Source organism: Hemitrygon akajei, chromosome 20 (assembly GCF_048418815.1).
Source record: "Hemitrygon akajei chromosome 20, sHemAka1.3, whole genome shotgun sequence".
Taxonomy (NCBI): Eukaryota; Metazoa; Chordata; class Chondrichthyes; order Myliobatiformes; family Dasyatidae; genus Hemitrygon; species Hemitrygon akajei.
In genome coordinates, this window is record NC_133143.1 from 41175389 (window position 1) to 41319567 (window position 144179).

At 42.6% G+C, this 144179-nt stretch overlaps 3 protein-coding genes across 8 annotated transcripts in view; 1 reads left to right on the forward strand and 2 right to left on the reverse strand.

Moving 5' to 3' along the window:
* Positions 1 to 1363: 1363 nt before the first annotated feature.
* Positions 1364 to 33002, reverse strand: LOC140713746 (leukocyte elastase inhibitor-like). 3 transcript variants are annotated; one of them, XM_073024218.1, is made up of 8 exons: positions 32871 to 33002; positions 27086 to 27262; positions 25656 to 25793; positions 24542 to 24659; positions 20714 to 20856; positions 14810 to 14977; positions 2907 to 3048; positions 1364 to 1644 (listed from the first exon to the last, which is right to left on the reverse strand). In XM_073024218.1, the coding sequence occupies exons 2-8, from the start codon at positions 27251 to 27253 to the stop codon at positions 1385 to 1387; spliced, it is 1137 nt and encodes a 378-aa protein (XP_072880319.1). In that variant the 5' UTR covers positions 27254 to 27262; positions 32871 to 33002; the 3' UTR covers positions 1364 to 1384. The 3 variants fall into 3 exon arrangements, with proteins under 3 accessions (XP_072880319.1, XP_072880318.1, XP_072880317.1); XM_073024217.1 differs by lacking the exons at positions 1364 to 1644; positions 2907 to 3048 and adding exons at positions 11156 to 12636; positions 32606 to 32727 and having other exon boundaries at positions 32871 to 32997; XM_073024216.1 differs by lacking the exons at positions 1364 to 1644; positions 2907 to 3048 and adding an exon at positions 11156 to 12636 and having other exon boundaries at positions 32871 to 33001.
* A 26828-nt stretch (positions 33003 to 59830) lies between these two features.
* On the forward strand, positions 59831 to 116079 carry LOC140713745 (leukocyte elastase inhibitor-like). Of its 4 annotated transcripts, XM_073024213.1 has the most exons (9): positions 79894 to 79992; positions 80268 to 80379; positions 81156 to 81231; positions 91204 to 91388; positions 101379 to 101516; positions 102824 to 102941; positions 105271 to 105413; positions 109024 to 109179; positions 114519 to 116079. In XM_073024213.1, exons 3-9 carry the CDS (start codon positions 81174 to 81176, stop codon positions 114921 to 114923), a joined length of 1203 nt encoding a protein of 400 aa, XP_072880314.1. In that variant the 5' UTR covers positions 79894 to 79992; positions 80268 to 80379; positions 81156 to 81173; the 3' UTR covers positions 114924 to 116079. The 4 variants fall into 4 exon arrangements, with proteins under 4 accessions (XP_072880312.1, XP_072880314.1, XP_072880315.1 ...); XM_073024211.1 differs by lacking the exons at positions 79894 to 79992; positions 80268 to 80379 and adding an exon at positions 59831 to 59955; XM_073024214.1 differs by lacking the exon at positions 80268 to 80379 and having other exon boundaries at positions 79919 to 79992.
* Positions 116080 to 136500: 20421 nt separating this feature from the next.
* The window catches only part of LOC140713747 (leukocyte elastase inhibitor-like), a 21495-nt gene continuing 13816 nt past the window's right edge, over positions 136501 to 144179 (reverse strand). The window contains exons 6-7 of the mRNA XM_073024219.1: positions 142569 to 142733; positions 136501 to 137587 (exon numbers count right to left, since the gene is read on the reverse strand). Coding sequence (XP_072880320.1) covers positions 137189 to 137587; positions 142569 to 142733 — 564 coding nt within the window. The 3' untranslated portion in view covers positions 136501 to 137188. The remainder of the gene's footprint in view (positions 137588 to 142568; positions 142734 to 144179) is intronic.

Here is a 144179-nt window from a genome sequence, read left to right on the forward strand (position 1 = left end):
TTGGCCTTTTTCTCTTTCTGCCTCTTTAATCTCTGACATCGTTTCATCATACTTCTGCCTCTTATTCTGTTTTCTTTCTGTGAACTTATATTGAAATTATATTATTACAATTTGTGTATCCTGGTTCAGAGACTATAAAGAAGATATTTGCCACTAAATACAGTACTGTACATGCAAAGGTCTTAAACACATGTATATAGCTGGGGTGCCTAAGACTTTGGCACAGTACTGTAGTAATTTTATGTATTGCACTGTACTCCTGCAGAAAAAAAAAACACGTTTCATGATATGTGAGTGATGATAAACCTGATTCTGATATGGGTTTACTTGGTGGACTGGGAGTGAGAAGGGAGCAGGGAGAGGGGAATCATGGTTGGGAAAAGGGGAAAGGAGAGGGGAAGGAGTGGGAAGCACCAGAGAAACATTACGTAATGATCAATAAAGCAATTATTTGTAATCAGTTGACCTTACCTGGTGTCTCAGGGCTGGGTGTGTCTGCATCCACACCACCCCCTGCCCCTGGCACTCTTTCTCTGCCATCTGCCCCTCACCCCTCCCGCAGTGCTCAGTCTTTGTCATTGCCAATATCCTTTGCTCCCGCCAGATGTACAAACTCTCTTTCCGCTCCACAATGACAAATGCAGTATTGTATAAAAGCTTTAGGCATCCTAGCTACATATATGTAGCTAAGACTTTTACATAGTACTGTACATGCATATAGCATCAATTTCATGTTGGGTTATATTTCTAAATTTCAACTCCTTTGGTTTCTATTGAAATTACTGTAAATCTAGAAGCAGATTACAGCAGATAACACTAATACACATTTAGATTAAGCAACCCAGAGTTAAGTCCTGCATCTCTATGATGTTTCTTCAATCAGATTAGTAGAAAAGGCTTTTTTGTTTTACCTGCTCGCCTATGTAATGGGTCTGCTGTACACACTGCTTGACGTTGTGATGGATATTCACTCTCCAGAGGGCCTTATCATTCTTGATGAGCTCAACTGTCTAAATACAGCAGCTGTGAGCTTCTAAAGATCAATGTTTTGTTTTTGATAAGTTAAACTTCCAACCAATATTCTTAGGTTAAACTCCTGTTGTAAACAGGAGCAAGTCTTCAGTTCTCAATGTAAATGGAAAGCGGTAATCAGTTTGCAAGGACAGCCTTTCAAACAAGTATAAGACAATGGGTTATTTAACGTGGCCTGTTTCAAACTAGAGAACACTGGCTAAGTTAGTTAATTCATACATAGTTGATGTGTTAATAGTTGGAAGGCTTGTGTACTCAGGGAGTCAGCTTCACAGCATTAATTAAGGGTACCGGGGATCTCTGTCTCCAGAAGCTTTGAGACCACTTGTGTTAAAAGGTGGCTGATGCACCATCAATAACTCTCGGAGACGTGAGGCGAGATATAGGCTTTTATTGGCTGGAAGAAAGAACAAGCAGCAATTGACCACCACACTACATCCTGGAGACTGAGGTCGGGGCTCAGGCTCCAATCGCCTTTATACCGGGGTCCGTGGGAGGAGCCACGGTCAGTGGGAGGAGCCACAGGAGCAGTCAGCAGGGGGGTGGCATGTCCAGACAGGTATATGTAGTTCACCACAGTGGCTGAAAAAATATCACGTATGTGAAAGTCACCTAAGTGGCAAAAAGATAGTATAAATGAAGAGAGCAGTTCAGACTTTTTAGGAATCATCCATCAAGAAGCATGACAGAAATACAGGGTGAAATAGACTCCACTCCGCTGCCTTCAATTTTTGCAATGCAAGACTAGTTTCTCTGTGGATCATGGTTATGTCTTTTTAGCTTCTAGGAATTGTGTCTATGTTTTGGAAATCCTTTGTGTTTTCGAAATGGTTTGTAATTTGAAAGTCTTTTATAAGATAGAAATACTCGGAGTTTTGAATATGTTTTAAGAATGTTGTTTGAATTTAAATATGTACCATTTTTAAATTAATGAACTGTGTTTAAATGACTTCATTAGCTGGAAGTATCTTCTCAGTAGGGTGGTGAGGGTGGGGAACCCATCACTTGAATAAGTAGCTAAACTCATCATGGAGAATAAACAAGGAAATGAATTAGTCCTTGAAAACTGAGTAGGTTGCAGTATAACCTCCCTTTAGTGAAGGTACTTGGAGATATCTATATCAGAAATGGCTTAAGGTCTTCATTTTAGTTTTGAACTTTACTGTCAGCAGGCCCAATTCCATCACAATGTAAAGGACACTTTGTTGACAGTCACTGAGCAGTCGCATGTAAGTATGAAAACAGTGTTCCTCTGCCACTAACTTTTGAATCTGGACCAAATCATTTAAAAATTGAAATGACGAGTGGTGTGTAATGTTATATGATGCTCCCCATCAATTGATATAGAGGTTGTAAAATCTGTGTTTTAGAACAATTTACTCCTGGCTACTGCAACAGCTAGACTTGGTTGAAATCCTCTTAGATGGTTAATAATGACCTGTTAAATTCTCTTATTCCAGTGGTATCATACATTTGTTTTGTTCCTTGATCACGAAAAATACTCTCAGAGTGCTCCGAGTAAAAAGGATGCCATACTAAAGTAATAAAGGTTAGAGGGTCTGATTGTGACAGCATGTAGCCCTGGTGAAAATGAAGGCAGTAGGTTTAGGGCAAGAAACCTGTCCATGGCTGAAGTTGGATTCACTGGCTCCCTGACTCCAATTCTAACCACCTCCCTCAGGTGGTTCCATATTTCACCAACCTTTCCTATCCGATTCTAACATCTGCAGCCTTTTAATCCATCTAACTCTTAGACAATGTTGCTGTTTCCACTGTTCCGTCTTCCATCTGCCAATCACTGCTCCTCACCTGGATCCACCTATCACTTGCCAGCTCTCCCCCCCCCCCCCCCCCACCCAATCTCTTCATCTCACCTCTTTCTACCGGCCATTTCCCCTCTACTCTTTCAGTCCAGGTTGCTGACTGTCTCCACAGATGCTCCCTTATCCACAGAGTTGCTCGATCAGTTTGTTTTCTTTTTGCTGTGGTCTCCAGCATCATCATCCCCTTGTTTCTCTGTAAATTGAAATATTGTAGCTGTGACTGCCAGTTACTAACAGTAAGTAGGTAAACATTAAATTCTGCGATCAATGAGAAATCATTGGTTACATCCAGATGTACTGTTACTGTAAGTGGAAATGGAAAATTACTTAATGCACAGCCCAGTGAGTTATAATTTGTCTTATTTGTTGGCACTTATCTAGCCTTTCATTAAACTGAAAGCATGGGGAAAGTACTCCTATGTTATCGTAATCAGCACCTGGCACAGTGAACACCAGTATTTGTGCAACCTCCTTTTCATTCCTGAATGCTGATTTATTACTGCTCTTCCATTTCCTAACTCTGTATCTGCTGAACACATAAAGGTTGGGAGAATTTAGGCTGGAGATAGCAATATCTACACCAGTACTTTTAATTTCAAAAATAGACCTAATTCTTAAATATTTATACAATAAATACAAAAACAGTACATGGCTTTTTTTTTGACACTAGATTCTGCAGATGCTGGAAATCTGGAACAACAAAAAATACTGGAGGAATTCAGCAGTTTAGACAGCATCTATGGAGAGTGAAAATAAACAACAGACCAAGATCCTTCATCAGGACTGGAAAGGAAGGGGGCAGAAGGCAAAATAGTAAGGTGAGGAGAGGGAAGAGAGTACAGGACAGAAGGTGATACGTGAAGGCACATGAGAGGGAAGGTGGGTGATGATGTGAGAAGCTGAGAGGTGATAAGTGGAAGAGGTAACGAGCTGAGAAAAAGGCAGCTATATGAGAGGACAGTAGACCCTGGAATAAAGGGACAAAGGTGAGGAAACAGAGGGAGGTGATGGGGTGGGTTATCTGGGCAGGGGAGGAGATGAGAAAGGGTGAGAGGATAACCAGTGTGGGAAATGGAAAAAAGAAGGGGGAAGAGAAAAAGGGGAGAGATTACTGCAAATACTGACAGCGGTCTACATTCCCCCCCAGGCGGACGTGGAGTGTGCTGTGAATACACTGTATGCCAACATCAGTGAACTTGAGAACAGGTATCCGGAGGCTTTGCTCATTACAGCTGGGGACTTTAACCAGGCCAACCTCAGAAAAGCACTGCCGAAGTTATACCAACATGTCTCCTGCTCCGCTAGAGGCCCGAATATATTTGACCACCGCTACACAGCAGTCAAGGATGCCTACCGTTCCATCCCACGATCTCACTTTGGAAAATCGGACCATCAGGCCGTACTCCTCCTCCCGGCTGGTCAGTATTCAAGGACTCAGCAGCTAACCTCAGTGAGCATGCCTCAGCTGTCATGGACTTTATCTGGAAATGCACAGAGGACCGTGTGACTCGCAAGACGTCCCGGGTATTCCCTAACCGGAAACCTTGGATGAAATATGAGGTCCAGTCCCTTTTGAAGGCTAGAGCTGCGGCTTTTAGGTCCGGAGATACCAGTCGCTACACGAAATCCAGGCGTGAACTCCGGAAAGCCATTAAGGGCGCCAAGAGGCAAGTTGAGCCAAGTTGGAAGCCCAGGCTAACCAGAGGGATGCCAGTAGACTATGGCAGGGTCTAAATGAGATCACTGGGCACAAAGAAAAGGCTGGGAATATCAATAACTGTAGCGCTTCTCTTCCTGACGAACTTAAGGTATTCTACGCAAGATTCCAACAGAAGAGGAGCGTCCCGCACCCTCTGGATGAACTGGGCCTGGAGGCATCAAGATTCATCGTCACCGAGGAAGACGTTAGAAGAATCTTCCTGAAGATAAATCCAAGGAAGGCAACGGGCCCAGATGGCATCCCGGGATGGGTTCTCCGGGCCTGTGCAAGCGAGCTAGCTGGAGTGTTTGCTGACATCTTCAATGCTCCCTGCTTCAGTCTAAGATCCCCTCGTGTTTTAAGAAGGCAACGATAGTCCCGGTGCCGAAGAAAAGCTAGGTGGCATGCCTGAATGGCTATCGACCTGTGGCTCTGACATCAATTGCTATGAAGTGCTTCGAGCGATTGGTTATGGCACACATCAACCATAACCTAGCGGTCAACCTCGACACTTTGCAATTCGCCTACCGGAACAACAGGTCAACAGCAGATGCCATCTCTCTGGCACTACATTCCTCCTTAGAACACCTGGAGAATAAAGATGCATATGTAAGGCTCCTTTTCATTGATTACAGCTCTGCCTTTAATACCATCATTCCAAATAAACTGATTCCTAAGCTCCGGAATCTGGGTCTTAGCACTCAGATCTGCAGCTGGATCTTCAACTTCCTCACAGACAAGACCCAGGCTGTAAAAATAGGGGACAAGCTCTCCTCTACAAACACTCTGAGCACTGGTGCCCCACAAGGCTGTGTGCTCAGCCCCCTGCTGTACTCACTGTACACCCATGATTGTGTAGCCAAGTTTCCATCGAACTCAATATATAAGTTTGCTGATGACACCACAATTGTAGGCCGTATCTTGGGTAATGATGAGTCTGAGTACAGAGAGGAAATTAAGAACCTGGTGGCGTGGTGTGAAGACAATAACCTATCCCTCAACGTCAGCAAGACGAAGGAATTGGTGTTGACTTCAGAAGGAGTAGTGGACCGCACGACCCCATCTACATCGGTGGTGCGCAGGTGGAACAGGTCAAGAGCTTTAAGTTCCTCAGGGTGAATATCACAAATGACCTGACTTGGTCTAACCAAGCAGAGTCCACTGCCAAGAAGGTCCACCAGCGCCTTTACTTCCTGAGAAAGCTGAAGAAATTTGGCCTGTCCCCTAAAACCCTCACTAATTTTTATAGGTGCACCGTAGAAAGCATTCTTCTAGGGTGCATCACAACCTGGTATGGAAGTTGTCCTGCCCAAGACCGGAAGAAGCTGCAGAAGATTGTGAACATAGCCAAGCACATCACACAAACCAATCTTCCATCCTTGGACTCACTTTACACCACATGCTGTCGGAGCAGTGCTGCCAGGATAATCAAGGACACGACCCACCCAGCCAACACAACTGGGAGAAGGTTCAGGAGCATGAAGATTTGTACGGCCAGATTTGGGAACAGCTTCTTTCCAACTGTGATAAGACTGCTGAACAGATCTTGACCCGGATCTGGGCCGTACCTTCCAAATATCTGGACCTAACTTGCACTACCTTACTTTCCCTTTTCTATTTTCTAATTATGATTTATAATTTAAATTTTTATTATATTTAATTCGATTTGTACTGCAGGGAGTGCGAAGCGCAGAATCAAATATCACTGTGATGATTGTACGCTCTAGTATCAATTGTTTGGTGACAATAAAGTAAAGTAAATCATAGATATTGATGTTCATACCATCAATTTGCTCCTCTAACCTGAGTTTTGCCTCATCGTGCCTGTAGAGTATGCCATGTAGAGACATGTCAGTATAGGAATAGGAAATTGAACCGAAATGTGTGGCCACCAGGAGATTCTGCGTGTTGCAATGGATAGAGTGATGATGCTTAATGAAACAGTCTCCCAATTTGTGTTCTGCCTCACAGACAAAGGTGGCAGACTGACCTCTACCTTGCTGAGGCCAGGCAGCAGCACTCAGACACCTGATCTTACTTCCCCTTAAACAGGACCCCTCTAAGAAGAATTAGGCCATTGCCTCCTGCACCATCACGAAATTCATTGAGTCTGGAGATCTCCCATCTACTGCGAACAACCTCAGTTCCCATACCCCACACTGCTTACCTTTACCTCCTACCCAATATCTAGAAACCTAACTTTCCTAGTAGGCCCATTGCATAGAACCAAAGAATGCATCACCAAGTGTCATTGAGTACTGAGGTCCTACCTGTCCCCAGTATTGCAGAGGATGGGCCTGGTATTGTTGCTGTGCAGTGTTCCATTTGGCTAGACCTTGCCACATTACCTGTCCTTCATGGAGAAGTTATTTTCTGGAAAACACATTTGATCATGAGTCTTTCAGACAGAGTTTACATGGAATGATTTTCTTAATGGATCACAATGCCTAATTTTCTTTTGACATCAACTTCTGTTTGTGGTCATGAATCTGAAATGATTTGTAGACAATACATTGTGAAACCTAACTATTCATTATTGTTTCCTCTGACCAGTTATTACATTTGTCGGTCTAATTAATGTACCCAACATTGATTTACCTAGGTTAAATTTTCATTGAAAGAAAACTGGATTCCTTTCTGATTTTGAGGCAGTTCTTGATAAAACTTGAGATGAACTAGATATTTGGAGGGAGGAAATCATATAATGAGTTACAGAGTGCGGATAGAATAAACATTCCTGAAATTAATGAATTTACTCCCTACTATAGAATTATCTCCCAGTATTATTTATCCCTTTTTTCCTTAACTAAGCATAATTTGGACTCGACTGGACTCTTTTTCCAATACCTGAATGTGCGATTCAAATTTTGAATGGTATAAGATGATAGCGAGACGAATCTCAAGGTTGTATATTGCATATATACTTTGATAATGAATGGACTTTGAATCTTTGATATACAGCAATTTAATACTCATACATCTTATGTTATAATTGCACTTGAAATCTCTGCAGTATGATGTGTGTTCGAGGTTATGTAACCTGTTGTGCTCAGTTGTTTTTATGAAAACCAACTGCAATTTAACAATTAAATTTGCTACTTGTAAGATATTGAGAGAATAGGGATTAGATAAACAGTGAAAATGCTACCACTAAAATTAAGAATACAGCTTCTTTAAATTATTTTCATAAAATACCAAAATAAAACTTTCTTGCTTGTCAAGGTGTAAGTTAGGTTAGACAGATCAGTATTAAGCAGCAGCTAACTATTACAAGTTTCAGATGGCAACATTACTAATCCCAGCAAACTGAAAATGTTCTAAAATTATTTTCGGGTTTTACACATTCAGAAAGCTCTGAATCTGGTTCCAAACCCATGATTCCAGACAACTGGGGTCCAACAATTACTTTTTGGCGCTTTCATTTGGCTTAAGCCATGCTTATTCCACATCACTGTAATTTCCTTTATCCTGTTATTGCCACCAGAGGTTGCTGTGTGCCTGTGCACAGAATTCTGGATCAACATGTTTCACCTTGGGCTGCAGGACCAGATGGCAACTCAGATTAAGGAGCGGAACAGGTACTGAAGGCCCACAGTATCATTTCTCTTCTAAATAGATATAATGAAAAGATTTTCTACTATTTTAAAAAATGCCAGTATTTTCAAATTCTTTAAAGAAAAGGAGATGCACATGGATGTAAATGTACTTGTCTGTGACCTGTTAGACCAGGGGTTCCCAACCTGGCTCTCAATTAAAGGTAGGGGGTCCATGGCATACAAAAGGTTGGGAAGCTGTCTTAGACCAATTTGTTTACTTTGCCAAGAAATCTGCCAGTCTCAGCATAATTTCAAACTGTCTCATGGGGCAACCAACATCATCTTCATTGCCAATAACATCCATCAAAAGTTATAGAGCAAAACCAGGACATGTATAAACTCCTCTCTAATTCAACAAAAGATTGACTCTGTCTATTCTGAAGCCTTAAAGGGGGTTTTGGTTGCCTGCTGATATTTAAGTGTTAACACTTCACAATTATTTCGCTGTATCTGTTCTCTATTAGCTTGGAAGTGAAGCTATTTGTCACCTAAACTGGAGTCAACTTATATTAGAGAGACAAATATTATTTATGATTAAAGCTAAAGTGCAATATGAATACAAACTTGTTTCTTGTATTTAGCTAGGGATGAGGGAAGGGACGCTGAGAAGCAGAATTGAGTAGAATATCCCAGTTTTTTTTACTGAAGAAACAGATCAACACTGACTGCAAGCTGAAACTTGAGGAGTGAATCTCTTGATGATTTTGCACCATTCATTCCGATCATGGCACAATTAGTGGACGTTCTGCTTCACGGTTCCAATGAATAGGCCTCACTCCTGACCTCTGGTGTTGTGTGGAAATGGCATGGAATCAGGGTTTAATGCTCAGTGGCCGAAAGGGCTTCTTTCTTCACTGTGCGACACAGTGCATGATTTACTTATCTTGGTAACCTCAGCAAGTAAAGATCTATGAAAGATTATAATTGTTCCAAAGTCCATGACCTTTATTGAGGGTGTTTCTAAATTGTCACTGAGCTTTGTATTTTTTTAATAAATCCTTTAATATTGTGTTTATCTACTATTGTGACTTGGATGAAGATCAGACCACATTTTATGAGAAATTAATGGAGAAAACCAGTTAATTGCAAAGGGTTCACAACTTTTTCTTGCAACTACAGTTAGGTGGGGAATGAGTCTGAGCAAAAGTCCAAATTGTCTGGGATGTGGCAAATGTTTGGGATATTTGCGTGGGGTTCTGCATAGGTATGTTCCAATCAGACAGGGAAAAAATGGTAGGGTACAAGAACCGTGGTGTACAAAGGCTGGTGTAAATCTAGTCAAGAAGAGCTTATGAAAGGTTCAAAAAGCTAGGTAATGATAGAGATCCATAAGATTAAAAGGCTAGCAGGAAGGAGTTTAAGAATGAAATTTGGAGAGCCAGAAGGGGCCATGAGAAGGCCTTGGCAGACAGGATTAAGGAAAACCCTGAGGCACTCTAAAAGTATGTGAAGAGCAAGAGGATAAGACGTGAGAGAATAGGACCAATCAAGTGTGACAGTGGAAAATGTGTATGGAACTGGAAGAGGTAGCAGAGATACTTAATGAATACTTTGCTTCAGTATTCACTATGGAAAAGGATCTTGGCAATTGCAGAGATGACTTGCAGCAGACCAAAAAGCTTCAGCATGTAGATATTCAGGAAGAGAATGTGCTGGAGCTTTTGGAAAGCATCAAGTTGGATAAGTCAACAGGACCGGATGGGATGTACCCCAGGCTACTGTGGGAAGCGAGGGAGGAGATTGCTGAGCCTCTGGCAATGACCTTTGCATCATCAACGAGGACAGGAGAAGTTCTGGAGGATTGGAGGGTTGCGAATGCTGTTCCCTTATTCAAAAAAGGGAGTAGAGATAGCCCAGGAAATTATAGACCAGTGAGTCTTACTTCAGTGGTTGGTACATTGATGGAGAAGATCCTGAGAGGCAGGATTTATGAACATTTGGGGAGGCATAGTATGATTAGGAATAGTCAGCATGACTTTGTCAAAGGCAGGTCATGTCTTAAGAGACTGATTGAATTTTTTTGAGCATGTGACTAAATACACTGATGAAGGTAGTGCCGTAGATGTAGTGTAAATGGATTTCAGCAAGGCATTTGATAAGATACCCTGTGCAAGGCTTATTGAGAAAGTAAAGAAGCATGGGATCCTAGGGGTCATTGCTTTGTGGATCCAGAATTGGCTTGCCCACAGAAGGCAGAGTGGTTGTAGATGGGTCATATTCTGCATGGAGGTTGGTGACCAGTGGTGTGCCTCGGGGATCTGCTCTGGGACCCTTACTCTTTGTGATTTTTATAAATGAGCTGAATGAGGAAGTGGAGGGAAGGGTTAGTAAATTTGCTGATGATACAAAGGTTGGGGGGTGTTGTGGATAGTTTGGAGAGCTGTCAGAGATTACAGTGGGACCGTGAATGAACCATTTCTGACCCCACTGTCATCGTTCCTAGTTACCCAGGTCCTTATTACAAGTTTAATTCTTGTTTGGTTTTCTACATTTAGAATTAGAGTTCTCGAATATATTTGAAGGACTCAACTCCTTCCACATCATTGCTTTTGCCACTGTTTTTGCTAATATTAATATGTTTGCAAATCACAACTATTGCTGTACTTAGAAACATGCCTCATTTGCTTTTCTATGCCCCGCTAATGATCATGTTGACTTCTCTGTGATTGCTACCTAGTTGGTTTCACAGTTCGACCATATGGCCTCATCTGTCCGTATTTCTTAACAATGTGGATTTCTCCTGGGTACTCTGGGTTCGTTCTCCTCCATTCCAAAGACATACTGATGGATCATTAAGCTGTTGTAAATTGCCAAGAGTATTGCTGCTGGTATGAGAAATTAGGGTGGTTGGGTGCATCTTAGAAGAGAAGGATTGCTTGAGAAATAAGTGAGGCAATAGGACTGAGCTCTGTTCCTCCAGCAGATTGTTTGTTGCTGGCAAAGACCTGATAGGCTGAATGGCCACCTTCAATGGCAGAAGTATAATAATAAGCTCCAGCATCAAATAGGGTAAATGCTTTTATTTTGCACTATACACATGACATAATACAGTGCATAATCAGAGTTTTAACACAAGCTACCGTATATGCTAACACCCCGATATTGTCCCATGTAGAAATCATATTTCAAAGATTATTCTTGGGGTACAGTGACACTGTCATCTTAATCATGATTCACCCAAGCATGAGATTTCTCCAACAGATAAAATTTACAAACTGAAAATGACCACTCCCAGTGCCAGTTCAGGTTGCAGGACTTACTGTATTAAGTGTTCTGTTCAGTGTATCCGTTTCTTTTTATATTTAATGCAAAGTGCACCTTTTTCCATCAACATCTTCCAATAATATTCATATTTGGTAATTAGATATGCAAATGTAAAATAAAATTGCTTCCTCTGCTGTAACAACATGCCTCAGACAGAACTTCTTAAAAATTAAGCTATGGGTATCTTTATGATCTACCATGTTATTGACAAGTTGAAAAGTGATCAAACATACTATAACCTAGACCAGACTCAAAAAGTGGAACAGTTGAGAAAACTCTTACTGTCTTATCATCTCATCGCTTTATGGACAAAGTCATACAAGATGAAATGTTGGAAGTGAGAAATTCTGCAGAACACTTTGTACATGGTTCTTTTAGTTTATTCATTCACAGGATATGGACTTGTCTGGCAATGGTGACATTTGTTTTCCCATCCCTAACTGGCCATGAAATGAATGTAACTACTGGACTAACCATAACAATGAAGACAGGACTTACTCTCTTGCAGCATGTAATGAATCAGATTGTTAGTTAATGCAAGTGACAACCTTTCACGTTAGTACGAGGGTAGTTAACACATCCAGTTGTATTGTTAATTTCTTAACTTTAAAAAAAAAACTACTATAATTCATCTTCAGATTCCAAAATACTCAGTCATAATCCAAGGTTTTTATTTTATGTTTGGCTTCTAAAATGCACTGTGCACAATGTTTTAAATTTGACCTTTAATTAGCATTCCAGTTTATTCTTCTGGTTAAGTGGAAATTTATCCTTAAGATATTATTCCCCACCCCATTACTTGCACTTGGTCAGTTGTTTAGGGACAAGTGTACCGGCCAAAGAAGAGAATACTATTTGTTTTGTTGTGCCGAATGAAGAAGAGGAAAGGGTGATCTGCAGTAAACTGCTCCTCTAATTGCATCAATAGCAACTCAATCACTATTCCTGTAGCAGCTGCTGCTTCAGTTCCTTCCTCATTCACCTCCACAAAAGACTTATGAACAGCCTTAGACACAAACAAGTCACGTGTCCCAGAAATTCCAGAGAGATCTGCCTTTGAACCATCAAAAAGGTCTGTCATCCCCAGAGAGGAAAGTGCAGAATTGAGCTCAAAGTTATTCTCCATTTTAAATCTAGGCAAATGAACTGAAACTTCAATTTTTTCCATCTTGGTTTGAAGTGTCCATTCTTGCAGCTTTTCTAGGGTAAGTGTCCGCTCCAGCTGAGAGGGAGAAAGAAAAAAAAGAGACCAAAGCTGGAAAAGTTCAGTTACAATACACAAAGACATTGACAATCTGGGCTTGTTTCAGTCTTCTGAGGAATGGAATGAGAAACTGGAAGAATTCTATCAGGAAAAGTGTGAGAAACCAGAATTTTTGAAAGAAGTTTCTATTTTAACCTGTGATATCCGATTGATTTTGGATGGCATGGAGAGTGTATACATTGCAAGAGAAAAGTTGTTGTAGTTATGTGGAGAAAATAGGATGGATAGAAGTTTTCCACAAAAGTCTAAGTATTAAAGATATAACTTTCAGATAAGAAATCTCATCTTCAGACCAATGTGCACTTTTAAGATCAGAAAACCAAAAGACATAGGAGTGGAATTAAATTCCTTCAAACCATTGAGTCCACTCCAGCGTGGCGGATCAATTAACTCTTGCTCTCTACACCATTCTCCTGCCATCTCCCAGTACTTCTATTACCTGGATTAATCAAGACACAGCCCTCCCTCTGAGGTGCGTCAGAAAGCAGCAGCTATCATCGGAAACCTTCATCCAGGTCATAACCCTTTTCACTGATACTACTGGCCAGGAGGTTCACACCACACCCATGTTCAGAACAGCTGCTTTCTTTCAAGCAAACCCAACCCTACGTCAGCAATGCAACACTACACATACACTTCTCGGTATCATTTTTGCAGTTTTCTCTTAGTTTTGTATTATTTATTTTCTACCTTGTCTGAATCTACACAAATGTGATGCTGCTGCAAACAAGTTTTTCCATTCTTCCTGCACCTCGCCATACTTGTGCCCAAGAAAATATACTGTACAAAAGCATGAATACTAATGGTTGAAACTGGAACCTCAACTGCTCTGTTTCACAATCTAAAGGTACTTGCCATTTTAGCAAACGTACTACAAATCACTTGTCCACAACAGAAAGTTAGAGGGTCAATATCCTGCAGAATAAGTTGCCTCTGACCAAAACGAAAATGCTGCCTGACCTGTTAAGTTCCTCCAGCATTTTGTGTGTGTGTTGCTTTCGATTCCCAGCATCTACAGACTCTGACGCAAAGGGAATATTTTCTTACGTTTAATGGCCACTGTATTAGGTACACATGTACTTCTGCTCATTAATGCAAATACCTAATCAGCCACTCATGTGACCACAACTCACTGAATAAAAGCATGTAGATATGGTCTGTTATTCTTCAGGCCAAACATCAGAATAGGGAAGAAATGTGATCGAAGTGACTTTGACCATGGAACTACTGTTGGTGCCAGAAGGGGTGGTTTGAGTATCTTGGTAACTGCTGATTTCCTGGTGTTTTCAAACAAAATAGTTTCTAGAGTTTACATAGGATGGTGCAGGAAAGCAAGAGAACCTCAATCAGCAGCAGGTCTGTGGGCCAAAATGTTTTGTTATTGAGGAAGGTTGGAGGAGAATGGCCAGACTGGTTAGAGTTGACACAAAAGCAACAATATCACAAATAATCACTTGTTACAGTGGTGTGCAGAACAACAACTCTGAAGGCACAATACGTTAAAACTTGAAATGGATGGGCTGCAGCAGCACAAGACCACGGATTTGCAGAAATGGTGTCCGTTTTATTAAGAATTTGTGTACCTAATAAAGGAGGCCACCAAGGGTGTATGACTGTCTTCTGCTCCAATAATGTTTGAGAATAGAAACACAATTCAGGACAAAGTTGCCTGCATGATTGTTGCACCATTTACCATCCTTAAATATGCTACCCCCCCCCCCCCCCCACAGCCATGTCTGTGCAATTTGGAAAGTACATTGGAATTAGCCACCAAGGCTGTTCTAACAACACTTCCCATCACCAAAGCAACTCCCTTGACAGTCAAGGAACAGATAGCTCATGGCAACTCCACCACTTCAGATTCCTTTTCAAGTCCCCATCTGGACTTGGGAATGTATTGCTGGCATTCTTTATTATTGCTTCCAAATCAAGAATCCACTTCAGATTATCTGTGTTGATATCTAGTAGATGGCTCAGTGCCAACTGCTCAGGGGCAGTTAGGGATGGGTAATAAATGCTGTCATTGCCAGCAATACTTAGATCCTCAAAGCACATCTACTACAAGATCATGCAACTCAAAGTCAGTAGTTCGAAAAAAACAATCATGGAATTATGAAAAAAGATGTTTTACCTTTTCAAGACCTGTTGAGTCATCCATGATGTCATCAGGCAACAAGATGACCATACTCACATCTTTCTCAACATATGGAAGTTCAAGAACTTTGATATTGACTTCAGGAATGTGACGGAATAGAAACTTATCACTCTTGTACATCATTTGCACTGGTTTGCTTTCATTCTAAAAAAAATATAAAATCAAGAATCAGTTAATTTGGTTTTGGAAGTAGTACACAAGGAAAGCATTAAGAGAATCACTTAAAAACAAATATTCATGTAAAAAAACAAATGTTCATGCCTGCCAGACCTGCACGTGTAGGCTCCTGCCAGTCTCCATCCAGCTAATAGAAGCTACCGGCCACTTGTTTCTAACTCATCACACGCAGCCCATTTAAACCTCACTCATCCACAATCCTTGATTACGAATGAGCTAGCCAGCCTCAACCAGTTACTCCTATCCTCAAGTTATCTTGTCATATTAAGTATAGTTTCTCTCCTGTTTTATGGCTCCTCAGGGGTTGTTATCTTGCAGTTTATTGTTAAAGTTGTCACTAACTGCTAAACAGTCTCCACTGCTCTGCATTTGGGTCAAGAATCCTCTACATTTCCTGACAGATGACGCAGTGTTTGAACTGCAAACTAGTGAGGGACTGAGAGGTCTTACATTTTGGATGGAATATTGAACCAAGGCCCTCTCAGCTTCATAATGTAGATGAAAAATTTCCCTCAGCACAAATAATGGTGAACAATGGGATGATTTCCTTGCCTCCTGGCCAATGTTTATTCTTTACTCAGAAGTAAAAAGAAATATCTGGTTATCCTCACATTGCCATTTGTGGGAACTTGTGCAGAAACCAAATGTAGCAGGTTCTGCCTTACCACAGATAAAAATACTTAACTGTCTGAAATGACTTTGTATGTCCTAAAGAGAATGTAATAAGCATAACCTCCATGGCAGTTTCTTGGACTTAGACTCTGGCCAATCACTGAAGAGTGATTGTGAAGAGAGCTGCCTTTTCAATCAGGTCAGCACTCAAGTTTCCTGGACCAATCACTGAGCAGGATTCATCAGAAGGGGATGAATACAAATAAAGCAGGTGCATATGCAGTGGCCATTATTCTGAGCGGGTCAGTGTTTGGAGTGGCTATGGCTCGTCAGGCTAGGGCAAGGCAAAGTTTCTTTTAGTTCTTAATCCTTCATTCCTCATCTGTTTGGGCATAGTAGTCCAGTGAGAATAGCTCCAGGGCAGTGTTTGTATTATGTGTGAGATGTGGGAATTCTGGGAGACTTCCAATCTCCTGGATAATCACATCTGCACCAGGTGCACTGGGCTGCAGCTCCTCTGAGAATGCATTAAGGAACTGAAGCTGCAGCTCAATGACTTTCACCTCCTTAGTTTCCCATATGAGCTGATAGGCAAGAGTTACAGGGAGGTGGTCACCCATAGGTTGCAGGAGATAGGCAAACTGGATGACTGTCTGGAGAAGGAGGGGAAATGCACAGCCAGTGCACAGTACCGTGGCTATTCCCCTCAATGTATACCATTTTAAATACTATTGAGGGGTCCGACCTACTGGGGGGAGCTGCAGTGACTGAGTCTGGTGCTGTGGCTCAGGAGAGGTGCCGAGGACTGCAGTGGTGACAGGAGATTCCATAGTCAGAGGAACAGGGATAAGATTCTGTGGGTGGATAGGCATATCTGGATGATGTCTCCCAGGTGCCAGGGTCAGGGATGTGTCAGTTCGGGTCCACAGCAGCCAAATGTCTTGGTACATACTGGCACCAATGATATAGATAGAAAAGATGAGCACGTCCTGAAGAGGGATTTTCAGGAGCTAGGAAAGTTGAAAAATAGGACCTCCTGGGTAGTAATTTCTTGATTGCTGCCCCTGCCATGCACCAGTGTTGGCAAAGAATGGGATATTTTACAGGTGAATGTGTGGCTGAGAAACTGCTGCAGGGGGCAGGGGCTCACATGTACAAATCATTGGGATCTCTTCAGAGTAGGACAAGACCTGTACAAAGGGGATGAATTACACCTGACACCAAGGGGGACCAATGTCCTTGCAGGCAGGTTAACTAGAGCTGATTGGGAGGGTTTCAACTAATTTAGCAGGGGGATGAGAACCAGAGTGATAGTGCGGAGGATGAAGCAGGTGGTATACAGAGGCAGAGTGCACTGAGACGGCTACCAAGGAGAGGCTGATGTAAGGGCAAAATTACAGTCAACAGGATGAGTTGTAACGTAAAAGGCAGGCAAAACTGAAAAGGTCAAATACATGACTGAAGGCATTTTTCTTTATTGCATGTAGTATACGGAACAAGGTGGATGAACGTTAGCACAGTTACAGACTGACATGTATGACATTGCAGGCATCGCTGAATTGTGGCTGGAAGAAGATTATAGCTGAGATCTTAAAGCCCAACACTACATATTGTATTGAAAGGACAGTCATGTAGACAGAGGACATGGAGTGGCTCTAATATAAAAAATGAAATCAAATCATTAGAAAGAAATGACATAGGTTTGAAGGGAATTGTATCATTGTGGGAAGAGCAAGGAACTGCAAGGGTAAAATAAAAGACCCTGATGGAGTTATATAGAGACCCCCAAACAGTAGTGATGTGGTCCACAAATTACAATGAGAGAGAAAATGCATGTCAAAAGGGCAATGCTACAATATTCATGGGGGATTTTAATATGCAGGTAGATTGGAGAGAAAAAAAAAATCAGTGCTAGATCCCAGGAGGGGGAATTTCTGGAATGCCGATGAGATGGCTCTTTAGAGCAACTCATGGCTGAGCCCACTAAGGGATCAGGATTGTGCAATGAACCAGAATTGACTAAAGAGCTTAAGGTAAAGGAACCTTGGGGGCAAGTGATCATAATATGATGAATTCACCCTGAAATGTGAGATGGAGAAGGTAAAGTCAAATGTATCAGTATTACAGTGGAGTAGAGGAAATGAAAGAGACATGAGAGAAGAGATGGCCAAAATTGATTGGAAAAGAACATTGGCGAGGACGACAGCAGAGCAGTAATGGCTAGATTTTCTGGAAGCAATTTGTAAGCTGCAGGATATAGACAAAGGAGAAAGTAGCATTCTAAAGGAAAGATGCCAACTGTGGCTGACAAGAGACAGTTCTAGGGAGAAAGTTCATGGGAAACTGAAAGGTGTGAAGGTAGACAAGTCACCTGCACCAGATGGTATACGTCCCAGGGTTCTGAAGGAGGTGGCTGAACAGATTTTAGAGACATTAGTAATGACCTCTCAAGAATCAACTGATTCTGAGATATTTCCAGAGGAATGGAAAATTGCAAATGTCACTCCACTCTTCAAGGGAGAAAGGCAGAAGAAAGGAAATTGTAGGCCAGTTTGTCTGACCTCAGTAGCTACGAAGATTTTAGGATCAATTGTTAAGCATGTGGTTTCAGGATAAAATAGGGTGTAGTCAACATGGCTTCCTGGGGGGGGGGGGGGGGGGGAAGGGTGGAAACTTGCCTAACAAATCTGTTGGAATTCTTTGCAGAAAGAATAGGCAAGAGAGACAAAGGAGAGTTGGTGGTGGATTTTCAGAAGGCCATTAACAAGGTGGTACACATGAGGCTGCTTAACAAGTTAAGAACCCAAGGAGTTACAGGAAAGATACTAGCATGGATAAAGTGGTAGCTGATCGGCCAGAGGTAAAAAAAAGTGGGAAAAGGAGCCTTCTGTGGGATTGGCTGCCAGTGACTAGTGGTGGTCCATAAGGTTCTGTGATGGGACCACTTCTATGTACATTATTAGTCAATGACTTTGATGACAGAATTGATGGCTGTATCATCCAAACACTAGGACAAAAAAAGATAGGTGGAAGGGCGGGTAGTGTTGAGGAAGCAGAGGAGCTACAGAAGGAGTTAGACAAATTAGGAGAAAGGACAAAGAAGGGGCAGATAGGAAAGTGTAAGGTCATACACTTTGGTAGAAGAAATAAGAGGGTAGATTATTTTCTAAATGGAGGGAAAATGCAAAAATCTGAGGTGCAGGGGACTAGGGAGTCCCTGTGCAGGATTCCCTAAAGGTTAATATGCAGGTTGAATCGGTGGTGAGGAAGGCAAATGCAATGTTAGCATTCATTCCAAGAGGACTGGAATATAAAACGCAAGAATACAATGCTGAGGATCTAGAAAGCATTGATGAGGCCTCACTCTGAGTACAGAGAGCAGTTTTAGGCCCCCTTAAGGAAAGGTGCACTGACATTGAAGAAACTTCCAAATGAGGTTCACAAAAATGATTCCAGGATTGAAAAGCTTATCATATGAAGAGAATGTTTCATAGCTCTGGGCCTGTACTCATTAAATGAAGGGTGACCTCACTGAGGCCATCGAATGTTGAGCGGCCTTGATAGAGTGAATGCTTCACACGGTTTGAGTATTTGATCCTCCACAATATTCCACCTGGGAACTTAAACTGGAAGTGGCAGTGCTTGTGTTGGTTTTTTTTTTAGAAACGAGGTTGAGTTGTGAGCTTGACATCAACCTGGCACGGTTGGAGAGTGCGCTCCGGTGCAGTCTGTCACTGGATCGAACTCGGGAACCTCCGTTCTCGAGCCCGGTGCTGATCTCACTGACCACTAGCCATGGTGAGAGAGTTCAAGATCAGAGGACAGCCTCAGAATACAGTGATGAATCTGTGGAAATCATCACCACAGGTGGCTGAGTGTATTTTAGGCAGAAATTGATAGATTCCCGATTAGTCAGGGTATGAAGGAGTACAGGGAGCAGGCAGGAGAGTGGGGTAGAGAGGGGAAATGGATTACCATGATTAAATGGCGGAAAAGTCTTGACAGGCCAAATGCAGCTCCTATATCTTTTGGTCGTATGTTAATGAATACACGACTAATGGTGTATTCTTTAATACAGTAGCTCTTCAGAAATCATGATAATTATACAAGACTTAGCTATATTGCTATGGTACAAATAGAACCATAGAACATTACGACACAGTACAGGCCCTTCAGCCCTCCATGTTGTGCCGACCCATATAATCCTTCAAAAAAAGTACTAAACCCACACTACCCCATAACCCTCCATTTTTCTTTCATCCATGTGCCTGTCCAAGAGGCTCTTAAATACCCCTAATGTTTCAGCCTCCACCACCATCCCTGGCAAGTCATTCCAGGCACTCACAACCCTCTGTGTAAAAAAAAAAAACTTACCCCTGATGTCTCCCCTAAACTTCCCTCCCTTAATTTTGTACCTATGCCCTCTGGTGTTTGCTATTGGTGCCCTGGGTAACAGGTACTCACTATCCACCCTATCTATGCCTCTCATAATCTTGTAGACCTCTATCAAGTCCCCTCTCATTCTTCTACACTCCAAAGAGAAAAGTCCCAGCTCTGCTAACCTTGCTCCATATGACTTATTCTCCAATCCAGGCAACATCCTGGTAAATCTCCTCTGCACACTCTCCATAGCTTCCACATCCTTCCTATAATGAGGTGACCAGAATTGAACACAATACTCTAAGTGTGGTCTCACCAGAGATTTGTAGAGTTGCAACATGACCTCTCTACTCTTGAACTCAATCCCCCTGTTAATGAAGCCTTGCAACCCATAGGCCTTCTTAACTACCCTATCAACCTGTGCAGTGACCTTGAGAGACGTATGGATTTGAACCCCAAGGTCCCTTTGTTCATCCACACTCTTAAGTAACTGACCATTAATCCTGTACTCAGTCTTCTGGTTTGTCCTTCCAAAATGCATCACCTCACACTTGTCCAGATTGAACTCCATCTGCCATTTTTCTGCCCAACTCTGCGGCCTGTCTATATCCTCTTGTAACCTTCGACCATGGTAGTACTAAATGGTAGTAGTTAGAATGGGACATCATAAATACACAACTTGGATCAATGCTGGTACTTCATTTAAAATACCTTATTCAGTCTGAATGGCATTTCCTGTGTGCATTGTTCATCGAACTTTTCAGCCCAACTTCCTTTGAAGTAGATGGCATTCACCAACACCAGTTTGGTGTCACTATTAACCGAACCTGCAGCCAGCAAATCTTGGATCTTACCTGAATGAAAATTGGCAAGTAAATGTGAAAACTATACAAAAACAGAAAAATAGAATGTTACTTTCTACAATTTGCTTTAATATTTAAGTTTTCCCAAGATCGGTTAGTGCAAAATGTCTCTTTCACCTGACAAAGAGTGCATTTTGAAAAATTAATCACTTTACATCTAAAAAAAAAAGAAAAATCTGCAGATGCTGGAAATCCAAGTAACACACAAGTTACTCACTTTTTCATATATTCATGTTCAAAAATCAGGACAAGATGTGACATAGAGATGGAGCAAGTCTGCATGTTCTGCCAAAGCCCATACAAAACATTTCATTGTCTGAAAATTCAGAAATCCCAATGTTTTAGCATCTTATTCACCAGGTGACCCTTGTCAACACACTTTTTAACTCACCAACATTAAAAGCCTTGAATGTCTTTTAAGTATTAATAGAAATACTGTAGTCCAAAGCCCCTAGCATGCTGGATTAGTGAAAAATCACATACACTAAGTAACCACTATTTAGGTCATCCTGTACCTAATAAAGCAGCTAATAAGTGTGGCTTGCAGTCTTCTGCTGCTGCAGCCCATCCACTTCAAGGTTTGATGTGTTGTGCATTGAGAAATGTTCTTCTGCATACTGCTGTTGTAATGTGTGCTGATAGGAGTTAATGTCACCTTCCCGTCAGGATGAACTAATCTGGCCACTATTATCAAGGTATACATTTGTTACCACCCGAGATACATTTTCTTGCAGGCATTCACAGTAAATATAAAGAACAACTAATCAATGAAAAGCTGCACTAACAAGACAAGTGACTAATGTGCAAAAGGCTCAAGCTGCAAATACAAAAAGAAAAATTATGATAAAGCATTGAGAACATGAGATGAAGAGAGTCCTTCAAAAGGTTGTAGGAATAGTTCAGTGATGGGGCAGGTGAGGTTATCTTCTCTGTTTCAAGAGCACGATGGCTAAAAGGTAACAATTGGTCCTGAACCTGTAGGTGTAGGCCCTGAGGCCTCTACCCTCTTCTCAATGGCAGCAGCAAGGAGTGAGCTTGACCTGGAGCATTGGTGAAGGTCCCTGGTAATGGATGTTGCTTTCTTGTGACAACGCTCCATGTAGATGTGTTCCATGACTTGTAGGTTTTAACGTTCAAGGGCCTAAATACAAGAGTCATTATACTCTCCGCCATACAGCTATAGAAGTTCAATGTCACTGACTACAAACACCAGTCCTTAAGAGGCTTCTCAACACATTAACAGTGTGTGAGGCTGCAGTGGAGGCTACTGGGAATACTTCTAGCCATTTTGTAGCTGCATCCACTACGACCAATAAATCTGTGCCCATGAATGATCAGGCAAATATCCATGTGAATCTTCCCAGGAATGGAGAGGTATTGCTCTTAACATTTTCTGAATGTTTTGGCATCCTGAACGGTGCATAGAAAGCTGCTGATCTCAAGCCACCAGACAAAGCTTGGAGCCAACGCTTTTGTTTAGACCACACCTAGCTCTTCCAACACTTCAGCTCTCAGCTTGGACGGTACAATTCTCAATTCACACATAATGTAACCTCCATCAAGGCAGATTCATCCCTGGACTAGTAAAAAAAAAAGTATGGGGGAAATGGAATTTCTACTACACATTCCAGCCATTTTGGGTGGCTATGTAGATCGGGGGAAAAAAAAACTTGGGGACTTGTCAGGTTTCCTTTTAGATAATGTCTGCCATAATAGAGACTTTTCCCTTGCATTACAGAGAATGTCAATAGGAGTGTCCTCTTATAAAATTTTCAGGAATTTCCTTTTCCAATAATAAACGGGACAATCCGTCTACATTTCTATGATTAGTTGTCCTCTTGAATTCAATCTTATAATTGTGTTCTCTCAGAACCAGAGCCGATCTCTGCAATTGTGCTGCTGCTGTTAATGGAAAATCCTTCTATAGATTGAAAATTGACACTAGTGGTTCATGATTAGAAACAAGAGCAAGATCTCCCCCATACAAGTATCGGTTGAAATGTTTTACAACCCAAACCAGTCTCAAGGCCTGTCAATCTGTGTCCAATTTTTTCTGTAATGGCAAGGGAACGGGATGCAAAAGATATGGAGTATTCACTTCCATCACTCACAACATCTGACATGACTGTACCTATACCACAGGGTGAGGCATCACACACAAGCTTTACTGGAGGAAGTGAATTATACTGTGAATAGTGTATGATGTCCCCATTTCCTTTGTTTTGGAAAGCTTCCTCACACTGCTTTGTCCATTGACATTCAAACCCCCCCCCCCCCCCATTAAATCTATGCTAACACATTCAAGAGGTGGAGCACAGTAGCCAGGTTCAGCAGGAAACTCACAGTAATTGACAAATCCTAAAAAGAAACACAACTGTAACACCTATTTTGGCAATGGGGCATCTACCACTGCTTGAATTTTCTCAGCATACTTGTGTAATCCTTTGTGTTAATGGTTTGACCAAAGTGATACTTTGCTTGATTAATTCATCTCATTGTGTTATGCACAGAGTCCATATTCTTCTAATCTTTTTAAACAGTCTTGAGATTTTGGAGATGTTCCTGGTCATCCTCACCAGTAACAATGATCTCATCTAGGTAACATGGACATGTTGGACAGCCTTACAGCACATGGTGATAACTTTGTCGCAGTGCAGGTATAGATGCTACTCCAAAAAATCAGCCTACTACAGCGATAAAACCCTGTGTGCTTATGGCGAGAAAGACTTTGGACTCTTCTTCCATCTCCATCTGCAGTAAAGCCTCAGCCAACTCCTAAAGTGTTTCCCTCCAAAGGTTTACAAAAATATCCTCCATCCTAGGCAGAGGGTTTTCATCTACTTTCAGGACTGGGTTGATGACCTTAAAATCACCAGACATCCTGACGGACCCAATATTCTTGGGTGCTTTGACCGCTGGCATCACCCATGGACTCCACTCAAGCTTGAAAAGATTTTCTTCATCCTCCATATGATCGAGCTAACTTGCTACTTTATCACAGATGGTACAAAGAATTGAATTGGCTTTGTAAATCTTGGGTGTGGCATTTTTATTTAACATCATTTTACCCTTTGACATGTTTGAGTCCTCGCCATCCTTGAACATCATTTGTGGCATCATCCAGTAGCTTTCTTTATTCACTTCCAGTTGTCACTATTACAGAGGACGTGGCATGCAAATAGTGGCTGGATCTCCAATCAAGTTTAGTTGTCTTAGCGATTGTGCCCATACAATGCTGGCCTAACACATACAAGCCAGATTTGGCTTGTTGGTTGTAGTATTTCACCGTTAGCAAAGTCATTCCCACAGGAGTTACCTTTTCACCAGTGTAAATTCTTACTTTATGTTCTTAGTTGTAGGCTTCAGCATCTTTGGAATGCTGTTTAAACTTGTTTTGTGTAATGACTAAAGCAGCTGAGCTGGTATCCAATTCCATTAATTTCCTGTTCACTTTTGGTGTAAGGCATATTGCTTGTTTATTGTTAGTTTTCACATAGCAAATCTCAATGCCACCCAATCCTATGCCACTCACATCATTATCAGATTTTTTTATTAGTATGCAGATGAGCAAATTAACTGTTGTGACAAAAGCCATGAAGGATGCCTGGGCATCCTGTGAAGAACATTAGAGTCCATTTTTTACCATTAATCATATTGAATATGCAAGACAACTTACCTGCTGTCTGTTCCTCCACCCATTTATTGATCTCTTGTCTAGTTTCATTTGCAGAAGCTCTGAAATCAACTGCAGACAAGGCTGCTCCATAGTAGTTTTCACTGGACTTACAGAATTCCTGCATAATAGAAATAGGGAATACCAGCCATTCTATCTGTTTTAAAGGCTCTTTTGACAGTCATTTACACCAGAAAAAAAATCAATTAGTGAAATATCAGAATTTGTGTAACATGCACTCTGAATTTGATCAAATCAAAATAACTGAGACATACAAGACCCTGATGAAGATTTGTAGTGTAGATGTCAACATGCGATTTCCTCAGGTTTGGAGAACTGGGAGGGGGTAGAGTTGGGGCCATATCACAGGATATGAAGATGTCAATTATGAGTGAAATGAGGCAAAAATCTTCAGTTGGAGGCATTGGGAATTTTTTCTTCTTGTTTTACAGTGGTTAGCACCCAGCTTAATTGTGCATCACTGCAATCGTCCGCTCCAGGGTCACAGACATGGACACACATCTATACCTTATCCTTCCTTCTTTGGCCATCCTAGTACCCTATTCCTGCATAGCCATCATATCCTATAAAAAAAACCTGTATCCGTTAAGAAAGCTAAAAGTACACTGACCTGTGTCCTCTCACCCATGCCCAGTAACCCATTTAGTGTGAATTCCTGCACCCCTAATTCCCATCATCTCTCTCTGTAGCCCATATTTCCCAGACTTGGAAATTTCTAATCTGGAAAACTGAAGGCAATGCTGTTGAGTATCTTCAAGGGTGACACCAGAGAGTGGACAATGGGCACTCCCCTGTAAATATTGTGCATGATTTATGTTTCTGTTTTGTGAATACTGCTGAGTTTTTATATAAACACATACTTGTGAATTTGACAATATTAATTTTGAGAGGGAATTAATTGGTGAATAGATCAAAAGGGAAAGTAGATTAGCATTGAATTTTTTGAAAGATCTGAATAGGTTTCAAGTCAACGTGGGCTGAGTTTCCACTCAATTGTGTTCTTGTATCACAGCTATGGTACAAGGTATTCTTCATACAAAATTAGCTTGGTCACCTATCACTAAAGAAATTCAGAGGAGATTAATTCGCTACTTACTTCTAGGAATTTATACGACTTTTCACCGTACAGTCGACTGGCCATTTTAAGCAAATATGGCACATCAGCTCGGTTAACTTCCAATTGCATTTTCTGGAATGCAGAATGCAGATCCCCAACATCATCAAAATGGAGAGTCTGGTATTGAAATAGAAGAGCAAGTATGAGGCAAAGAAAAGGAGGGGGAAGAGGGGGGAAACAAGATTGATGCACCATCAATAACTCACTCTGAGACGTAAAGGCGAGGTATCGGCTTTTATTGACTGGAAGAAGGAACAAGCAGTGATTGACCACCAATCTACATCCTGGAGACAGAGAGGCCGGGCTCAGACCTCCATCACCTTTATACAGGGGTCTGTGGGAGGAGCCACAGGAGCAGTCATCAGGGGGCGTGTCCAGACAGGTATATGTAGTTCACCACAAAGTTTAACTATCAATTTGTCAGCTGCTTTCAGCCAGTTTGTTTGCTACCTGCCTGACATCATCCATCCTGCAGTAGGTTACCACTCTGCATGATCAAACACACAACCCCCATTCTTTGGGTTTTAACCAAAGAAGCGTGTATCAATAGATTTCTGCCCAGTTGCAGGGGCATTTGAGTCGAGTCCAGTTCTGCTCTCAGCCAACACATGCATGTATTCAATGGAAATCATTCAGTTGTGAGAAAGAGCTGGCACCCTGTTGACCCTTTCCACTATTACTAATTTCAGCTGAGATCAGTAAACCCTCATGTGTGTCAGGCATTTGTCCAGGAGGATAAGTTAGGTGTCTGTAGTCATTTGTAACATCAATCAGCCCTCACACCCTTTCAAGCCACACTGCAAGAGTCTGCAGGTCTCATTAGTACTAAAATTCTCAAGTGACCGAGCACAATTAAATCAACTCTCCTCACCAGGTGTTGCAAGAAATGATCATTAGAATTAAGTGAATTAAAATAAATCATTCCCTTTCAGTATTAAGAATAATGGCTTGTTACAAACAGCACATCTTCGTTCCAAATGTATCCAAAATTCTCCTCCACCGATAGACTATATATTCATCAGTAACATCCACAAAGATACTCACACCAGACATCTATTGCATAAAATATAGACATTACTTCAAAGGAACAAGCTTTTTGGCTCACAACATTGTGCTGAACTAATTACAAGAGTAATCAAATCCCCAACTGAACTAATCCCTACTGTATAAAAAATGTCCATATCTGTCTATTTCCAGAATACTCATGCCTAGCCTAATAGCCTCTTGAACAGTTCTATTGTATTTGCCTCATCACCATCGTGGCATGAATTCCAGGCACCTACCACTCTGCGTAAAAGCCTTCACACTTGCTCCTCCACTCTTGCTCCATAGTTTGGAAGAAAGTCTGTTCAAAAGTTACGTTTAACGTAAGAAAATATTAATGTACATCAGTAGGTTGTCATATGTACCTTTGCCATTTGGGAGGCAGAGTTATTTTTTGCACCAAGATAGACCATGGCCAATGCAGTGGAAATGCTGAATGGAGAGAAAAAGATGTTGCCCACTTGATTTCCTTTGATCAGCTCTCTGAATAGGTCAAGGGTGAAATGGTAATTGGCTTTACTCAGTTTCTCCATTGTTTCAAACTATGGGAGAAAAGAAAACAAATGATTAGCGATTCTGGAATGCCAAAATTCTTCAACTAAGGAAATGAGGCTTCATAAATTAGTTGCTGTCTGAATGAAACATTTACAACCTTCCCCAAAGTATGTATTACACATCTGAAGCATATACATATCACTGCATTCACCAGTGTAGTGAAACAGCTTTTGTTGATTCATGGTTTTCAGTAATCAAGGCACTCCTTCCAAAATTGCCTACTAAGAAATGAACCACTATGTAAACTGTTGAACTATTGCTAAGTAGGTATCAGGCTGAATCATACACCATTTAGACTGCTGCCCAGATCCATCCCTGCCACCAAATTCCAACTGGTAAAAGAAACACAGACAATTCCCTAGAACAGGGGTTCCCAACCTTTTTCATGCCGTGGATCCCTACCATTAACTGAGGATTCCAGGTTGGAAATCCCTGCCCTAGAATATTAGACAAATATTTTGCAAAGTCATTAAAAGAAATGCAAGCCATGAACAACCATGACAGTTGTAAACTACTCATATTGGGCTCCATGGCTGTAGTTCATTAGCATGCTGCTAAATAGAATAATATCTTTCACAATAAATAAATTTCTTATCCACATGGTTGTCAGTGAAAATCTGCAAGGACAATGAGTTGTGCACGGTGAAGCACGCACTTGACTGACTGACTGTCCCTTCGACAGTTTACTTCTTCCTGCAATACATTCACTGCATGGGACCTCCCAACTCAACAGGCCAAGATGTATCAAACTGTGAAGGGAAGTTAGTTTTATGTTGCAGTGGGTGAAGTGGGGGGGGGGGGAAGAGAGGAGGGGCTTGTTGTTAAAGCAGGGTTTGGGTGGCGAGATGGAGCGGAAGGAGAGGACATATATGGCGGTTGAAATCAGAATTAGTATTGGGACAACTTTTAGAAATCATTCTGTCGATGGGTTAATATATCATTTACAGAGAAACAAATCAACAAAAGGTATGAAACGAGGGGAGTCAGAGTGGCAGAACACAAAGGAATTTTAATATTCTGAAATGCAGAGCCCAATCAGCCTGTGCTTCTGGAAAGAAAAATGGCATAAATAGCCAATTCTGATAAAGACAGTGAAAACAAATTAACAAAAGTGACAGACTTCAACATGGAATTTGAAAGATTGCAACATTCCCACACAAAAGGAGTTGCTCCTGAAGCTTACTTAGGCTACGTTAAATCAGTGCAAGAAGCCACAAACTAAACAATATTTCAGTGTAGGAATGGGGTGGGGAGTTAAAATTACATATCCTCTGACGATTGAAAGCACGTGTTCAGCAAACTAGTCATCTAGTCAGCATTTGGTTTCTCTGATGCAGGGGAGACATTTCTATAAACGACCAGTGCAGTACACTAGATAGAAAGCACGAGTGAACTACTGCTTCACATGGAAAGTCTGAGTTCCTTGAATATGGAGGATGTGAAGAGACAGGCGTTATATGCCTTGTGGTTGCATGGGGAAGTGCAGCAAGAAGCAAAGCGGCTGGAGGTCAAGGAAGCAGAACAGAGTGAAAAGGGAAGGATCCTGTCAAAATGCTGAAGGGAACTGGAGAGGTGATACACATAAAACAAGTTATTAATTATTTTAAAACATGTACAAATACAATTTGCACTTTATTAGAGAGGTATTTATTGACAGAGATCAAGATGGTTAGAGATGAGGAAGAAAGACATCTGATCCATTTTGTTACCTCCAGAATGACCCTTTATTCCTTCCAATGCAATATTGGATTAAGTATAAGCCAAGTATTCTTTCCCATCATTTAATTTGTAAATCCTTACCTAGTATTGATCCACAATTCATCTCTCCACCATATTTCAAAATATATACCCTTTCATATGCACCTCCATAAAATCAATGCAGACTGCTTTTCATAAACCAGGATTTAAAAAGGACTGGTTGAGCAAAATTTTCCCACATAAAGGGGTGGAGAGTATAATGAACAGGAAGTGGTGGAGGCATATACAAAGATAATATTTAGATGGCCTTTGCACAGGTACCTGGATGGGAAACATTCAGAAGGACATTTATCAAACACAGGTAAATGGGACTAACAGAACTAGCAAAACTTGGTTGGCATGGAAGAGCCGGTCTGAAGGATCTATAATGCTATGATTCCTGCATCTCAGAAAGCAGTGATAAAATACTTTGATCTGTTTTCAACTTGTTATTTATATGTCTGCAATTCCTCCATCTGAAATACGCTCCCCCCAATTCCCTCCCCATCTCTCCTTGACTAGAGATGTTTTCAGATTGTTTTCAGATGTTTTCAGTTTGGTTCCTTAGCTTTAATGAAAGCTGAGACACCTTGAAAGCAAGTTTATTAGTTTACTTCACCTCCTCCCACAATCTCCCTGGTTTCAACATATGCTTTAAGTGGATCTTAATCATCTCTTTGGCATGTTGTAGAACATGCGTAAAATTTAAGACCACAAGACATAGGAGCAGAATTAGGTCATTTGACTCTGCTCCACATTCCTTCAGGGCTCATTTATCATCCTTCTCAATCCCATTCTCCTGCCTTCTTCCCGCAACCTTTGATGCTCTAACTAATTAACAAACTATAACCGTCTTTAAATATACTCAGTGACTTGGCCTCCACAGCCATCAGTGGCAATGACTTTCACTGATTTACCACCTTCTGCCAAAAGAAATTCCTTCTATCTAGAACAGAGATGAGAGGAACTATTCTGATGCGGTGCCCTCTGGTCCTAGACTCACCCACACACACTCCATCTAAGAGTTTCTATATTAGAACAGATTCAATGAAAGCCCCCCTCATTCTTCTAAATTCCAGTGAATACTGGTAGAGTGCCATCAAATACTCCTCATATGCCAACCCTTTCATTCTCAAAATTATCCTCACAAACCTTCTCTGGACCCTCTCCAATGCCAGCACATCTCTTCTTAGATAAGGAGTCCAAATCTGCTTGCAACGCTCCAAGTGCAGTCTTACTAGTGCCTTATAAAGCCTCAGCAATACATCCTTGCTCTTATATTCTAGTCCTTACCAACATTTTCCCTTCCTTGCCACAAACTCAACCTGCAAGTTAACCTTTAGGGAATCTTGCACAAGGACTCCCAAGCCCATTTTCAATTTTCTCCCTTTATTCCTTCTACCAAAGTGCATGACCATACATTTCCCTGCACTATATTCCATCTGCCACTTCTTTGCCCATTTTCCAATCTGTCCAAGTGCTTCTGCACAGTCTCAAAACTACCTGCCTCTTTGTATCATCAGCACACTTGGCCAGTAAGCCATCAATTCCATCATCCAAATCATTGACAAGTAACATGAAAAGGGGTCCCAACACTGACCCCTGCAGAACAATTCTAGTCACTGGCAGCCAACTAGTAAAGGCTCCCTTTATTTCCACTCTGCCTCCTGCCAGTTAGCCAATCTTCAGTCGATGCTGGTATCTTTCCTGTAATACCATGGGCTCTTATCTTGATAAGCAGCCTCAGGTGCAGCACCTTGTCAAAGGCCTTCTGAAAATCCAAGTAAATAACATCCACCAAATCTCCTTTGTCTATCCTGCCTGTTATTTCCTCACAGAATTCCAACAAGCGTGTCAGGCTAGATTTTACCTTGAGAAATCAGACTTTGGCCTGTTTCATCATGTGCCTCCAAGTACCCTGAAACCTCATCCTTAACGATAGATCAAACATCTTCCCAACCACTGAAGTCAGTCTGACTCATCCAAATTTTAATTTATTTTGTCTCCAACACCTCCACCCTTTAAGGACTAGAGTGACATTTGCAATTATCCAATTCTTCAGAACCATTCCAGAATCTGGTGATTCTTTAAAGATTATTATCAGTTCCTCCACAATCTCGTCAGCTACCTCTTTCTGAACCCAGTGGTTTAGTTCATCTGGTCCAGGTGATCTATTTCAGCTTCTCGAGCACTTTCTCCTTAATAATTGCAACTGCACCCACCTCAGCCCCGGACACTGTCGAATTTCTGTCATTCTGCTAGTGTTTTTCACATGACTGGACTGGCTCATTCAAGGAAAACACCTGGTGAAAAGGACACTAGTTTCCCCAAATTTGTCCGTACTTTTTCAGTAACGATTGTCTCCGGATTTTTAATTGGGGCTCTCGCTCTCCTTCTTTACCACTTAACAGTGACAGTGCTTCATTCTGTGCTGCTGCTTCAGCTCAGTGTGGAGTTCATTGTCACTGGCACATGTACACGTATGCACAACTGCAATGAAAAACTTGCAGCAAAGACACACAGCAGCTTTACAAAGACAATGCAGAGTCAACATTACGACTGTCTTGTACACCTCCGCAAGCCTCTGTATGAACGGACACTGTTACACAAATTGATTTAGAGATTCTCTGTCCATTGGCCTTTATCTTCATTAAACTTTGAAGCATTGATAGTGCCTACAGCCAGAGGCTTCTCCCCCAGGCTGAAATGGCTAACACGAGGGGGCATAGCTTTAAGGTGCTTGGAAATGGGTAAAGACGGGGATGTCAGGGGTAAGTTTTTCCACAGTAGTGGTGGGTGTGTGGAATGCACTGCTGGTGGCAGAGGTGAAAGCGGATATAGTAGGTGCTTTTCAGAACCTCTTAGACAGGTACATGGAGCTTAGAAAAAGAGGGCTATGCGCTGGGGAAATTCTAGGCAGTCTCTAGAGTAGGTTACATGGTCAGCGCAACATTGTGGGCCGAAGGGCCTGCAATGCGCTGTAAATTTCTATGTTCATACTTATTTATGACTTAAAGAGATCGAGCGCTCTCTTATTGAGCATAGGCCCTGCGAGCCACGCCGCTCAGCAACCCCCCGATTTAATCCGAACCTATTCACGGGACAATGTACAGTGGCCAGTTAACCTACTGATTGGTAGGTCGTCGGACTGTGGGAGGAAGCCGGCGCTCTCAGAGGAAACCCATCCATTTGTACTGTAAAGCGTTATTCTAAGCACTACTCAACCGTAACGCCCCGTATAAGTAGCATTCACTAGCAAAACATTGTTTTTTAAAACAAGAAAACAAGAATTAAAAAAAGTATTTTAGTGCAAGGTAGTCGAAGCAGTTAAAATTGTTGTTCAACTGTAGAGATAAGGGTTATTAATAATCTTGACTTAGGACGCTGTTCGGGGTTTACACCGGTGTTCATGTTTCCTCTCAGACCAACTGGCTATTGAAAGAAAGTCACAACAGAGACAAGGGGAATTCATGGTTGCGACAGAAATTAAACTGCTGCGATACTGGGAGGGTAGATGAATGGGGCGGATGAAATTTTTAGTTGTTTTCATAGCTATGCGAATTCATTCCGCACTTGCGCAGCATCTCCCCCACCTTGGTGTGAAGGCAGCTTCCGACCTCCTTTCAAAATGCGTTTGCTGTCTCTAAACACACAGAAACTTCTTCATGAGTTTCGACAACAGCCGGGGTAAGGTTACTTTTTCCAGATTGAGTTTCTGCAAAATAACCACAGGTTCGAAACTTGACAATTCTAAGCAGAAAGCACCGCTGAAAAATGGAGGAAATACAGAAATGATTCTTTGCCGCATTTAGCGTTTGCAACGCGAGCACGGATCGGTTGAGAAGTGACATTACTTACCTTACAACGTTCAGCTTCCACACCTTCCCTTCTCGAATGAACTGCACCCCGTGCAGTTTAACCCGAAGCGACCTTTCTCCACCCTCAAACTGATAGGAGCAATCTGCCGTCCATCACAGGAAAGGTCATTTCCTTTTAAGGAAGCTGAGACGTTTCGCGTGTACTTCGAAACCGATTATAAAGAAATCAGAACTGTATACAGCAGGTAACTTTGCTGTACAGCCCACCCAATGTATCTATGTATTCTTGCCATTCACAGTTGCCATTGACAATCAGCATTCCTTTAGGAAGCATAAATCATATGAGTCCTGACAACAAATAACCTGGCCAAAAACTTTGAAAAACAATGTCACCACTGATTTAGCAGTGCTCGACTTCTCTAAAGCATTCGATGTCATTCCCCAACAAAGATTACTTACGAAGTGTTCACTTTAATACTAAAAGATGTATTTCCAGTTTCTTGACAAAACGTCTTCAGCGTGTGTACGTGAATGGAAAAAGCTCTGAATGGCGTCCAGTATGAAGTGGTACACCCCAGGTCACAGTGCTGGACCCACATTTGTTTTCACTTTACATTAATGATATCCACAAAAAAGTCACAAGCTCACTAGACTTTTTGCTGAAGACTGTTTGATATACCGTCAAATTAAGTCAGCTGATGATGAAGATGCTCTCCAAAAAGATCTTGATAGTATGATTGAGTGGTCACAACAATGGGGCATGCAGTTCAATCCCTCCAAATGTGAAACCATGCGTGTCACCAGGAAGAGAAAACCAGGTAAAACATCGTATAAAATCCCGGGTGTCACCCTTGAAGAAACCAAACAGATCAAGTATCTTGGTATCAAAATCCAGAACGATCTGCGTTGGAATGGTCAGATGCATCATGCAACAGGAGTCCTAAATTTTCTGAGACGCAATTTTCATCATTGTTCAACTTCTGTCAAGGAGAAGTTGTATCTCACCCTTGTTCAGCCACATCTGGAATATGCAGCTGCTGCATGAGACCATACACAAACAGAAACACTACTTCCATTGAGCGAGTCCAAAGACAGGCAGCCCGATTTGTCACAAATACCCATGAGAGAGAAGCAAGTGTTACCCAACTCGAAGTGTAACTCTCTCCAAAATAGACGTGAAGCACACCGTCTGACCTGTTTTTACATAGACTACCAATTCTACACCAAACCCAAACCTAGTTGAAGCAGTCAAGGGCACTCATTTCAATTTGAAATACTAACTACCAAGTCAGATGTGTACAGCAATTCATTCTTCCCCTGCACAATTAAAGCATGGAATAATCTTCATCCTACCATAGTCACGCAATCTAACCTAATTAAATTTAAAACAGCTCTTCTTCTTCAAAAATCTCCTTCTTAAGTCCACCCTCCACCACCTACAGTTTAAATTCTTTGCGGAATATTTTGGAGGACCAAGAACCAAGAAACCAAGTGCTAATGAGAACCTAGTAGTAGAGCGATCACTCGAGTCCAGTGTGATGTTCTCCTAAGGGGTTATTCCCTTGATGGAGAATGCCCGTGCGTGACTTTGTGCGGAGGTGGGCGCACGGGCTGTTACTACACAGCCTTTGACAGATCAGGGTGCGGGCCCAGTAGCATGCAATGCAAGACAACTAGTCACTGCTGCAGTCTTACTCTATCTTCACTGTCATTGTGATGCGACATCAACTTCCACCAGCTCTACGCTTGAGATCTTGGTTGGATCGCTCTCCATGGGTGAACCTACCAGGACCAAAGCTCTTGTCAGTATTTTCCTTGGCATCTCTCGAACCCACAAACCTCTCTACCACAAGGACTATTCATCAGCTGACCAAAGCAACAAGAGTTAATCAATGGAATTGTTTACCCCATCGATCAGCTGATGAACCAGATTTCATGGGGTCTCAAGTTAATGCTGAGGATTTACTTGATGGCTGTCACCTCACAGTGTCATGGTCTCTGAACTGCCTTGCCAACAGGACAGAATATGCCAAGTGGTGTTGATTCCCAGAATATTAATGAAACAGGATTTATGATTGATTTGATTTGTTGTTCAACACTCCATACTCTGGAAGAGTTAACCAGGCTGTGCCGACTTATGTCAGCACAAAACAAGATGATAAGGCCACTTCTGTTCCTATTAATACTTCGATTAGTTTGTGGAACAATTACGATCTGAGCATTGTAGTTGTATTAGAGTCACGTGTGGGCAGGCTGACATAGGACAGTATCGGAACGTGGGAGGAAAGCTGAGCTTCCGGAGGAAACCCACACCTGCTTAAGGAGAGAACACACTGCCTGACAGACAACAACTAATTGAACCTGTGTTTCTGGCACCATAATAGTTATGATAGCTGCTGCAATGCTGTGCTGACTGTGAATTTGCAACAGTTTGAAGATTCTTGTGGGTGGCATTGCCAGCATTTATTTCCCAACCTTAAGTGCCTTCGAGCAGTGCTAGTGAGGCATCCACCTGATATACCACTGTCCATTTGGTGATATTATTTCTAACGTGCCATTGAATAGTGAATTCTTGGGTTTGGACCCAAGTTCTGTTGGGGGCTTGAAGGGGAATCATACAGAACTGAACCCAGCAACCCCTTGGAAGAATTCCAAATTCAAAGTTACTCTTTCTTGAAACTTATTCCAATATTCTGTAAATTGAAATGAAACCAAAATGTCAGTGTAATACACTGTAATAACAATGATAAGTAGCTAAGAAATATGAGAATGGTGAAATATATTTGAAATGGACAAAAGCTTTCTTAAAATATGGTCAAATATGATGGAAAAATATAGTATTAATGGTAAGACTCTTGGCAATGTGGAGGATCAGAGGGATCTTGGGGTCTGAGTCCATAGGACACTCAAAGCTGTTGCACAGTTTGGCTGTGTGGTTAAAAAGGCATAGGGTGTATTGGTCTTCATCTACCGTAGGACTGAATTTAAGAGCTGAGAGGTAATGTTACAGCTATATAGGACCTTGGTCAGGCCCCACTTGGAGTACTGCTCTCAGTTCTGGTCACCTCACTACAGGAAGGATATAGAAAGGGTGCAGAGGAGATTTACAAGGACGTTTAAAGAGCAAACACAAGGAAATCTGCAGATGCTGGAAATTCAAACAGGAGTGAGGTTGGAATTGGAATGTCCTGACGAAGGGTCTCGGCCCAAAATGTCAACAGTACTTCTCCCTATAGATGCTGCCTGGCCTGCTGTGTTCCACCAGCATTTTGTGTGTGTTTTTTACAAGGATGTTGCCTGGATTGGGGAGCATGCCCTATAAGAATAGTTTGAGTGAACTTGGCCTTTTCTCCTTGGAGCAACGGAGGATGAGAGGTGATCTGATAGAGCTGTATAAAATGATGAGAGGCATTGATCGTGTGGATAGTCAGAGGCTTTTTCCCAGGGCTGAAATGACTAACGCAAGAGGGCACAGTTTTAAGGTGCTTGGAAATAGGTACAGAGGAGATGACGGGCAATTTTTTATGCAGAGGGTGGTGAGTGCGTGGAATGGGCTGCTGTGGAATGGTGGTGGAGGCGGATACAATAGGGTCTTTTAGGAGACTCCTGGATAGGTACATGGAGCTTAGAGAAATAGAGGGCTATGGGTAACCCTAGGTGTTTTCTAAAGTAAGTACATGTTTGGCACAGCATTGTGGGCTGTAGTGCCTGTATTGTGCTGTAGGTTTTCTGTTTCTAAAAATACATACTGCATGATCCAAGATGATTCCAAATGTATCCTGTCTTAAAACCTAGGTAGCCTACAAGTCTGCCCTTTGTTCTGGAAAGGATGTTGTGAGGTTGGTTTTGAAAACAGAGTTCAGTCCACAACTCACTGAATTGTTGAAACCCTAATCTGAAACATCAAGAGAGCAGAGTGATCTGCTCCCTTGATTCTGCACTGTCTCTACATAAAGGAAAAATGGCCAACCTCATTGTAATGGGTTGATTTCTCTGTTTGGGACTGATGATTATTTTTAAGGAATGAATTTATGAAGATATCCCATTAGCATTTAACTGAAGTTGATAGCCATTTTAAGTTTGTAATCTCAATCACTTACTCACTTTTTGATTTAACATGTCTTAAAGATAACTTGCAGTATGCGGACTTAATCGGGCAACTTTTACTCTCTATCTTGTTATGTATTATTCTTTCTTGAAATTTTGCAAAAAAAATTCTGTAAATTGAAGCAAAAACAAACTGTCGTAGGTAGTTCTGTAGAGGGAACTGAACAGTCGCCATTTCAGATCAAACGCATTTAGATGGAGATGTAATGCAAAGATATTTACTCCTCATGTATCTGAAGGATGTAAGTAATAAAGTCAATCAAATTCAATTCAATCCAATTCATGACCTTTCATTGGAACAAAAATACAGAGGGAGATGGCCAGTACAAAGAGGTGAAGATAAGGTGTCTTTCAAGAACAGGTAAGCTGTAGATGGATCCAGGTGGAGAAGGGGTTGATTGAAAGAAAGAGGAAATAGCAATAGAAGCTAGCATGTGATTGGTGGAGACAATGACGTGTTGCAGATGATGGAAGCTGACAGCAGAGGGAGCCTCAAACCAATAAGGGAGATGGGGGTGAGAAGCCAGTGTGCAGACTGTGTGTGTGATGGAGTGGGTGAAAGGATGGAGAAGGGAAAGACACAAGATGATCATAGACTGAGTATGTCACATTATATGCTGGAACCCAATTCCAGGGGAAAGTCAGTCTCTCCTGTAGAGACGGTGACCAGAGTTTATACATGGAAATTCCAACAGAACATTGCTGACTCAGCCGAGTGACACTGCGTGATATAACTTTCTCAAAACTAGAACCCTGCGATAGTGCAAATAGAGTGTATGCTTAAATAATACAAGTCACACAGAATCCCTGAGACGATCAAAATAAACTTAACAAGGAAATTTAAATAATTAACAAATATCATTAAACAACAATTAATCATTTCAGGTGCACTAAAAACCTAGCAGCCGAACACTCTGGAAAGCTCATTAGAGTAGGGTTGTTGGAGATGTGCAAGAGCAACTGATTGAACTAGAAAGAGAGATCAGTGAATAGAGGGCAGACATTACCCGAAATTGGAAAATGCAATGTTAATCAGAATACAGACTTGAAATTACCTGATGCTTAGACTTAAATACCAATATAGACCTATCTGAACTGTCACGGTGTAGGACAGGTTACACACATCGATATTGAACAGCTTCTATTATTTTGGGTGACTTACAATTCCTGGAAAAATGAAAAAGTTTGCAAATTGTTTGTGAATTTTTAATTTTTGGCGATTTCTGCATGTGCACAGAAGGGCCACAGACTTGTTTCTCTTCTCATCGGGTACAGTGAGAAGACATTAAAGTACTCGAGAGATGCTGGAGTTGTTACAATCTATAAAAACATGGAGGTGTGCTCGAATGTGGAAATAATTAAGACATTGCTTTGACCTTGTCCAGGCTGTATCTTTTTAGTTTAAAATTCAAAGTAAATTTAATATTAAACTACATATATCTCACAATATATAACCCTGAGATTCTTTTTTTTGTGGGCAATCACAGTAAATTCAAGAAACTCAATAGAATCAATGAAAGACTTCATCCAACAGGGCAAATATCAATCAATGTAGAAAACAACGGACTTCGCAAATACAAAAATAATATATATATATGTATATATATATAATGGATACATAAGCAATAAATAGAGGACATGAGATGAAGAATCCTTGAAAATGAGTGCACTTCCGTGGGAACAGTTCAGTGATTGGAACCTAGTTGGGCAGGAAATTACTCAATTTGTACCAGCAGGCCAACCTCCAGAGCGCCAAGTAACATCAAAGGATATAAGCTTTCTGCATGTTGCTCGGGATTGGAAAATGGATGTGGACTTGCAGAAAAAGCTTGTGTTTCCCCCAGACATTGCGGCTACAACACTCCGGCCAGACATAGTCCTGTGGTCCACAACAGCCAAGCTGGTATATGTTGTGGAATTGACAGTACCATGGGAAGATGGCGTTGAAGAAGCTTATGAGAAAAAAAAGACCAAGTACTCTGAACTGGCAACTGAAGCCGCTCAGAATGGCTGGAAGACCAAGATTTTCCCTGTAGAAGTGGGATGCAGGGGATTCATTGCTACATCTACGACCAGTCTATTGAAGAAGGTGGGGGTGAGGGGTGTCTCCCTCCAACAAGCAATCAAGTCCTTGTCAAACACAGCAGAGGAAAGCAGCAACTGGATTTGGATTAAAAGGACAGACAACAACTGGGCTGCAAGTTAAAGACAGGAGGGTACAGAACTGAGGGGGGTGTATCTGGGATGCCAGGTAGCACTGTTGAGCCCTCTGGAGACGTTGTGGGTTTATCAACGAAACATCAAAGAAGGAGGGTGCCCACCTAATGACTCCAATGATGTAGCTACCCTCCTCGTCACCACTCCAAGCCACTGCCAACATCAAGAGTGCCAACTTTATCATTAGGATTGAAACATCAAGTCCTAGTAGCTCTACTAAATTGTTATCCTCAGCAAACAAAAACGTATGAAAGATTATAATTGTTGTAAGGTTTGTAGCATTGGCCTACTTCCAGGAATTAGGGCTGTAGAGATATCTAATAGTGCATCAAGTTAGAAACAAGTTTATCACATCTGCAGCACCCTGTGCCAAGTTTTTTTATCGAGTCGATGTTTAATCTCTTACACTTTCACGGGGGTATCTTCTTTCTTCCACAAAGATTGCCAAATGTACTCTACAATCAATAACGTTCATTGTAACCCTCTCAAATTACTTCCAGGAATTAGTGCTGTAGAGATATCTAATAGTGGATCAAGTTAGAAACAAGTTTATCACATCTGCAACACCCTATGCCAAGTTTTGTTATTGAGCCGATGTTTAATCTCTTACACTTTCACAGGGGTTTGTTCTTTCTGCCACAATGATTGCCAAATGTACTCTACAATCATTAATGTTCCTTGTTTTTTTCAAACAAAATATTCTTTATTCAAAAATAAAATTATTTCCAATGAACCATTCAATGACTTTCAATCTGTTACAGGCGTTTCCTCTACATTTTATACATTTCCACACCCCCAGCCACTCGTGTGGCACTCTGTTGGTTTATCTTTACCTACCATTGTTGAGGAGTATACTCCCTGCCACCCTACCCCTCCCACTCCCGTGGGAGAAGAACTCTTAACTGCGGTCCTTCCCCACCAGGCCCTTGCGGTGGCTGCAACAAGTTTCAATGCGTCCCTCAGCACGTACTCCTGCAGCCGAGAATGTGCCAGCCAGCAGCATTTACCCACGGACATCTCCGTGTGCTGGTAGGCCATCAAGTTTCGGGCCGACCAAAGAGCGTCTTTCACCCAGTTGATGATCTGCCAGCAGCACCGGATGTTGGTCTCCGTGTGTGTCCCCGGGAACAGCCCGTAGATCAGAGAGTTCTCTGTTATGCAGCTGCTGGGAATGAAGGTTCCTTGTTACCTTCTCAAAAGTACATCTAGTCAGACTTGACTTTCCCTTAACCAGTCCACGCTAACTGCCCTAGATAACCTGTGCCTGTCTAACTGTTGACTAGTGCCATCATTCAGAAAGTTTTCAGCACTATAATCTAGAGAAGAGTTTTATATATTAAGGCTTTTAAGGGGCATTGGGTTATACAGCAATAAGTGGCTCGTAGCCCAAGACCAGCCATGACCCTAATACATGACAAAGCTTGTACAGAGAGCCAAATAGCTTACCACTCCTTCAATGCATTAGAATTTTAAAGAAGAGTTTTGTTATAATAGATGTGTATATATATGTGTATGTATGTATATGTGTGTGTGTATATATCTCCACATGCAAGCTGGAATATTAGTTGTTACAGTATTAACACAAGTTATATGCTAACATTGGCTAGAAATCATTTAGAAATCATATCTCAAAGATTACTCTTGAGGAATAGTGGCACTGTCATCATCATGATTCACTCAAGCATGAGATTTCTCCAACAGATAAAATTTACAAACTGAAAATGACCACTCCCAGTGCCAATTCTTGTTGCAGGACTTAATACAACAACAAGTGATCTTTTCAGTATCTAGAGTTCATCTCTTTCCATTTTTAAGTAGTACACCTTTTTCATCAAGAGATCTTGGCAGAACATCTAATAATATTCAGCTGAGGTAACTGGATATGTAAATGCAAAAGAAAATTGTTTCTTCTGCTGGACCAACAACCCTGAAGCAGAATTTCTTAAAATCAAGCTATGGGTTTCTTTATGATCTACCATTTTATTGGCAAGTTGAAATGTGATAGCACATACCATGACCTAGTCCAGACTCAGACCGGAAAACTGGAGGAAACTCTAGGTGCTTTTGTCATTTAAACTATTCACAGCTTCATGGACAAGGTCAGTCAAGCAGATATGCAGAAAATATGAAATTCTGCAGGACACTACAAATGTTTCTTTCAATTTATTCACTCACAGGACACGGAATTCTCTGCCGAAACTGGCATTTGTTTTCTCAGTCTAATGAGCCCTGAAATCAGAGTAGCCAGTTAACCACATTGATAGGCTGACTGTAGGTAGGAAGGTAGGAATTCCTCCCCTTCAGCATGCTAATTGACCAGGTTAGTGAATCAGATGGGTTATCATTTTAATGCCTAGCTATCAAGCTAATGAAGAGTGTAGTTAATACAAATCCAGTTGCACTGTTAATTTGTTGAGAATATAAGATGCTCAGCGATGAATTTTAAATGGGTGATAAATCCACCTTCAGATTCCCAAACAATTACAGTCATAATCCGAGATTTCTTTTCAAAGTTTGCGTCTAAAATTTACTTTGCAATACATGTTCAAATTGGCCTTTAATGAGCATTTCAATTTATTCTTCAGATCAAGTGGAAATTTATCATTATGACTTTATTTCCCCCCTCTCCACCCCTCCCCCCATTACTTGCACTTAGTCAGTTGTTTAGGGACAAGAGTACCAGCCAAAGAAGAGAATACTATTTGTTTTGTTGTGCTGAATGAAGAAGAGGTAGAGGTGATCTGCAGTAAACTCCTCCTCAAGCTCCAGTGAACAAAACTTAATTCTCACTACTGTAGCAGCTGCTGCTTCAATTCCTTCCTCATTCACCTCCACAAAAGCGTTGTGAACAACCTTAGGCACGCACAAGTCATACGCTCCAGAAATTCCAGAGAGTTCTGCCTTCGAACCATCAAAAAGATCTGTTATCCCCAGAGAGGAAAGTGTAGAACTGAGCTCAGTTATCCTCCATTTTAAATGTAGGCAAGTGCACTGAAAATTTAATTTTTTTCATCTCTGTATGAAGTGTCCATTCTTTCTAGCTTTTTTAGGCTAAGTGTCCGCTCCAGTTGAGAGGAAAAAACAAACAAGGAATTAATGATCAAAGCGGGAAAATCTGAGTTACAATAAACAAAGACACTTATCTGGATACAAGATGTTGTGTTTTGAAACTTAAGAAATTAATCAAAAGAACACCTGGGAGCCAGGAGAGGTTTTGCCTGCTTTGTTTTACTTTAGTGAGATGCACATATATGACATGGTGCTGTAATGACATATGCCATTCATGTACTTCGTACATATAATCTGTAATGAATTATGTAATCAAAAATGCTTAATCAAATATATTTACATGATTGAAATATTGAATACACTACACTCCTCCCTGCTCTGACAAACTTCAACTACTCAACATAGAATGCATCTCAACTCAAATAAGCAACACTTTTTTATATATAGTGGTTAGCACTTTATAGTATCAGCGGCCCAAGTTCAATTCCCGCTGCTGCCTGTAAGGAGTTTGTATGTTCTCCCCCTGACTGCAAGGCAGATGCTCCAGTTTCCTCTCTCAGTCCAAAAGACATAGGTTAACTGGTCATTGTAAATTGTCCTGTGATTATTGGAGTATAAAGTTGCATTGTTTGCTGTGTAACCAAAACTATGTAGTCAGCTTTTTGTTTGCTATTTGCTATGTATGTATCCAATTTATCAGCCAGAATGAAATCTCTGTATTGTCTCTGTACTATTGAACACATCAATGCCTTGAGAATGTAACTAACTTATATCCAACTTATCAGCCAGAATGAAATCCCTGTATTGTCTCTGTACTATTGAACACATCAATGCCTTGAGAATGTAGCTAACAGTGAAAGTAAGCAATGTAGAGATAATGGTGGTGGACAGGATCATGGAGTGGTGTGATGGTATGGGGACCAGTCGGGGTGCTAGAACAAGTATATGCTAATGCAACTAAGATAAGAAATTACTATAAAGAGTGCTGTGAACTAGGGTTCGGTGGACAATTAGTGACACGCTCATTGATTGTCTCAGCTTTTGTTTGCAAATAAAGGCTTAAACTTCTCGAAGAATCTTCTGCGTCTCCTGGTTATTTCAAGAAACCACGACGAAAATTGGCGACCACGACAGGACCGGAAAGAGACCCGCGGAAAGGAAACGGCAGATTGGGGACACTTCCCAGTCCTCTAGGGACCCCCCACAGGGCTAACAGAATTAAGGGTGCACCCAAACAAAAGGTAAGTGCTTTTTGCGACAATTTGGACTAAGAATTCTGTTGGTTTTTTGGAGTTCTCGGAGACTCAGAAGTGTGGAACCACTGCCGAAGGGTCTCTCCGGTCCAAAGAATCTGGCAAAATTGGGGGTTAACAGGAGGCTCAGAGGATTGATCAAGAACACTGCAGTGAGGGTAAGTACGAATAAGCTAATAAGAAGTTAAGTGAAGAAAAATTCCACGTGGTGTTGGTAAGTCCCTGTGGATACCGCTTCGTATAAAACGAAGGTCTGAACGGGCAGGGAAAGGAAAAATAGAGAAAATCCTCATGGATACCGCCTTAAGAGATAAGGGTCTGAATAGACGAGGTGCAAAGAGAAAGTTCTGTGGATACCGCTCAAAGTAGAGGTCTGTACGGGCAGAACAGAATAGGAAACAAGGACAGTCCAATATATAGTTTAAAGCGCTGGTAGATAGACGATAGACTAGGCATAGAATTAGAGTAAATAATGTTATCCAGTAAACGAACTGTGAATCTCTGAAATACTTTAAAAAGAGAGAACAACATGACAGGTAAAGGAACGGCAGTAGAGATTCTGAGCAAAAAAATCCCAGTAAATAAATATGAGATCAGAAAAACTTCAGAAAAGAACCAAAAACCTGGTCACAAAATGGCCAAGAGAAGGAACGTTTGATGTAAGCTTGTGCGAAGAAATGGAGGCACTAATTAAAAATTACAAACCAAAAGATAAATCTAAGAAGAGGGCAAAAAAGAGAACGAGAAATGGAAGTGCTAAAACTCTTCAGAACGGAGGGAGAAAGGCTGAGGAGGACAGGTAGAATATTGATTAGAAGCGAGGAAGACACTAAGGTGCTGGAGAAACAGCGTGTTAGAGAGAGAGAAGGGTACGGTGAGAAGCTAGCTTCAGCTCCATACCCGGACGTGAAAGAAACAGAAAAGCCCCCTCCCTATAATGAGGAAGGAACCCCTAAGCAGTGCCCCCTGCTGATGGGTACAGTAAACATGCAGGGAGAAGTACAAGTTTGGGATAGTGAGGAGGAAAAAAGACAATACGAGAAGGAAAAAGCGGCGATATGGAAGGAGATACAGGCAGAAAGGATAAAGGTGGAACAGGCAAAGAGAGAAATGAAAGAAGAGATTGAACGGATGAAATACTTGAGAGAGGAAAAGGAGTATGAGGAGTATCAGTTATACCATAGAAATCAACAGACTAGAAAAGAAAGTGGTTCATCAGGGCAGGAAGAGCTGAGGCATTCAAAAGGAAGTGGAAAAAAGATAGGAGACGAGAGTCTTGGAGAAACACAAGAGAGAAGGGAATCAAGCACGAGTAAGGATCATGAGGAGTCCCTGCCACAAGTGTACAGACACAGACAGGAAGAAAGAGAAGGTGACTCATTGGAGGAGCAAGAGTTAAGTGGAGAGAGAGAGGATGCGAGAATTTGTGGGGAAGAGGTAGGAGGCAGAAGCCTAGAAGAGCAGAAGGAGGCGGTAGGGAAGCAACTTGCGGAACTAGAAAGAGCTAGATAAGTTACTGAGAGGGAATTGCCAGAGGAGATGAGAAAAGTACTCCAGGGGCCAACCAAGTATTGAATCAGGACAGAAAGGAAGGACTCCACAGGGAGACCGAGGGAAGAATAGGACCCCGGAGAAATTTGTGTGGGAGGCAGTAAAGACATACCCTGAGACAGATGGGGAGTCAGGCGAGGAGGAGAGCCAGGGCAGGTGGAAAGAAGGAGAATGCCGTTGTTAGTTAAAGGATCAGGACAAGTGCGGTATATCCCTTGGGGATCCCAGGACCTAGAAGGGCTGAAAAACACTCTGCCCAATCTACATGAAGGAGCAGGGAAATGGATTAGAGCCTTTGAAGAAGAAACGGCGGGACGATTATTGGCAATGGGAGATTTGAAGGCACTATTGATAAGGTTGATGGGAACCTCCAAATTTAACAAACTAATGGAAATGGCTGGCATAGTAAACTTGAACGACCCGAGAACTGATGGAGACGGGTTTGACAGAGTGAGGCAGAGGGTATGGCAGGCCCTCAGGAAGCTTTATCCACCCAAACTGGACCCCAAAGCCTTAAAGGGGGATCCACTGGGAGACACTGAAAACCCAGCAGCCTACGTAGAAAACCAGTTGAAAAGGTGGAGACTGGAGACTGAGCAAGAGGTGGAAAATAGCTTATTTATCACCACACTGTTCCAACATAGCATTTTGGATGCAATGCCTCCGCAAGTAAAATCCAAACTGGAGGAAGTGGTTGGGCTGACGTCAATGACCCCACAAGAATTTAGAGACCACGTAGTCCATGAGGTTGAGAAATACCGGAAAGACTAACGAAGGTTGGCTGAGCAGCAGGAAGAGGTGCAAAGAAAGTTAATACAAATGCAGCTCGAAGAACTCAAAAAGAAGGAAAAAGAGAAAAGCAAAAAGATGCTGCCAGCAATCACCAGTCCGAGTACAGCCATCGAACTGGATGAAGCACCACTATATGGAGGAACCGATCATACTGTAAGACAAGGGCCGGAAAACCCCATGCCAATAATCAATGTCTTTGGAGAAGCATCCCCACAAATGCCCTATCAGGAACAGACTAAATTCAAACAGCCCAGACAGGACTGGAAGTCCCAAGGAGGGGGACAGAGGAGCTATGGGCAGAGGGGACCTGTGAGGAAACAGGGGGAAAGAGAGGTAGAGAGATTGTGCTGGGGATGTAATCAGCCAGGTCACATGAGAAGAGATTGTCTGTTTACACCATGGCCTGTCACACACCAACAGGAACCAATAAGAAGGGAACTACAGTTTAGCCAAGGACCAGCCCCCACAGGCCCAAGCGGACCTGTGAACCCCTATGCGAGGTATTAGGGGTGCCCCGAGAACGCAAGTGGGAAGGGACATTACCCAATGATAACAAGGGAGGCAGACGAGGAACCCATTGTTCAGGTTATGTTAGAAGAGCAACTGACACCAATGATGATAGATACTGGAGCCACGTACACTTGTGTACAGTCACAGTATACCCTTCACCTTCCCATGTCAGGAAAGTTTATTAAGACGGTAGGGTTCTCGGGGAAAACACAGTTGACACAGTGCACGGCTTCAGTGCAGTTGAGAATGGGAAATAAAGGAATTGTTTTGCCGGTGCTAGTATCTAAAGGAACTCCGATTAATTTGTTAGGCAGAGATGCCTTATTGAAACTGGAATTAAAATTAGAATGCACCAGAAATGGGCTGAGTGTGGAAAGAGCAGGGGCTCAATTGATAGTACGAGAAGACAGGAAGGCTAATGTCTTTTGGATAGGAGACATAGCAGATCAGTCAGGAAACCTGGGAAAAATGGAAAAAGGGCGTGCAGGCTATATTACCCAGGGCTGTAATGCCCAAATCTGAGCTACATTGTACAGAGAGTTTTGACGAGACTCAGAACAGGAAGTTAGAGGAGAGATGGCACTTGGAGGCATGTACCCAACAGCACCTGGAAGGGGAGGCTGTGATAATTGGAAAGCAAGGGGCAGCTTTACAAGTTAAGTGGAACACCTTTTTAGAAAAATGGTACAGGATACCGGAGGCTGCGCCCCACGTAACGTTGTTGGTAAACAAAGGATATCAGTCTAAAGACTTAGGACCCTTATATAAGAGTGCTGAAACCGTAACAGTGTGGAGGAAAATCACGCCAGAGGTGTGGATATCAGAAGACAACAATTGCATTAAAATAATGGTAAGTGTAGATATGGTAGGGACAGTGAGAGAGGTCGAAATAACTCCCCAACCACACATGCCATTGCTGGGAAAGGAAAGAGGCCAGCAGAAAGATAGAAGGTTAGATGAGTTGCCATCTATTCTGTGGTCACAGCATGACACGGACGTAGGGAAAATAAAAACAGCTAGTCCGGTGGAAATAAGGCTGAAAAGGGGAGCAATTCCACCCAGGAGACCACAATACCCTCTAAGACCAGAAGCAGAAGAGGGAGTAGCATCGACAGTGCAGGAGTTGCTTGAAATAGGAGTGCTTAAAAGAACAAACAGTCCATGCAATCCCCCGTTGCTGCCGGTCTTAAAAGCAGATAAATCTAAGTGGAGATTGGTGCATGATTTGCGAGCGGTAAATGATGTGGTAGAGGACTGGTCAGCGGTAGTCCCCAACCCACACACGCTTTTGACTAATGTTCCACCAGAAGCAAGTTACTTTTCAGTGATTGATTTGTGTTCGGCTTTCTTCAGCATTCCTCTGGCCGACCAGTGTCAGTATCTGTTTGCATTTACTTACAGAGGTGCTCAGTATATCTATACCAGAATGCCGCAAGGGTTTAAACATTCACCACACGTTTTTAATCAGGTGTTGAAGGCAGACCTAGAGGGCATACCATTGTAAAGTACATTGTTACAGTATGTGGATGACCTGTTGATTTGCTCCCACAGTAAGGAACAGTGTGAGCAGGACACTATAACTGTTAGAGAAGCTGGTGCACGGAGGACATAAAGTATCCAAAAATAAACTGCAATTTTGCACGCAGCAAGTGGAATATTTAGGCAGGGTAATATCCAAGGAAGTGAAGGTGATAGCACCAGATCAGCTTGAGGCAATAACTAAGGCCCCAAAACCCCAGACAGTAGGGCAGATGATGACGTTTTTGGGAATGGCAGGGTACAGCTCAGATTGGATAGGAGAATATGCTGAGATTGTGGCACCTTTGAGAAAGATAATGAAAGAAGCAGGACATACAAATTTGAAGAACGGCTTACAGTGGAATGAAGAGGCGGAGATAGCTTTCAATACTATTAAGCAGGAATTGCAGTCAGCACCAGCATTAGCTTTGCCTGACTACGAGAAGGTTTTTCATTTGTATGTATCCAACCGACAGGAGGGTTATGTCACAGCGGTTCTAACACAAGAGACAGGCACAGGAAAAGCAAAGCAGCCGATAGCATACTACAGTACGAGACTAGATGAGGTGGCTCAGGGGTATCCACCCTGTTATCAGGGATTGGCAGCGCTGTACTATGCATATGAAAAGGCATCATCGGTAACCCTGGGCTATCCTGTGACTCTGTACTCACACCAAAAAGTAGCAGAATTGCTGGAAAGAGGGAAATTTGTGCTGATGCCAGCCAGGATAGCAGCGTATCAGATGCTATTGACATTTCCAGACATAACTATACAGAGATGCACTACCAGTAATATAGCCGATTTTGTCCCTTTGGGCTATGAAGGAGAACCCCATGATTGTGTAGGGAAGACAATGGCATTTGCCAAATTGAGAGCAGATTTACGGTCAGAACCACTAGAAGATGCAGATAAAAAGGTTCTGTTCGTAGATGGCTCTTGTTATAGGGATTATGGTGGAAATCATGCAGGGTTCTCAGTAGTGCAGCAGGATCAGTTGAGCTATAAGATTATTAGGATGGAGTCCTGTCCCCAACCGTGTTCTGCCCAACTAGCGGAAATCAAAGCCCTGACAGCTGCATGTGAAATGATGGAAGGTGAGAAAGTAGACATCTATACTGATTCGGCATATGCTCATGGAGTATGCCATTTGTTTGGGGCAGTGTGGAAACAGAGAGGTTTTAAAAAAAGCAGTGGAGATCCCATACAACATTGTCAGCAAATTCTAGACTTAATAAAAGCCATGATGAAACCTAAAGCATTGGCTATAGTAAAATGCCAGGCACACAAAAAGGGAAATGATGTAATAACAAAGGGAAATCAAGCTGCGGATGAGGCAGCCAGAAAAGTGTCTGGATGTACATCAGCTGTCATTGCCCCCCAGGTAAGCCTAACTCCAGAACCTGTGGTAGAGGACCCAATTGAAATACAAGGTAAGGCAACTTTGGCAGAACAGACAATGTGGAGACGAAGGGGGGCCAAGCAGAACCCAGAAGGCTTGTGGAGCATGGAAGACGGTTTGTCGGTAGCGCCCACCCCTCTACTGACGATTCTGATTTCAGAAGCGCATGTGATTGACCATTGTGCAAGAGGGGAAGTGATAAAGAAAATAAAGAAGGATGGTTTTTGGTCACCTTATTTACAGGCTTCAGTGGACTTTGTCTTGTCACAGTGCGAGGTATGCACACAAAATAATGTTCGGAAGGGAATTACAACCCCAATAGGTCACATTCCTGTACCTGAAGGACCATTTAAACATCTAGTGATCGATTACGTAGACATGATAAAGACAGTGAGAGGGAAAAGATACATACTGGTAGTAATTGATCGATTTAGCAGATGGGTGGGGGCGGTACCTTCAACAGATCAAGGGGCAAAGACAGTGGTAAAATTTCTGACAAATGAAGTGATCCCAAGGTTTGGAATACCTACAGAAGTTAGCTCAGACAATGGTTCAGCTTTTATCCAGAAAGTGGTCAAATTGGTACTACAGGCGCTGAGGATAAAGCAAAGATTTGGATGTGTATACCACCCTCAGTCGCAGGGCATGGTAGAGAGAATTAATGGAACCCTGAAAGCCAAACTGAACAAAATCTGTGCAGACACTAAACTTAATTGGGTCGATGCTTTACCGTTAGCATTGATGAGTTACCGCATGCAAACTAATCGAATAACATGCCTGACACCGCATGAGATGCTCACTGGGAGGCCCATGCTAGTGCCCCAGTGGAGAGGGCCGTATAAAGGACCTAGTTTGGAACAATTGGAAATAGAATTGAAACAATACATGCAGCAGCTAACTATGATACATAGGTCTATTTATGCACAAGAAAAACAGAAAGAGCCGGAGACCGTACAAGTGGAAGGACCGATCAAACCAGGAGACCAGGCTTACGTGCGAGTTTTTCGGAGAAAGTGGAATGAGCCAAGAAGGGAAGGACCCTTTACGGTGACCAAGGCATCACCCACCGCAGTTCAGGTAGAAGGACGCTCCACCTGGTACCATCTGAACCACTGCACGAGGGCAGTCCCGCAAGGACAATCAGGTGAGGTGTCCAAGGTAAGTGGTGCGGAGGAACAGTTAGAAAGTAGACTCGGAGGATGGGGAGCATGGCTGACTAAAATGGCAATAACTGTCAGTATTGTATTGTTGAGCTGTGCGCTTGTGCTGTGCTGTTTTCTTCCTTGTCTCAAGTCTCTTGTAGTGCGTGCTGCAACCAAACAATTTGTGCGTGGCAATTACTGAAGCAAGCTTAGTGGAGAAAGAAGCACCGAAGATGTATCGTTACAGCCTACAACACCAGCAGGATGAACAAAAGCAAAACGACAGTGTGGGAGTAGATTGTAAGGGTTTCTGAGTTTTTTTTTCCCTGTCTCAGGTACAAAGGGACAGGTTTTTGGCTCAGCGGCCCAGGGTAAAAGGGAGAGAATACTTTGAGGTCTTGGTGCAAAAAATTATAGTTTAACCCGAGATTTGGGAATAAGTGCTTGAGTTTATTGGGGCTTCTGTGTGCGGACTCTTAGTCTTTTTTCTCTGTGTGAGACCCTATGGGTCTCAAAGGGGGGATATATTGGAGTATAAAGTTGCATTGTTTGCTGTGTAACCAAAACTATGTAGTCAGCTTTTTGTTTGCTATTTGCTATGTATGTATTCAATTTAGTAGGAGAATGAAATCTCTGTATTGTCTCTGTACTATTGAACACATCAATGCCTTGAGAATGTAGCTAACAGTGAAAGTAAGCTTATAGAGATAATGGTGGTGGACAGGATCATGGAGTGGTGTGATGGTATGGGGACCAGTCGGGGTGCTAGAACAAGTATATGCTAATACAATAGTAATGCTATAGTAATTAGATAAGAAATTACTATAAAGAGTGCTGTGAACTAGGGTTCGGTGGACAATTAGTGACACGCTCATTGATTGTCTCAGCTTTTGTTTGCAAATAAAGGCTTAAACTTCTCGAGGAATCTTCTGCGTCTCCTGGTTCTTTCAAGAAACCACGACATGGTTAGGCTAGGGTTAAATTGGGGTTTGCAGAATGGCACACTTCGAAGGTCCGGAAGGGTTCAATCAGAGCAGTGGCATGGCTCGAAGGACTGGAAAGGCCTATTTCTTGCTGTATCTCAATAAAAAAACTACAAATACAACCATAAATATGTAATACAACCATTATGTAGTCATGCACAGCATAGTACATTTTTTTAAGTGTCCCATTCAGACAGACATTTAGTCACTGTGAAGGAATGCTTACTCGTGTGGGATAACATTTTCTTGACAAGGGGGATCACGCTGCTTGCCAGGTGAGATTTGTTACTGTGAAACAATCTCAGGTTCTGGGGCCTCCTCCGTGGTGGTTGTAGGAGTTGACTGTGGGACTGCAGGATGTGATTCTGACAGCAGTGGGCACTTTTCTTCTTTAACAATTGAAACTGATCTCAATTGATCGCTGTGTCATCTGGAGATGAAATCAGACACAATCTCTGCTTTTGGTTGTAGATGCCACTACTGAAGATATGCGACAGCTAACTGGTAAACCATAAGGCAAGAGGATCGACTAGCATTTTTTTCTGAAGCAAATTGTAGTGAACTATTTCCAGAGATGGTGAGGAGTTTGTATCACTACCAGAAATGGGGTGAGCGATTTGGAGAGGAGTCAATGCGGAAGAGTTTCTATGCGTTTCTGCCCTGCTGGTGTGATGAACTGGAGACAGAGGCTTGGGCCTACTCCAGCCACTCTGTCCACCTAATCTGGGTGCGAGGTTGGATTGCTCCAAACACTGAGCCGATTTAGTGAGATTGAGAACAGCTTTGAGCTGAGTAGCCCGGGAGTGTCACTGCACCTGTAATATTCCATTCATTTTCAGGGATGACCGACACTATTCCGCACCAAACTGTGGTCCATTTTCACTGACTGAGAACACCATTCCTTCAGAAGAGGTTTCTTAACATATCAATAGTAGGCGAGGTTGTAGTGGAGGCTTTTGAGAACACTTCTGTCTACTTTGTAGCTGCATCCACTACTAACAAGAAATTGTGACAATGAATGGTCAGGCAAAATCCACGTGCATCCTCTTCCAGAGCAATTCAGTCCATTTGCAGGGAAGAAGAGGCACAGCTCTTGGCATTTTCTGGGTGTGTTGGTATCCTGAATAGTGTACGGCACTGTTCAATCTACTGATCTATCCAAGGCCACCAGACAAAACTTTAAGCCAACGCTTTCATTTTGACCACTTCCAGATGAACAACACGTATCTGCTCCAACACTTTAGCTCTCTGCTTCGATGGTACAGCAACTCTCAATCCCCACATAAAGCAACCTCTGTCAAGGACAAGTTCATCCCAGAACTGGTAAAAATGGAAGAACTGGTATTTCTACTACAGCCATTTTGGGTGGCCATGTGGATCTGAAACGATGTGGTGTTTTTTCTGGTTTCCGTTTGGATAATCTCTGCCGTAATAGGGACATTTTTGCTTTGCATCGGGGAGAATATGACAAGCAGAATGTCGTCCTATGTAAAATTTTCAGGAATTTCCTTTTCCAGAGTAAACAGGACAATACTATGATTAGTTGTGCTCATGAATTCGATCTTGTAATTGTGTCCTCCAAGGAACAGAGCACACCTCTGCATTCATGCTGCTGCTGTTAGTGGAACACACTTCTGTGGATTGAAAATGGACTCTAGTGGTTGAAGGGTAAACTCTCATATGCAAGTATTTGTCGAAATGCTTCACACCACAATTCTGTTTCAAGGCCGCTCAGTCAACCTCAGCACAATTTTTCTCTGCAGCAATAAAGGAACGGGATGGGGCGTTCACTTCCATCACTCATAACACGCGACATCACTGCACCTATACCAACAGTGATGGACATATCCTGAAAAGGAGCGTAACTGTGGTGCATATTTTAGCACTGGGGCACCCAACACAGCTTGAATTTTCTCAGCACACTTGTGTAATCCTTCTCTGTTAACGGTGTGATCAAAATGATATTTTGCTTAATGAATTTGCCTCATTTCCTTGTGCTCTGAGCCCACAACCTTCCAATCTTTTTAACACTGTCTTGAGATTTTGGAGATGTTCCTGGTCAGCCTCACCTGTAACAATGATGTCATCCAGGCAACATGGAGTTGTTGGGCAGCCATGTAGCACCTGATTCATAGCTTTTGCCAGCGTGTAGGTGCAGATGTTCTTCCAAAGATAAGTCTACTATAGTGATAAAGTTCTTCGTGAGTGTTCATGGTGAGAAACACTTTGGACTTCTCTCCCATAGCTATCTATAGTTAAGCGTCAGCTAAGTCCACTTTGCTGAAGTGTCTTCCTCCAGAAAGATTTGCGAAGGTATAGAACCACTGCCCCCTCCCTCTTCTGTCCTGACGAAGGATTTCAGCCCGAAACGTTGATTGTTCATTTCCATGGATGATACCCGACTTGCTGAGTTCCTCCAGCTTGTTTGTATGTGTTGCTTTGACCACAGCTTCTGCAGTGCACTTTGTGTTTACAATAGTAACACAATTTGTTTGGCCAGGCAGGTTGCTGTTTAGATGTTGCAATTTTCTTCTTGCTCCCTTTCTTTCCTGATGCAGCTCAATTGCATCTCTGGATGCTGTTTCCATTGATGCAGCAGTTTCAGATTTTAAATGTTTGTGTGCTTCTGTTCGAACCCGTTTTTGAATGCTACCTTGTAAGATTCCACAAACTAAACAAACCCATTACTGGACTGACAATGCTCAGAGAACTTCCTCAGTTCAGCAATGTACACTGAAATGGACTCCACTTCCTTTTGATTACGCTTATGGAACAAAACATTCTGCAATCAATAATGCTTTTGGTTGCTATTACTTTCACAATATCAGCAAAGCTCATTTCAGCTGACTTGGTTGGAGCAGTTACACTTAAAAGCAAACTGTTTGCTCTTCCATCTATTGCACTCAGTAACATTGGCACTCCCTTTTCATTAACTATTTCACTTGCTTCAAAAAACTGCTTAATTCATTCAGTATACAACGCCCAGTTATGTTTGTGCAATTGAACACATCTGTCTTTCCAATGTCACAGAGCATTTCTGATTTCTTTTTTAATCTATTATCACCAGTTCTCACTGTTAATGAAACCATGAATTCAGCCTGTTTTCTAGCTGTTTTTAAAACTCAACTGCATTTCTCTTGTTTCAAAGACAAAAAAGTGCTGCTTTTTTAAAAACTAAAACATCAACAGGTAAGTCGTCGTCTCAGCTTGGTTTTTAAAAATTCCTCATTACCAGCAAACAATGGAAAGAAAAACATGGGACCCAGGGCACATTTTGTCTATTGTGCTTTACTATAGTGAGGGACTCTCTTATGACAAGCCGACGTAATAATGTATGCCATTCACATATGTCACAAATATAAAACCCGTAATTAATTATATAAACTTAATGACAAATCAAGCAATTTATTTACAATATTATTCAAATATTACTGAAATATTGAATGCACTGCACAAGATATTCTGCAATGCTGGAAATCCAGAGCAAAAACACACAAAATGCTGGAGGAACTCAGCAGGTGAGGCAGTGTTTAAGGAAATTAGTAAGCAGTTGACATTTCAGATCAAGAGCCTTCATCAGGACTGGAAAGTAGGGGGTAAGATGCCAGGAGAAGGTGGGGGGAGAGAGGATATGGTAGAAGTTGATAGGTGAAGCCTGGAAGGTTGTAGGGGTGTGAGGTAAGAAGGTGGGAAATGACAGATGGAAAAGTCAAAGGGTTGGAGAAGAAGGAATATAATCAGAGAGGAGAGTGGAGCATAAGAGAAAGAGAAGGAGGAGGAGTACCAGTTTGAGGTGATAGGGAGGTAGGAGGTCAGCATGGGGAATTGAAGAAGATGGGCTGCGGAGGGTAAAGACTGACTGGAGTTGGAAATATTGATGTTCAAGTCATCATATTGGAGGCTACCTAGATGGAATATGAATTATTGCTCCTCTAACCTGAGAGTGACCTTATTATGGCAGAAGAGGCAGCCATGGACCAACACATTGGAACAGGAATGAGGATAGGAATTAAAATGGTTGGCCATTGGGTAATTACACTTACTGCAGATGGAGCCTAGGTGCTTGTCCCCCCAATCCTCGATGAGTCTCACCAATGTTAAAGGGGCCACAACAGGAGCAACAGATACAGTAGTTGACAGTTTTACAGATCAAGTGTTGCCTCAACTGGAAGAACAGTTTGGGACCTTGAATGGAGGTGAGGAAGGCGTTGAATGATCGCAATTACGTCCAGAGCATTCAGGGATGTTTTACTAATCATCTGGTGTTTCCCCAGTTCACAGCAAGGTAAAAGACAAGTCAGCCTGTGTTTGTTAAAAGATATATCAGACTGATTAACTTCTTTGATGAAGAAGCATAGAGGGTGAGATCAAGATAACTGAAAACCTCTTCCTCCTCCTCTATTGTACTTCCAAATGACGCATGGATGGACTTCTGAATGGCATTCTACAAGACCGAATTGTCTTGTTAGCCAGGTTAAGGTCAATGGGACAGAAGAGGAAGTGGCAGCACGGTCACAGGCTGCAATAATTTGCAGAAGGGTGGAGGTGAGTCTAGAAGTGCAAGGCTGGCTGAAAATAGTTGGCAGGTCAGGCAGCATCTGCAAAGAAACAAACAGACTTAAAGGTTCTGGTCAATGACCCTGCATTAGAATTGAATTCTGCAGTAGGATCACATCACTTCATGTTAGTCATGAGAAGCTAGAGGGTAATAACACCCTCTCTTAGCACAAAATTCAAAGCTGAAGGTAACATGACTTACAACTTTGTATTTCACTGTTGTTCTGAGCAGATTGACAGTTGCGACAAAAGCCATGAAGGACCTTGGGGCATCCTGAGAAGAACAGAAAAGGCTGAGTCTCTGTTTTTCACCATTGTTCACCAAACTGAATGTGCAAAACATTCAGTCTGTTCCTCCACCCATTTATTGATCTCTTGTCTAGTTTCATTTGCAGAAGCTTCAAAATCAACTGCAGACAAGGCTGCTCCATGGAAGTTTTCACAGGACTTACAGAATTCCTGCACAATAGAAATAGGGAATATTAACCATACTATCTGCTTTAAAGGCTCTTATGGCAGTCATTTACACCAGAAGGATCAATTTGTGAGTTATTAGGATTGTGTAACATGCACTCTGAATTTGATCAAACTAAAATAATTGAGACATACAAAATCCTGATGTGGATTCATAGTGTAGATGATTCAACCTTCACTTAAAAGCATTGGAAATCTCTAATTTGGACAACTGAGAGGATAATACTGTTGAGACTGTGGTATCAGAAAGTGGACAGTGAATACACTCCTCTAAATCTTGTGCATAATTTATGTTTTGCAAAGGTTTCAAAGGTACATTTAATGTCAGAGAAATGTATACAATATACATCCTGAGATGCTTTTTCTTCGCAAACATCCACAAAAACTGAGGAGTGCCCCCAAAGAATGAATGACATTTAAATGTTAGAACACCAAAGTCCTCCCCCCCCAGCTCCCCTCCCTCCCGTGCGTAAGCTGCAGCAAGCAACAATCCCCCCCTCCCCCCACCATCAGATAAAAAGCATCGGCACCCACCACGGAGCACTCAAGCGCGCAGCAAAGCGTCAATAAAGACACAGACTTGCAGTACCCCAAGGACTACTCGTTCACCCGGTATTCGACATACTTCAGGCTTGCTCTCTCCCTAACGAGAGAGAAAGCGGTGTCTCTGTTTCTCAGTGGGTTTTTGTGAACTCTGTTGAGTTTTGCACCTCTACCTACATACACTTGTGCATCTGACAAGATTTGCACTGAATTTTCTGGAAATTTTCAATAGGTTTGTACTCAACGTGGGTTGAGTTTCCACTCAGTGGCATTCTGGTATCACAGCTATGACATGTGACATTCTCTGTCCTTCATACAAAAATAGCATGGTACCCTACCAATTGTGGTGAACTACATATATCTGTCTGGACACGCCCCCTGCTGACTGCTCCTGTGGCTCCTCCCACAGACCCCTGTATAAAGGCGATTGAGGCCTGAGCCCTGCCCTCAGTCTCCAGGATGTAGTATGGTGGTCAACTACTGCTTGTTCTTTCTTCCAGTCAATAAAAGCCGATATCTCGCCTTCACGTCTCAGAGAGAGTTATTGATGGTGCATCACCAATAAAGAAATTCAAAGAGGAGATTCATTCCCTACTTACTTCCAGGAATTTTTATGACTTTTCACCATATAGTTGATTGGCCATTTTAAACAAGTATGCAACATTAGCTCAGTTAACTTCCAATTGCATTCTCTGGAAAATAGAATGCAGACCTCCAACTTGATTAAAATGGAGAGCCTGGTATTGAAATAGAATGTCAAGTATGAGGCAAAGAAAGTGGGGACAGGAGGGAAAAAAGTTATAACTATCAATTTTTCAGCTGCTTTCAGCCAGTTTGTTTGCTCCCTGCCTGACATCATCCATCCTGCAGGTTACCACTCTGCATGATCAAACACACAAACCCCCTTCTTTGGGTTTTAAACAAGAAAGCGTATGCCAGTGTTTACTTTTGCCCTATTACAGGGGCATTTGTGTAGAGCTCAGTTCTGCTCTCAGCCAACATAGGCACATATTTAATGGAAATCATTCAGTTGTGAGAAAGAGCTGGCACCCTGCTGACCCTTTCCACCATTACTAATTCAGCTGAGATCAGTAAACCCTCATGTGTGTCAGGCATTTGTCCAGGAGGATCAGTTAGGTGTCTGCGTAAAAATCTCACGCGTAAAAAGCTTCACTCTTACTCCTTGACATTTGCTCTACAGTTTGGAAGAAAGTCTTTTCAAGAGATACTTTAAGAAAGCACCTCATTCATGTACACCAGAAGACCATCATATGTAGCTTTGCCATTTGGGAGGCAGAACTATTTTTTGCACCAAGATAAACCATGGACAATGCAGTGGAAATGCTGAATGGAGAAAAAAAAAAGAGGTTGCCTGTTTGCTTTCCTTCTATCAGCTCTCTGAATAGGCCAAGGGTGAAATGGTAATTGACTTTACTCAGTTCCTCCATTGTGTCAAACTCTGAGAAAAAGAAAACACAAATGATTAGAGTGATTTTGGAATGCCAAGATTCTTCAAATAAAGAAATGAGGGTTCATCAATTAGTTACTAGCTGAATTGAAATATTTACAACTTTCTCCAGAGGACCATAATATTACACAATCCAAGAGAGAGAGTTACAAAACTGGAGAGTTAAGTGCACCAAGTTCCTGTGAGTTCACATCATGGATGACCTCTCCTGGTCCACAGCAGAGCCTCCACTTCCAAAGGAGATTGGGATATGTGAAGATCTTGCCACCCCATCCCATCTGCATCTTAACTGAAGCTTATAGGAGCACCGTTAAGAGCGTCCTGAGAAGCTGTATCTACATCTGGTATGGGAGCAGCCTAGCAACGAAACAGAAGTCCCCGTAAAGGACTGTGAGAATGGCTGAGAGGATCATAAGGGTCTCCATACCATACATTGGGGACGTTTATCGGGAGTGCTGCTTACACACAGCCTTAGTATTATCGAAGATCCCACCCATCCATCCAGCATTCACTGACTTTCTACCACCTTATGTGTACTACTGTGTTTACACCCTCGGCCGGATAAAATTGTCTCTTTTGACTGTATACGCGTATATAGTTAAAAGACAATAAACTGGACTTGACTTGATCTGAGGAATACAGTATACATGTCATTACATTCACCTGTGTGGTGAAACAGGTTTTGCTGATTGATGGTTTTCAGTAGAAAAAGGTCTCTGAATCAAGGCACTCCTCCCAAAATTATCTATTAAGTCAACAAACTATTTGAAGTATAACAACAAAATCTGCTGAGCTATTGCTAAAGCAGCCAATGGGGCAGAAACATAAACAATTTGGACGGCTGCCCAGTCTCATCCCTGTAACCAAATTTGCATCCCACTCAAGTGTGGGCGGCACAGTGAAAAAACAACAGCTGCAATCTCCTAGAACAGGGGTCCCCAACCTTTCTCATGCCGTGGATCCCTACCATTAACCGAGGGGTCCATGGATCCCAGATTGGAAACCCACCCCTAGAAATTTAGAAAAACATCTTGTAAAGGGGCTAAAAGAAATGTAAGTTGCAAACAACTATGACAGCTGTAAGCTCCTCATATTGGACTCTCTGGCTGCAGTCCAATAGCATACTGTTAAATAGAATAATATCTCCCACTATAAATGGAGTTCTTATTCAGATGGTTGTCAGTGAAAATCCATAATGAACAATGAATTGTGCATGGTGAAGCACACACTTCTGACCCTCCATTCTACAGTTTACTTATCATTCTTGCAACACGTTCACACAAAACAGATACAAGTCTATCAGTGTTTCACATAGACCGAACTGAGCGTCCGTCCTCCTTTCGATATATATATCCGCCGCCTCAAAACACGCAGGAAGTGTGCCGCTCCCTTATGGCTTTCGACAACTGCAGGGGAAAGTTCACGGTTGCCAACTGAGGTTCTGCAGAATGGCCACTGATCTGGAATTTGACAGATTTAACAGTCACAGTTCCAAGCAGAAAGCGCATCTCAAACATGGGCGAAATACAGAAATGCTATTTGCCGCATTTAAAGTCTTCGCTGCGCTCACACTGACCTACTGTGATACTATGTGTTGTAATGTGAGTATTACCACACTGATACTGTGATACTGCTGTGTGTAGTATGATGGCACTTACCTGAGATTGTCCGGCTTCCAAAATTTTCCCTTCCTAGAACAATTTGGCCCTGTATAGAGCTTGTTAACTGAAAAAGCCACGTTATCAACCTCAAACTGATTGGAGCAATCTGCTGTTATTCACAGCGGCACCTAAGTGTTGTGTATTTTATATTTTATATATCTCTCAGGTTGATTAAACATTAGTAGCCATTTAACCAACATATTATGGGTTAGAATTGAAAATACAGTTGGACTAAAGCCTGACTTATACTTCTGCATCACACCTACGCTGTAGGGTGACGTACATCTCCCCAAGCAAGTAACTCACGCATCGCTGCAACGCAGACCGCAACAACTGTGATTGGTCCACTTGGTAGCATCGCATTTCCTCCTACGCATTTCTGGTTGCTTCTTCTCTGCCATGTCTGTACACCGATGTAAAATAGATCAATCAAATCGTCAAATCTACCTGCTGACATGCGAAAATGTTTGAACTGCATTTCCTCGTCCATGTCTCTCATGAAGAAGCTCAACACAGTGGCATTGAAACCCCACCGCCAAATAGCGTTTCAGCGCACACCAACGCATGCTCGCTACGGCGTAGAGCCTACGCAGAAGTATATATCAGGCCTACGGCATAGCCTATACACAGAAGTATAGATCAGCCTTTAGATGTTAACTGTCCTGTGCTATCACCAGTGGGATCATCAATTGATCTGCCATCTGTCTTCAGGCGTTTCGGCCCGCTTATGATCAAGGCTCCCTCGAGGTGGTGGGCCAGCAGTGCTAAAGCACCACCTCCCACTGGTGAGCTTAAGAACTTGGCATCTGCCTCTATCAGAGTTGTTGGTCACTTCCATCCAACAGACAGTCTACTCTTCAGGTGTAGGAGTATATAAAAAAAACACAGCAGTATTCAAGGCAACACACACACACACACACACACGAAGAACTCAGTAGGTCAGGCAGCATCAATGGAAAAGAGTAAACAGTGGACATTTTGGGCCGACGCCTTCTTCAGTTGATAGGTGAAGACAGGTTGATGGTAAAGATCGAGGGCAAGATAAGAAAGAATGTAATAGGAGAGGAGAGTGGGCAATAGGAGAAAGGGATGGAGGAGGGGACCCAGGGGAAGTTATAGGCAGGTGAGAAGAAGTGAAAGGTCAGAGTGGGGAATAAAGGAAAAGGGGGGAGTTCATACACTGGAAGAAGAAATCAATATTCATGCCATCAGGTGGGAGGCTACCCAGACGGAATATAAGGTATTGCTCCTCCAAGCTGAGGGCGGCCTCATTTTGGCACAAGAGGAGGCCCCACAGATCGACATGTCGGAGCAGGAATGGGAATCAGAATTCAAATAGGTGGCCGGTCATGTTTGTGACAGGTGGTGCAGAGGTACTCAATGAAACAGTCCCCCAATTTATGACGGGTCTCACCAATATAGAGGAGGCTGCATCGGGAGCCCTGAGCGCAATAGATAACCCCCAGCAGATTCGCAGGTGAAGTGTTGCCTCACCTGGAAGGGCTGATTGGAGCTCTGAATGGAGGTGAGGAAGGAGGAGTTTGGGCAGGTGTAGCACTTAGGACACTCACAAGGATAAGTGCCTGGAGGGAGATAGTGGCAGGGGAAGCAGAGGGGGGAGGGAAGGGTATATTTATGGTAGGATCCCTTTGGAAATGGCAAAAGTTGCGGAGGATAATGTGTTAGACGGGGTGGTAGGTAAGGACAAGATGGACTCATCACTATTGTGGTGAGCAGCTGGGGTGAGTGTACGGGAAATGGAGGAGATGTGGGTGAGGGCATTATCAATAGTGGAGGGAACCCCTGTTCTTTGAAGGAGGAATGGAAAGCCTCATCCTGGGAACAAGTGTGGTGGAGGCAGAGAAACTGAAAAAAGTAAATAACATTTTTACAGGAGATAGGGTGGGAAGAGGTATTGTCAAGTTAACCAGGGGAGTCAGTAAGTATGTAAAAGATGTTGACAGTTTGTCTCCAGAGATGGAAGCAGAGAGATCAAGAAAGGGGAGAGAGGTGTCAGAGATGGACTAAGTGAATTTAAGGGCAGGGTGAAAGTTAGAGACAAAATTGACAAGCTCAGTATGGACGTATAAAGCAGCGTCAATGCAGTTGTCAGTGTAACAGAGGTAGAGATGAGTATAAACAGGGAAGGCTTTGAACATAGACTGTTCTACATACCAACACGGGCATGGCTTGGGTCCATGTGAGTACCCATGGCTGCTCCTTGGGTTTGGAGAAAGTCGGAGGAGCCGTAGGAAAAATGGATCAGGTGAGGACCAGTTCTAGCAGACAGGGTGATGGTGGAGGGGGATTGGTTGGTTCTCTTATTATAAAAGAAGTGGAGGGCTTTGAGGTCTTCTTTTAAGGGGAATAGATGTGTGTAGGAACTGAACATTCATGGTGAAGATGAGGTGGTCAGGGCCAGGGAAAGTTATTGAGAAGATCCAGGGCATGAGATATAGGTGGGAAGGGACTGAACCAAGGATGGCATTAGAAAACTCAAATATATCAAAGGTAAAATAGTATTAATTGAAAATACCGCACCAAGTTTTGCAAAACCCGTCCACATCATTATACCATCCATGATAAAGTAGTCGATGAGCAAGACTGCATGGAAGCTGAAGGAATTCTTTGCAAAGCTGAGCTCATGGGCAATGCCAGTGGTTCCATTAGCTAAGGAGAATGGATTCATTAGGATCTGCCATGATTTTAAGGTCAGCATCAACCCAGTTCTGAAAGTAGATCAATACACTCTGCCCAGGATAAAGGATCTATCTGCAAACTTCTGTAGGGAAACACTTCAGCAATGTGGATTTTCCTGAGGCCTGTGGACTTACCATGGAGCAGGTGCTGAAAGGCTGCTTGCACACCTAGTTTTTACCTGGATGACATCATTATTACCAGTAACGATGATAAGGAATGTCTCTAACCTCAAGACAGTGCTAAAAAGGTTAGATTATTGGCTCAGAGCCTGACACAACAAGTTTGAATTCTTTTAACCAAACATCAGAAGACAAATGGATTAGAGTTGTAGGTGCATACTTTGACAACTAAAATGAAACTTTAAACTGAATGTTGTCACATTATTGATGCACTGCAATTACATAAACGTGCTGAGAAAATTTAAGCAGTGGTGGAAATCACTAGGCCAAAGGATATGTCACCATTGTGGTCTTTTTTTAGGATTTGTCGTTTGCTATTACAGGTTCCGACCAAACCCAGCTTCTGTGCTGCACCCTTGAACTCAGTACTGCAGATCAGGAGGAAATGGCAATGGACAAAGCAGAGCTAGGTGGCTTTCAAAAAGGTAAAGGAAGTGGTAACATCAGGCATTGCACTCACACATTATGAATAGCATCATTGGAAACATTGATGTGTTTGATTACACAAAAAATAACTGAAAAATGTATGCTGAGCTAATTCAAAAATACTTTGAAGCAAGTGAAGTAGCTAATGAGAAACAAGTACCTGTTTTGCTGAGTGCGTTGGGTTTAAAGGCAGATAGTTTGCTTTGTAGTTCAACTGGTCCAACCATACCAGCAGAAATTAGCTTTGCTGATATTGTCAAAGTAATGCAGGAACATTTAGAACCAAAGCCATTGTTAATCGCAGAATGCTTTAGGTTTCGTAAGTGGAATAAAAACAAATGGGAATCCATTTCAGCATATGTGGCTGAATTGAAAAGATTTTCCGAACATTGTCAGTTCAGTAATTGGTTTAACGATACACTGAGAGATCATTTAGTTTGTGGGACCTTACAAGAAGGCATTCAAAAAATGGCTCCTAACTGAAATACAACTCACATTTAAAGACCAGTTGAAATTGCTGTAACAGTGCAAACCACAGACAAAGGCACAATTGAGTTGCAGTCAGGAATGAAAGTGAGTGTGAACAAAATTGCAATGTCTGGATAGAAACCAACTTGGTCAAACAAATCGTGTTGCCATTGTGATAGTGTCTCATTTACACCAGACCAATGCAGGTGTAAAAGGTGAAACTTGTAGAAAATGCAACAACATAGGACAGATATGAGTACGTTGGGCAGACAAAAATAAATGGACTGCACAGAGTAGAGAAAAAGCTAAAATATGAAGTTGCTGTTTCAAAAAGAGCATGCTGTTGATGAAAAATTTGCTAAGAGCGTTGACAGAAGACTATGTAACCCTGAGATTTACAATCTGAAAACTAACAATAAGGAAGCAATATGGCTTTCACCAGAGGTGAATGTGAATAATTGAGGAATTGATGGCTTCATAGCCAAGTTTGCGTGACGATGTGAAGACAGGTGGAGGGGCAGATAGTTTCGAAGAAGTAGAGAAATTACAGGATTTAATCAGATTAGGAGAATGGACAAAGAAGTGGCCTATGGAATACAGTGGCTGGATGTGTACGGTCATGCACTTAGATAGAAGAAACAACAGCATGGACTATTTTCTAAATGTAAAGAACATTCAAAAATCTGAAGTGCAAAGGGACTTACGCGTCCTTGTGCAGGATTTCCTAATGGCTAATTGCAGGTTGAGTTGGTGGTGAGAAAGGCAAATGTGATGTTAGCATTCATTTTGAGAGGATTTGAATATAAAAGCAAGGATGTAATATTGAGGCATTATAAAGCACTGGTGAGGCTTCACTTAGAGTATTGTGAGCATTTTTGGGCCCCTTGTCGAAGAAAGGATGTACTGATAGTGCAGAGGGTTCAGAGGAGGTTCAACGAGAATGATTTTGGGAATAGAAGAGTTACCATATTAGAATTGCTTGAAGGCTCTGGGCCTGTACTCCCTGGAATACTGAAGGATGATGGGGGATCTCATTGAAATTTATCGAATGTTGAAACACCTTGATAGAATGTATGTGGCGGGGATGTTTCCTATAGTGGGAGAGTCTAGGACCAGAGGGCACAGCCTCAGAATAGAAGAATGTCCACTTAGAATGGAGATGAGGAGGAATTCCTTTAGTCAGAGAGTGGTGAATGTACGGCACCTGGGAGGAAGCATACAAACTGGGTACTTCTTTCATTCTTTCGTATCCACAGAATTTCCTGTCAGCTCCTCTTAATATGGAATGCACTGAAACTATTCCACTTCTCTCATTCCTAAGCCATCACTCCCCTCATGAGCCACTGAGGGAGACTCAGAGCCAGAGACCTAAGGTTACCTTTGGTTGGTTGCTCCCTCCCCAACAGCATCCAAAGGAGCTGCAGTTGGATGCACCTTGTGTCTATTTTGTAATTAGGGAGACTGGAGGTCTCCCAGAGTTCCTACATCTCACATGAAGAACATACCACTGACCCTGGATCCAGAGGCCAAGTGAAGAGTCATTGTGGGTAACAAAACCAAGAGGATACATCAAATTGTAAAGGGAACAGTAGAAGGATTACTCAGGTGAACTAAATGCATCAAGATCAAGATGCACAAACTGGAAGAAGAATAAGGAAGAAGAGAGGTGGCTACCGCTATCAGAACCTCATCCTGCAGTCTCGCAGTCTCAGAGTCAATTCATACAACCACAATGGAGGAGGCTGGACAGCCTGAGGTTGTTTCACAGCCACAAGTCTCACCTGCCCAGCGGACTAACTGCCCTTGTCAGGGAAGTTATACAAGAGTAAGAAATCATCCACGACAATATCAATAAAGTTCAGTTGACTATCCTGCAAGGCTAGTGTCCGGGTGCCTTTCTCCACACTATCCCTCAATATCAAACACAGCATGGTGTCATAAGTGGTGATCCTCGATGAATTGGTGCTACAGAGATCCCCATCAAGAACAAATTTACACTAAGTTTGTTCTTGTTCACATATATTTATGCTAAATATCCAGAGACTTGTCAACCTAAACTGCTTATGCTATTTTGCTAAATGCATGCACTGCATGAGCTGGGAACTGGCCAGACTTGCTAGGCAAAGTCTTTAAGCTACACCCAAATGGATCCATTGTACCAATCTGTGGGCTGCCAGACTGGGGAAATGCAGACACAGCAGAGAAGCTCATCAAACTGTCGAGGAGAGAAAAGACAACTTTCATAGTCCAACTAAATAAAAAACTAAACAAACAGGAAAATGGAGAAAATACCTGTAGTACTTACATCTACTTACTTAATAAAGCTCCCTGAGAATTTTAATTTTTCTAATGCAGGGGACTTTGAGAGATGGCTCAGAGGCTTTGAGAGATTTAGTTGCAAGCAATCTCACTCAGGCTTCAGAAGAGCATCAAGTAAGCTCACTGATAAACTGCATGGGGGACAAGGCAGATGGCATCATGGGTGGATTAGGACTGACAGGTGCTCAGAAAAAGGAGTACAAAACAGTGCAGGACAAATTCAAAGAATATTTCACAGAAAAGTGAAATGTAATACATGCGAGGGCAAAGGTCAACTCCAGAAAACAGGAGCCAGATGAAAGTAAATGACTTCATCATAGCATTGTATGGCCTGTCAGACAACTTTGCATATGGAAATCTGAGAGATGAGCTCATTAGAGACGGTATCGTTATCAGACTATTAGATGCCAAATAGTCAGAGAGACTTTTGTTACAGGCAAACCTCACACTATAGAAGGCTATTACTATGGTCAGGCTGAGTGAAAATGTTCATCCGCCACAGGCAGAACTCAGCATGAAAACGATGCTGAGGTGAAGCAAGGATCCGTACAAAAAGGATACAAACAAGGTGCGGTCAGAAAGACTACAGAAAGAGGTGACAGTAGATCTCAGCTCAAACAAAGCAGACACGAGAAACATAGAGCAGGTAAAATGCCCAGCTGCAGGAGACGTGACAGGTCTCCATTACACGTCAAAGACAGTTCTTCAGCAGGTCAAAGGAGACCATGATTCAGATGAAGAGAGCTTTCCTTGGTGCTCTAGATTCAAACAGTTAAGGCTGGTTTTCTGCTCAGTTGCAAGATGAGGCAGTGACTTTCCAAATCTACACTAGGCAGATATCACAGTTGTCCCCATATGCCTGTTCACAAGACTGGTGAAGAAAACAGGCACTATGCTGAACCTATCAAAGAGAGTGCTCATGGGGCCAGGGAAACATAAGCTCAGTGTGAAAGGAATGTTTACTACTTCCATCCTTTCAAATGAGAAACAGATAGAAAAGAATGTCTGTGTTGTTCAGAGTCTCTTCTCACCACTATTGGGGCGACATGCCATCGGGAAACTGAACCACATTGCAAGGCTAGATTTACTAAACAATGGAGTACTTTAGGAGAAGTACCCAACCTTGTTCACAAGCCTGGGAGTACCGAAAGAAGAGTACCTTATCCAACTGAGGCCAGAAGTGACACCCTACTCTGGCCACAGTGAGAATATACCAGTTCTGTTGATGAACAAAGTCAAAGCTGAACTTGAGAGAATGGACGCACTTGACATCATAACTAGAGTGAATGGACCTACTGACTGTTGTGTGGGCATTCTTGCTGTTGCCAAGCCAGATGGCACAGTGAGGATCTGTGTTGATTTAACAAAATTGAATAACGTAGTGAGGCAGGAGAAGTTTACTCTGCTCTCTCTTGAGCACACATTAGGTATGCTGGGTGGAGCAAAATTCTTCTCCAAAATAGATGCCAACTCAGCCAACTCAGGGTTCTCAAGGCAGCATGTATGGAAAAGAGTACAGTCAACGTTTCAGGCTGAGGTCCTTCAGCAAGACTGGAGAAAAAAAGATGAGGAATAGAGTTAAAGGCGAGGGGAGGGGAGGGAGAGACATAAAGTGATAGGTGAAACTGGGGGGGGAGGGGTGAAGTAACAAGCTGGGAAGTTTATTGGTGAAAGAGGTATGGGGCTGGGGAAGGGGGAATCTAACAGAAGACCATGGAAGAAAGAAAAGTGTAGAGGAGCACCAGAGGGAGTTAATGGGCAGGCAAGGAGATAAGGTGAGATAGGGAAAAGGGGATGGGGAATGGTGACAGGAGATGGGGGCATTACCAGAAGTACAAGAAATCGATGTTCATGCCATCAGGTTGGAAGCTACCCAGTCGGTATATAAGGTGTTGTTCCTCCAACCTGAGTGTGGCCTCATCGCGACAGTAGAGGAGTTCATGGATAGACGTATCGGAATGGGAATGGGAAGAGGAATTAAAAATAGTTGGCCACTGGGAGATCTTGCTTTTTCGGGCGGACAGAGCGTAGGTGTTCGGCAAAGTGGTTTCCCAATCTATGTTGAGTCTCACCAATATACAGGAGGCCACACCAGGAGGACCGGACACAGTAGTCTACCACATGGATGATATACGCATCCTTAGAGGCTCAAGTGAAGATTCATGATAATACAGAAGTTGCCTTGGAGAAACTGAAACAGGCTGGGATCACCCTGAGCAAAAAGGAATGCAAATTTGCAAAGTTGGAAGTGAAGCTACCAACTGTCCTCAGAGGGAGTGCATTCAGATTCACATAAACTGGCAGGAGTTTGGAACATGGAACAAGGTACGAAATGTATCAGGTATCTACAGTTTCCTTGGCATGGTCTATCACCTGGGAAAGTTCATTCCAGATCTGGTGTAGTAAACAAAGCCACTAGGAGACCTCCTCTCAGAAATGCTTTGACCTGGGATGCACCACAGGAAAAGTTATTCTCCTCACTTACAAACACAGCTTATCTCTCCACCAACCTTGGTGTTCTTTTGGCCTAGGGGTAGTGCTCATGTAACAGTGCAGTGTTGCATAGAAAGTGGTGACATATGCCTTTGACTCCTACTGAACAGCATTATCCCCAAATCAAAAAGGAGATGCTTTTGATGTGGGCTTGTGAACGCTTCAGCTGCTACTGGATTGGAGCTAAGTTCCTTCTTGACACAGACCACAAGCCACTTGTCAGCTTCCTCAGCTCGAAACACTTGGATGACTTACCTCCAGATCTGCAAGGATTCAGAGTGAAGCTTATTCGAAACTGTTATGACTTTGAAAATCCTCCTGGCAAATTTTTCACAACACCAGACACTGTCAAGGATGACATGCAAAAGTGAATGGACAGAAGCCGACTCCACTCTCATGGATAATGCCAACATCTACTTAGCTCAGGTATGTGAAAGCCTTCCTGTATCACTGAGTAAACCGGATGAAATTCGCACTGAGTTGAAAAAGGACCAAATCTGCAGCAAGGCCATACAATATTATGAGCATGGATGGCCAGTTGTTCCAAAAGGAACTCACAAACTCAGACCTTACTGGATTGAAGGAGACACAGTCACCACGCTTGATGGCTTGCAGCTAAAGGGCTCCAGACTCCATTCCTGCTTCTACGCATGCCAAAATCATCAGCCAAATCTACCAAGGACACCAAGGCATCAAAAAATTTCACTGAAGAGCAAGGCAATCCGTGTGGTGACCTGGTCCGAGCACACAACTGGGAGATTAGGTAAAACAATGCGAGGCATGCAGAAAACTGTACAAAAATCACGCTGAACCTCCCTGTCCCACAGAACTCCCGGACTTCCCATGGCAAATTGCAGGCACATACATTTTCGAGCTGAGAAGAGAAAAAACCCTTCTCACTGTAGATTACTAGTCATGGAATGTTGAAGTGTCCGATCAATCCTCTACATCCCCAGCAGCCTAAAAGTGGAATGCCAATGACCCTTGTGTCAGTCAATGGTCCACAATTCAAAGCCTTTGCTAAGGTCTATGAGTTCAAACACCAGACAGGCAGTCCACAGAACCCACAGGCAAATGGGAAAAAGGGAACAAGCAGTGCAAACTGTTAAGCATCTCCTACTGAAGGCAGAAGACCCCTCCAAAGCACTGCTATCACTCCACCCTTTTGCAAATGGCTACAGCCCATCAGAGCCACCAGTATGCCAGAGACTGCAAAACAAACCTCCCTGTTTTTCCTTCCCTTCTCCAACTTCCCTCACTGAACAAAGTGAGAAATTTTGAGACAACGTAGAGTAAGAAGACGAAGAGCATGCATGATCTCAGACACAGAGTAAAATCTTTGTCACCGCTCAGGAGAGGTGAAGCTGTTGGATTTCGGACCAATTCACCAAAGGAACAATAGTCTGGCAGCATGCACCATGATCATTTCTAATCAAAACGTCACAAGGTGAAGCCAAGTGAAACAGGTGTACACTTTTATGCTTCAAAGTCCACAAAAAAGTACAGAAAGAAATAGAATGGCCTGATCCTTATGATGAGGACTACTTATAGGTGAATTCACCTGTTCAAGAATTTCCAACTATTCCAAAACTTCCAGGAACCTATGCCAGATATGGTCGCTTATCTGTTTCATGACAAACATATACTCCATAGTCTGATATCTTAGGGTAAATCACTAAAGAGACAGTTAACCCTCTCACTTTGCCAGAGTGTTCAGGCAGTCTACCCAGACCAACATTAGATTTAGCAGTTTTTTAGAAAAAAGTTCTAATGTTGTAGATGTTTCACAAAATGAGTCTGTTCTTTTTCCAAAAAAAAAAATTGGTAGAAAAAACGGAGGAAAAGGAAGAGAGTTTGGGACCATTTAAAAAAAAGACGGTTATAATGTTGGAATTCTTTTTTATGCTATGTAAGGAGCATAAGTTACATGCTTTGGGTAAAGAGAACAAAATCGCGCAAATTCAATAACTATAATTTCAATGCAGTTCTATGGACAAGAAGTACGTACAATACCTAGTTCTTATTTTTTTCTTCAAGAAGGGTAGATGTTGTGGTAGCTTATAGGTAGTTTATAAGTTAACGACTCCCATATGGGAGTGGTTCAGTTGAATAATCTGTATGTTGTTGACACCTTGGTGTGCTCTTCACTCTCCCTCAATATCGAACATAAAATTTATATGTATAAATATGTTGTTACACTACCATCTGATACGTGCATGCCTCGCTTGAAGTTAGACCCACATTCCCGGACTCCCTTATCTTCCTTTGAATTAGTTTAATGTTTTGAAATTACAAAACATAATACTAAGGTGTTTCACATGTACCTTGAAATAATGACTAAAAAACATTCAGAATAGTATATAGAATGTAAATTTGCTTTAATTTGCTATAAAACCCATCCAATGTTTCTGCTGTGTTCTTGCCGTTCTCAGTGTTGATGGCAGAAGCTGACAGGAGTGATAGGTAATAATCAACTGATGAACGTGAGAATTCTTGGGATCTGAAGTTAATGCTGAGGATTTACATTAAATCTGTCACCCCACAGTGTCACTGCACTTCTGCCCACCTTGTCAACAGGACAGAACATACCCAGTGTTGTTGATTCCCCGAGTACGAATGAAACGGGATTTATGTTTGATTTGATTTGCAGCTCAATTCTCCTGACTCTGGACTATGTCAGCTTATTCATCACAAAGCTAGCCGTTAAGTTCTCTTTTGTTCCTATTAATCCTTTGATCAGTATGTGGAACAATTAAGAACTGAACATTGGAGGTGGATTAGAGTCTCGTGTGGGCAGGCTGAGTTAGGGCGGTACAGGAATACAGGAGGAAACCTGGGCATCTGGCGGAAACCCACGCAGCTTTGAGGAGAACATATACCTTACTGTGTTGCCCTTAAGGCATTTATTTAGCTTTATTACATTTCTGCTTTAGCAATTCGTTCGTAACTATTTTCTGGTTAAAGTTAAGGTTGATAACTACGTTGCAGTTGTTGAAGGTAAATTCATTGTCTGTGATGTGTCGCGGCATGTGATGACGTCACACCCGGTTTCGCCACGTCTTGTGGGTAAATACCGGCTTGGAGAAACGGGAAGGCGGGGGCTTGTGTGTGTAGGATCAACGTGGGAAAAGTTCCATTTCTACGCACTAAGAAACATCATAGAAGCGACGCCGTAAGTTCATATGACAGTCGATATATTGAAGTAAAAATGTTAACGTTGATTCTGTTAAAAGGAATGACTGTTGATAAAGTTTATTTTCTTGTGCTATTGAAAGCGTTGCTGGAAAGTTTGTGTTGAAGTGTATTTAAAGTTGTTGATGGCGTATGTAGATTCTGACTGTATGGTGTACTTTAATGAGACTTTAACATAGAAACATAGAAAATAGGTGCAGGAGTAGGCCATTCGGCCCTTCGAGCCTGCACCGCCATTCATTATGATCGTGGCTGATCATCCAACTCAGAACCCTGTACCTGCTTTCTCTCCATACCCCCTGATCCCTTTAGCCACAAGGGCCATATCTAACTTCCTCTTAAATATAGCCAATAAACCAACCTCAACTGTTTCCTGTGGCAGAGAATTCCACAGATTCACCACTCTCTGTGTGAAGAAGTTTTTCCTCATCTCAGTCCTAAAAGGCTTCCCCTTTATCCTTAATCTGTGACCCCTCGTTCTGGACTTCCCCAACATCAGAAACAATCTTCCTGCATCTAGCCTGTCCAATCCCTTTAGAATTTTATACGTTTCAATAAGATCCCCCCTCAATCTTCTAAATTCCAGTGAGTATAAACCTAGTCGATCCAGTCTTTCTTCATATGAAAGTCCTGCCATCCCAGGAATCAATCTGGTGAACCTTCTTTGTACTCCCTCTATGGCAAGAATGTCTTTCCTCAGATTAGGGGACCAAAACTGCACACAATACTCTAGGTGCGGTCTCACCAAGGCTTTGTACAACTGCAGTAGAACCTCCCTGCTCCTGTACTCAAATCCTTTTGCTATGAATGCCAACATACCATTTGCCTTTTTCACTGCCTGCTGTACCTGCATGCCCACCTTCAATGACTGGTGTACAATGACACCCAGGTCTCGTTGCACCTCCCCTTTTCCTAATCGGCCACCATTCAGATAATAATCTGTTTTCCTGTTCTTGCAACCAAAGTGGATAACCTCACATTTATCCACATTAAATTGCATCTGCCATGAATTTGCCCACTCACCTAACCTATCTAAGTCACCCTGCATCCTCTTAGCATCCTCCTCACAGCTAACACCGCTGCCCAGCTTTGTGTCATATAATATAATATAGTTTGTTGTAGTTTTACTTTTACAAGTATTTATGATGCAAATGTGATACCAAGAAGGAAACAGATACTGTATATATTTTGTATTGTTTTATGAACAGTTTTCACCATACATTAATGTGGAAGAGTGAACAGTAAACAGTTCATCTTACTGTGATTCTGTCCTCATTGACTTTGGCTTAACTTGGTGTTAGTTCAGAGTTTCTACACCCTGCACGAGAACACTAAACTTACAGAGAACAATTTAACCTGTGGTGCTGATGCTAATGTGACAACTACGAATTTGCACCAGCTTTAAGATTTTTTGGGGGGCGATCTGCTGTCCATTTGGTGTAGTTATTCCTAGAGTGCCACTGAATAGTGTTTTTTTGGATTTGAACCGAAGTCCAGATGGGGACTTGTAGGGGAATCTTAAAGACAGTAGTACAATTGAACTAAGGTCACTCAGCAGTCACTTACAAGAAATTAAAAATCAAAGAATTCTTCTCTCTTGAAATTTTGTCCTAAATTCTGTAAATTGTGAGCAAAATCAAACTGCTGGAGGAATTCAGTGGGTATGGCAGCATTGGTAGATGGAAATGAATAGTCACTGTTTCAAATCAAGACACTTCATCAGAACTAAAAGAATAAAGGGAGATGGTGAGAAGGAAGAGGGCAAAGTCTAGCAGGCTGTAGGAGGATCCAGGTCAAGAAGGGTGATTAACAGATGGAGCAGGAGAAAGTGGAAATCGAAACTAAGTGGTGGAGGCAGCACAGGGCTGCAGATGAGGGAATTTGCCAGCAGAAGGCCATGGGACCAATAAGGCAGGTCGGGGGCCGGAGTGTTTAGAAAGGAACAATCAGAGGAGGGAAGCCAGTGTGGGGAGTGTGTGTGATGGGTAGATGGAGTGGTTAGAAAATGGAGAAGAAACACTGGGTGGAGTTGTTGGATGTGTGCAGGTGGAACTTGTTGGACTAGCAAGAAAGGAAAGTGGACCAAAGCAGAACGGGTTACTTGAAATTGGAGGATTCAATGTTATTCAGAATATAGACTTGAGAACTTATTACAGATTCTTAAAATTGCCTTATCCATAGAGTTAAATAGTGTTAGGGTTAATTCGAGACTGCCATTACAGGTCAGGAGTGGCTCACGTAATATTAGGAGACCGGAATGCGAGGGAGGGGGGAGCGAAACTGGGGACCCCGCTACACCGAAACCACCAGTGTCACGCGATTCAGTAAACAAAAGAAACAGGTAACTCGTGAGCATATGGCTGCGGGCCAATAAGATGGACACAAGTGTCCGATGTTACCTAATATGTAGCGGGGGGTTGTGCTGGGGGAAAAAGGGATATAAATAAGAGCAGATTGTAAGGGGAGGTCGGAACGCGCCTTCTCCAGCGACTCCGTCGATTCGCTGTGCCAGTTACGAATTCTGCAATAAACCAAAGTTTTGTAATATTCCGGTGTTGGTTGTCTCTCTTCCTAAACGAACACAGGGCAGAATTTCAAGCCCAACAATACCAACATAACACTGTCTCACCTGTCACAGTGTAGGTTAGGTTACACAAATCAGTATTGAACACTGGTTGTTATTTTAATTTCATATGTGAGTTACAATTCCAAGAAAACTGAAAACATTTGAAAATTATTTGTGACTTTTCAATACTCAGCCATCTCTGCATATGATTATAGTCAAATCACACCTAACAATTCAGGCACTACTTCCTTCCACCATCATCTTGCTGATTGGTCCACGGAAGCACGAATGCTACCACATTAATCGATTCTTGCACTGTTTGTTGTTTTGTATTTTGGCCAATTTTATGTCTTTGCACTATCACTGTTGTTGCAAAACTAATTGCAGGTTCAAGTTCAAAGTTGATATTTAATTGTTATTCAGGAATATAGCCAAACAAAACTCCAGGGCCAAGACGCAAAACACAGTACTAACAGTCACATACGGCACAAGGCACAGAACGCATATAAGATAACCAGACGTTTCTGTTTAAGCTTTATGATCACCCAGTACTCACTGCTTATGAACCTGTGAATTTGTCCAGTTCCTGCTTTTTTTTAAAACTCCACTGCCCTGAGGAAGTATGTGCTGCACTGTTATTTTGTTACTCAACCGTTTCTTGCTGCGCTCTTCTCATTGCAGTGTGGTGTAGTCAGAATGTGCATTTTCACGAGTGCAATTGCCGAACCTGCTGCGCGGTCTGCCTACGGGGATGCATAGACCCTGTAGCAGAGTCTGTGGTTGTGACAGTATATGGTGACATATAAGTACTTTGATAATAAATTTACTTTGAACTTTGAAATTTGAACTTTAAACAAATGTGATAACTTGGAGAGGTTAAAGCAAGTTGGAATGATTTGCGTGCTGGTGTTGCCATCTTCAGAGAGATCTATTTTCTTATTTGTTGAATGCTCTTGACTAGCACAATAATGCAAGCCGGGTGGGTAGTGAGGATTTTCCCTTTTTTCAAATCTTTGTCTTCTGTTAATTTCATTCCACGATAGAGCTCAAATTAGGGTTTCTGCTTCAGGAACCTGGTGATAGATTGAATGTAACTCAGACTTCAATGCTAGGATTTTTGGTTTGTGAGAGGGTGCTTCACCTTCCAATGAATTGAGAAGAATTTGTGATGCTAGCATTGTAGGGACTATGGCTGCCCATGTACTTTCCATCAACTTGTAGGGTCTCAATTTCAAATCACCTTTCCCTTAGAAGATGATAGTTAATTTAATCATCATCATCTACCTTCACTGAGAGGTGGTTCCAGGGAAATGGGAAGTGGTACACGTTGTCCTGTGCTCATACAGAAAATGCCTGAGGACAGTGTGGTGTAGCAAGGGTAGGCTGCTAGAGAACTTACACCCTGTGAATGTTGAGTGTAAGGACCTCTTAATTTTTTTCAAAGAATAAGTCAAATCCATTTAGGTACTTGGCCTCCAAGCATGTGTAATTGAAAATATTGACTGATTACTGCAACAAAAACTATTGAGAGTTGGGTGATTTTCCTTCTGGGGTGGGGTCTTATGAGCTGAACAGCTTCCCAGTTGTCCTGATGATTAAGTTCACAGCAATGAGAGGCTTATCGAAGATGAGATCTCCATGAGATAAAAAAGATTGAGAAATGCTTTGGGCAATGTTTGACACTGGTCTCCATTGAGAATGTTCCAGTGCTGGAATTCTATGGTTTCTCTCCTCAGCTCCTGCTTGATGCACTAGAAGCTGCTCTCCCAACACCAGACATTTCTCTCTGGCTACAGAGACTACAGAATCCCATCAGTCTGTCAACACCCCTAACAAGTGCTTCCTGATCTGAACAATGGACTTCATTCACCAGGATATACCCCTGAGTGTCTGATCACAGCAAACAGTGGTCCAGTGCTCAACCTTCAGCCTGAAAGGGAACTGCGGGGCAATTTACCACAGAGAGAGTGGTACATATTTGGAAATAGCTCCATCAGGTCTATAGCTGAGGTAGGTAACAATGACTATTCAAAAGGCATTTAGGTAAGAATTTGGATAGGGAAAGTTTAGAGAGAAATAGACCGAACAAGGCAAATGGGACTAGCTTAGTTGGGCACTGTGCCAGAATGCCCACACTTGATGTTTTAGGAATATCTTTTTCTCTTCCACTATAAGATTTCGGAATGATCCATGAAAACTCCCTCATTAGTCATCTTTGGCACTATTTATTTATTTATTTATTTATTTATTTATTTAAGGTAACTTTCATACTTTACCGTTGCCTCAAAACAACAATTTTCACAAAATATGTCAGTAATAATAAACCTGATTCTGATTCCATGCTGCATTACTCTTTGACTCATACCCAGCTTGACACATGCTCTTACGGCAATCTCTGCGCATCGACCCATGACCAATCTATGCTGTGGGAGGGAAGGGATTCATATTAAGTTCCCAGTGCCTACTTTCTTGGTGCAGCACTCTTTGACAACAGTAAGGGCAAGAAATTGAGCCAGATCCTTAGCACTGCAATGGGAAGGGTGATGGTTTGAGCCAAGAACACAGTACAACAGGATGAGGGGGGCAGCCAGAATCATAGAACAAGTCTGTCAATGGCACAACTCCCTGCATATAATTTGATAATAATCCAATTCACCACTGATTCCATTAGCATTCTCATTCCAGGGAACGTGCTATTCCTGACGACCATGTGATATAGCAGTGTACACTTCAATTACTGCACTAATTTGTAAAAATCCTTAATTAATGAATTTGAATTAAAACAACTGATTACTCCTGATATGCTTAGAAATCTTAAAATCTTATTAAAGAAACAATTTCTGGGTTTACATTCAATGGAAACGAGCCAGCTACTTGATTCAGAATATTGTTTGAGCATGTATATCCGAAGGCTATCAATCATGTGCTACCGATCTGTGTATTTTTATCTGGTCCCTGTTATTATTCTGTCATTCCCACTGTGCTTTGAAATGGCAAAAGCCTGCTCAGGTCACATCTCACAGATAAAATCTGGTGCATATTCATTCCACAGAATCTTAGTAATTGTTGGTTGAGTTCCAGTGGCATGGAGCCAAACTCAGTGGGTCTATTTCCCCATTGCAGTTACTCTGTTTTCCATTGTTTGCTCCGCCTTTAAGAACATTTTGGATCATTCTTGGACTAGGATGTTTCCTTTGACCTTACTGCCACTGACTTAGAGACAATTTTCAATTTTGGCTGCTTTAGGATTAAAACAAAACTCATCTTCAAAGGTATGGATCACCTTTAATTTGCAGACAAAAGTTTGGCAATTATCAGCCCACTGCACAGGATGACTTGAGTCTCTGTCACCTTAACATTTCACATAAGAGCCCTAGCCTGTCCCTGAACATTGTCAGCACAAAGGTTCTCAACCAACTTTCCTCTGTTCCATCCACGTGGTTTGTGGTCTGAGGAACACTTTGGCATCTAGACAGTTCCCCGTCTAACGAGCCTACCATTGATGGGGAAATCCAGCACTCAGCTGTACCACTGCTGCTTGCTTTGAATTATGATAATGGATCTTTGAAAACAGAAGTCTTTTGAAGTTGACTGTTCTAGATTAAAGGGCTGCCATACTAAGCAGTCTCCAAAACCAGGACTGTCCACCAATGCTACATTCGATCTTTGAGAGGTTCCACTGGTGATATTTGTGTCAGATGCCGTGAGCCGAGTGGAAGGACTGCCAGAACAAAATGAATGCTTTCCAGAATACAAGCCTTCATCTCGAGAAATAATCCTCAATGGGTAGGCCAGTGGATCTGGATGCCCAAGTATTGTCTCCCTCATCAGGATCTCTCTTCTGCACACTGGGAGCAGCAAATACGCATGTGAAGTGATGACAGTTTGGGATCCTGAGTGGTGATGAGGGAGGAGCATAGGGTCTTGCTTTCCTTTCTTTCATTGGTGACACAGACCGAGTAGGGGTAGAAGTAAAAGATCTAGTGAACCAAACATAGAACTAATGATACCTTCCTCCCTCATCTGGCTTCACCTTCTAGCTTGTACTCTATTCCATCTCCCCACCTTCTTATTCTGGCTTCTTCCCCTTCCTTCCCAGTCCTGATGAAGGGTCTTGGCCCAAAATGTCTGCTCTTTATTCCTCTCCATAAATGCTGCCTGACCTGCTGTGTTCCTCCAGCATTTTGTGTGCATTGCTCTGGATTTACAGCATCTGCCAAGTCTCCTGTGTTAATTATTGTTCAGTATGTTATGTGATTTTCTTCTCTTTGTCAGCTTGCATTAGCTCTACTCTGATTCTGCTCTTTCCTGCCCAGCATCTTTTTATGGCCCTTTCTAGATCATATCTGATATACCAAGCACAGAGCCCAGTTCTAGGCAATGCTATTCCTACAGAGTACTAACATCCAGCTTGGATGCATCAACAAATTTTTTAAAAAGTCACAATCTAGTCCCCTTTTCGGTGTATTATTTTCTTAGAGTAAAAAAGAAATCATGAAGTTTACTTCTTTACCATGTGAAACATATGATATGTAATGTGAGCTTCTTCGTCAAATAATTGAACAAAACTACCTGAACAAGAATTTTGTTGGACATCGTGCATCTGTGCTTTACACCCTGGTTCAAAGAATCTTCTGATATATATGCTATATACATGTATATAGTTATATGACAATAAACTTGATTTGATTTGTCTTATCAGGGACAACATCTTTGCAGTGTTCAGTCTAGAATGGGGAAATTGGTGAAGAAGGGTTCTATAATACAGTTGTGATTCTTCCTTCAACTGCACTTAGACCAGAAGATATAGGAGCAGAATGTCTTATCTTACTTGCTTCGCCACTTCATCATGGCTGATCCATTTCCCTCTCAGCAGCAATCTCTTGCCTTCTCCTCGTAACCCTTCATGCCCTGACAAATCAAGAACCTATCATCCTCTGCCTTAGACATACCCAAAGCCACCTGTGCAATGAGTTCTACAGATTCACTGCTCTCTGGCTAAAGAAGGTCCTCCTCATCTCCATTCTAAGCTTTATTCTGAAGCTGTGCCCTCTGGTCCCAGAGGTGACTCAGCTACTTGAATCCAGAGAACCTGACTTTAACTGAGTGTGCCTTGTTGAGAAACATTTAACATTATTTTTTTCCAAATAAAGTGTTCACTATCAAAAAAATTGATGGGATGCTTTGGAATGACTCTGGAGCCCAGATGAAGTATTGTAAGAAGTGGCAAAGCAAATTAATCTATTTTCTTATCTCATAGTTCAGATGAAGGGTCTCGACCTGAAATGTCAATTTCTCTCCATAGATGCTGCTCAACCCACTCAGTCCCTCCAGCAGATTGTTTATTGTGCAGTATTCCCGTATCTATAGTCTCTTTTGTCTCCATTATCCATTTACTTGAATTTATGCCCACAATCTATTTTAAACCTAAGTACAGAATTCAAATTTTGATTCCATGCAACACACCCTGAAAAAAGAAGTGCTCTTCATAGTAACAGCACATGGCCTGAGGTTATCATGACTAAAAGTTTTCAGGTGACTTTTCTATAAGAAAGAGAGCACATTGCCGCAAGCTCTCAGTCGTGTTGTACATCGCTTGACTGCGAAGATCCTTCCAGTGCTTAAGACATCAAGGTTAGTTCTTTGCCTCTTTAATTTGTACAAGTATAGCACCATATTTTGAGCACAGAGTGAATCCAGACTTTTTGGATGTAGCCATGACATAGTAGCAGGAGCATTTCATACTTCGGCAGAGGGGTGGATTTTTTTTCTACTGTTTAGTCTTTGATTTCAGCTTTATGTAAGTCTGTTCAGTTTCCAGGCTGCCTGAGTCAGGTTTCATTAATGTCTAATGCTTCCTTATGTCATCTTGACATGGAGACCCTGCAACAGATTATTTGTTGCTTCAGGTATCCAGCAAGTACACTCTCTGGTTGACAGATCCCTGTGCTGCAGCTCACTGTGTATCTTTCTCGATTACTGAGTGGCAGATTCTCTTTTTGGAGCTGCGAGTAGAGACAGGTAAGCTTGTATTTAATTATAATATTTAAGGACTGATGTAATAGTGAGAAACTTTGGAGGATGTACACTTTTTTTTGAAGGAATATAGGGCTTCTGTCTTGTGTCTGAAAGAAACAATCCTCCCATGGCAGTGGATCAAAGATGAAAACAAAGCTATGGATTATTTCCAGTATCATCTTTATCACTTGCTCAACTTTATAAAAATTAGATTATCTGGGCATTATTTCATTGTTATTTCTGGGAGATTCCTGGATACAAACTTCTTATACAACAGCAGTTGCTATGGATAAGAAGAAATAGTACCTGAAATCCAGGAGATTTGCTGCTGCAACATTTACAGTGTGAGAGCTTCCACAGTCAACATTCAGGGTGTTGCCATCGTTGTTAATCCACATTGATGCGGGACTGTGACGCTCATGACTTGATTTGCTAACTTGTTCTTACGAACGGTCATCGGACCCGAAGCATTAACAGTTTCCCGCTCCACAAAATGCTAACTGGCCTGCTGATAATTTCCAGCATTTCATGTTTTTGTTTCGAAATTCTAGCATCTGCAAATCCTTGCTTTAGTGCTGCTTGCTGACGCCAACGCTTCCTTTGATTTCTTTGTTTTTTGGCAGCAAGAGAGTCCTGACAACTTGAACACAAAGGCTCAATTCAGAAAAAAATCAATACCATGTTTGGTCATGAGGTTTTGCATTTCTCCTTTACAGCATACACTTGCAATACTTTTCGGATGCTGACCTGGACTGACAAGTTCGTTGTTCTTTCTCTAGGGTGAGCAACTTTCCATAATGCAGGCTCAATTGTTAACTCCGGAAGGAGGAACTGTAATAGAATGTTTCATGTCCGGTAAGTTTCAGCAGTGACCTTACAAACTTACTTTGATAAGTTTATTTCCTTAATCCATCTATTGCAAATGCTAGAGTAGACACATTTATTGGAGAATATCCATCAGCCTGATGCTGGTAAGAAGCAGGGAGAATGTTTCTACTCACATTGGTTATACAGTGTCACTTCAGCACCCAGCCAAGGCAGACAAGACACTCACTCATGAGCGACATTGGGGTGAACCTTTAGCATTTTGTTCTTGCTGTATGTCTCATTGAGCATGAGATACTCTTCGAAGTAGCGAGACCGAGATCTATACGAGAGCAGGAACTATTGAAAAGAACAAGTCCCTTTATGTGTGAGTTTTACTTGACCCAGTAAAGGGAAATGAGGTTTCAGTAAAGCAGCCATTATTGGGGATGCTTTTGTGTGTGTAGTACAGCGTTTGAGTGGGGAGCTGAGACATCATTGAGAAGAGGTAGTGGCCAAGGTCCTGGAAGCCATTTAGGATCGGCTATTGCGTGAGTAGGCCGGTTTAGGAGTCTAAGTTTTAAGGCTTCCTCTGAAGAGGCTTTGGCAAAGAGGCACGGGTGAGTTCCAGCTAAGAACAGTTAAGTTTTTTTTGCACGAATGTTAACTAAAAGGATATAGAAGTAAACTAATTAAATAAATAAGGGATCAGGTGACGTGTTGTAGTTGCACGTTGTGGCTCCTGGTGGCCACATCTGCAGCAAGCGTTGTTTGCTCAGGGAAGTCAGGCTGTAATCTGATGGCCTGGACTATGAGTTTCAAACACTGTGATGCATCAGGGCGGTGCCTCCTGACATTGTGTTTCGGGAGGCGTTCACTCTCATTAGATTAACTACCTCAAATTTGGCCTGCGGCTAAGAGCAAGAGGGTGTGACTGTGTAGGCGGCATGTAGGCAGCTCTGAGAAGTAGTGCCGGAGAAGCCTCAGCCCTGAAAGCTTACCTAATAGTTCAGAATTGTTGAGGGGGGGTGCAGGGGGTTAGGAAGAATGAGCAGCCGAACCGTGGCACTGCCGTTCAGAGCGTGACCTGAAGAGAAATGTAGTTGTAACTGGAGATAGTATAGTCAGGAGAATAGAACCAATTTTCTGTCACAAAGATCAAAAACCCCGAAGGGAAAGATCTAGTATTCATGGTCCATATGGGTGCTAATAACATAGGAAAACGAGGAAAGTTGGCTTGCTGAGGGAATTTGTGTGGCCAGAGACTAAATTAAAACACAGAATCAAAAAGGTACTAATAATTGTTACATGAGTCACATGCAAATTGGCACAGGATTAATAACAGAGTGCTAAATAAATAGCTCATAGATTAATGTGGAAGAAGTGGGTATGAATTCAATGCTTCAATGGTTCCACTTAATATCAGAGAATGTATACAGTGTATAACCTGAAATTCTTACTTTCCACAGACATCTACAAAGCAGAAGGAAAGCCCTGAAGAATGAATGACAGGAAAACATTAGAATCACAAAGCCCGCCCTCTCCTTTCCTCCCACTCACAAGCAGCAGCAAACACATCAACCTTCCTCCCTCCCCCTTCCCTACCTGCCTCAGCAAAATGCATTAGCACCCTCACCACCCGACATGCAAGCAAGAGCAAGGCCCCCAAAGAGACCAAATTCTAAAGTGCATCAAAAACCATTTTCACCCCAACAGTTTGACATGCCACACTCTCTCTCACTAACAAGGGAGAGAGTGGTATCACTCTTGCCCCAGTGAGAGGGAGACCAACAGCTCACTGTTTCGATGTTACAGTCTGTAGTGTCACTTATTTCGGCAGTAGTGTACCCTGCTGTCTCAATGATTTGATCTCCTGCAATGCTTCAGTTGGCAACATTGGCGTGGAATTGATTTGTCTGCAAGGCTGCACCCCAGAGCCACCTGTCTTCCTGCTCACTCCTGGAGATTTTGAAATGCTAGGCCACTCAGCAAGCATCAAGAGCGGGAACCACCGCCGTGGAGACCCACAGTTTGAGTGCAGTTGTAGATCACAGACTCTGACAGGACCCCATCAACCTTGAAAAGGAAAGAGAGGACATTAGAAGAATTTTAAACTGTTTCATGGATGGACTGAGAGAAGTCACCCACTGGCACTATCTTTAACTGGAACATTGCCACCAGTATTTGGGAAGGAAGGAGCTGTTCTAATGGAACAGGGTTCTAGCGAATCATATAACTAAGGTTGTGAATAACGTTTAAAATTAAATAGGAAGGGGGTGGATTCTATAGTTTGAGAAGTAAATATAAGTAAAAGAGAGTGCAGAGAGGTTTTTAAAGTGGAAAACCCATTGCAGTGGGGCAGTTCGACTCTTTCGACCTTGAAAGTCCAGGACCAGCGGTACAAACAAACATGACAAACTGTGGTTTTCTTTGGTTACAGTGGATGACCACAATGTCTTCTGTATCTTTTCAAGGCCTTTGCTCTCCACCGAGCATTGTAATACTGCCTTCCTGGCTGTTGGATCTCAGGGCAGAATAAGACAAAAAGCTTAGAAAGGGATAGGAATTTAAGTTCATGCAACATTGAGACAAGATTGAAAAGGAGGATGGGAAATACAGGACTGCGGGAGGCGTTACATTTCAGCGCGTGCAGTATACAAAAGGACATTGATGGGTTGTAGCATTGTTAGAAATTGGCAGGTACGATGGATATCACTGAGGCAAGGTTGAAAGAAGGTCACAACTGGAAGCTTAATAAGTAAGGATACATTGCATACCAAAAGTCCAGGCAGGTGGGCAGAGGGGACTGTGTAGCTGTGTTAGTAAAAAAATGAAAGCAAATGCTTAGGAGGAAGTGACAGAGGATCAGCAGATGTAGAATCCTTGTGGATAGAGTTAAGAAACTGCAAGGGTAAAAAGATAGTGATGGGAGTTATATACAGGCATCTGAACAAACCGGGGGAGACCTGTAAAAAGGGCAATGCTACAGCGGTCATGGGGCATTTCAATATGCAAGTAGGTTGGGTAAATCAGGCTGTTGTTAGATCTCAAGAGAAGGAAGTTGTATAATGACTACAACCTGGCTTTTTAGTACAACTTGTGGTCAAGCCCACCAGGTAAAAGGCATACCTGGTTTGGGTGTTATGTAATGAAGAAGATTTGATTAGCGAGTTTAAGGTAAAGGAACCCTTTGGAGGCCGTGATCATAATAAGATAGAATTTACCCTGCAGTTTGAGACGGAAAAGCTAAAACTGGATGTATCAGTATTAAGTAAAGATAACTGTAGAGGAGTGAGAGAGGAGTGTCCAAAGTTGATTAGAAAGGGAGACTCGTGGGGATGATGGTAAAGCAGCAATAGTTGGAGTGTCTGGGAGTAATTTTAAAGATATGGATTAGATCATCCCAAAGACATCGCATTCTAAAGGGAGGATGACAAAAGAGGTCATAAGACAGCATAAAAGCAAAGAGAAGGCATACTACATAGCAAAAAAAGAGGATCAAGAAGCTTTAAAAACCAACAGAAGGAACAACTGAAATAAAAAGCAACTAAAAAAGAAAAGATGAAATATGAAGGTTGGCGAACCAATAATGTAAAAGAGGATAGTAATTTTTTTCAGATATATAAAGAGAGGCAAGTGGATTTTCAACCCCTGAAAAATTATGCTGGTGAGGTATTAATGAGGAACAAAAAGATGGATGAACTGATTAAATACTTTATATCATTTTTCACTCTGAAGAAATCAGCAGTATGCCAGAAATGCAAGTGTGTCAGGGACAGAAGAGAATGTAGTCATTATTATTAAGGAGAAGGTGCTTAGGAAGTTGAAAGATCTGACAGTAGATAAGATATGCGGACAAGATGGACTACACCCCGTGGTTCTGAAAAAGATAGCAGAGGAGATTGTGGACGCATTACCAGTGGTCTTTCAAGAATCACTAGATTCTGGAATGGTTCTGGTTGGCAAAATGTTAGAGTCCATTATTAAGGCTGGGGTTTCAGGGCACACGATAAAGTAGGCAGAAGTAAGCATTCTTTCTTTAGGGAGAAATCTCGCCTGAAAAATCTGCTCGACTTCTATGAGGTAGGATTAACAAAGGAGAATCAGTAGACTTTGCTTGCTTAAATATCCAGAAAGCCTTTAACAAGATGCTGCACAGGAAGCTGTTGTGGTGTCGGATCTGCTACTTTGATGTTATTATTAATGATCTAGATGATGGAATTGATTGCCTGGTGGTCAAGTTTGTGAGGGAGACAAACATAGGTGGAGGGGCAGGCAGTGTTAATGAAGCAGGGAGTCTGCAGAAGGACTTGAACAGATTAGGAGAATGTACAAAGAAATGGCAGTTGAAATATAGGGAAGTGTATGATCAGGCACTTTGGTAGAAGGAATAAAGCCTTAGACTATTTTCTAAATGGAGAGCAAAGAATGCAGGGTTCACTAAAATTTAACTTGCAAGTTGAGTCGGTAGTAAGGAAAGCAAATGCATTCATAGCATCCATTTTGAGAGGACTGAAATATAAAAGTAAAGATGTAATGCTGAGACTTTGTACGGCATTAATCAGACCTCATTGGAATATTATGAGCAATTTTAGTCCACTAATCTAAGAAAGAATGTGTTGGCTTAGAAGATAGCCCAGATGAGGTTTATGAGGATGATCCAGAAAATGAAAGGGTTTATGTACAAGGAACATTTGATGGCTTTTGGCCTGTACTCACTGGAGTTTTGAAGAATTAAAAGAGATCGCTTTGAACCATACCAAATATTGAAGGGCCTAGATGGAGTACGTAGAGAGGATGTTTCCATTAGTGGGAAAGTCTAGGACTAGAGGGCATAGTCTCAGAATGGAAGATTGAGCCATTATGTTAGAAGAGAGATAAGGAGAAATTTCTTTAGCCGGGGGAAGTGAACCTCTGGAGTTCATTGCCTCAGACGACTGTAGAGTCCAAGTCATTGGATATGTTTAAAGTGGAGATTGAAAGGTTCTTGATTAGTAAGGTTTATGGGGTTCATGGGGAGAAGGCAAGAAAATAGGGTTGAGAGAGAAAATAAATCAGCCATGACAAAATGGTGGATTAGCCTCAAAGAGCTGAATGGCCTAATTCTGCTCCTATACCTTCTGGTCTTATGCTTCTCAAATTTACTAGCTTTCTCCATTACCATCATCACAGTGCCCCCACCAGTTTCTGCTTCTCTGCTGTTGACTGAGTTGGAGCAAGAAGGCTGCGGGTGAATGGCTAAGGCTTTCCAGAGCAAAGGCAGTTTTACTACTCGGGGTAAAAGAGAGGCAGGACCGTGCAGGCACGTGACGTCAGCCAGTAGAAAGGTAAAAGTTTAAAAAGAAGACCACCATATCCAGCGGGCAGCAGAGTGGTAGGGCTTTGGCTCAACGGGCTTAGGTGGTAACGAGGCGAGGTAGGTCTGCCTGTGTTAATTGCGGAAAGGAAGTAGTATGTGTGTGAGGCTGGTTTCCTGCGCTTGGTGTCAGACGTAGGAGGTCCTGGAGTCTCCCAGCCTCCCGGACGGCCATATCTGCACCAGGTGTGTTGAGCTGCAGCTCCTAAGGAACTGCATTAGGGAACTGGAGATGCAGTTCAATGACCTTCGTCTGGTCAGGAAGAGGGAGGAGGTGATAGAGAGGAGTTATAGGCAAGTGGTCATGGGAGGCAGCCAAGTGGGTAACAGTCAGGAGAGGGAAGGGGAAGAGTCAGGTACTAGAGAGTACCCCTGTGGCTGTACCCCTTGACAATAAGTACTCCTGTTTGAATACTGTTGGGGGGGCCAGCCTACCTGGGGGAAGCAACAGTGGTCGTGCCTCTGGCACAGAGTCCAGCCCTGTGGCTCAGAAGGGTAGGGAAAGGAAGAGGAAGGCAGTAGTGATAGGGGACTCTATAGTTAGGGTGACAGACAGGCAATTCTGTGGACGCAGGAAAGAAACTCGGATGGTAGTTTGCTTCCCAGGTGCCAGGGTCCAGGATGTTTCAGATCGCATCCAAGATATCCTGCAGTGGGAGGGAGAACAGCCAGAGATACATATTGGTACCAATGACATAGGTAGGAAGTCCTGAGAAAAGACTATGGGGAGTTAGGAAGGAAGCAGGACCGCAAAGGTAGGATTACTCAGGATTACTGCCTGTGCCACGTGACAGTGAGTATAGGAATGGAATGAGGTGGAGGATAAATGCGTGGCTGAGGGATTGGAGCAGGGGGCAGGAATTCAGATTTCTGAATCACTGGGACCTCTTTTGGGGCAGGTGTGACCTATACAATAAGGACAGATTGCACTTGAATCCCAAGGGGACCAATATTCTGGCAGGGAGTTGCTAAGGCTACTGGGGAGAGTTTAAACTAGAATTGTTGGGAGGTGGGAACCGAACTGAAGAGACTGGGGAAGAGGCGGTTGCCTCACAAATAGAGAAAGCTTGGAGACATTGTGCAAGGGAGGATAGGCAGGTGATAGAGAAGGGACACACTCAGACTGACGGTTTGAGATTTGTCTATTTTAACACAAGGAGTATTGTGAACAAAGCAGATGAGCTTTGAGCATGAATCAGTACTTGGAGCTATGATGTGGTGGCCATTACAGAGACTTGGATGGCTCAGGTACAGGAATGGTTACTTCAAGTGTCAGGTTTTAGATGTTCCAGAAAGGAGAGGGAGGGAGGCAAAAGAGGTGGGGGCACGGCACTGTTGATCAGAGATAGTGTCACGGCTGCTGAAAATGTGGACGTCATGGAGGGATTGTCTACGGAGTCTCTGTGGGTGGAGGTTAGGAACAGGAAGGGGTCAATAACTTTACTGGGTGTTTTTTATAGTCCACCCAATAGTAACAGGGATATCGAGGAGCAGATAGGGAAACAGAGTTGTCGTGATGGGAGATTTTAATTTCCCAAGTATCGATTGGCATCTCCGTAGAGCAAGGGGTTTAGATGGGGTGGAGTCTGTTAGGTATGTTCAGGAAGGTTTCTTGACACAGTATGTAGATAAGCCTACAAGAGGAGAGACTGTACTTGATTTGGTATTGGGAAATGAACCTGGTCAGGTGGCAGATCTCACAGGGGGAGAGCATTTTGGAGATAGTAATCATAATTCTATCTCCTTTACAATAGCATTGGACAGAGATAGGAACAGACAAGTTAGAAAAGCGTTTAATTGGAGTAAGGGGAATTATGAGGCTATCAGGCAGGAAATTGGAAACTGAAATTGGGAACTGATGCTCTCGGGGAAAGTTACGGAAGAAATGTGGCAAATGTTCAGGGGATATTTGTGTGAAGTTCTGCATAGGTACGGTTCAATGAGACAGGGAGGTTATGGTAGGGTACAAGAGCTGTGGTGTACAAAGGCTGTAATAAATCTAGTCAAGAAGAAAAGAAAAGCTTACAAAAGGTTCAGAGAGTGAGGTAATGTTAGGGATCTAGAAGATTATACGGCTAACAGGAAGGAGCTTGAGAAGGAAATTAGGAGAGCCAGAAGGGGCCATGAGAAGGCCTTGGTGGGCAGGATTAAGGAAAACCCTAAGGCATTCTACAGGTATGTGAAGAGCAAGAGGATAAGACATGAAAGAATAGGACCTATCAAGTGTAACAGTGCGAAAGTGTGTATGGAACCGGAGGAGATAGCCGAGGTACTTAATGAATACTTTGCTTCAGTATTCACTATGGAAAAGGATCTTGGTGATTGTAGTGCAGACTTCCAGCAGACTGAAAAGCTTGAGCATGTAGATATTAAGAAAGAGGATGTGCTGGAGCTTTTGGAAAACATCAAGTTGGATAAGTCACTGGGACGGGATGAGATGTACCCCAGGCTACTGTGGGAGGTGAGGGAGGAGATTGCTGAACCTCTGGCGATGATCTTTGAATCATCAATGGGGACAGGAGAGGTTCTGGATGATTGGAAGGTTGTGGATGTTGTTCCCTTATTCAAGAAAGGGAGTAGAGATAGCTCAGAAAATTATAAACGAGTGAGTCTTACTTCAGTGGTTGGTAAATTGATGGAGAAGATCCTGAGAGGCAGGATTTATGAACATTTGTAAAGGTATAATATGATTGGAAATAGTCATCATGGCTTTGTCAAGGGCAGGTCATGCCTTACGAGCCTGATTGAATTTTTTGAGGAAGTGACTAAACACATTGATGAAAGAAGAGCAGTAGATGTAGTGTATGTGGATTTCAGCAAGGAATTTGATAAGTTACCCCATGAAGGGCTTATTGAGAAAGTAAGGAGGGATGGGATCCAAGGGGACATTGCTTTGTGGATCCAGAACTGGCTTGCCCACAGAAGGCAAAGAGTGGTTGTAGATGGGTCATATTCTGCATGGAGGTCGGTGACCAGTGGTGTGCCTCAGGGATCTGTTCTGGGACCCCTACTCTTTGTGATATTTGTAAATGACCTGGATGAGGAAGTGGAGGGATAGGTTAGTAAGTTTGCTGATGACACAAAGGTTGAAGGTGTTGTGGATGGTGTGGAGGGCTGTCAGAAGTTACAGTGGGACATTAATAGGATGCAAAACTGGGCTGAGAAGTGGCAGATGGAGTTCAACCGAGATAAGTGTGAAGTGGTTCATTTTAGTAGCTCAAATATGATGGCAGAATACAGTATTAATGGTAAGACTCTTGGCAGTGTGGAGGATCAGAGGGATCGTGGGGTCCAAGTCCATAGGAGACTCAAAGCAGCTGCGCAGCTTAAGACTCTGTGGTTAAGAAGACGTATGGTGTATTGGCCTTCATAAATCGTGGAAATGAATTTAGGAACCGGGAGCTAATGTTGCAGCTATATAGGACCCTGGTCAGACCCCACTTAGAGTACTGTGCTCAGTTCTGTCACCTCACTACAGGAAGGATGTGGAAGCCATAGAAACGGTGCAGAGGAGATTAACAAGGATGTTGCCTGGATTGGGGAGCATGCCTTATGAAAACAGGTTGAGTGAACTCAGCCTTTTCTCCTTGGAGTGACAAAGGATGAGAGGTGACCTGATATAAGATGATGAGAGGTATTGATTGTGTGGGTAGTCAGAGGCTTTTTCCCAGGGCTGAAATGGTTGCCACAAGAGGACACAGGTTTAAGGTGCTGGGGAGTAGGTACAGAGGTGATGTCAGAGGTAAGTTTTTTACTCAGAGAGTGGTGAGTGCGTGGATTGGGCTGCCAGCAACGGTGGTGGAAGTGGATATGATAGGGCCTTTTAAGAGACTTTTGGATAGATACATGGAGCTTAAAAAATTAGAGGGTATGGGGAAGTCTAGTAATTTCTAAAGTAGGATCATGTTCGGCACAGCTTTGTGGGCCGAAGGGCTTGTATTGTGTTGTAGGTTTTCTATGTTTTCTATGACTGACAAAATGGTCAGGAGCATGCCCAGAAACTAGTCTCCCTGGACAACGCATGTGGCTACTTGGCTTCATGTTGGCCAGATCCGAGTTAGCTGTGTAGTGGAGCCATCAAGTGCAGTGAAATGCAAAGCTTATTGGGAGTTGGTGTTCAGAGTAGAGCACTAAATGGACTTACCTGGTCTGGTAAGCTACTCGGGAGAAGGAGGAACTGAGGAACTGCTGTTAATGGTGACATGGTGGCTTACATGTTAGTGTAATGCCATTACAGCACCAGCAACCCAGATTAGATTCCACTGCTGTCTTACTTGATCACGTGGGTGTGTTTGGGTGGTGCATGTTCATTGGGCGAGAAGAGCCTGTTACCATGCTGTGTCACTAAATAAGTGAAGTGCGTATTAGGGACAAACATTGCCATGCATTTATTCCATTTCGGGCCAGTACTGGATCTTTGTAAGTTGGGTTGCTCTGAATATATAAGGATATGGATAGATGATCACCCTCTCTAATTCCATCAATCCTGAAATATAGTCTTTTGCCAAAATGCCTGAAAAATAGTTACTCAGTAACATTTTTTCCCCTTGCTTTAGTCAAAAGCCAGCTCCTAATCCATTACATATCAAGAAAGTAGCTTCTTGAAATGGTCTTGGTTGAGGAGACATCAAACAAAGTTCGTGCCTAATGAAACTGTCCTGTTTTAGTTCCAGAACCAATGGAATTAGATCCTCTGGTTTCTGCAAATATCCAGTTTGCACTTGATCTGTTCAAGCACTTGGATGAAACTGACAAAGTTGGCAACATCTTTATGTCTCCGTTTAGTATATCATCTGCACTGGCCATGGTGCATCTTGGTGCAAAAGAAAATACAGCAACTCAAATGGCTAAGGTAGGTGTAGCCTCGTGTTTGCATCAGAAGATGCAGCATGCCTTGTTTCTGACCAAGTGCAGCATGTTGGATTATTTCAGGGTTTGGGTAGGGAGAAGCCGTGTGGCTTGGTCAAGTTGACTAAATCTAGAAAAAAATATTTTGGTGGACAACCACAAGACTTGATAAAATATTCACTGCTGTAGAGATAAAGGCACTCAGTCCAAAACATAAACTTTTTATTCCCCTCCATACATGCCTGACTTGCTGAATTCTGCTAACAATTGTGTGTGTTGCTCAAATTTTCAAGCATCTGCAGAATCTCTTGTATTTAATATAAGCAGCATTTGTCTCAATGGCTGCAAATAATATTCCTGTTTACCATGTGTATTCAGTGGGTGGTGGACTTGATGCGTAAATTTATAATAAATCCGTAAATGGATACTATTTCAGTGAAAGAAGAAAATACAGACAATGCTGGAAACATTCAGTCGGCCAAGCTGCACCAGGCTTTGAAAAGAGAAATTTCTAAGGTTCGCTGCCCTCTGTTGGTCTTACCACAGAAAACAAAAATGTTGGACACCATTAAAATCCTCTTCTTTGTACCTAAGATACCACTGAAATAAACATAAAATTTCCCTCTAATGTTCCTAAAGCATCAACATAAATAAGGAAACACATTAAAGTGTTTAAATACCTGAAAGTAAATCATACTAGCTAATAGTTTACTTCCATTGAACCTCATAAGCAACAGCTGGCAGGATATCAATTGACAGGTGTGTCCTAGAAGTTCAACACTTTGCCATATGACTTTTTTACCAATTAAGAACTCACCAATCTCTGCCTTAACCACACTCTCTTGGCTTCCAAATCTGTGCAATCATTTCCTCTAGCCGAAGAAATTCCTCTTCATCTCAGATTTACAGGGATGTCCCTTTATTTAGTGATTGTGCCCTGTTGTAGCATGGATGAAATCACGGGAGAGCGAGTTACTGGTAGGTACAAAGCAGCTTCTTCATTCAAGACAACAAGGTACAGCAAGCATCATACGGCGACCCTTTGGAGGAAAAGGTCTGCTAGCTCAATGTGGGCTTGATATTTCTTTGCTAAACACAAAGGACAATTCATATTTACAAGTATAGACAATGCTTTCTTTTGAAGCTTTCACACCTTTTGATTAAATCCGTTCCCCCGGTGCCAGCAGAATTCAGGCTGCTATTGTTCCAAACAGAATCCACAACACATTCATTTGGTATTTTACATGAAGGACAATCCACATTTACAAAGTATAGATAAGACTGTCTTTGAAACTGCTGTTAACTTCACACTTTCCTCCGCAGCGCCTGGTCTAGTATTCTGGTATTCACAGCTTTTAGGAATAGCATTGTTACAAATGAACTGGGTTCACAGCTTTTAGGAAATACTTTGTTATGAACTCAATCCACAGTACTTTGTCAAAGAACAGAAGACTGATGGCTGAAGCCATTTGTTGAGTGTGAATGACCTAAACCCAAACATTCACTCTAACATACCCTCAGATCCTACTCTATCCAAATAATGGAAGCATTCTCTCCATGTCGACTGTATCCCAGCCTCTCATGCAGTAAGTTTCGATGAGATCCCACTTCATCCTTAGCCCAGAGACATCAAGCACTCCTCATCTGTTAAGCCTTAAATTACTGGGATCACTCTTGTGAACCTCCTCTGGACCCTCTCTAGGGCCAGCACATCCTGTCTTAGATCCATGACCCAAAATTGCTCAGAATATTCCAAATGCAGCCTGACCAATGTCTGAAAGGGCCTTGGCAATACATCATTTCAGCAAGCTGGAAAGCAAAAAGAAACACCTCTGCCAAAGAGATAAAACTCAGCCTTTGAGGACATAATGGGTGCAGTTGATAGAGGGGAACAGGTGGATGTCGTATACTTGATTTCTAGAAGGTGTTCGATAAGGTGCCGCACAAGAGACTTATAAATAAGATACAGATGCATGGAGTTGGAGGAAGCATATTGGCATGTATAGTGGATTGGTTAACTAATAGAAGGCAGAGAGTTGGTATAAATGGGTGTTTCTCCGGTTGGCAGTCGGTGGTGAATGGGGTACCGCAGGGGTCTGTGCTGGTCCCGCAGCTGTTTACCATTTATGTTGATGATTTGGAAGAGGGGACTGAGTGTAGCGTAGCAAAATTTGCAGATGACACTAAACTGAATGGAAAAGCAAATTGTACAAAGGTTGTGGAGAGTCTGCAGAGGGATATAGATAGGTTAAGTGAGTGGGCCAAGGTCTGGCAGATGAAATACAACGTTGGTAAATGCGAGATCATCCACTTTGGAAGGAATAATAGGAGAGCAGATGATTATTTAAATGATGAAAGACTGCAGCATGCTGTTGTGCAAAGGAACTTGTGAGTGCTTGTTCATGAATTGCAAAAAGTTGGCTTGCAGGTACAACAGGTTATTAAGAAGGGAAACAGAATGTTGGCCTTCATTGCTAGAGGGATTGAATTCAAGTGCAGGGAGGTCATGCTACAACTATACAGGGTACTGGTGAGGCCCCACTGGAGTACTGTGTGCAGTTCTGGTCTCCATACTTGAGGAAGGATATACTGGCTTTGGAGGCAGTGCAGAGGAGGTTCACCAGGTTGATTCCAGAGATGAAGGAGTTAACTTATGAGGAGAGATTGTGTCGCCTGGGACTATACTCTCTGGAATTCAGAAGAATGAGAGGGGATCTTATAGAAACATACAAAATTTTGAAAGGGATAGATAAGATAGAAGTAGGAAAGTGGTTTTCATTGGTAGGTGAGACTAGAACTAGGGGACGTTGCCTCAAGATTCAGGGGAGAAGATTTAGGATGGAGATGAGGATAAACTGTTTTTCCCAGAGAGTGGTGTATCTGTGGAATTCTCTGTCCAGGGAAGTAGTTGAGGCTTCTTCACTAAATATATTTAAGATACAGTTAGATAGATTTTTACATAGTAGGTGAATTAAGGGTTATGGGGAAAAGGCAGGTAGATGGAGCTGAGTTTACGGACAGATCAGCCATGATCTTATTGAATGGCGGGGCAGGCTCGATGGGCCGGATGGCCTACTCCTGCTCCTATTTCTTATGTTCCCCTTCTATTAGAATGGCTACATTCATCTTACTCCTTTCTAGCTTAGTGCAAATCATCGCTTCTGTATTGGTTCCACCTTCCCTGGAAGAGAGCCCAAATGATCCAAAAATCTTATGCCCTCCCTCCTTCACCAACTCCTTAGCCAAGAGTTAACCTGTATAATCTTCGATTTTCTGGCCTCACTTGCACATGGCACTGGTAGCAATCCTGAGATCCCACCCTAGAGGTCCTGCCCTTTAACTTAGCACCTAACTTCCTGAACTCCCTTTGCAGAATTACGTCACTCTTCCTACCAGTGTCATTGATATTTACACGGACCACAACCTTTGGCTGTTCACCCTCCCACTTAAGAATACTGAAGACTTGATACGAAATGTCCTGGACCCTGGCAACCTTCCATCTGGGAATCTCATTTTTGTCCACAGGACCTCCTTTGTGTCCCCTTAACTAACAAATCCTTTCAGCACAGCTCACATCCTCTCTCCCCCCCCCCCCCCCCCCCCCACCTTTCACTTCTGAGTCACAGAGTCAGACTCAGTGCCAGGGACATGATGGCTGTGACTTTCCTCTGTTAGGTCATCCTCTCCAACAGCATCCAAAGTTGTGTACCTTTTGTTGGGGGGGATGGCCACAGGGTTACTCTGCACTGGCTGTTTAACCCCTTTCCCTCTTTGTTTAGTCCTGGGTCATGATATCAAGCCAGCTGTTCATCATTTAAGGTACATTGAACAAAACATTCAAATGCTGCAGGAGTTTCAATGTGTTGCAGAAGATGAAAATTGGTTTCATTCTGACTATCAGTGTAAGGCGTGGATAGGGAGATTATAGATTCAGAGTTAGTCAGGGCATGAAGGGATATGGGGAGGAGGCAGGAGATAGGGTGCTGAAAGGGAAGTGGATCAGTCATGATAAAATGATACAGCAGACTCGATGGGCAAAATGGCCTAATTCTGGTCCTATATCTTATGGTCTTAAAATTCTATGAGTGAGAGATGGAGAACCAAATATTTAAATATTCCTTAAAGAATAGCTAAAGACAAATTATTTGGCTTCTTAGAGTTATCATTTCTATTTATTCATTTATAACATGTTTCTACTACTTGTAAGGACATTATTTGTTTCCTTCAGCAAACCTGTCACTACTATCACTGAGTTTTGGTCTAGCAACTGCTGAAGCTTTGAAGTCCAGGAACAGGTTGAGGGTGTGTGTGACTAAATTGCAGATAAAAGGCATTTGCAATTTATTTTGCAAGTGTTGGTGTCTGTTTTTTGTAAAAGTACTGTCCCTTGGGAAACTTCACTGAACTGTTCCCACAAACTATGGACTCAATAACTCTTTATCTCATTTCTTTGATATTTATTGCTTACTTATTTATTAATATTATCTTTCTTTGTATTTGTACAGTTTGCTGTTTTTTTTGTACATTGGTTGTTTGTCCCTCCTGTTGGGTTCAGTCTTTCATTGATTCTATTATGTTTCTTTGATTTACTAAGTAGGAAAATGAATCTCAGGTTTGTATATGGTGAAATATATGTACTTTGATAATAAATTTACTTTGAACTTTGAAAGTAGAGTAGGCATGTCCTGTTTGTAATTAACTCAAAGAGTGATGCTGTTCTATTTCACACATGTGATGATATAATCAATGACTCCAAAACAGGTTTCTGATGTACCAACCTGAAGTTGAAGATCCAGTCACATTTAAACCAGAAGTATGTGAAGTACCGATTTAAAAATTACACTTAAAGTACACCAGTTGGAATCTTGATTTCACTGCCCTGATTTGGTACTGGAATGTTGCTTTTCATAGATGGATCGGAATATGTGCACTAGATGCTCCAATCAATGGCTCCGATTATTGCAGTGGAGCTGTATGAGCATGGCATGAGACAGTTTCCTAAAATGGAGACCCATCAACCAAACACTGTTGTTCAGCCTTCCACTGCAAAGAAAAGAGCTCTCTTAAAAAAACTACCCAATTTCATCTACTTTGCCACGTCTAGGTCTGTACGGTTGTAGTTAACAGTTGTTCATTTACACTACTCAAATATATTGATGGCGATGTCTCTGCCCTGTCAGACTGCACTCACCCTCCGAGAGAAAAATATATTATTCCTCCTCTCTAATCCTTCTACCAATTTCTTTGTTTCCTTTCTTTTGAGCACCTTGCTAAAAAGAATAAATTGATCCTCTTTACTGTGTCTAGCTTTGATCTTCCTCAGCCTCCACCATTCCAAAGTAAACAGCCCAGCTCTTCCATTCTTTCTTCACTGCTGCAAGTGTCCCATCATGGTAACATTTCGTCAGGTCTACTCCACATGCCCGCCAGTGCAATCACTATATCATTGTAATATAGTGAACAGAAATTCACACCCCAGCTAATCTGTTCTAACTTTTCTAGCATAATCATCTTGCCTTTGTCGGCTCTACCTTAGAAAATAAAGTTTGCTTTTTCAGTCATCGCATTGACCTGTCTTACTGCCTTTATTCAAACATTCCTCCACAACAATCAATACTACACAAATTACTACAGTATGTGTTTATTCATTCGTTATGTGCCATGTCGTATGATGTAGACGATCATGACTTTTCCATGACCACGATTGTTCTTAGCAAATTTTTCTGCAGCAGTGGTTTGCCATTGCCGCCTTTTGGGCAATGCCTCACAAGACGGGTGACCCTAGCCATTATCAGTACTCCTTGGAGGTTGTCTGCCTAGCGTTAGTGGTGGCATAACCAGGGCTTGTGATATGCACCAACTGCTCATATGACCATCCACCACCCGCTCCCATGACTTTGTGTGACCCTGATCGGGGTAGCTAAGCAGGTGCTACACCTTGCCCAAGGGTAATCTACAGAGGAAAAGAGTGCCTTCGACCTGCTTTGGTAGAGATGTATCTCCACCCCACCACCCTATTGGAGAGGTGCCTCAGTTAACTTTAATTTTTGTTCCAATTTGGGAAAACTCTTCTTCACTGGAATACTGTAATTCCAGTAGTGTATATATTAATTGATCATAGAGTCCTAGAACATGGAATCAGGCCACTTGGTCCAAACCAAATCAAATCACTATTTGGTGTGACCACCCTTTGCCCTTAAAACCTGATCAATTCTCATAGGTACTCTGTTGTGCAGTTTTATCAGAAAAATCAGCTGGTAGGTTGTTGTCAGCACCTTGGAGAATCTGCCTCAGTTCCTCTGCAGACTTTGTTTGCCTCGCTTGCTTCTTTCTCTCCAGGTATTTCCAGGTAGCCTCAATGATGTTGAGATCAGGGTCTGTGGAGACCATACCTTCTAAAATCATATATTAAAAAAATCTAAGATGCCTCAGACTTTTGCGCAGTATTGTACACCAATCATGTCCTCTATTAACATCCTTACTCTAGGGAAAATAGGCCTATCCTCTCCAGTCTCCCCTCATAACGGAAACAGGAATAACATCCTGGTAAATCTCCTTCAGCATGATCAGATCTTACATTGGTGACACCAGAGCTACATGCAATACTCCAGATGATGTTTGACTAGCATTTTACCAAGATGGAGTACCTCTCTTGTATCCTGTGCCTGAACTAATGAAGGCCAGTATCCCATTTACCTCGTAATTATAGTATATTACTTTCCTGTGCTCCCACCTTCAAGGTTCCTTGGTGCTTCCCAAAACCCCACCATTCATGGTTTGTATCGTATCTTCATTAGTACTACTGAAATGTATTACCTCACATTTATCTGGATTCATCCCCATCTGCCATTTCTCTGCACATTTCAAAATAACATCAATTTTACCACATCATTGATATCATCCTCTGTCTCCACACTACCAACAGCTCTCCTTGTGTTTGTGGTATTTTGAGCTTGCTGGTACTGCCCCCGACTTCCACATCCAAATCACTGAAGCATATTAAAAACGGCAATGGGCCTTGGACTGATCCCTATGAAACACCACCGGTCGCAGGCATGCCATCACAAAATGCTGGAGGAACTCTGGAGGTCAGGCAGTCTCTGTGGAAAAGAATAAACAGATAATGTTTGGGGCTGAGACCCTTCTTCAGGACTTAGAGGGAAGGGGGAGATGCTTGACTTAAAAGATGGGGGGGGGGTGCGAGGGGAAAGAGGATAGCTGGAAGGTAATAGATGAAGCCAGATTGGTGGGAAAAGTCAAAAGCTGGAGAGGAAAAAATCTATCACCCTGTGTCTCTTACAGCTAAGCCAACATAGGGTTCAAAATGGCCTGCAACACTACTCAAGCACAGCAGTATAAAATTGGATCAGTATCAGAATCAGAATCAGGTTTACTGTCACCAGCATGTGACATGAAATTTGTTAACTTAGCAGCAGTAGTTCAGTTCAGTAGCAGTAGCAGTTCTATACATAATTTAGAAGAAAAAAAACAAAATAAAATAATAATAAATAAGTGAACCACTTACAGTATACATATATTGCTTAGATTAAAAATCGTGGAAAAAACCAAAGTACTATATATTTAAAAAGTGAGGTAGTGTCCAAGTGTTCAATGTCCATTTAGAAATTGAATGGCAGAGGGGAAGAAGCTGTTCCTGAATCACTGAGTGTGTGCCTTCAGGCTTCTGTACCTCCTACCTGATGGTAACAGTGAGAAAAGGGCATGCCCTGGGTGCTGGAGGTCCTTAATAATGGAAGCTGCCTTTCTGAGACACCACTCCTTAAAGATGTCCTGGGTACTTTGTAGGCTAGTGTCCAAAGATGGAGCCGACCAAATTTACAACCCACTGAAGTTTCTTTCAGTCCTGTTCAGTAGCCCCACCCCCATACAGTGATGTAGTCTGTTAGAACGCTCTCCACGGTACGACTATAGAAGTTTTTGAGTGTATTTGTTGACATACCAAATCTCTTCAAACTCCTAATGAAGTATAGCCGCTGCTTTGCTTTCTTTATAACTGCATCAATATGCTGAGACCAGGTTAGATCCTCAGAGATCTTGACACTCAGGAACTTGAAACTGCTTACTCTCTCCATTTCTGATCCCTCTGTGAGAATTGGTATGTGCTCCTTCGTCTTACCCTTCCTGAAGTCCACAATCAGTTCTTTCGTCTTACTGACATTGAGTGCTAGGTTAATGCTGTGACACCACTCCACTAGTTGGCATATCTCACTCCTGTACACCCTCTCGTCACCACCTGAGAGTCTACCAACAATGGTTGTATTGCCAGCAAATTTGTAGATGGTATTTGAGCTATGCCTAGCCACACAGTCATGGGTATATAGAGAGTAGAGCAGTGGGCTAAGCACACACCCAAGGTGCCCCAGTGTTGTCAGTGAGGAGGAGATGTTTTCACCAATCCGCACAGATAGTGGTCTTCCTAATAGGGAGTCGAGGATTCAATTGCAGAGGGAGGTACAGAGGCCCAAATTCTGCAACTTCTCAATCAATATTGTAGAATGATGGTATTAAATGTTGAGCTATATTCGATGAACAGCATCCTGACATAGGTGTTTGTGTTGTCCAGGTGGTCTAAAGCCGTGTGGAGAGCCATTGAGATTGCATCTGCCATTGACCTATTGAGGCGATAGGCAAATTGCAATGGGTCCAGGTTCTTGCTGAGGCAGGAGTTCAGTCTAGTCATGACCAACCTCTCAAAGCAATTCGTCACTTAGATGTGAGTGCTACTGAGTGATAGTCATTAAGGCAGCTCACTATTCTTCTTAGGCACTGGTATAATAATTATTTTTTTGAAGTAAGTGAAAACTTCTGCCTGTAGCAGTAAGAGTTTGGAAATGTCCTTCAATACTCTCGCCAGTTGGTTGGCACAGGTTTTCAGAGCCTTACCAGGTACTCCATCGGGACCCTCCGCCTTGTGAGGGTTCACTCTCTTTAAAGACAGCCTAACATCAGTCTCTGAGTCAGAGATCACAGGGTCATCAGGTGCAGCAGGGATTTTCATTGCTGTAGTTGTATTCTCCCTTTTAGAGCGGGCATAGAAAGCGTTGAGTTCATCTGGTAGTGAAGCATTGCTGCCGTTCATGCTATTGGGTTTCACTTTGTAAGAAGTAATATCTTGCAAATCCTGCCATCCGATGTCACCTCCAACCTCGTCAAAGTTGTTCTCTTCGCCCTCGAAATAGCCCTTCACAAATCATACCTGGTTTTCTGGTACAGGCCTGGGTTGCCAGACTTGAATGCCACAGATCTAGCCTTCAGCAGACAATGTACCTCCTGGGTCATCCACACCTTTTAGTTTGGGAATGTACAATAAGTCTTTGCAGACACACCCTCATCCACACAGGTTTTGACTGATCATATTCTCATAAAAATAAGGAAAAGTGAAATAATGAGAATTTGATGGTTGGCTGAAAAATCACTTGTTGATAATAATCAACTCTGTACTGTTCTCCTTGTGTGTGAAGTAGGAAGTACACAATTCAGCAGTAAGCCAATCTCCACTCAATTGAAAACGGGGGTCAGGAGATAGCGTCCAAGCTGCAGGTGCATTATTTGGGCAGCACTCACATCTACAATTGAATGAGAAAGAACTAGACAATTACCAAGCATATTTAATACAGCAAATTTATGATGATTAAGTCACACATTCATAAGAAATTAAGAATATATGAAGTCAGACTTACATGTAAAATATCCAAAAATTATACTCAACATGTGCAAATGAAGTTTTAAAATATGCAAGAAGATTAACATCATTAAGTATTGCTTAAATTACCAGGGCTGGTCAAACACTATACTGATAATCAGCAATGAACTTTTACATAATATTAACACAAGTCATTGCTCAGATAGTGTTCTCTTTCATGTCAGTTCATATTTACAGTTCTCAAAAATCATTGGTATGGTTTCCTTCATTTATAACTGGATTACAAAATGCACATTGATTCCATTAATGAATGTTTATCTTGTCTTTTAGGCGCTTGGTTTTGATGAAGTCAAAGATGTCCACTCTGAATTTCAGAAGCTGCAAGTTGAGCTCATCAACCCTAAAGCAAATTATGCCTTGAAGACAGCCAATCGCCTCTATGGGGAGAAGACCTACAACTTCCTTACAGTTATGTTCAAAAACATTGGTGTTAATAAGAACTTACCTTTTCAATCTTTGGAAGTGATTTTGGTACATGGTTATATGTTAAGAAAAGTGTTTGATACTATTTGAAGCATATATACTAATTGTTGAAATTCACCAATCACATGTACGAACATCTTCCTTGCAATAAGATTTTGTAGGTTTGGTCCTTATTTATAAATGAGTATATTGACAGACACCTACACATCCAAATGGACATCATTTAGACTATCAGGTTCATTCCAGCTCCCAACATAACAATCCGATCAGTCCCATTTCACTCTCCTAGTTTCCTGTACACTTCACCTTAGTCTCTTGCATTAGGCCCATCATTTCCCTTAGTTCTAACCCCCCCCCCCCCCCACCTCCCATTTACCTACACCTGTGGGTAACTCACAGTTGTCAATTAACTTGCCAGCACATTTTTGGCATCCTGAAAGAAACCAGAATTCCTAAGAGAAACCCATCATGGACTATTTTTGAATTTTCTGAAAATAAACCAGATGGGATGCTAAATATTAGAATTTTAATGAAGTTAGCAAATAATCCAGAATTTTTACTCTATACCATATACAGCATTTATAAATCTCATATATAGTAAACATCACTACTTGCCTACGGTTATTTGGTCAACAGACCAATAGAACAGGGAGAGATAGAACAGGGTCTATAGAGTAAGATTCCATTTGGAAGCCTGGGTGAAAGTAGAAGCACAAGAACAGCAAGATTTAAGAAGAAACCATATTTACTCTTCTTCCAACTAGGATTTCTATGACAAGGAGCTAGATACTACAAGAACACTGCCTGCATAGCCCCATGACAAACCTAAATAAGGTCCATTTATTTAGAAAGTTTCCACATCTAGTTTTTTTTTCATCTAGCCACTCCAAAAAAAAAGATTTGTTGTCACACTTACAGTTAAGAATTTTGAAGTTGACCATTTCAGAGATGGAAATTTTTCATAAAGCCAGTGAGATGAAAGCAATGCACCTGTTGATTTGATACATCTAATTAAAAGGCAGAAGAAATTGACTAATTAAAGACAAATTCATACATTTAAGCAAAGTATTTCAATCTGCAATTCAGCATCTGGTGATTATTTATACACTGATGGTTTACTTTAATTGATATTTTCACTCACTAATGGTCATTGAGTCAGTTGAGTGTAGAATTGTCCAACTAACCTCATCTCATCTTGGAATAGCATTGTTAATAATATGTTGCCAAATTTCAAAGAGATTATTTACGGTCTACCCACTAATTGTTTTGATCTGCTCTCTATAACCCTTCAGGAGTTTCTTGAGGCTGCTGAGAAATATTATAAGGCAGGGCTGAGTGCTGTTGACTTTGTCAATGCAGCAGAGGAAGTTAGAAAAGAGATCAACACTTGGATTGAAGAACAGACAGCAGGTGAGTAATGCTGAATAATTCTTTCCGGGAATGTCATAAGGGGACAGGGACTGGACCCAAGTGCAGGACGCAGGCATTGAAGTACGAGGGGCAGGACGGGAACAACTAAACGATAGACAAGATGTGGTGACCGTGGTGTGCGTGAGGGACGTGACGTTCAAGGTGATTCTGGGGTTCCAGGAGAGTCTTGGAGTTCAGGCAGGGTCTAGGAGTTCACTGGGCAGGCTGCATAACTCCTGGCCAGGGCCCGGACCTCCCAGGCAGGAGCACAGGGGCCTGGGCAGGTCACAGGGTAGGTTGCAGGGCACAACCCATTGACAACGAGGGATAGGTAGGGGCAGAGACCTCTGGGCAGGCTGCATAATTCCTGGGCAGGGCCCGGACCTCCCAGGCAGGAACACGGGGGCCTGGGCAGGTCACGGGACACCTGGGTAGGTTGCAGGGCACAACCCATCAGCAGCAAGGGATAGGTAGTGGCAGAGTCCCCCACCAGGCAACAGCAGTCCAGCCAGGCTTGCCCAACAGAGGCAAGGGATAGGAAGGGAACTAGGTCCAGGGTAACTGCCAGACTTAACTCAAAGAACTCATCTTTAACGAGGGGAACTCCAAGCCAGGGCAACCGGAAGAACAGGATACACAGGACAAGCCCCGCAACTTCACTCAGTCCCAGAGCCCCCTATATACACCACCAGCCAATGGGCATCAGGTGCACCTCCTCGAGTCCAAACAAGCCACGATGATCCACAGGTATGACTACTTGGGCACGGGTGAAAGGAGGGATGGCTACAAGACCCAGAGTCCAGAGTCCACAGACCAGATCAAGACCCAGAATGCAGGCTCCAGACCAGACCATAACAGTACCCCCCCACTCCCCGTCAAAGGGAGTCTCCAGGTGACCGAGGAGGGTCTCTAAAGCTAGAGAAGATATGGGTGGGTGGGGGAGAAATGTTCAGACAATAGGGAACCCCAGGGTGACAGGACGTGACTACAGTGCCTGCATTGCTGGGTCCATGCAGGGGGGGGGGGGGGTCGTTCTGTCATAAGGGGACAGGAAGCTGGACCCAAGTGCAGGACGCAGGCACTGAAGTACAAGGGGCAGGACGGGAACAACTAAACAAAAGACAAGACGTGGTGACCGTGGTGTGCGTGAGGGACATGACTTCAAGGTGATTATGGGGTTCCAGGAGAGTCTTGGAGTTCAGGCCAGGCAGGCCATATAACTCCTAGGCAGGGCCCAGACCTCCCAGGCAGGAACACGGGGGCCTGGACAGGTCACAGGACACCTGGGTAGGTTGCAGGGCACAACCCGTCAGCAGCAAGGGATGGAAAGGGGCAGAGTCCCCCACCAGGCAACAGCAGTCCAGCCAGGCTTGCCCAACAGAGGCAAGGGATAGGAAGGGAACTAGGTAGAGGGTGACTACCAGACTTACTCAAAGAACTCATCTTTAACGAGGGGAACTCCAAGCCAGGGCAACCAGAGATACAGGACAAGCCACCGCCACTCAGTCCCACAGCCCCCTATATACACCACCAGCCAATGGGCATCAGGTGAGCCTCCTAGAGTCCAAACAAGCCACGATGATCCACAGGTGTGACTACTTGGGCTCAAGGGTGAAAGGAGGGCCGGGTACAAGACCCGGAGTCAGGAGTCTGCAGACCAGATCAAGACCCGGAATGCAGGCTCCGGACTGGACCATAACAGGGAATTCACACAGAAAACATTCTCCTGCAGCCATCCAACCTTCAGACTGAGAGATGTTTCCCAATGCCGAAAGGCAAACATATCAGAGTAAGTGTGGTACTAATCAGCCAGTTGTCCCTTGTGAAATGCCATTGGTGGGGACTACATTTTAAAAGGTTATATTGTTGGGAAGTGTGGACCTTTAAATTGTGCCCACATCTCATGTATTTCTCACACCTCCACTCTTGCCCCTTTATCACATGGGTAGAGGAAGAACAGAGTCCCCAGGTTCTTGCCTTCCATCTCACCCAGCCTCTACATTCACAAATCATGCTGAACAATTGTTATCAGCTCCAACAAAATTCACAACCAGACACATATCCTACCTTCCTAATGAATGGTTCCAGACCTGAAACGTGAGCTCTTCCCACGGCTATCGTCTATTTATCGGTTTAGATTTCCAACATATGGAAGATGTTTTTCTTTTCCTTTAACATCAAGTAATGTTTTGGAAGCTTAGAAGATCTCTTTTGTATCTGTTAAACCTCTGATTCATAACTTTTTGTGACTGTTGCTATTCATCAGCTATTTCCCTGTAATTTCATCTTTGATCTATTCATGTAAGTGAGCGTTTTGTTTTCTCTTCAGGAAAAATCAAGAATATGTTTCCCCCAAAAAGCCTGGTGCCTTCCACAAAGCTTGTCCTTGTGAATGCCATTTATTTTAAGGGAACTTGGAAAGATCAATTTAAGAAAGAAAATACATACAGTGGAAAATTCAAATTAAACAAGGTAATGAGGGAAAGATTAAACAATGATAACGATTGCTTCATCTACTATTTCGTTAAGAAAGACGTGAAATTTCAGCTGAGTGTCACTCTCCAGCTAAATATACAGAATCATTTCATGTCTTTCATTGTATTAATTTGGGTATTATTTTTCACAGAGCTCATTGTTCTATTTAAAAATAGTTGTCACTCTACCTGTTATAAAGTGTCTGCTTGCTTTAGTAAGAAAAATGGTTACATCTGTGCCTACTACCATATGCTTCTCTGTCCTTTTATCTGTACTGTTTCTTCTGTTTTAACAATTTCCAATTCTTCCTGGTAAATTGCACACGATCCAACATGCTTAATTTTACACATTAGCTTCTTTGTGTGTATCTTCAAAAGAGGCTATCTGAAAATGTATTCAATCCACTGGTTCTTTCTTAGTCTTTCCCTGAAATAAACTAAGGCAAACTTATGAAGAACGATTTCCCTTTCATAAGCACCGCATTGACTTGGTTTAATCCTGATGATATTTTGACGTGCCCTGTTATCATATCCTGCAGATGCACACAAATATTTCCCCTGTATCTGATGTTTGGCCATTTAGGTCTGTAGTCCTGCTTTCATGCTCCCTCCCTTTTAATACAATGGAGTTACATGAGTCACCCTTCCATTTTGTAGGAATTTAGTATTATTTAATATTATTATTAATAATTAATATTATGTTTATTTCAATTTTTATATTTGCAATTTTTTTCTTTTGCACATTGGTGATTTATCAGACTTTGTGTGTAGTTTTCACTGATTCAATTGTAAATCTTTGTTCTACTGTGAATGCCTGCAAGAAAATCAATCTCAGAGAAGTATATGGTGACATATATATATTTTGATAATAAATGTATATAGAACTTTGAACTGTTACATAACTTATAGAATTTTGGAAGATGACAATCAACACATCCACCATTTCTATTGTTCCCTCATTTAGTATCCTAAGAGTCAGATTAAAAATGTCCTAGGAATGTATTGGATTCCAGTCCCTTTGATTTCTCCAGTAATAGTACTTTAATTTTGCTCTGTTATTGGGCTTTTGGTTCTCCATCAAGATCAGACCAAAATATTTGTTTAATTCGTCCACTATTACTTAAATTCAAATTTCAAGTTCAAGTTTATTGTCATAGGCAAGCATACACAAGATGTGAATGTAGTGAAATTCAGCTCCATGCAGCAACAGCACAGTACGAGAATGACAAACTTAAGTTAACATGAACTTAGATTAACATAACTTAAATGACAAACAGCTACTCCTGCTTCTGACAGTAAGGAATCACTATTTTTGAACATTTACCTATTGGTTTCTTTTTACATACTTGATGCTTTGTAATCCACTTTTAAATTCCTTGCAAGTTTACTCTCGTACTCAATTTTCCTTACCTTAATCAAATTGTTGGTCCCTTTTTGTTTCTATATTCTAAACTGTTCTCAATCCTCAGACCAGTAAAAATTCCTTCGTTTTGTATCTGATGCTAAACTTAACTTCTGTAATAACCCATGAATGGGTTACTTTTTCATTTGCTTAGTCTCCAGAAAGATGGGTATAACTGTTTCAAGCCCTGCATGTGCTCTTCATGTTTTAGCCATTGCTTACCCACCAAGATGTCTCTTCATGAGGCCCCCAGTCTATTGTAGGCAATGTGCTCCTCATGCCATTACAGTTTCCCTTGTTTAAATTGAGGTTTCTGATTGAATTACTTACTTTTTCATCAACACTTCCACCATGATTATTCTAAACCCTGGTGGTCAACAAGGTTGCATCTTCAGCCTCCTACTCTACTCCCTATACAGCTTAATGAAAGACCCTAGACATTCTCTCTTCTCCCTCTCCCATTGTGCAGAAGATACAAAAGCATGAAAGCACATTATCTCCAAACTCAAGGACATCTTCTAACCCATTATCAGACTCTTGTTTAATAAGATGGACTCCTGACCTCACACTCTACCTCATTATTGATGTACACTTTATTGATATATGAATATTTGGAGAGGCATAATTTGATTAGGAATAGTCAGCATGGCTTTGTCAAAGGCAGGTCGTGCCTTGCGAACCTGATTGAATTTCTTGAGGATGTGACTAAGCACATTGGTGAAGGTAGAGTCGTAGATGTAGTGTATATGGATGTCAGCAAGGCATTTGATAAGATACCCCATGCAAGGCTTATTGAGAAAGTAAGGAGGCATGGGATCCAAGGGGACATTGCTTTGTGGATCCAGAACTGGCTTGCCCACAGAAGGCAAAGGGTAGTTGTAGATGGGTCATATTCTGCAAGGAGGTTGGTCACCAGTGGTGTGCCTCAGGGATCTGTTCTGGGACCCTCTACCCTTTGTGTTTTTTATAAATGACCTGGATGAGGAAGTGGAGGGATGGGTTAGTAAGTTTGCTGATGACACAAACGTTGGGGGTGTTGTGGATGGTGTGAAGGGCTGTCAGTGGTTACAATGGGACATTGATAGGATGCAAAACTGGGCTGAGAAGAGGCAGGTGGAGTTCAACCTAGCTAAGTGTGAGGTTGTTCATTTTGGTAGGTCAAATATTATGGTTGAATATAGTATTAATGGTAAGACTCTTGGCAGTGTGGAGGATCAGAGGGATCTTGGGGTCTGAGTCCATAGGACACTCAAAGCTGTTGTGCAGGTTGACTGTGTAGTTAAGAAGGCATACAGTGCTTTGGCCTTGATCAATCATGGGATTGAGCTTAGGAGCAGAGAGTTAATGTTGCAGCTGTATAGGACCCTGGTCAGACCCCACTTGGAGTACTGTGCTCAGTTCTGGTTGCCTCACTACAGGAAGGATGTGGAAACCATAGAAAGGGTGTAGAGGAGATTTACAAGGATGTTGCCTGGCTTGGGAAGCATGCTTTATGAGGATAGGCTGAGTGAACTTGGCCTTTACTCCTTGGAGCGACGGAGGATGAGAGGTGACCTGATTGGGGTATATAAGATGATGAAAGGCATTGATCGTGTGGATAGTCAGGTTTCTTCCCAGGGCTGAAATGGCTAACACGAGAGGGCACAGTTTTAAGGTGCTTGGAAGTAGGTACAGAGAAGATATCGGGGTAAGCTTTTTTACAAACGTTTGTACACAAAGAGTGGTGAGTGCATGGAATGGGCTGCCAGTGGTGGTAGTGGAGGAGGATACGATAGGGTATTTTAAGAGACTCCTGGATGGATACACAGAGCTTAGAGAAGTAGAGGGCTATGGGTAACCCTAGGTAATTTCTAAGGTAAGGACATATTCCGCACAGCACTGTGGGCCGAAGGGCCTGTATTGTGCTGTAGGTTTTCTATGTTTCTATGTTTACCTGTACCGCGCTTTTGTACTTTATTCTATGTTGTCATTGCTTTACCTTATTCTTTCTCAATGTATTGTGTATTGATTTGATCTATATAAAATATGCAAGAATGACAATCATGAACCAATACCTGTCAGATTTTGGAACTTGTTCATGTGCACATAATTGTGTGAAAGGCAGTAACATCCTGAAATGTGTGATTGGAAAATTCGGGCAGTATTTCTTGTTTACCTGATCACAGGTGTCCCTGACTTTGCTAATAATATCTTATTTTACATGTAGAATCAAGTCAAAGATGTGGAAATGATGCACCAGACCACGTATTTTAATTACAGTTACAACTGTAAATCTGGAGTCAAGATAATTGAACTCCCCTATCTTCAGGATGAGCTTAGTATGGTCATTCTATTGCCAGATGATGTCAATGGACTCGAAAATGTAAGTTGGATGTTATAATGTAAAATATTATGTCAAATTAGCAGTTCAAAAATGAATTCAGCACTCTTCCAAAAATAGATTCACACAATTAACGTAAGAAGCCTTGTTTTGTATTGTATGATCAAGCTAAAGTTAGGTTTGGCTAAGTTCTCCACATGGAAAAATGAAGCAAAGTTGCTAGCTTGAGCCATTTTTATGAATACATTCAGCACGAGCCAACAACTTGCACTTGGGGTGGAGAAGTTTGCTTTGCAGCTTTAATCAGTTATGTTCTAGTAAATGTCAAATAGACAATATTTAAGCAAGTGGAAACTGTATGTGTGCAGTAAGGACCTCCATTCAAGATCAGAGCAAACTAATCATCTTATTTCCTTCCACATTTTACTTCCTTCCACAAACATGCTGGAAATCCTTGCAACACACACAAAATGACATTATCAGGACCCTTCATCCTGATGATGTCAATGGACTCATGACATTTCATCCTTATGAAGGATCTCAACTCGAAATAGCGACTGTTTACTCTTTTCCATAGATGCTGCCTGGTCTGCTGACTTCCTCCAGTATTTTGTGTGTGTAGCTTATTTCCTTAATGGGAGAGACCCGGTACAACTAGAAACAATGATAGTTGGTTGCCCACGTGTATTGGGATTAACAGCTCTAAAACTGATGTCTGAAATTGCATTTATACTAGAAATGCTGATGAAACTGAAACTACAAAGTTTGTATAATCATTTGCATAGAATAAGGATGCTTATTCCTTAGAAATGAAATAGGAAGATTTTTTTCATACTGAGGATGGTGAAGATATGTGCCAGCAGAATTATTAGAATATTTCAAGCTTAAAATTATTACATAAATTTCTCTCTACAATAATGGATAAGCAGAGGCATGTAAGGAAAGTTGTGACTGGAGGTTGGACTATGGGCACATTTGTAGGGCTGAATATCTGCTGCATGTTGTGCTAGTATATACTTACTGTAGGTTTAGGAAGCAAAGATCGTACAGAGCTCTAAAGGGTTACAAGATAGGAGCTGAAGAATGGACTTAGGAAAGCGAGAAGGTGGCATGAGAAGACCATGGCAAATAGAATTAAGGAAAACCCCAAGATGTTCTACACATTTATGATGAACAGGAGGATGGCCTTATTGAGGCAGGCCAATCAGGGATAGTAGAGGAAATACGAACCTGGAATCAGAGGAGGTATGACAAGTCCTTAATGGCTAATTTGCTTTAGTATTCATCAGTGAGGTGGACCTTGATGTTTGTGAAGACAATGTAAAGCAGGCTGATATGCTTGAATGTGTCGACATTCAGAAAGAGGATGTGCTGAAACTTTAAGATGATATTAGGTTAGATAAGTCCCTGGGGCCAAATGGAATATACCCCAGGTTACTACAAGAAGCGAGGGAAGAGATTGTTGTGCCTTTGGAAATAATTTTTATGTCCTCACTGCAGAAGTTGTCCCAGATGATTGGAGAATGGCAAATCTTATTCCTTTGTTCAAGAAAGGGAATTAACCCTTGGAATTATTGGCCAGTGTATCTTAATTCGGTGATGAGCAAATTATTGGAGAAGCTTCTTAGAGACAGCATTCATAAGCACTTGGAGAAGCATTTTCTGATTAGGGATATTCAGTATAGCTTTAAGAGGCTGATCATGCCTCACAACCCTGATTGAATTCTTTGAGGATATGACAAAACATGCTGATGAAGTGGATGTAGTTTATAGGGATTTTAATAAGGCATTTGATAAAGTTCCCCTTGGAAGGTTCATTCAAAAAGTCAGAAGGCATGAGATCCAGGGAAACTTTGCTGTGTGGATTTAGAACTGGCTTGCCCAAAGAAGACAAAGGGTGGTAATAGATGGAGCGTATTCTTTCTGGAGTCAATGATTAGTGACCAGATCTCTTCTGGGACACCTGCACCTTGTAATTTTTATAAATGGTTGAGAAAGAGGAAGCATTGATTAGTAGGACTGCAGGCAACAAGAAGGTTGATGGAATTGTGGACGGTATGCAGGTTTGTTGTAGATTACAGCGGGACATTGACAGGATGCAGAGCTGGGCTGAGAAGTGGCATATGAAGTTCAACCTAGAAAAGTGTAAAGTGATTCATTTTAGAAGGTTGAATTTGAAGGCAAAATAAAGCATTAATGGCAGAATTCTTAGCAGCGTGGAGAAGCAGATATATCTTGGGATCCATGTCCATAGGTCCCTCAGCATTGCCACGCAAGTTGATATGGTTGTTAAGAAGGCATATGGTATTTTGGTATTTATTAGTTGGGTATTCAGTTCAAGAGCTGCAAAGTAATGTTGCAGTTCTATAAATCCTTTGATTAGTTCACTCTTTGGATATTGTATTCAGTTTTGGTCATCTCATTATAGGAAGCTTCAGAGAAGGTGCAGAGGTGATTTACCAGGATGCTGCCTGGATTAAAGGACAGCTATTTCATAACTATTTTATGAAAATAGTTTGAACAAGCTAAGGTTTTCCTTCTTTGGAGTGAAGGAGGATGAGAGGTACTTGATAGAGGTGTACAATATACGAGGTTTAGATAAATAGCCAGAGACGTTTTTTTCAGAGTGGAATGACTAACATAATGGGACATAATTTTAAGGTGATTGGAGGAAAGTATAAGGGGGATGTTCTTCTGACAGAGAGTGATATGTGCATTAAACACTCTGCCGGGGCAGCGGTAGAAGTAGATACATTAGGGTCATTTAAGAAACTCTTAGATAGGTACATGTATGATAGAAAATGGAGGACTATGTATTAGGGAAAGGTTAGGTTGATCTTAGAATAGGTTGAAAGATCAACTCGACATCGTGAGCTGAAGAGTCTGTACTGTGCTGTAGTGCTCCATGTTCTAACACCAAACTACAACCTCAAAATTTGGATATCTTAAGAGCTCAATTTTGACAGTTTAATTCCCTTTAGGAGGGTAGAAGCTTAGCTTGTGCATTTCAAATATATGGTCTTACAGTTAGATAAGCAGCTGCTGTGCCATTCATTTCCTTATGCATAGGAATTGTGTTGTTGCTAGGAACCCTGTGAATGGAGCAGGCTGTCCATGCCCTGTTGCTGTGATTGATCCCAGGCTCATTTGATCAGTAGCTGATCTTTACAAAGGACTGCTGCAATGAATCATTTGTAATGCGGATGAGAGTGGGAGCTTTATTACTTTAAAAAAAGCAGTATTCCTGATGAATAGTTTAATTCATGTATTATTCACAAATCTTCAGTGTGATGTACTCCTTAATATATTATAAATTATTTATCTGGACTGTGACGTTTCAGTCCAGTTTGTAGTTTTTTAACTAATTAATAAAATCTGCTGATGCTAACAACATCATCATATTGCAGGAGATGTGACAGGGAAAGGACTTTATTGTTAGGGTGAATTGTGTCCATTCAGTTTTTCCAGTGGCAAGAGCTTCAACACAACAAAATGCACATAAAATACAATTTGTCCTCAATTTACTAGTCACACCTATTTCTATATACCATAAGATATAGGAGCAGAATTAGGATATTTGGCCCATCGCGTGTGCTCTGCCACTTCATGATGGCTAATCTATTTTTACAGTTGCTGATCCACTTATACTCCTGAAGCTCGAATGAAGCTTCTTTCTATTTTCAGGATGAATGTTGCCAATGTGAAAGTGTTTTGATTCAATGGAGTTCACTCTTTCCGAGCTAAATTTTCAAACTGTTATCTTTTGGGGCTACCTAATCTGAATTAATGCATTAACACCTGTACTTCAGCCTTCTTGCCAAATAAATCCAAATAAAACACAAATGGAACAATAGGATACTATAGATTGTAAATACAGATGGATAAATCATATAATTGAAAATGCATATAAATTATACACTCAGTGGCCACTTTATTAGGTACACTTTACAGCTGCACATTAATGCAAATATCTACTCAGCCAATCATATAGCAGCAACTCAATGTATCAAAGAATGCAGACATAGTCAAGAGGGCCAGTTGTGCTCAGATCAAATATCAGAATAGGAAAGAAATGAGCGTGCCCATGGTCTGCTCTTATCAAATTATGGTATTGCTTTGCACTGTTGTAACTGTATGTTATAATTATGTGGTTTTTTTGGTCAGTTAGTCTTGGTCTGTCTTGTGTTTATGTGATATCATACTGGAGGAACATTGAATTTCCCCTTGGGGATGAATAAAGTATCTATCTATCTATCTATCTATCTATCTATCTAAGTGACTTTGACCATAGACTGATTGTTCGCGCCCAGTTGAGGTTGTTTGATTATTTCAAAAGCTGCTGATCTCCTGGGATTTTCATGCACGATAGTCTCTAGAGTTTAAAGAGAATGATGCAAAAAAAAACCCAAAAAATAAAAATCCAGCAAGCAACTGGTCAAAAATACCTTGGTAGTGAGAGATTCAGAGGAGAATGGCCAGACTGGTTCAAGCTGACAGGAAGGCAACACTAATTCAAATAGCTACAGGTTACAACAGTGGTGTGTAGAAGAACATCTCTGAACACACAACATGTCGAACCTTGGCGTGGATGGGCTACATCAGCAGAAAACCACAAACATAAACTCGGTGGTCACTTTATTAGGTACAGGAGGTTTGTAATATATTTAATTAATAATTTCCTTCTGTTTACGTATTTCTACAATCTTGTTTGAAATCTACTCCCTGGGGAAAGGTAAAGTCTTAGCTATGCTGTTGCTAATGCTGATTCAACTGCCACACTATCTGGTGGTCGTGTGTGCACTTAAGCAAATTATCTCTAAAGTTTCAGTAAGCTGACTGGATACATAATCTGCTGTCAATATATGACCTACTGAGTCCATAGATTTTCATATTTTTCCTGCTTTACCAATTGCTTTATGAAGGTACTTCATAGGCTGACTATATCTTTTAAAGTCACAGAATTACAGACATAATATCCTGACGTTATTTATTTATCTTGAGATACAGCACACAATAGGCCCTTTTGGCCCAGGAGCCCCCGGCAATACCTATTTAACCCTGATCTAATCACGAGACGACTTACAATGACCAGTTAACCTACCCGTTACACCTTTGGGCTGTGGAAGGAGTCTAGAGGACCTGGAGAAAATCCACGCACTCCATGGGGTTGACATACAGAGACTTCTTACAGAAGACGTCAGGACTGAACTCGAAACTCTGAAACCCAACGCTGTAATAGCGTTGTGCTAGATGTTACGCTACTGTGGTGGTGACTTTGCATCACTCAGAATTACTGTAATTGATTTAAAATTCTTTGACAATTTAGATAACTTAACAACTTCAACAACTTAATGCTAACTTCATTTTCTGTTTATTTTTAGCTTCAACGTAGTTTCACTCTGGATTGCCTGAGAAATTGGACCAACCCAAAAATCATGTACATCACAAAGGTTAAGGTCACTCTACCCAAATTCAGGCTGGAGGAAAACTATGATCTTACATCAATCCTCTCCCAAATGGGGATGGAAGATGCTTTTGGTATAGGGAAAGCTAATCTCTCTGGAATGAGTAACAGTAATGATCTCTCTTTGTCAAAAGTCGTTCATCAATCCTTTGTAGAAGTTAATGAGGAAGGCACAGAAGCAGCTGCTGCCACAGCAGTTGGCCTTGTGGGATGTTCAATGGGAACCATAGAAGAATTTATGGCTGACCATCCATTCCTGTTCTTTATACGTCACAAAAAGACACAGAGCATCTTGTTTTATGGGAGGCTCAATGATCCTTAAATAAAGTGCCATGTAACCCACATATCTTCAAATCAATTGGCTAATGTCTACAATAGCAAGTTTGACAGTGCAATCATGAAACCTTTTTTCAAAATAACCTAAGGGATTCCCAGGGGATTTACTAGAATAGAATTTATTGGTGGTTGAAAAAATGGTGTGGAACTTAGCATAATTATGCCTTGATTATTATAAACATTCATTATACTTTTACATTATATTTTTGCATTGTCATTTTCTTTCTTTTTCTGATATTTTTGTTGAATTTCATATACACAAATACAGTTCATAAGGATACTTATTATAAATCAAAATAAGATAGCACAAAATGCACTATATATAAATCATAGTGATCCTATATTGATGATCTGTCAAATAAAATAAATTGAATGATGAAATACATTTTTAACAGGAGTGGAGAGAATGGAAATTATGTGCTTCAAGTCCTTTAGTAAAACAAGAGGCACATGTAAGAGAGAGGAGTTTGTCTCATGTAAAAAAATTTACCACCATTACTTTAGGCCATAAGTTATTTTTTGATATTCCTAAAGAATGATAGAAGGTGACAACTGTAATAAGATGTTGGATAATGGAACTTCAAACTTTTAATGACCTTTGCACCTCGTTCATCAGGACTCTACAAATTTTAATTTGGCCATTTGGAGACAGACCTTCCCCCTCCTCCAATAAAGCCCTTTGCATTCTTGTTGAAATTTTCACTTGTGTATCCAAAGGTTTATCCCAGATTTTGAGCAGTTTGCTGATAAATTTCAGATTAAAATTTGATTTTTGTCTACCAGTTTATATCCATTCCCCTCATCCTTTCTGCTTAAAGCTTAAAATTTACTTTAATAATTTCTATTCTGTTATCTAAATGGTGAATTTTTTTGACACTGTGTTTCTAGGTTAAAATTTGGTAAGGCAAAGTAAAATTATTATCCAGAGTATGTTAATCATACTAACATAACATCAACTAAATACGTTGTGGAAGGGTTGATGGATGGTAGAGGATCCAGCTATGGTGATGATTTTAATGTCAAAGCCTTTCTGCTGTGGGCATTGCTTTTTGATTAGCTGTAATTTTTATTAACCACAATTATCTATTTTAGCTTGCTACTGAAATAATTGTTTATATCTCTCAAAATGAGCTGTATTTGAATTTCTAACCATTGTCAATAAAAGCCATCAAGCACCTTGTGCTGCAAAAAAATAGTTTTTGCTGGATGTTCTAAGCTTCTTTTAAAACAGATTAATGTGTTGGTTGGTTTTTCAATCAGACATTCCTCTTTCATTGGAGAAAGTGGGGATAATGCCACAAGTATAAGAAAATTAAAATTTTAAGAGGAACTTGTTGATGTTAGAACTACCTCCACAAACTGGCAATATGTCTGGATAGCCTGATGGCATGAACATCGCTTTCTCTAGCTTCCAGTAATTTCTTCCCCCACTCCTTCTCTCTTTTTCATTTCCCCATTCTGGTTCCCCTCCTACCCCTTCTCATTAGTCTACAACCACTCTGCCTTCTGTGTGCAAACCAATTCTGGATCCACAAAGCAATATCCCCTTGGATCCCATGCCTCCTTACTTCCTCAATAAGCTTTCCATGGGGTACCTTATCAAATGCCTTGCTAAAATCTATATATACTACACCTATGGCTCTATCTTCACCAATGTGTTTAGTCACATCCTCAAAAAATTAAATCAGGTTCGTAAGGCATGACCTGCCTTTGGCAAAGCCATGCTGACTATTCCTAATCATATTATGCCATTCTAAATGTTCATAAATCCTGCCTCTCAGGATCTTATCCAACAATTTACCAACCACTGATGTAAGACTCTCTGGCCTGTAAGTTCCTGGGCTATCCCTACTCCCTTCCTTGAATAAGGGAATGATATCCGCAACCCTCCAAACCTCCAGAACCTCTCCCATCCTCATGGATGATGCAAAGGTCATTGCCAGAGGCTGAGCAATCTCCTCCCTCACTTCCCACAGTAGCCTGGGATACATCCCATCCAGTCCTTTTGACTTATCCAACTTGATGATTTCCAAAAGCTTCTTCCTTAATATCTACATTCTCAAGCTTTTCAGTCCATTGCAAGTCATCCTTACAATTGCCAAGATCTTTTTCCGAAGTGAATACTGAAGCACTTCTGCTATCTCCTTTGGTTCAATAAACACTTTTCAACTGTCACACTTGATTGGTCCTATTCTCTCACGTCTTATCCTCTTGCTCTTCACATACTTGTAGAATGCCTTGGGGTCTTTTCTTAATCCTGTCCGTCAAGACCTTCTCATGGCCCCTTCTGGCTCTCCTAATTTCATTCTTGAGCTCCTTCCTGCTAGCCTTATAATCTTCTAGATCTCTATCATTACCTAGATTTTTGAACCTCTCGTAAGCTCTTCTTTTCTTCTTGACTAGATTTACAACAGCCTTTGTACACCATGGATTTTGTACCCTACTATCCTTTCCATGTCTTATTGGAACATACCTACTCAAACCCCACGCAAATATCCCCTGAACATTTGCCACATTTCTTCCGTGTGTTTCCCTGAGAACATCTGTTTCCAATTTATGCTTCCAAGTTCCTGCCTGATGGCCTCATATTTCCCCTTACTCCAATTAAACATTTCACGAACTTCTCTGTTCCTATCCCTCTCAAATGCTATAGTAAAGCAGATAGAATTGTGATTACTATCTCCAAAATGCTGTCCCACTGAGAGATCTGACACCTGACCAGTTTCATTTCCCAATACCAGATCAAGTACAGCCTCTCCTTTTGTAGGCTTATCTACATGTTGTGTTATGTTAAAACCAAAGTTTACAGTGAAATTTTAAGCAGAAGTTTATAATTAGCCAAAATTTGGATATAGCAATTTGCTTCCACATAAAATACAACTATAAGTGAATGTAACATTCAAATTGTATCAGATAGCAATACCTTTAAAGCAACGTACAATATTGCCCAGAAGTGATAGTGGACCAGCCTAGGAAGTCTCATACAAATATTGTCCCCATTCCCCTTAACAGCTTTAATCTTTTGACATTGTAATTGCTTTGCAATCATAATCATAATATTATATAATGATTACTTTGCCATTCTACAGATTCATTAATATCATTGTCTCCTACCCTACACTGTTCTTTGATGCCAATCTGCAGTGCAAGGAATATATTTTCTTCAGCGTCCCTACTAGGTAAGTTCAAGGTATATTTAAATCAACGTTTCACTCATGCCCTCCGCCTCCGAGCTCAGTCTTGGGACTTGCTGGTGAGTTCCATTTAACAGGACCCTAAAAGAGGCATATTTGCAAATTGTTAGTTAATAATTGTTTAACTAATAAACTACTTAACAGCAGGCAATGAAAGAAGTTATGTTCAAGTAGAGTAGTTATTGCTCAAAATAATTGCATTACTTAGCAAGTCAGGTTGGATGCTTCAAGTTATAGAGCATATTATTTGTGTAAAGTTATGGTGTGTGTGTGTGTGTGAGTGTGTGTGTGTACGCCCTTAACTCCTGGTGGAGTCGTCAGTGCGCCATCATGACAAGCTTTTTGCACCGATCTTCTTGGTGATTGCTCATCGAACGGCGTGTCTTGAGCATCTGAAACCTGGCAGAGCCCATCCCTCTCCATGATCTTTTTTTTATGAGGTCGAGTTGCTAGCTCGACACTTGGATAGAGAGCATGCAAGGGAGCTGGCCGGATTCAAACTCAGGACCTCTCGAGACGAAGTCCAGCACTGTTGCCACTACGCCACCAGCCAGCTTAAACTTATAGAATGTATGGTAATAGAGCAGTTGAATTATGTTTTGGAAAAGAGACGTGTTTTATCAGCGGATTGCAGAAGGGTAGAATAACATAGGATTCAATTTTATATTTGAAAGGTGATTACTAGGAAAGCACAGGTAAATAAAGACGTAATGGCAGTAGCTTTTGATATTGAAAAAAACACATGATATGTTATGGAAGGTCTTTTGAATAAATTATGGACATTTGGAATGAGAGAAAGGCAATATCATTTTTGTGAGTTTTTTATTTAGACAGTCTAGGCAGGTAAGGGTGGGGAAGGTATATTTGGGCTTCTATGAGATAGAGAATGGGAACCCACAAGGAAGTATTTGTAGCCCTTTATTGGTTAATATGATTAATGATATTTTCTCTGAGATAGATACTGGGGTGGGTAAATCACTTTTTGCAGATGATGGAGCTTTACGGATTAGAGGTAGAAATAGGATGCAATTAATAAGGCTGAAGAGTGTGTAAACATATGGGGTTTTAAGCTTTCAGTAGCTAAAACACAAGTTATCTACTTTACAATGAGAATCAATAGACCCTGCACTTGATTTGAAATTATATGGTTAAACTCTTGAAGTGTCAATGGTAAGATTTCTTGGCATGTGGCTGGAGAATAAGCTGACATGCAAGCACCATATTAGTAAAATAATTGATAAATGTAAAAGAGCATTAAATATAAGACCATAAAACCTAAGATATAGGAGCAGAAGTAGGCCATTCAGCCCATTGAGTCTGCTCCACCATTCAATGATGGTTGATCCAATTTTTGCAGTCATCCCCACTCCCCTGCCTTCTTCCTATACCCTTTGATGCCTTGGCTAATCAAGAACTTATCTATCTCTGCCTTAAATGCACCCAATGACTTGGCCTCCACAGCTGCTCGTGGCAACAAATTCCTCAGATTTACTACCCTCTGACTAAAGTAATTTCTCCTCATCTCTGTTCTAAATGGATGTCCTGAAGTCATGTCCTCTTGTCCTAGACTCCACTACCACGGGAAATAACTTTGCCATATCTAATCTGCTCAGGCCTTTAAACATTTGGAATGTTTCTATGAGATCCCCCTCATTCTCCTGAACCCCAAGGAATACAGCCCAAGAGCTGCCAGATGTTCCTCGTACAGTAACTCTTTCATTCCTGGAATCATTCTCCTGAATCTTGTCTGAACCTACGCCAATATCAGTATATCCTTCCTAAAACAAGGAGCCAAAACTGCACAGAATACTCCAAGTGTGGTCTCACAAGTGCATAATAGAGCCTCAACATCACATCCCTGCTCTTATATTCTATACCTCTAGAAATAAATGCCAACATTGCATTCACCTTTTTTACAACTGACTCAACCTGGAGATTAAACTTTAGGGTATCCTGCACAAGGACTCCCAATTTCCTTTGCATCTCTGCATTTTGAATTCTCTCCCCATCTAAATAATAGTCTGCCCATTTATTTCTTCCACCAAAGTGCATGACCATACACTTTCCAACATTGTAGTTCATTTGCCACTTCCTTGCCCATTCCCCTAAACTATCTAAGTCTCTCTGCAGGCTCTCTGTTTCCTCAACACTACCCACTCCTCTACCTAACTTTGTATCATTGGCAAATTTAACCACAAATCCATTGATCCCATATTCTAAATCATCGACATACATCGTAAAAAGCAGCAGTCCCAACACCGACACCTGTGGAACTTCACTGGTAACCGGCAGCCAGCCAGAATAGGATCCCTTTATTCCCACTCTCTGTTTTCTGCCGATCAACCAATGCTTCACCCATGCTAGTAACTCCCCTGTAATTCCGTGGGTTCTTATCTTGCTAAGCAGCCTCATGTGCAGCACCTTGTCAAAGGCCTTCTGAAAATCCAAGTACACCACATCTACTGCATCTCCTTTGTCTACCCTGCTTGTAATTTCCTCAAAAAATTGCAGTAGGTTAGTCAGACAGGATTTTCCTTTCAGGAAACCATGTTGGTTTTGGCATATCTTGTCATGTGCCTCAAGGTACTCCATAATCTCATCCCTAACAATCGATTCCAACAACTTCCCAACCACTGATGTCAGGTTAACGGTTGTATAGTTTCCTTTCTGCTGCCTCCCACCCTTCTTAAATAGCAGAGTAACATTTCCAGTTTTTCAGTCATCCAGTACAATGTCAGAGTCTATAGATTATTGAAAGATCATTGTTAATGTCTCCGCAATGTCTCCAGCTACTTCCTTCAGGACCTGAGGGTGCATTCAGATTCAGATTCAGTTTATTGTCATTTAGAAACCACAAATGCAATGCAGTTAAAAAATGAGACAACGTTCCTCCAGAATGATATCACAAAAGCACATGACAAAACAGACTACACCAGAAAATCCACATAACGTTTGGCAATCCCCAATCCAGAATCCGGAGAGGCTGCTGCATATTAATATCGCGCTACCGTCTTAGCACGTTCCCGGAAAGGAGCTCCAAATCCACCAGACAAAACAAGACCAAAACTTAAAGCTACAAGACCTACACAAAACCACATAGTTACAACATATAGTTACAACAATGCAAACAATAGCATAATTGATTAAAAAAAACAGACTATGGGCACAGTAAAAATAGTCCAAAGATGTTAAAGGACTATAAATTCAAAAGAAATCACCACACAGTTTCCACAAGTCCCCAGGGTCCCGACAGACTCGCCATCCCATGCCGGCAGCAGAAGGGAATACCCCCACTATGGACTTCCACGGCGCTGCCCGACAGCCTCGCAGATGCAGCACACAATGAAAGCTCTGTCAAAACCAGCCTCACAGACGCAGCACACACTGAAAGCAACCTGACCACAGCGGACTCCGAGTCCATTGAACCTCCGAGCCAATGACCATCCCCTCTGGCACAGTTTCTCCGGGCACCATCCTCTGCCGAGCGTATTAAGACAGCCCCGCCAATGGCCATTGGCAACGCGACCCTGAGGACTGGGGGCCTGTTCTTCCCAGCAGAGTCCCGGACCTCACAGCAGCAGCAGCAATGAAGAAGGTCTTCCTGGAGATTTCCCGATGTTCCTCCGTGCTCCCACGTCCGTTTTCAATCAATTATGATTGCGCACGGCACCCTACTTCACAAATAACAGATAATCAGCTCCGGAGTGGCCGCTGCAAGCTGCGTCACACCGCCATCTTGGAATTACCCAGGTCCACCAGGTCCAGGAGATTTATCCACCCTCAGACCATTAAGCTTCCTGAGCACCTTCTCAGTCATAATTTTCAATGCACAGACTTCACTTCCCTGACACTCTTGAATGTCTGGTATACTGTAGATGTCTTCCACTGTGAAGACTGATGCAAAATACACATTTAGTTCCTCTGACATCTCTGCGCCTCTCATTACAATATCTCCAGTGTCATTTCCTATTGGTCCTATATCTCTCTTTTACCGTTTGTATACTTAAAAAAGCTTTTATTATCTTCTTTGATATTAGTCGCCAGCTTCCTTTCATAATTCATCTTTTCCATCCTAATGTCATCTTTAGTTTCCTTCTGCAAGTTTTTAAAAGCACCCCAATCATCTATCTTCCCACTAGCTTTGGCTTCCTTGTATGCCCTTTCTTTTGCTTTTACTTTGACTCTGACTTCATTTGTCAGCCACAGTAGTGTGGGCTGAAAGCCTTCTTCCATTCCAAATTTTCTTCTTATTTAGAATATATCTGTCATACACTTCCCTCATTTTTTGCAGAAACTGCAGCAATTGCTGCTCTGCTGTCCTTCCTGCTAGTGACCCTTTCCTTTCAACCTTGGCCAGTTCCCCTCTCCTGCCATTGTAATTGCCTTTATTCCACTGAAATACCGACACATTGGAATTTAGTTTCTCCTTCTCAAATTTCAAAGTGAACTTGATCATACTGTGATCACTGTTCCCTAAAGGTTCCTTAACCTTAAGCTCTCTTATCACCTCCAGATTATTGCACAACACCCAATCCAGCACAGCTGATCCCCTAGTGGGCTCAACAACAAGCTGTTCTAAAAAGCCATCCCTTAGACATTCTACAAATTCTCTCTCTTGAGGTCCTGTACTGACCTGGTTTTCCCAGTCCACTTTCATGTTAAAATCCCCAATGATTATCATGACATTGCCCTCTGACACACCTTTTCCATCTCCTGCTGTAATTTGTAATCCACATACCAGCTGCTATTTGGAGGCCTGTATACAACTGCCATTAGGGTCCTTTTATCCCTGCCATTGCTTAACTCAACCCATAGAGACTCTACACATTCCGATTCAATGTTATCCCTTACTAATGATTTAACATTATTTCTTATACACAGGGCTACATCACCCCCTCTGCCTACTAACCTATCCTTCCGATACACTGTGCATCCTTGGACTTTCAGCTCCCAATGGCAGCCATCCTTAAGCCAAGTTTCAGAGACGGCCACAACATCATGCTTGCCAATCTGTAGATGAATTTCAAGACTGTCCATTTTATTCCTCATGCTGTGTGAATTCAAACATAACACTTTCAGTCCAGTATTTTTTGCTTTCTGTTTTAACTGTGTGATGAGTAAACCAGGCTGAGATGGGGTCCAGAGTTGACCCCACTGTGAACTATGCTGATAATGTGAGAGAGAGAAGAAGAGGGGGGAGGCACCCAGCGCAGATGTGAGAGAGAGAGAGACAAAGATTTAAAGTTATGGCTCCATGGCTGATTATTTACTTTTGCTCCAATTACATTTTTGCCTGCTTGTAAGATTCTTGCAGAGACAGAAAGGCGGGACCAGGTGATGGACGGCCGGTGCCCTGCAAGTGATGATAAAAAGCAGGTCTCCGAAGACACAAGCAGACACACCACAGGACACTGAAAGAGCGTTGTGCACCCACGTGAAGGTGGGGGTTTGGAGGATTGATTCGGGGGAATCGATCAGAGGCTCACAGTGTGAGAAGGTGCGACCGGTCGGGGCTTGTTTGTGTGTCCACCTTTGCCTGGGTGACAGGCCTGCCACTGAAGGACGGTTGTGCCTGGTACAGTCACAGTCGGTGTCTGCAACAGGAAGACAATGGGAAGATCAACGGCAACAGCATCATCTCTCTCTCTCTCTCTCATCTCTCTCTCTCTCTCTCTCTCTCTCTCTCTCTCTCTCTCTCCCTCTCTCTCCCTCTCTCTCTCTCTCTCTCTCTCTCCCTCTCTCTCCCTCTCTCTCCCTCTCTCTCCCTCTCTCTCTCTCTCTCTCTCTCTCTCTCTCTCTCTCTCTCCTCTCTCTCCCTCTCTCTCTCTCTCTCTCTCTCTCTCTCTCTCCCTCTACCAGCAACTACCTCAACCTAAACTGAACTGAACTGAACTCTTCACCATCATAAGACTATCCATTTACCCCTAGACTTTGAAAGGGCTTGGTTTTGATTCCTATTTCCACACTTCTGTATATATCATTGATAACCTGTTTTATATATATTTGCATTTTTATAGTACTGTATTACTTAGTTTACTAATAAACACTGTTAGTTACAATAACACCAGACTCTAACGTGTACTCCATTTCTGCTGGTTTGGTAACCTGGTCACGGGGTATGTGACAACTGCACCACGCCTTTTTTGCCCTGTAACTCATCCCACTGGTTGTGATTATGCCTCATCTCCTGCCTGTCCTTTCTATCATCTCTGTTGCACTCTATCTTTGATTTATTTCTGTTTTCCCTTTCCTCAGCCCTATTACTCCAGTTCCCATCTCTCTGCCAAATTAGCTTAAACCCTCCCTAGCAGCTCTATATAACCTGCCTGCTAGGATATTGGACCCCTTTGGGTTCAGGTGTAACCTGTCCTTTTTGTACAGGTCGTACCTCCCCCCGAAGAGGTCCCAATGAGCCAGGAACCCGAAACCCTGCCCCCTACATTAGTCTCTCAGCCATGTATTACTATGCCTGATCATACTATTCTTGCACTTGCTAGCATGTGGCACAGGCAGTAATCCTATGATTGCTACCCTAGAGATCCTGCTTTTCAGCTTCCTATCCAACTCCCTAAGCTGTCTCTTCAGGACCTCCTCCCTTTTTCTACCTCTGTCATTGGTACCAACGTGTACCAGGTCTTCTGGCTGTTCACCCTCTGCCTTTAGAATACTCTGCACCCAATCCGAGACATCCCGCACCCTGGCACCTGGGAGGCAACACACCATGCAGGTATCTCTGTCAGGCTGACAGAATCTCCTGTCTGGTCCCCTCACTATGGATTCCCCTATGACTACCGCATTCCTCATCTTCCTCTCTCCTTTCTGCACCACGGAACCAGGCTCAGTGCCAGAGCCGCAGTCACCATGGTCGTCCTCTGTCAGGTCACCCCCTCAACCGCATCCAAAACGAGATAACGATTACTGAGGGGGATGGCCAAAGGGATGCTCTCTACTGTCTGAGCTCTTCCCTTCCCTTCCCTGACAGTCACCCACTTATCTACTCCCTGCAACCTCAGGGTGACTAACTCCCAGTAGCTCCTATCTGTCTCCTGCTCACTTTCCCAAATAAGCTGTAGGTCATCAAGCCGCAGCTCCAGATCCCTAACACGGTCTCTCAGGAGCTGCATCTCGGTGCACCTGGTGCAGATGTGGCCATCTGGGAGACTGGAGGATTCCCAGGATTCCCACATCTGACACCCAGAGCAAAGCACTAACCCTACAGACATGCTCTCGGTACCTCAAAAAGAATGCAAGGTATTAAAAAACAAAGTCCACTTACCCACTTCCCTCAGCGATGCCCGAATGAGCCAAAGCCCTACCTCTGCCTCAAACCACTCTGTCGATGTTTGCTCCTTTGATGACAGCTCCACTAGGCTTTTACGTCTGAACCTTCCCTGCTCTCCGACTCACGATTTTGCTGCTCCGGTTACAGCCGAGTTCTTGCTTAAATAGCCTTAGGTGTCTATGTGGGCATTCTTGGGGTGATACACAAAAATCTTTGTTGACCAGTTAACTATTTTTAATTCGATCTGTATTTGATTATGGCTGTGTGGATTATGGATCAGCTCCATCTTCAAATTTAAAATGTTTGGATGTGATACAAGCTCAGGGTTTAAGACTGTGCTGTGGTGCAGGAAGGTCATCTCCTGTTTCAGTTTTACTGGTCGAAATGGGACAACTACCCTTATAGGTGCCGAAACGTGTTGGCACCTATGCACAGGGGACCGGGGAGGTGCTGGCACTGGAAGGGCCCCGGCAGGATCGGATGTACCCGCCACCCCTGCAGAGGCGGTGCCCGAAGCGACGGAAGACCCCAGCAGAGGAGAAGGCGTAGCCTCCCCGAGGGGCCCCACCCCCTCGCAGACCCTCCAGGACCCGCCACAGGAAAAGGAGGAGGAGTCCATGGAGGAGAGGAGAGCTGAGGGGGAGGAAGGCTGGAGCGTTGCAGGCAAAAGAAAGAAGGCCCAAAAAGCTCCGGCCAAACGACAGAGGGCGGAAAGAAAGGAGCACGTGAAGAGAAGGGCAGGGGACCACGCAGACCCCAGCAACTTGGCCGCTCCAGACGAGGAAGGAGTTGGGGGAGGCCAGCAGCAGTCCCAGAAGATGAAGCGGCGGACAAAGCCAGCGGAGAGGACGAGAGAGAGTGAGGAAAGCCTGCTGGCCACCCTCCAAGGACAAGCACAGGAGGCGGAGACCACCAGAGACCCCCAGCTCCGGGAACCCGGGAGCGGAGCCACGTATGGCGCCCCGCAGCCTGAAGGGACAGCAGGCCTGGGAGACACCAAGCCCCCAGGCAGAGAACAGGAACTTCCAGACCCAGGGGAGAATAACCTGCAGTTCCTGAGCCCACAGAAGGTGAAGGACTTCACAGAGGCCGTGGGCATGAAGGCTCAGGACTGCGAAGATAAGGACAGTGTGCTTCTGAAATAAAGAACTTTAATGGCGGACATTTCACTGGCATCCATTAATGTGCGCAATCTGAAGAGGACCAGGCGATGCGTCAGCACGCTCCGGTACTTGGACTCGGTAAAGGCCGACGTGACCTTCCTCCAGGAGTGCGGACTGCCACACCTCGGCAACTACCGGAGGTGGTCGCGTTGGTGGACCTGGGATTTGTCGGTGTGTTCGGGGGGCAACGACTGTCGCGCTTCCGGCCTGGGGATTCTGCCACGAGCAGGCAACTTCGCAATCACCCAAGTCAAAGAGGTGGTTGCCGGGTGCCTCCTGGTAGCAGACGTCAAATACCGGGGCACTCCGCTCCGGCTGATCAACGTGTACGCCTCCCCCGTGCGGAGCGAGCAGCTGACCGTCCTCGAGCAGCTCCCACCGCTGCTGGTGATGTCCCGGCCGGAGACTTCAACTGCACCATTGATGCGGCTGGACGATCCAGCAGCGCCGACGGCAGGCTGGACGGTACCTCCAGACTCCTGATGGATACGGTAAAGACAGCCAAGCCGCAAGCCACCTGGACACGATCGGACGGCTCAGCCCGTTCCCGGATCGACTTCCTCTTCCTGTCAGAGCCCCTCACAGTCAGAACCACCGACGTCACGCCGGTGTTCCTCTCTGACCACTGCCTCCTGCGAGCCACCTGCCACCTACGGGAGGACCGGAAGGCAGGGAGGGGGACGTGGAAGCTGAACGTCAAGCTGCTGACCCCAGAGAACATCGGGGAACTAGAGGGGGAGTACACAGGTTGGAGAACCTTGAAAGCCTCCTTTGATTCCCCGGTTCACTGGTGGGAAGCCACCAAGGAGAACATCAAGAGGTTCTTCATCCGCAAGGGTATCCAGAAAGCAAGCCAGGGGCCGAGGGAACTGCGTAAACTCCAGACAGAGTTGCAGCAACTCCTCCTTCTGCAGTCAAGGGGGGTGGATGTCAGGGAGGAACTGCGAGGGGGGGGGGGTGGATGTCAGGCAGGAGGTGAAGGGCCGGCAGGCCCAGCACTTTGCCGCCGAGTCCTCCAAGATCATCTTCCGATCGAGGGTCCAAACCGTGGAGCAAGACGAGACATGCTCACAATTCTTCTTCCAAAAGGTGCACGGGGGAGCTCTGTGATCCACAACCTTAAGGAAGAGAACGGCTCAGTCGCGTCCTCGCAGACAGACATACTGAGGATCTGCAGGGCCTTCTATGCCGGCCTGTACGGAGAAAAGGCCACAGACTCCACAGCCTCCTGCAACTTCCTGTCGTCTATCACGCAGGTCTTAGACGACGGCAAGCGGGAGAGTCTGGAGCAGCCACTGACCCTGGACGAGCTGACTGGCTCCGTCCGTTCCTTTGAGTAGGGTAAGACCCCAGAAGCGACGGCTTACCGGTCGAGTTGTATTCGGCTCTGTGGAACCGGATGGGCCCCGACCTGCTGGAAGTGTACAACGCTACGCTCCTGGCAGGCAGCATGTCAGAATCCATGAGGAAGGGCATCATCACCCTCATCTACAAGCGGAAGGGGGAGAGGGAAGACATTAGAAATTGGAGGCCCATCTCACTCCTGAATGTGGACTACAAGATCCTGTCCAAGGCTATCGCCAACAGGGTCAAGTCTGCTTTGGAACAGGTGATCCACCCGGACCAAACCTGTGCTGTACCGGGCAGGAAGATCTCAGACAGCCTCGCGCTGCTGAGGGACACCATCGCCTATGTGCAGGACGGGGGGTGGACGCCTGCCTGGTCAGCTTGGACCAGGAGAAAGCCTTCGACAGGATATCGCACACGTACATGGCGGATGTACTCTCCAAAATGGGATTTGGGGAGGGAATCCGGAATTGGATCAAACTACTCTACACAGACATCTGTAGCGCAGTCCAGGTCAACGGGTGGGAAACAGACAGCTTCCCATCAGGTCTGGAGTCAGGCAGGGCTGCCCCCTCTCCTCTGTCTTGTTCGTGTGCTGCATAGAACCCTTTGCTGAAGCCATCGGGAGGGATGAGGGCATAAGAGGGGTGACGCTGCCAGGCAGCGGAGGGACACAAGTCGAAACCTCCCTGTACATGGATGACATCACCGTCTTCTGCTCCGATCCGAGGTCAGTTTGCAGGCTGATCGGCATCTGCGAACAGTTCGAGCAGGCGTCGGGGGCCAGGGTCAACCGCACGAAGAGCGAAGCCATGCTCTTCGGCAACTGGCCCGACCGATCCAGCGTCCCCTTCACCATCAGGTCTGATCGTGTGAAGGTGTTGGGGGTCTGGTTCGGAGGGGCCGAGGCGTGCAACAAGAACTGGCAGGAGCGGACTGCCAAGGTGAAACAGAAACTGGGGCTGTGGGGAGGGCGCTCCCTATCGATAGCGGGCAAGAACCTGGTCATCAGGTGTGAGGTGCTCTCAGGGCTGCTGTATTTGGCGCGGGTGTGGCCAGTCCCCCGCTCCTTCAGCTCAGAAATCACCCGAGCCGTCTTCAGATTCGTCTGGGGATCCAAGATGGAGCGGGTCAGACGGACCACCATGCACAAGTCCCTGGACAACGGGGGCAAAAACGTCCCCAATGTCGCCCTCACCCTGATGGCCAGCTTTGTGTGTGGATGCATCAGGTTGTGTGTGGATCCCAGGTACGTGGGCACCAAGTACCACTACGTGCCCAGGTTCTACCTGTCGCCCTGGCTACGAGGGATGGGTCTGGCCCCTTTCCCGCGCAACACCCCTGTCAGCTGGTCGTTGCCGCCATACCTGTCCTTCGTAGAGAAGTTCTTTCAGGTCAACGCCTTTGACCGCAGGGCCATCAGGCAGTGGTCAACATTTAAGGTCCTGCAGGCACTGCAGGAGAAGGACGAGATGGACACAGTGGGGTGGTTCCCTGAGCAGACTGTCCAGTTCATTTGGCAAAATACCTCATCGCCAGACCTCACCAACAGGCACCAAGACCTCGCCTGGCTGGCGGTGAGAGGGGCCCTCCCAGTCCGATCCCTCCTGTACGCCCGGAATGTCGCCTCCACACCCCTCCGCCCACGGGAGGACAGCAGAGAGGAGGAGTCGGTGACCCACCTCTTTGCACACTGTGGGTTCGCGGAGAAGGTGTGGAGGAGGATGGAAGGGGCTGTGTCGAGGCTCATCCCCAGCAGCTGCGTAACAGAGGACTCTCTGATCTACGGGCTGTTCCCGGGGACGCACACCGAGACCAACATCCGGTGCTGCTGGCAGATCATCAACTTGGTCAAAGACGCTCTTTGGTCGGCCCGAAACTTGATGGTCTACCAGCACATGGAGATGTCCGTGGGGGAATGCTGCCGACTGGCACATTCTCGGCTGCAGGAGTCCGTGCTGAGGGACGCACTGAAACTCGGTGCAGCCACCGCAAGGGCCCGGTGGGAAAGGACCACAGTCTAGGGTTCTTCTCCCGCGGGAGTTGAGGTGTGAGGGGTTGGGGGTATACCCCCTGAATGTAAATATGAAAGAATAAAGTGCCACGTGGATGGCAAAACATTAGAACTTTGAAAATGTAAAGACAGTAATGGTACCAACTGTAAAGAATTGAAAGTCTTTGAATGGTTATTATATATAATTTTATTTTGGAATAAAGTATATTTTGTTTAATAAAAAAAAACTACCCTTATAGTTGCGGAGGCTGAAGTTGACGTTAACATACTGGAATAAGTAGAGGGGGCAGAGAAAGGATCAGTCTGTTGGAAGACTGTTGGGCACATCACAAGAAGAGTGTTTTTAGTTTTGGGTGGCTGGTTTCTTATCGTGCTAGGAATATGGGTTTGCTGGATTATGCAATATGTCCCACTATAGCTTTCTCAGTAGCCTCACCATGATTTTTTTCCAAAGACTTTTGCTGAGTTGGAGGTTCTGGTGACGTCATCGTCCAGAATGGCAGCTTAAGTCAATAGCTCCTCCTGAAAAATGCATATTTTGCCCCATTAACCCATCAAGTATAGGATTTTTTGAAAGTATTTGAACTGCTAAGAGGGGCAAGAATGGGGAAAATGGCCATCCACCTTTTTTGTTTTCTATTGGATAGTCGGCATTTCACAGCACTTGTTGACTACAAACCCTTTGTGTACGCAATGGGCAAAGCACTGCAGCAGTGCCACCTGGCCCATACTTCAAAATTCACGACTGCCATACAGCTCATCAAAAAGAAAACTAATGTTGTGGCAGATTGCCTTTCACGGCCCGCCATCGATTGCATACACATCGGAGTTGACAGTGCCGGCATGGTAACTGATCAAGCTAACGACCCAGAAGTCCAGGCTTACAGGGCCACAGTCACGGGACTACAGTTGGCTGGCGCCTAGCTTGGGTACGCATGTGTTTCTCTCCTCTGCGACATCTCAGCCAAACACCCTTGTCACATAGTTCCTGCAAACTGGAGGTGTACCGTTTTTAACTCCATTCACAGTGCCTGAGTGGCTTCACAGAAACTGGTTGCTTTAAAGTTTGTGCAGCACAGCCTTAGGAAGGCCGTGGGAAACTAGAGTGAAGCCTGTGTTGTGCGTCAGCAGGCAAAAATAAACCATCATGTTCAGGCACCATCGGCAAGTCCCTGAGCAACAGTTTGACCACGTCAATGTGGACCTGGTTGGTCCTCTCCCCCTCCCCCATAGTTTCACACATCTCCTTACCATAATGGACTGTACCACCAGGTGGCCAAAGGTTGTCCCTCTACTGTCGACGATGGCTGTGGACGTGACTCGGGCGTTCATCAACATCTGAGTCTCTTTGTTTGGTACCCCAGCTGATATTTCTTCCAACTGTGGACCCCAATTCACATCAGACCTCTGGGCTGCAATGGCCCAGAACCTTGCATCACCCTACAGGGTATCACCGGCAGTCGAATGGCCTGTGCAAATGGTTCCACCATTCCTTAAAGGCTGTTCTGAAGGCCTCCTGATGGACAAGTGTTGGCACGACCATCCCTCGTGGGTCCTGCTGGGGCTCAGAATGATTCCAAAATAGGCCTGCAGTCCTCTGCAGCTGATTTGGTGTACGAGCAGCTGCTACAGGTCCAGGGTGATTTTAGTCCAGACTTCACGGCCGCCTGGTCGATGTTTCAGCAGTGTTCCACTCTCCTCAGTCTTCTACACCTACTCATACCTCCCATCATGGCGTACAGCACTCTTATGTACCAGTTGACCTACGCCCTACCTCATTCATTTTTGTCCACCGTGATGCACACCTTATGCCTCCTAATGATGGATACACACACACACACACACACACACACACACACACACACACCACACACACACACACACACACACACACACACACACACACACACACACACACACACACACACACACACACACACACACACACACACACACACACACTACTTTATCCTCCCATCTTTGGCCATCCTAGTACCCTACTCCTGTTTATCCATCATATCCTGTTTAAAAAACCCCTGTACTCCTTAAGAAAGCTAAAAATACCCTAACCTGTGCTCTCTCACCCATGCCCAGCAACCCCTTTAATGTGAATTCCTGCACCCCCAATTCCCTTAGATTAATTCTCATCATCTCTCGCTGTATCCCATACTTCCTGCAACTCAGAACTACATGTTCTACTGACTCCTCTTCCTGACATTCCGCACACAATCCTGTCTGGTGTTTCCCTGTCATTTTCAATGTTTTGTTTATTGCACAGTGCCCCAGCCTTAACCTAGTCCATACAGTTCCCTCTCTTTCTAGTACCTGCAACACTTTTTTTGTGTTTGATATAAATGCCTCCCTTTCCCCTCCCTGTCCCATCTTTCTTGCCACATTTGGTTGATTTTTTTCCCAGATTACACACTGAACCTCTGCTTTACTGAAACTAATACTCCAGACAGGTTCACAACAAGGTTTTGTCAAATTCTGAGGGGGCTCGTATAGGGTAATGTACTAGATGACAGAAATTGTTCATACGAGAAACCGTTCTACAAAATTCATAAACACGGTAATTCATTTGTCGTGTTCACTTTAAGCAATGGTGTCTGATGTAATGACATCAGTGTAAGGCAACTGTTTTTCAGTTTGTTCATAACAAGTAAAGAGCTGTAGCTTTTGTTAAGCACATAAAATGACTGCTGCATGTTTTATTCACAAAATCCTGCAGTATCATGCAGTAGCCTCCATTTGTAAGTACTTGTCAGGATAATCAGAATCAGAATCAGAATCAGGTTTATTATCACCGACATGTGACATGAAATTTGTTAACTTAGCAGCAGCAGTTCAATGTAATACATAATCTAGCAGAGAGCGAGAGAAAAAAAAATAAAACATAATAATAAATTAACAAGTAAATCAATTATATATATTGAATAGATTTTTTTAAATGTGCAAAAATAGAAATATTGTATATTAAAAAAAAGTGAGGTAGTCCATTTAGGAATCAGATGGCAGAGGGGAAGAAGCTGTTCCTGAATCACTGAGTGTGTGCCTTCAGGCTTCTGTACCTCATACCTGATGGTAACAGTGAGAAAAGCGCATTCCCTGGGTGCTGGAGGTCCTTAATAATGGATGCTGCCTTTCTGAGACACCACTCCCTAAAGATGTCCTGGGTACTTTGTAGGCTAGTGTCCAAGATGGAGCTGACTAGATTTACAACCTTCTGCAGCTTCTTTCGGTCCTGTGCAGTAGTGAATGTGAGTGCTACCAGGTGATAGTCATTAAGGCAGCCCACATTATTCTTCTTAGGCACTGGTATAATCGTTGCCTTTTTGAAGCAAGTGGGAACTTCTGGCCATAGCAGTAAGAGTTTGAAAATGTCCTTGAATACTCCCACTAGTTGGTTGGCACAGGTTTTCAGAGCCTTACCAGGTACTGCATCGGGACCTTCTGCCTTGCGAGGGTTCACTCTCTTTAAAGACAGTCTAACATCTGCCTCTGAGACAGAGATCACAGGGTCCTTAGGTGCAGTGGGGATCTTCACAGCTGATAATTGTATCTTGGTAGTATACAGCAGAGAGCTTGGTGTTCTTCAGTATCAAGAGCTTTTCAATTACTCAGGGACTTGTGCTAATCTTATTTTGTGACTGTATGTGCAGGGTTGTAACTATATGTACTGTGTGTAACTCTATGTATTACGATTTGTACCTCAGCTCTGGAGTAACAAAGCTGTACGTGTGTATGGTTAAGTGACAATGAACTTGAACTTGTATTTCTCAAACCTATGAAATTGAAGAACAAGGGTTGCCTTTGTACACTGAACTTTTCCTATAACTGGCCTCCTGTGAAGATCATGTTTGCGGCACCTTTCGATGGGCAGAAACACGCTACAATTCAGGGAATACTTCCTCAAACAGTGGAAGAAATCAGTTGGCAAGGATACTTGCAAGCATTTTGCCTGTTGTTCACAGGATGGCAATGCCTCTGTAATTGCCACAAACTGTCTTGTCTCCCGTCTTGAATATGGTCATTACTAGAACATGCCTGAGCTCGGAGGGCAATTGTTCCTTTTCCAAACCTTCAGTAGTGTTGGTTTATCTTCCTTGAGGATCTGTGCTGGCAATTTCCTAATGGCATCATGGACTTCTTTAATACAGTAAGATTCCCCCATGCCTTCTCTCACAGGTCCCTGGAGGATTTGGTTAGTGACTGTTGTGGTTAACAAGTTCTTGAACACACTGTCTCCATCAATCAATGATATCCTTCTGACACATTCACAAGTTCTTCCTGTCCTTGGAGAACAGGAGGTTTAATCTGATGTAACCTGCACCATAGACAGCTTTGGCAGCACTGAGGATGCCTCTGTGCCAGTCTCTGGATTTTCAGGGATTTCTCTGTCCATCAAGAATTATTGAGCTCCCTCATCCTGCATTTGACATTTGCCTTGGCTCTGGACTAAGATTCCACTGTTGGCCTTGCTGCCGATGTCATTGTGTCCAGCGCAAATAGCTTTCCTTTTCTTGCAGATAAGTTGTTTTATCTCCGTGTCATTATTAGCAAGACAATTCTGATGACAACATTCTCTTCAAGTTCAAGGCATCTTGCCAGCACCCTGATCTAAACAATGGCATCTCATTGACAATATCGTATTTCAAACTAAGGACCACTCTAATGTGAATGTTACAAGGGCCATGTTTAGCATAGGGGTCAGCAGGACAGATCATCACCTGATCCACTTCATGTCCATCAGACTGATGAAAAAGAGGAACATTCATAAGAAGCAGAGCAGGTGAAGACTAAAACTTGCGAGACTGTTTGACATTGCCAGCCAACAGCACCTTCAGGCTTCATTTGGGAAAGCCACCAGTGGAAATATCCAGAGGATATTGAAGAATACTGGAGTATTTTCAATTACCTGCAAATACATCCTTCGATACAACTCCAGCAAAGATCAGGGCACAGGATTGGAAAGCAAATGGCCTAATTGAGAGAATAATTTGCAGAGATAAAGGAAAACAAGGTGGGTAGAGGGACTAATTAGATTGGCTCTCTGGGATCTGGCATGATTCTAATGTGCCAAAATGCCAGTTGTGCAGTTACAATTAATGCCACAGTGCTATTAAGTGACAAAACTATCATAAGGCATTCTGTGGCCTACTCTTGGTTCTAGAATGCAACATGCAAATCCATCCACTGCATTATATCAATGTTAATAATTAACAAAAAGTTTTCAAACAATATTTCGGCTTTATCAGAGATTGTTCCTAGAGACCAGTGTACAAACATTTCATTTATTTGTCACAAATGAGTAAATTAAGAGGCATATTTTTTTCTTCTGCTTGGATGGAAAATAGAATCCAACTTCCCGTTTTCCTCTGAAAAGCAGGATTATGATTCTCATGGATGTACAATCCCTTTACATCTCCATCCCATCCCTGGCAGGTCTGGGGGTCCTCCACAATGAGATCTACTCTACATTGAAGAAGCCAAACCAAGACTGTGGTAAAGAAAGCAAATTCAATGTTGCCATTTATTTCAAAGGGAATAAAATATAAAAGTAAGGAGATAATGCTGACCCTTTATAAGACAGTGGTCATGCTGCACTCGGAGTATAGTTGACTGTTTTCAGAATCAGAATCAGAATCAGGTTTATTATCACCGGCATGTGCCATGAAATTTGTTAACTTAACAGCAGCAGTTCAATACAATACATAATATAAAAAAAGAAGAAAAAATAAATACGCAAATCAACTTACAGTATATGTATATTGAATAGATTAAAATTGTGTAAAAACCAGAAATAATGTATATTAAAAAAGTGAGACAGTTTTGGACCCTTTATCTCAGAAAGGATGTGTTGTCATTGGATAGAATCCAGAAGAGGTTCATGAGGTTGATTCTGGGAACAAAGGGGTTAAGATATGAGGAGCATTTGGCAAGTTTGGGCCTGTACTCATTGGAATTTAGAAGAATGCGGGGGTTATATTTAATGCAGAAGTTGATTGTTCCCTGATTAGTCAGGGCAGCAAAGGATGTGGCAATAGGGCGGGTGTATGAGGTTGAGTGGGATCCGGGATCGGCCATGAAGGGATGGCGGACCAAACTCAATGGGCTGGATGGCTTAATTCTGCTCCTATGTCCTATGGTCTTAATAAGGCCCAACACAATCTTGATCAACAGCAGCTCATCTCCCACCTTGGCATATTGTGGCCTTCTGGATTTTGATTATTCAATTTGAATGTCATTTTTGAAATTATTTGGTGATGTTAATTACTCCCATTCACTAATTGCACAGGCAACCTTATTTACAGTTTATCTCCATGGTTACCCTGCTTTCTCCCTATCTAAGACATTCCCCCTCACTGCCTCCCTGCAGCTTTAATCTTCATATGCATTTGTTTCAGATGTGATGAAGAGCTTTCAAGCTGAAATGATGATTATATTTTACTGAACTTTAAGCAATAATTAACACTGATGTCCATGATTAAATGCAACTGGTGTTAGTTTCAAACAATGTAAAGTATCCCAAAAGAGAGCCCAAGAATTCCACTCAGACATTCACATCATTCACGAAGGTCAATTTTTATTTCAGTGATCGATAATAAGCATGAAGAGCGTTAGCCGTAGAGCATCTGACACAATCTTGATTGCATCTTACTTTGGATATTAACTTTCAGACTTTTCACTGAATAGTGGATAAGTTTTGCACTGAAACTTCACTGATTCCATGCCATTGCACTTCAGTGCATTTCATTACGTGACATGGCAGCCTAGTGAAATTTGTCCAGAAATAAAGCATCTCATGTAAGGTTGGGATGTTAACCCAGAACACTTACATAAATCCAGATTGTAACAGCAAGCAGGCTAAAGGAGCAAACAGGACAAATGGAGAAATGGAGAATTTAAGTGAGAATTAGGAAGATACTGCAACTGTGAAAATCTGATTTGAGTTTCAGATACAAGTGACTGGAAAATATCTTGTGTTAATAAGAGGGAGCGGAGCGGGAAATATTGTCACTGCCACAAATAATGTTTGAATCAGATAAGAGATATCTAATTTAACAAAACTGAGAGCAATAGGAAGACTCATACAGAACTTTATTTTGTATGTTCTGCATCTGAGAACTCTCCATTCCAATCATAGACTCTTCATCTCATGATTGACATCGTGGGGTGGGTTGGGCAAGGGAAATGTTAGGAATAAAAGCAATTGATAAGGATTGAAAATGCTGCAGCTGAATGGTACCATGTTTAAGGAGAGGAGAACCTTCCAAAGAATAAAATGTTGCGTGTTTTGTTGTGCCGGATGAAGAACAGGAATGGATGGTCAGCTACAAACTCCGGTCTTCTACTTCGTAATGATATTTCTGCCTCTGTTGAAGCAGCTGCTTCGGTGCCCTCTTCATTAACTTCCACAAAGGATTTCTGGACTACTTTGGACAAATAAAGATTATTTGCACTAGTCATCCCAGAGAAGTTAGCCTGACTAGTGCAAAAAGCATCCACCATCCCCATTTGTTGGAGGACAGACTCAAGATCATATTTCTCTTCCAGCTTGAATTTGGGCAGAAACACAGCAATCTCTATCTTGTCCATTTTATCTGGGTTGGTCCAAGTCATCAGATGGTCAAAGGTCAGCTGATTCTGAAGCTTAAAACAAACAAGAAAATTTTACTCCTAATCTATCCAGATAATAACTTACATACAAGAAATTTAAACAACTATATTTGCAACTATATTATTTCCAACCAAAACCTGATCATATGGTTTTCATACTTCCCTTTCTTTCCAGTCATCCATGAACTTATCGATTGTTAACCTAGACTAAAGTCAAAGGGGAGCTGATGGATTTACACAAGAGAATTATTTGCAGACAAAATGGTCAACAAGAGAGTTAGAGGGATGAATGTTCCGCAGGGAGCTGCCATGATCCTAATGTACCAAAAGGTCAGCCCTGTTGTCACATTTAAACCCACAATGTTATTAAAGGACAAAGCTATCTGTGGCCTAGTCCTGTTTCTAATATGCACACATACAAATCTACCCACCACATTATATCAATGTCAAGAATTAACAAAAACATTTCAAACACTATATTTCAGCTTTATCAGAGGCCATTCCTATAGGTCAGCTTGACAAAGTCTCATATTCAAGATTGTTTTTGTTATTTACAGTACACCAGTTTAAAGGAGAACTGTATAACTGTTACTCTGGATCCAACGCAGCACAACAAAATACACAAGAAAAGGAACTCAATAAATATAAATACATAAAATACATAGATTAACTGTATGTCCAGGAGGTGACGACATTACAGAAGATAAGGGGTTGTTTTCCTTCCTCCATCTGCCTTTCAGAGGAAAAGCGGTTCCTTCTGTTTTCCCGCAGCTTATGGACACCATGCTGAGTGGTACTGATGGCATTGCTGCTTGGCTTGATGACATCGTTGTGATGGACAAGGATCAAACAGATTTCAGCACTTTACGATTATGTTTTGAGATGATCAGTCATTATTCAGCATTTCTCCCGGCAATGCACCGGCTGAGGGAGCCAGTCATTGCCAGGCTCAACAGAGGTGCCATGTGGAAATGATCCAAGTAATGCCAGGTGAATTCTGGTCAGAAGAGGAATAGTTTGTCATCCGACCTTCTCTTGCTGCATTTCAACCCGGTGCGGTCAATCACAAGATCACTGATCGTAGCAAAAGGGAACTATGGACAGAATCTAGGAGGAACATTTGGGAAGCATTTTTGCTGTGAAGTAATTCCTGAAGATGCGTTATGGCAGATCCTTTACTCTCCTTCCTGATCACAAGCTACTGTTGTCCATGTTTGGGTCTAAGTGTATACTGCTGACCGTTTACCAAGGTGGGCAACAATTAGACGACAATTTTAAAATCAAGTACACGTCAATCCAGGAACTTGGACAGGCAGAAGCCCTCCCCAGAACTATGATCCAACAGGTTACTGAAAAGGAAGTGGCAGTTGTGGATGAAATTTCAATTGATTGCAAAGTCCACTGGGCTATATCAGATGCTAAAGAAGGTCTTCAGCAATTAGATACAACCTTGTCACAGTCGTAGTGGAAATGGCTGCAGATCCTCTTCTTCAGCTTATCTCCAGATATTTTATTGACGGATGGCCAGTTAAGGTTGAGGGAAATGTTTACCTTTCTACCGATATCATACATTGCTCTCAACTGTGGACTCCTGCTTTATGTTGGAGACAGAATAGTGATTCCATGAACGCCTCAACTAAAAGAAACTATTCCACTGTGCTCACCTGGACATCGACCAAATGAAAGCCCCAACAAGAAGCTGAATGGGCATAGACAAATAGAGCTGATTCACAACCATGGCCTCTGGCTACTGGACTTGGAGTCAAGTACTGTACATTTTGATTTCACTGGTCCAATCAATGGGTATACCTACTTTGTCCCGGTTGGCACCTATCTGAAATAGCCAGAATTATTATTGATGAAGTCAACGACAGTGTCACAGAGTCTAACGTCCATGATAGCAGATAGTCAAGGGTGAAGTCATTAAAGCCAGAAGCTGTAGTGTGGGCCAGACAGTATCACAATGGGCAAGACTCCTGCATACCAGGTCAGATTGTCAAATGAATGAGGAAAGTGCTCTACAATGGTATCATAGACAAACATCGCTGGCCACATGCTCCCAAAGGCACATGATCGGTGGGCAGATCATCAAACACAGAGCTGGACCTTCATCTCCTCCTGGAAGAGTTTGATTTACTCTGACCGAACCAACCATCAGCACCAGCACAACCACAAGCAGCTTCACAATAAGAAAGTGACAGCCTGCAAACAGTGAGAGGGACTGATGGCCAGTAGTTCCAATCCAAATCAACCCTAGGCTCAAATCTTCAAGGGGGAGGTGTAATGGCAAGCCAATACAGTCAACACCTATTGGTCAGCTGACAACCCATCACAAGCTGACTTCCACTGATGTCATTATTCCTATCAATGTCTCGAATGTTTTTGGATAAACTATTTAAATAGTCATGCTTTGGCATGTACTGCTGAGTCTTTAGATTTTTGTAGTTGCTCATTTTTAATTAATAAGTATTTATTTTGAATCCTGGTTTTGTTCTATTTCCTGGCTTCAGGTCTCATCAGTAGTTAGAGGTGAGCAAATGCACCAGGGTGTCTGTATATAAGGTGAGTGACAGTATATTATAAAGTAAAGTTGGTTGGGGTTATGGACAGGAGGGTTAATGAGTGGAGTTTTTTGATAAGACGAACTGTGGGGAAAATAACTGTTTTTGAGTTTGGATTTCCTGGCATTGATGCTATGTAACCTCCTCCCTGACGTGAGTGGAATAAACAGTCTATGCGTAAGGTGGGTGGGATCCTTCATGATGTATTGGTCCTTTGCTGGAACCTTTCTGTATGTATGTCCTTGATGGTCAGTAGGCTGGTGCTGCTGATGCATTGGAGAGTTTTGACTACCTGGTGCAGAGCCTTCCTGCGCACTGCAGTGCATTTTCCATGCCATGGATGCTCGCTACCGCGCATCTGTAGAATGGCGTGAGTATGGTGCATAGGCCAGTGCTCTTCACCCTCCTCAGCAGGAAGAGGAGTTGGTGACCATTCCTGATTGTGTAGAATGTACTCTGGGACTATGGGAGGTTGTATTAGGTGTGCACTTCTGGGAGTTTGAAATTCCTCGCAGTTTCCATTGCTATGCCGCTGCTGTAAAGAGGGGTATGGGTACTGCGAGTTCTCCAGACGTTGATAACCATCTCCTTTGACTTATTGACAACGAGAAAGATATTATTTGCCTAGCACAAGCCCTTGTAGCTTGTCTCATTGCTGTTGGTGATGAGACTATTGCATCATTGGCAAATTTGACAATGTGATTAATGGGGTGTTTGGCCATGTAGTTTTGAGAGAGCAGTGTTTACAGCAATATGCTTAGTACACTGCAATGGGAGGGGCACCCATGTTAAAATGATGGGGAGGGAGGAGCTGTTGTGCTTCCTGACCATCTGAGGTCTGTTGAATTGGAAGTCCAACACCCAGACACACAGTGGAGTATTTAGACTGAGGAGCAGGAGTTTGTTCACCAAGGTCTGTGGGGCAATAGTGTTGAATGCTGAACTGAAATCCAGAAACAGCATTCTATCACAAGTGTCCTTGGTTTTTAGGTGTGTCAGTGTCAGGTGCATGATAGATGTTATGGCATTTGTTGTAGAATGGTTCTGGCATTGGTGAGTGTCCAATCTGACAAAAATGGAGTTTTTGAGATGTGCCGTTACCAGCCGTTCAAGGCACTTCACGCTGATTGGCGCCAGTGCCAGTGGGCAGTAGTTGTTTAGTTCTGAAGGTGTAGAGTTCTTTGGTACAGGGATAATGGTGGCTGGTTTGAAGTGGGGACAGCAGCCTGTATGAGTGAAGTGTTGAAGACATCAGTGAGCTGACATGCACGCTCCCTGAGTACTCTATCTGGGAAGTAGTCTGGCCCGGCTGCCTTATGAGAGTTGACTCTCTGCGGAGTCCTTCTCATGTCTGCTGCTGTCACAGACAGTGGCTGCTCACCTAGGAGGGGAGTAGCTTTTGCGGTCAGCATTACGTTTCACGTTGTGAAGCGTGTGTAGAAGTATTTACAGCATCAGAGAAGGACGTGCCACTGGTACAGTCCACACTTTAGTCAGTCTCTTGCGTAGTCACCCGATGCCTGGCCAAATACTCCAGGAATTGTTATCGGGCGGGTGTTCTTGAACTTCTTGATCAAAGGTCGTCTTTGTCCTCTTGTTGCCTAAGCTGAGGTTTCTCTTGGCTGCTCTGAGACTTGAAAGCAGCATCACGGGCGTTTAGTACGAATCACACCTCAGCAGTCAGCCAGGTTGGGCCACGAGATGTCTGTTCTTGAGGTATCGATGTTGTCTATACATATACTCATGAAGAGCGTGACAGAAAAGGGATATCCCTCAAGGTGTGTGTCTTCTCCATTTGCCGCAGCCACCTTGAACATCTCAGATTCAGATTCAGTTTATTGTCATTTAGAAACCACAAATGCAATGCAGTTAAAACATGAGACAACGTTCCTCCAGAATGATATCACAAAAGCACACGACAAAACAGACTACACCAGAAAATCCACATAACGTTTGGCAATCCCCAATCCAGAGACCGGAGAGGCTGCTGCATATTAATATCGTGCTACCATTTTAGCGTGTTCCCTGGAAAGGATTTCCAATCCCACCAGACAAACAAGACCAAAAACTAAAGCTACAAGACCTGCACAAAACTACATAGTTACAACATATAGTTACAACAGTGCCAACAATAGCATAATTGATAAAAAAAAAACAGACCATGGGCACAGTAAAAATAGTCCAAAGATGTTAAAAGACTATAAGTTCGAAAGAAACCACCACACAGTTTCCACAGTCCTGAAGCACAGAGATTGCATCCTTAGGCCATACTGTGATGGTCCTCTTGAATGGTTTCTCCATTTTCAGCAGGGATTGACATTTTACATTACAAATGAGGAATTCAAGAAGCATTTTTTTTTACTTTTGTTTGGACTGAAGATAAAATCCAACTTCTTGTTCTCCCCTGAAAGACATTTCAAATTAATTAGTTTACATTAAAGCTGCACACTTACCTTTTCCATCCCAGTGAAGTCATCATTTATCTCTGGCAATAGGATGACCATACTAAGCTCACTATCATCATAGGGGAGTTCAAGTACCTTGGTTGAAACTTCTAGAATATAAGTGAAGGAAAACTTGCTTTTTAGCTTCATCATTTGCACAGGTTTTGATTCATGCTGCATGCAAAAGAAAAAGAGAATGAACAAATTTGGACGACATATTTTCCCTGAAAAAGAAATTATTTAATAAGAAGAATTACAAAATGAAGTTTTTCTTCATCCCACAATGACTGATATTTTTTGTGTGAGATTAAATATTATTATTTCTTTACACCACTATTGAGATGGCAGGTAACGTACAGATAAGGATGGATTTGGGCACAAACCATAAACTGAATCAAATATCTTTAATTAAGTATACATGTATTCAGAGGTGTGGCACAAAGGAAAGTCACTGTTCCCCTGAAGAGCTGGTTAAGGGATAGGAAGCAGTGGGGTGAGGTATTGAAGCTGGCAAATCTGATTTGATTTACTTCAGTTCTTTAATAGGAGCTACCAAGGCCTGGGTCTCCGTGATCCTCTAAAGTCTTATGCCTAGAGTATAGACAGCATCTTAAAGACCATTTTGCATAAACATCAAACTTCTCTTGGCTATGTTCTCAGGAGTGTTAATTTTGAATGGCAAAGATATTACATGTATATCTAACATGAGAGGATGCTGAACGTTTGCAAATACTGAGAAAAAACATTATTTCCGACAGCAGTAATTGAACTTCAAATGATCCCAAATTGCACCAGATCTAGCCCTAAATCAAAATGCAAAACTTGCTCTCTTTTCAACTTTTCCTCTCTTTCCAAAGTAAGATGAAAACATGTTTGTTGCTGTCATCTTTAATGTTACACTCTCATGTGTAAAGTCATGTGGGACAAAGTTCAAATCTGTAACCCCTTAGCTCATTCAAGTAAACAGGCACACGGTAAGTAGATATGGTGACCAACGTATTAGAGTAAGAGAACTGCAGCACAGAAACAGGCCCTTTAGTCTATCTAGTCAATGCCACACTAATATTCTGCCTAGCCCGATCAACCTGCCTTTGGACCATACCATTGTAATACCCTTCCAATCCACGTACGAGTCTTAAAACTTGATATAGAACCTGCATCCATCACTTCCACTAGCAGCTCATTCCTCACTCTTACCAGCCTCAGGGAAGACGTTCCCCTTCCTGTTTCTCGTACACATTTCACTTTTCATCCTTAACCTATCATAAATCAAGAGGTGTGACACAGATGGAGGCCAGTGCGTTAAGGGATAGAAAGCAGCGGGATGAGGTACAGAGTGGCTCAGTAGCACAACGCTTTACAGAGCCAGCGATCAGGGTTCAATTCCTGCTGCTATCTGTAAGGAGTTCGTATGATCTTCCCATGTCCATGTGGGCTTCCTCCTGGTGTTCCAGTTACTTCCCATACCCCCAAGACATTGGTGACTGTAAATTGTCCTGTGATTAGGCTAGGGTTAAGTAGGTGGGTTGCTGGGTGGTAAGGGCCTGTTGCACACTGTATCTCTAAATAAATAAATTAACCCATGATGTCCAGTTCTAGTCCCACCCAACCTCGGTGGAA

Coding starts and splice junctions, on each gene's coding strand:
- LOC140713746 (XM_073024216.1), bottom strand. CDS start 27,253: ATGGAGAAACTGAGTAAAGCCAATTACCATTTCACCCTTGACCTATTC. Junction 24,660..25,655: donor AGTCGTATAAATTCCTAGAA/GTAAGTAGCGAA, acceptor TCTATTATGCAG/GAATTCTGTAAGTCCAGTGA. Junction 14,978..20,713: donor TGCCATTCAGACTGAATAAG/GTATTTTAAATG, acceptor TATTTTTTTTAG/AATGAAAGCAAACCAGTGCA.
- LOC140713745 (XM_073024211.1), top strand. CDS start 59,887: ATGCTATTTGCCGCATTTAAAGTCTTCGCTGCGCTCACACTGACCTAC. Junction 81,232..91,203: donor AATAGAATGTTTCATGTCCG/GTAAGTTTCAGC, acceptor GTCCTGTTTTAG/TTCCAGAACCAATGGAATTA. Junction 109,180..114,518: donor ATGTCAATGGACTCGAAAAT/GTAAGTTGGATG, acceptor GTTTATTTTTAG/CTTCAACGTAGTTTCACTCT.